At 46.1% G+C, this 143797-nt stretch overlaps 8 protein-coding genes across 11 annotated transcripts; 5 read left to right on the top strand and 3 right to left on the bottom strand.

Annotated features, from left to right (window-relative positions):
• The first annotated feature begins 67489 nt into the window (after positions 1-67489).
• On the top strand, positions 67490-70347 carry LOC121598091 (protein transport protein Sec61 subunit alpha). Its single transcript, XM_041924646.1, has 2 exons — positions 67490-67800; positions 68327-70347. Exons 1-2 carry the CDS (start codon positions 67794-67796, stop codon positions 69748-69750), a joined length of 1431 nt encoding a protein of 476 aa, XP_041780580.1. The 5' UTR covers positions 67490-67793; the 3' UTR covers positions 69751-70347.
• A 3670-nt stretch (positions 70348-74017) lies between these two features.
• Positions 74018-85580, bottom strand: LOC121598090. The gene is made up of 8 exons (XM_041924644.1): positions 85218-85580; positions 79046-79237; positions 78752-78939; positions 78552-78647; positions 76481-76708; positions 76184-76350; positions 75662-76108; positions 74018-75569 (listed from the first exon to the last, which is right to left on the bottom strand). The coding sequence occupies exons 2-8, from the start codon at positions 79218-79220 to the stop codon at positions 75305-75307; spliced, it is 1566 nt and encodes a 521-aa protein (XP_041780578.1). The 5' UTR covers positions 79221-79237; positions 85218-85580; the 3' UTR covers positions 74018-75304.
• A 359-nt stretch (positions 85581-85939) lies between these two features.
• LOC121596671 (mRNA-decapping enzyme 1A) lies at positions 85940-88959 on the top strand. The gene has a single exon (XM_041921806.1). It carries the CDS (start codon positions 86543-86545, stop codon positions 88346-88348), a length of 1806 nt encoding a protein of 601 aa, XP_041777740.1. The 5' UTR covers positions 85940-86542; the 3' UTR covers positions 88349-88959.
• Positions 88960-91313: 2354 nt separating this feature from the next.
• Positions 91314-114904, bottom strand: LOC121595154 (protein son of sevenless). 2 transcript variants are annotated; one of them, XM_041918828.1, is made up of 21 exons: positions 114771-114904; positions 109395-110707; positions 106296-106415; positions 105175-105315; positions 104902-105066; positions 100903-101103; positions 100686-100815; positions 100492-100598; positions 100152-100378; positions 99041-100064; positions 98810-98980; positions 98626-98721; positions 98088-98555; positions 97879-97995; positions 96975-97812; positions 96378-96735; positions 95734-96292; positions 95423-95641; positions 94857-95353; positions 94689-94771; positions 91314-94583 (listed from the first exon to the last, which is right to left on the bottom strand). In XM_041918828.1, exons 2-21 carry the CDS (start codon positions 109503-109505, stop codon positions 94549-94551), a joined length of 5667 nt encoding a protein of 1888 aa, XP_041774762.1. In that variant the 5' UTR covers positions 109506-110707; positions 114771-114904; the 3' UTR covers positions 91314-94548. The 2 variants fall into 2 exon arrangements, with proteins under 2 accessions (XP_041774762.1, XP_041774763.1); XM_041918829.1 differs by having other exon boundaries at positions 100495-100598.
• Positions 114905-116114: 1210 nt separating this feature from the next.
• Positions 116115-117139, top strand: LOC121597376. The gene is made up of 2 exons (XM_041923101.1): positions 116115-116681; positions 116748-117139. The coding sequence occupies exons 1-2, from the start codon at positions 116235-116237 to the stop codon at positions 117087-117089; spliced, it is 789 nt and encodes a 262-aa protein (XP_041779035.1). The 5' UTR covers positions 116115-116234; the 3' UTR covers positions 117090-117139.
• Positions 117140-117217: 78 nt separating this feature from the next.
• On the top strand, positions 117218-119146 carry LOC121597374 (reticulon-4-interacting protein 1 homolog, mitochondrial). Its single transcript, XM_041923098.1, has 4 exons — positions 117218-117784; positions 117857-118071; positions 118163-118497; positions 118571-119146. The coding sequence occupies exons 1-4, from the start codon at positions 117451-117453 to the stop codon at positions 118947-118949; spliced, it is 1263 nt and encodes a 420-aa protein (XP_041779032.1). The 5' UTR covers positions 117218-117450; the 3' UTR covers positions 118950-119146.
• A 75-nt stretch (positions 119147-119221) lies between these two features.
• On the top strand, positions 119222-121232 carry LOC121597375 (2-oxoglutarate and iron-dependent oxygenase domain-containing protein 3-like). Its single transcript, XM_041923099.1, has 2 exons — positions 119222-119481; positions 119601-121232. Exons 1-2 carry the CDS (start codon positions 119399-119401, stop codon positions 120538-120540), a joined length of 1023 nt encoding a protein of 340 aa, XP_041779033.1. The 5' UTR covers positions 119222-119398; the 3' UTR covers positions 120541-121232.
• A 618-nt stretch (positions 121233-121850) lies between these two features.
• LOC121597373 (fatty acid synthase) lies at positions 121851-140596 on the bottom strand. 3 transcript variants are annotated; one of them, XM_041923096.1, is made up of 7 exons: positions 139877-140596; positions 131683-132330; positions 128524-130660; positions 128301-128446; positions 123819-128221; positions 123380-123523; positions 121851-123276 (listed from the first exon to the last, which is right to left on the bottom strand). In XM_041923096.1, exons 2-7 carry the CDS (start codon positions 132101-132103, stop codon positions 123169-123171), a joined length of 7359 nt encoding a protein of 2452 aa, XP_041779030.1. In that variant the 5' UTR covers positions 132104-132330; positions 139877-140596; the 3' UTR covers positions 121851-123168. The 3 variants fall into 3 exon arrangements, with proteins under 3 accessions (XP_041779030.1, XP_041779028.1, XP_041779031.1); XM_041923094.1 differs by lacking the exon at positions 139877-140596 and adding an exon at positions 136674-136934; XM_041923097.1 differs by lacking the exon at positions 139877-140596 and adding an exon at positions 136268-136452.
• Positions 140597-143797: the final 3201 nt, after the last annotated feature.

Here is a 143797-nt window from a genome sequence, read left to right as displayed (position 1 = left end):
GCAAAAGACGGGGCTGTGCCCGAAGCGTACAACAAAGTGGGACAAAACGTCACACTAAACCCAGACAGCGAAAGTGATTCGGGAAAATTTGCTCCACATTTCCGTTTCATCCACTGTGCGCTCCGGAGAAGTAATTTGTTAGCTGGCCGTATTGTGTGGCCCAGCTTTGCTGGCAGCTAAATTATGCTGATTAAAGTATTATCTATTATTAGCTTGGAACGTCTGTCGGTCGGTGATCAGGCGACTGCGTGCTGCTGCTGCTGCTGTGCAAAACAGAACGTACAAGTGAATCTAATGTAATATTTATGATTAAAAGTTAATTTGATCTTTGGCCCATGGCATGCGTAGGAGATGGGCCGGTGATTTAGTTTCCATTTTTACAGAAAATAGGCTTTGTCAGTTGCAGCCGTACGCTTCCCTCGTACCATGCCAGTCACCAGTCACGAACAGTCACAAAGTTCAAGGACGGCATAATATTGTGTCTATTTACATTTTGACGTATATCTATTTTTTACATTTTTTGCGACGCTTAATAAAGCTAGGCGGATGTTTCAGAGAATCATTCAAACTATGGCCGTTGCCGGCATGTATGGTTTGTCATTCATACTTATAGTCCCACATAAATGCAGCCCAACGAGAACTATACATCCATGGATCTAGCGTTGTCATTAGAATAGCAATGATGTACGCAATGCCAGGAAACAGCAAAAAAAATGGAAGGCCATTGATGCTTACAACGCATTTGTATTTACAGTATGTCGACGGTTGTTCAATCAATTGTACAAAGTGCATATTGCAACAATGTTCTCCGTCATTATGTTTCATTTTCTATAGCTGGAAGTGAGTGTTTGTGTATGGAAAGTCGTTTGTTCTACTCACTTCTCATTTTACCGCTCTTTGTTGTCGAACTATTGTGCAATTGCTATCGCATTTCAATCCATCATGCTGATTTACTTTTTAAGATAGTTGTATTTTTTACTTTTATTAAATATTTCTCAAACAGTTGTCAGCAAAACCCACAACGCCTTTGACAAACTTCCGGCTATCATAGTGCTAGAAGTGAACGCTTTTAATTACCCTTTTAAAGCTACATTTCGCAACTATTTATTTAAGTGCTTGAACAACATGCTGCACACATGCTACCAAGTCGCGCGTGTCTGCCATCGTTCTACTTTTCCCTTCCATTACCAAAAATTAATCATGCATCCGTATCTTTGCACTCAAAAGAGCCATCGTCAACAGACTCACTCAACCGGAGCACTCCAAAACCGAAAGCGTTTCACCGATTACTATCGAACGCAAAAGCTTTTCCCCCGCTTCAGGGATGACCCGCCAGACATTCAGTTTTGCGGTCGCTGCACCTACCCATCGGTTGCAGGATTCTGTTCCCAAATACACACACACACCCTTACTATACTTACCATCCCAAAGTGTTCATAAATTATGAACCGAACGTGGAGTGAATTAAAACTTCACGATCACGCCGACGGGGATGCACATCAACGCACCGAGGAAGAAGGGATTGCGGTCGGTTTCATGACCGCGTAAGAGTGGAGCCTGGACCTACACACATGCACACCAGCGCCGGGCAGCTTTCTGCGCACCAAAGCCCGCACTGGCACAGCCCGCTCGTACAGTATTCCGTTACGACAGCTAGTCGCCTGCGTGCAGGATTGCCATGCGCCGGAACGGGCGTACCCGAACTTTTGCCCTGCGGGCGCGCTTGACACTTTACCCACGGTACCCCGACCGCAATATTCAAATGCGGAATACGTACGGTGGACCGTTGCAAAGCTGACAATTGCGAACGTGGCATGCGGGGTAAGATCCCTCGCTCGCACGCTAAAGTTTTCCACCGTACGTGACTTTGTGCGAGTTGCGAACTTTCAACCAACCAGCTTCCCGTACCCACGGTACGGTGCGGGATACTTATCGATGGTAACGCTCATATCAAACCGATACGCTGTACATCCGTCGTGAAAATCGCTCAAAAGTAGGAGCTTCAATCAGGGCGATGACGTTGTAACGAAGTAGAAAAAGGAAGCTTTTGAGTGACTGCTTATGTTGCGGCCATCGTATACGTACCGGCTTGTGGCAATCTTTCTAACCTCGCCTTTGACACCGCAAGCACACACACACACACACCCACACACACACATTTTTCAGCCAAACGATATTAGTCTGAGATTAAAGTTCAACAAAATGTTTGCACACGGCACGGATCATCCTCCGATAGCACGCAATGATCACGAACCTGCCGGGGTAATAAGAGTCGGTATCAAATGTGTTTAAAAGTCACGATTGTGTTCTGTGTTAAGCAGGCTTTAGGTTTGCTTAAGTATGCTTCTTCAACGACTTTTGTTGTTTCGCTACTGGGAGTGCAGTTTTGTGCTTGTGGTGCAAGGTAATCATATGAAATGGCTAAAGTTTGAAGTAGGAGAAAATACCCGTACACGTGTGCCACCATAATTCACATTACTGTATGGTTTCTTTTGTGAGTGCAACATTGCTGTGTTACTTAATCTAGTTTATTTTTGAGCTGGCAGACAATTTCTACATTATTACTTGTTTTAATTTATTTATATTCTAATTAGGTAGGTCAATTTCATGTTTTAGGCTTTTATCATTCAGGGTCAATTTTTATATTACTCATCCTATTTTGTTTTGTTTTTTTTTTTTTTGCTCAAACTACACATCTCATGCCGAAAGCCACTCTCTGGTGTGTTGCTATTAGGCCTATTCTATTATTTTACTCGAGTATTATCGTATTACCTGATTCGAGTAAAGACATTTGGCTTAAAGATAGATAAACAATATTGATTTGATACATAATCAAATCAAATCATTTATGCAAATCTAATGTCGATGAATTAACTGTTGTTTTTAGGTTGTTGCATCAGATGAGGTTTTACTGGTGTTTGAATGATTTTATTTAATTAATTTGAAAAGCATATCAGCACTTCATTGTTTTTAAGATAGTTGAGTTGCAAAGTAGACCTGATTTCAATTCACCGTTGAGACGTCTCGATTCCAAGAATAGAATAAGCCGTTATCAAGGTCTATGTAGGAACGAGTTGACTCGTAATGTAGAACAATTTGACAAGTAGCCAATAGTTCGTTATAGCCAGTTTGACATCTGAAAGACTTTTACGATTCAAGTTTTTAATGCGATTATACTGATTAATCGGTCTGGCCATCGCAAAAAGATTGTTTTTTGGTTCATGAATTTAACAAGAAAGTTGTTTATGTATGTATTTCACAGACCGATTTTGGCTAACATTAGACTTCGTTTCAGCACATACCTTGAGTCTATCTATTTTAGACGCCTGAAGATATGCATCGCATCATTTTACATACATTCAGACACTCGGCAACAAAAAATAGGCTAAGGCTAAGCACGATCCAATTAGCATTTATTAAACCCTTTCGTGCAATATTTTAGACAGATAAAAATCCATCCACACAACAATTAACCAACTGTAAACTTACCATCTTTCACGGCCTCACCCAATCATCTTGAACGATACGCCACGGGCAGTCCGCTATCTAAGCGATGCCATAGACAAGATCGGTACCATCTGCACGCCACCCAATGCGGCGAAACGCGCGATAGGCAACACTGAAATTGTACGCCCATCACACGCGCAAAACACTATTTTACCCGCTCGTCGAATGTGGCCCTGGTAGCGCGCGTATCATAAATCACCTCTAATTAACAGCCGAAACTAATTTCATTCGCAAAACGCGCCCACCGCTCGCCCACCTTTACCCCGGGGGGGGGGGGAACGGCGGAGGTGTTCGGCAGTTTCATAGTTTTGCGTTAATGTTCTAAGAAAAGCCCCCCGGGTGAGTGTGTGTGTGTGTGTGTCTTTGGGCAGAAGTGGCCTTCTATTGGCGGGCAGGGCGAAAGCTAGCGTTAGCGAAACATAAATAATGTCACACTTTATTTTCGCTTGTCAAAAACACTCGCACACTGTCGAGGGGCTTAAAGTGGCCGGAAACGACAAGTGCCCGGGCTTCGGGCGCCGGAACGCGGGACAAAACTTTTCCCATCGTTCACCTCCCCCCCCCCCCCCCTTCCCCCACTTTTTCGCCCAGCTTTCCTGCACAAATGAAGCTCACCACTGCTTGTTAATCCGGTGGCAGAGCGGCGCGAAGCGCTCCCTCAAGTGGGGCTGCCTCAAGAGTAGAAGCGAGAGATAGCGAGAGAAAAATATATTTATAAAGCACCGGCATTTCATCACCTCTTTGAAGGACCATTTTCTCGCTACTCAACCCGTTACCCCGAGATGGATGGTAAAGAGCGAGAGGCGGGGGCGGGGGGAGCGAAATAATTTCCAGAAAGTTTGCTATCGTTTTACGCCGCGCGTTGCTGCAGGCAGCCGGGCTAAAGTTTTTATCGCAACATACCCAACCGAAACACTCCGGACCGGCGGTGCGGTTCTGCACGTGAGCTGCCCGTGCGAGCTGTACGGGTACGAGACACTGCGATGATCTTGATTTTCAGATACATGATGGTATGAGCGCATACATGCCAGCAGATTGCGACTGAGCATTGTAAAATATGATTATGTGGCTGCGGTTTGTGTTTGCGCGCCTCACTGCTCACTATCATGCGGAGGCTTTATATGAGCAACGGGGACGGCGGGAAAAAACACGAAAAGCTACAACAGCATCCCCAGTAGGTCAACCCTTGCGAAGCGTCGACCATCGGGGCTTGGGCAACAGAAAAAAAAACATAGACCAACGCAACAACCTTTCCTCCCGGGTTGGCGCGGTTAATGCCGGTTGCACAGTGTGCTACAGCTGCTTTTTAAAGTAGATAAGAGATGAAAAATACTCGCTCCATAATAATTTATGATGTGATTATGCATTAAGCAGCTCGACCTACCAAAACCCATCGTTGTCGTCGACGAGAATGGACGTGCCAACTACACACGCCGGCAGTAGCAGCAGCAGCAGCAGCACGGGGAACCAAGCGCGCCGTTTTGCGTTGTTGTGGAACGGTTGCTTTCTTGCACAAATGTGCAGCCATCTTGCAGTGCTCGGTTGCTTGGTGTGCTTTGAAACGGGAGATCCTGTGCACGCGCGGGCTCGGCGCGATACGCGATGGATCGGTTTTGCTGGAGCAGCTTCTGCAGCCGGATGTACCGGGTGCACTGTTTCATCCTAAGCTGCCTGTGGCGCCAAAGCGGTGCAGCAAGCGGCAACAACATTCCAAAGAATCTGCCCGAGCGCCGAGATGCAAAGCAGCACTCTACAGGAGTGTATATATCGCACGCCACCCAGGGAAACAAGCAGCAGCATCGAAATCTGACCCGCCGTCGGTTGGAAGAAAAATGCACTGGGCACGAACAGCAGCGCCAGGAACAATCTGCTTTGGCTGCTGCTGCTGCTGTTGCTGCTACGTTTATCCATCCTAACCGTATAAAATGGTATTTATCGCTTTCGAAGCATTGTGCAGAGTTTAATTTTTTTTTGTTCTTTGCGACGGTTTTGTTTGAACGAGAGGCGAAAGGCACAGAGGCGTAAAGGATTTTATGGACCGTATTTTCCGCCGCGCACCGGAACGAAGGGCTCGGCACCGGCACCGTCTGGGAGAGAGAGATAATTATTTCTCAACTGTTTGCATCCTTGAAGGGTGATGGGCAGCTTAATAAATTTGGCCAGCACGGAGAAGGTGAGGGAAAACTTTCCGCCCAGCAGTCAGCTTTGCATCGCTGAAATATGTATCATCGGCTGCGTCATTTATTAAATGTGCGTGCCGTGGACGTTGTGATTAATGATCGAAAATAGTTCTATTTCCATCCTTACTTTAGTATAAATACTTGTACTCTGCTATTATTTTCATTTAATTACGTAACAAATTCAACTAGGTAAAGAAAGCAAAAACATATATCCCACATCGAAACGGAATACAGGGTTTCCTACGATTTATTGGTTGGTTCCCATAATTGTTTGGTTGCTTCTCATATTTGTTTGGTGTGTTCCCACGGTGCATTGATTGATTCCTAGAATTTTTTAGTTCAATTGTATTGATATCTAATCAGACAATACCAATAAATTATGGGAACGAACCTAAAATCTATGGGATACGATGAATAGATCGTGAGACGAGCTAGTGATGGGTAATCCGGAGCGGAGTCATGGATCAACTCCGACTCCGGTGCGCAAAATATGACTCTGACTCCGGATCTCAACCGGATTAAACTCCGGATCAGTCCGGATCAGTCCGGATCACTCCGGATCACTCCGGATCACTCCGGATCACTCCGGATCACTCCGGATCACTCCGGATCACTCCGGATCACTCCGGATCAGTCTGGATCAGTCCGGATCACTCCGGATCAATCTGGATTACTCCGGATCAGTTGAATTGAGTCCGGATCAGTCCGAATGAGTCCGGGTCACTCTGGATCACTTCGGATCAGTCCGGATCAGTCCGAATGAGTCTGAATGTCTGCGAACAGACGGCGTCCACGAGCCTGCCCACGTCCGAATGCACAGCCGAGGGCATACGATTCTATCTTCACCATTAACATGAGAGGGACAGAGCTTATACCCCGAACGTACCCGAAAGGTATGCATGCTTCACTCATCAGGATCTTAAAGCAAGGACAAGGAAAAAGAGACACAGAAAAGTTACACGACTACACATGTCCTCTAGACTGATCTGAAGTGATCCGGAGTGATCCGGAGTAATCCGAAGTGATCCGGAGTGATCCGGAGTAATTCGGAGTGATCCGGAGTAATCCGGAGTAATCCGGAGTGATCCGGAGTGACCTGGACTGACTGATCCGGACTCGGAGTCGATGAGTCCGGAGGTTTACTCGTGCGCACCAAACCCCCCCCCCCCCCCCCCCCCCCCCCCACCCCGGATCGATCCGACTCCGGTAAAAAATCGTATTTACCCATCACTAAGACGACCCCACAAAAATTATGGGAACCAAGAAATAAATCGTGGGAAACCATGTAAGCCCATAGGCGAAGGTAGGTAAAACCTTGGGGAAAATGTTAAAAATCTTGGAATATTTTAATACACTGACCATGAAAATGTGCATAAATTAGCTTTAACTCATTTTTTATCAAAAAATGCGTTGAAACTTTAATGTTTCTATCCCTTTTTATGTTTTTTTTTTTTTTCATGAAATAAAAACATAGTTTTTTTCGTGCAATGTTCGCAGAAAGACAGACACCAGATATGGGAAAGATGGACACCATGAAGGGCAAGATGGACACCTTTATAAAACGTTGAAAATTGAAGAGATTTATGAGATTATGACATATCCCATTGATTTCCACGTCCTGCCCCTTACAGAAACCAATTCTTGGTCAAATGCAACGGTGATTCATTCAGCCGTTCATGTAGGAATTGTAAGCGCCACTTCTAACAACTTGAAGAATGCAGAATCTAAAGCATTATTGAAATATCAGACACTAACAGTTGACGTTGGCACTAGCTTACAGAACAACAGTCTCAAATTTCCCTATAGGAAATTACTCTGCGGGAAGTCCGCGACCACAGCATGATTGAGGGACTTGTTAATATGACATCGACCTCGCCATCGTTTTCCATTGAAGATTGAACTTTTTGATACAAGTAATCCTATAGTATCTCTCATCCTGAACGATTTCATATCAGTGCTTCCCTTTTTTGTTCATTCAAGTTGTCTAAGTCGTGGCAAGATATTTGGTTCCGTGAAGTGCCTCCCCCACATCGAGCGAGTAATAGCATAACGAATGAATGTTATTTTGACCGGTGTTTCATTTCTCGCTTATTTATATACTTTATCTAGTTGCTGGAATGTTCGTATGCTGCGCGGTGCCATCCTCTAGGCCTTTAGTCTCTTTCGGTTAGAAGACGAAATGCACAGTGCTCTTTCATCGCTGGGTTGCTAAATGGCTCTAACGACTCATCGCCTTTGTTGCATCAAGTCGATATCTATGCACCATCCCGAACTCTTAGATCTAGAGAGACTCTACAGCTCGCTCAACCTCGTTCCAACGCTGGACGGTCTGACCCTATGTTCCGCATGTCAGCTGTTTTCAACACTGTTTCGGATTGCTTCGACTTGAACATCTCAACTCAGTGCTTCAATGTACGTATCCGGCTTCTACCATGGTCGCAGTGAATTGCGATACAAACTTTGATTTTGATATGTAATTTTGTTATGTACTGTAATTTGTCAATTAGGCCATACGGCCCGTTGAATATTAAACAATTAATAATAATAATAATAATATCTTAGGAATAACATTATTTCAGGTGTTTGAAGAAATATATTCAACACCAATTGATATGAGATGTAAGATAAATCAACAAATTCGGTGTCGATCTTTCCCTACGACAGAGTGTCCATCTTTCTCGCTTTGGTGTCAGGATACATAAACCACCAAAACATAGGTTTTGTATTACTTTCATTCTCGTTCTTTTGCCAGTAATTCGCTTAATAATCACGACCAATTCTAATAATAATCACGTGTATGTAACCAATTTAGCATATATTATGCCAAACATTTTCTCAAATGTGTTATTTTACTTTCAGTTTGAATGCTGCATTGTTCAATTACTCAAAAATTATCCTTTTACATTTATGAGAAGTGTTCATCTTACCCGCTGTGTCCGTCTTTACCTACCTTCCCCAATGTGAAAAGTCATAGTGTTGTTCACAATATTTCCATGTGCCTTTTTCAACAGAAATCACATCCCATCCTGAAAATCAACCCGAATTTACAAACCCGGTAGCTAGTATTTACCAATTCCTAACTAAAAACTTATCAAAAAAACGCGAAGGCCGAACAAAAACATCCTCAGAATTGTATCAGAATATATAAATATAACAATTGCACCGAAATCGCTCCATAATCGGCCCCATAGAGCTCATACCACTCTCGGAACAAGTCAAAAGCAACGTTACGCACCCCAACAACAACAATGCCTCGAATTATAAGAAGCTACATCTCACGTTCTCGGCACAACACACGGAACCGCACTTAGACGTAGTAAGCTACCGTGGTACTACCGGGAAAACTACATTACTCACTGCAGGCGCTATCAAAAAACGATCCATCCTTTAGCACCGTGTGCCGTAAAATAAAACATACATTCACTGCACCAAAAAAAAAACAAGAAGCAAGTCCACCATACGGTTTCGGGGGAAGTAAATCAAGAGAAATTCAATTCCTTCCCGCACTTCGTTCCCGCACCGTCACATTCTCACCTCCGTTATGGCAGGTAGCAGAGCCGAGCCTGGACGGAGAGCACGCTCCATGGCAGGGTGGCGGCTTCGCTAGAATTGCTTCTACGGAAGTAGCGAAGTTCTTGCCGGAATGTGATCGTCGACTGTCGACTTTCGCTTCCGGGGAAATTGAGAGAACGAACGCAAGGAGAAGCAAGAAAGAAAAACACACACACAGAGCTTCACAAACGAAAGAATGTGTGCAAAAATCACATTTGCTGAAAATTCAACGGTACTCAATTACAGCTACCTGCTGCGTACTGATGTAATCAAAGCGGAGAAGAAGCTTTTCTTGTAACCTTTTCGGTACAGGTGCTGAAGTGAATACATCTTGTAGGAATGTTTTGATTTCGATATGATCAAACGTGTTTTTTTCATGCAGGGTTACAACTTATTAACAATCTTTGAAGATTGAAGTTTCTTCACATTAAACTTAAATTGAGGTTTCTATCGTCCAAAAAATATATTTTATGACATATCGATTGCTATTCCATATACATTTTCGAGTAGAACATATAATTTTCTATCAATTTTTAACATCCATTTGTCCAATCTTTGATCTACCAGTCCGCCATGGAAACAGGCGAAAGAATGAAATTGTTTTCCCAACCACTCCATCCATTCAACCTCAACACGTAACACGCTGTATTGATTCAAGGCCCACTATTAAACATGTTCTCGCAAAAAGAGATAGAGAGCAAAAAAAAGAGCGAGCGACGAACAGGTACACCTTGGCAAACAAACACCGCTCGTACATGACACAGCCAGAGCAAACAGCTTAACGTGCTGGAGAAGAAGGATTAAATCTCCCTTTTCCCGCCCGTGTGCACCACCGACCGCAGCGTTCATCCCGGTGTGTGATATCAGGTGAGGAATATCCTGTCCCGTTCCGACACCGCAAACATTGTTGACAATTTCACCGCAAATCAACGGCGGCGGCTGGCAAACAATCGCAAACAAAACCCCACGAGCACCGCTACGGCGTCGTCGACGAGGACGATTGGCAATAAAATCCCGCAGCATCCCACACTCGATGCGTGAAAATTCACCGGAAACTTACAGCGCCCTGGGAACCATCGGATGGAACCGATGGCCTCATTTTCGCCCGCAGCATCATGCTTACCGTGAACAGGGTGAACCCAGTTGGCCAAGATACGATTACGGTTGAGTGCGCTTTTCCGATTCGGTTGTGCAAAATTAGCAAACAGACCCGGATGAGACGACGGTCTGGTGAATGGTTTACCACATTTCTACACCCCAACCCTGGCTGCAAAACGGTATGGAACGGCCGAACTGGTCAAAAGGAAAAGGAACACCTCTCTCTTCCATGGAATGATCCGATTCGATCAGTGTCGTCATTTATCTTCCCTAGGAGGAGAAGAAGATGGACAGCAAACACCCAACAACAAAAAAAAGATAAAAGCGTCAGGTTCGATGTGTCCCCCTTTCCCCCAATCAGTTGGCATGTAACGGAGAGGAAATATGTAAAGGATATTGATTGCATCCCGATGGTTGTCCCAGGCTTGATTCGTCAGCTCGGCAAACAAACTACAACGAGCATACACAAATACCATATCCCAAATGATTGGGGAAAAAAACCGACTCGATAAGTGAATGATCCATACACCATGCGCCGGAATCGCCACTACGTCAGCGTTTATCCTGATTTTCCCCTTGTGCACAAATAGGCTCAATGTTGAAAGAAAAGCTACCCATTCATCGATCGGATTGGGCCCTTGAATGTTCTTAAATGGGAGGAAAAACGCCCATGAAACTAGAGTGCAAACAAAATCGAATTATCCGATCCGCCAGTCTCATATCCCCCTGATGGTGTTTTTCCAGCTTTTTATCGTACTGACCCCGACCCGACGATATCGACTGTGGGATCAATCAGAGAAACAGAGAGAGAGAGAGAATGAGAGAGAGAAAGAGAGAGAGAGAGAAAGAGGAAGCCTGAGGGTGGCACAGAAATAACCCTTCGGCTTCGATTAAATCCTTTTCCCCGTACGCTTTTCAACTCGCAAACCAATAAAACCGTTTTACAAGGTGTTGAAAAGTGTATGGCCGCGGGGCAAGCCGGAGCTTGGCCTCACACACACACACACACTATCCTCTCCAACTGTGCCTCCCGTCGCTCCACGGTAGCATGCAACTCCACGGTAGGTGGAGAGTATCGCAATAATTTCACCATGATGACAAGTTGGACCCCCGCGCACCCTTTCGCCGCTTTTATTTATTTATTCGCACATTTATTTGTCCTCCTTATGTTCAGTTCGGTTGGCTTTTGAGCTATTTATTTGCTGTCGTGTAGCGATAGCCTGCAAGCCGCCTATCAAGTGCAGGTTGCTTAACGAATTTTTATTTGTTTATCTACTTAGCTGGTGATGTGCTTCACTTTCTCCGCTTTAACGTTTTGACCCACGTTGGCCCATTTTCTACCCCTCTCCCTGTTTGATACTCGAACCTCCGTATCGACCGGGATTTAAATGCTTATTTGAAAATTTAATTTTATGGCTCGTAAAACGCACTAAAAGGACGCACACGGTCCTTGAGCTGCACCACAGCACCGTAAGCCTTCCGCTACCGGTACGGCCGTGGTTTGCATTCCGCCTGCCCACCGTCCCACCACGGGCGGCATTCATCGAACGGACCCAATCGCAGGGATAGAAAAAGGTACTTCAAACGGTATGCAAATAGGGCTTACTTGGAATTCGTAAGCCAGACCGTACCCAACAACACGTACACGGACATGCCGGAGGTCGCCCGGGTATCGCAAGCCGCCAAGACGGCACAGTGTAAAAATGCCACTCGTGAGTGTGTGGTGCCAGTTTCGTCGTATACAACAGGCAATCTCGTTTTTTATTGCAAAGTAAGCGTATAAAATGTTAAAAAATAAGTACATAAAATCAAATACTTTCGTTAAAATATTGTTATATTTTGCATCGGATAAAAGTGTATGCAAGCGATAGAAATAAATAAGTAAAGAGCTTTACAACAACAAAACCATGAAGTTATAAAAACGGTTTGCTTCGAATTACGGACGCTTAAGACATTTGTGGTATGTAATATTTTCTTCCTAATTCAAATTTACACGATCATACTTCTGTATAACTAACTTCGCTGAAGCAAACCTTCTACATTCGAGAAAAAGTAAAGATTACCAATAATTTTACTCGAATTTTATCCGTGTTTACTCAATTTTTTATTCATATTCCCGACAGTTTCGAGCTCATGTTTCAAATAAAGGACGTTTTGTTTCGAATGACAATTTCAAAGCTCCGTCAATAATCTTCAAACTCAAACACACACACATACATACTATACCTTTATAGTTTTTAACTTATTTTAAGGTCCCAAAACTATTTTTTGAGTGTCGGTGTCCTCTTGGACCGATAGTACCACGAACAACCTTGTACGGCCATTAATGCACTCGCAATATCTATCTTCAAATATGGTCATTTTATTATTATGATGAATCATGAATGAATCACAATATTCTCATATGCATTTTTCATTGATTATAGTACATCATGGCGCAATCATGTAAAATAAAAAATGGTATGGCCAGGAACTTAAAATTTAATAAAAACACGATGACTGTCTGTAATTTGTATCATAACGGTAGTCTGAAATAGAAAAATAAAGTTTCATTTGTTTCTTTTTGTGAACCATGTCGTTGAAGAAAATCCACTCGATATAGCAGCTTAGATAATAACTAAATACAGCATCATGACCACCGCTCTCGTCACAGTGCTCAACGTCACCCAGCAGCCCTTTTTTCACTGCAAACGTCTACCCTGACTAGAATATTCTCACGGTCACCAACTCCATCCGCCATCCGGGGAAATCCCAACCACCCAAACGGAAGGAAAGGTTTCCAGGCTCTGGATCATAAAAGGCAACGTTTGCACCGACAGGGAAAAGTGAGCCCACGGGATCCTTTTCTAACCCGCTCCTCCCCCCCACTCTCCACCATACAAAGGGCAAGACGAGTTCGTCGTTTGCGGTCGGCAGCCGTAAGATGTCTTTCTGATTGAATAATGGAAAATTTGTCACCACATGTCCCGGGGACAGCACCATCTTCATCGTCCACCGAGTAGGGGAACGTTGTGGCGTCCCGTTGGTGGCAAATCGAATTTCCTTTGCCGCCCGTTGCCGCCCGACCGCTCGGCCGCTCCGAACAGCCGGGGCAAGGGTCGAAATCCACTCCCGAAATCACATTTCCACGGGAACAACCATTATGTGGTGTCTCTCTTTTACGCCTTCTCTCTCTCTCTCTTTCTATATCTCTCTCTTTATCGCATTCATCCTCCCACTCTCACTCTGCCTTTCGGGTGGGTAAAGATTTTGGTTGAAGTTGATTTATGCGTACCGACGAGTCAGTGACAGTGCACGGGTGCTGGTAGAACCGTGCTGATGTGAAATTCTGTTCCCTTTTTTTGATGGGAGGGAGAGGAGAAGAGAAAAAACTGACGAGACGGAAGCCCGGACGGGAGAAATAAACAGGCCCAGCCCCCCGGTGCCCCTGAGGTTGAATATATAAACCATGTTGATCAGTCAAAACGCCGGAAGCGGTTCCTTTTTTGTCCATCAAATCGAAGAAACCACCGATTGTGTGTGTGTATGTGTTTGGCTTTTTTGTTTGATTGCATACGAATGCTGCACACCACACCAGATTGACAACCCAATTGGGCATTCCCCCCCCCCCCCTGCTCCTCCCGAAAGCTCCCCATTTCCGGTGCCACGCTTTCTTTCGCTTCCGCTTTCACTGCTTTAATGGAGTAGTCAACTAGCTGCCGGCTTCCTCAATGTCCCTAACATGGATTTCTCTGTCTGTGTGTGTGTGTGTTTGATTTTACTACTTACGCAGTCCTCGAAACCGTGCAGCACACGTTCCCCTACATCTCCCATTTCCAATTCCTCCGTAGGTCTTCGGGTGCTTTTGAAAATGATGGACGGGATACTTCGCATTGGTGCGTCAATATGTCTTCGTTACGATTCTCATGCAAATGTTTCGTGACATCCTCTTTTTGTGACGTACCGGGGGGAGGGACCGGCGGAGACCGCTGGCTACATACCGAACCGCCTTCCTAGACGAGCATGGGCTTAATTTAAGCTGACAGCTTATTTATAGCTAAGCAGCTAAGCGTCCGTTTTGCTTGCGGCAACGGCGCTTGTTGCGAAGAAGTTTGCGGATTTGAGCGAAGTGAAGGACGCTTTTAAAAAAGGGGAAATAAACATTCGCGATTTGCATTCTGTGCTGCCGAAGGGGATTATTTAGTGAGGCACCACAAAATAAAGCAACAACATCAAATACTTTAATGCAAAGAAAGTTGCATACTAAGCAAAAAGCTCAATAACTCTATTGTTACAGGCATTACATGTTGCAAAGGTTAGGCTCTATTTTTATTTCCAATTGTGCAGTTATTGCAATAGTTATGAAATACTGGAAAACTATTCAAACGCATTGAAGCAACCACTCACTAACAAATGCCATACAGAGCTATCATTAAATATCTCGTGCCCTCCTTCTTGCAGGATTGTGGAATCGAATTTTCCAACAAGCACCCAGCCAACCAATAGATTATCCCATAAATAGCTGACTATAAATGTATCCCGCTCCCTATCACACGTGCAATAAAACTCAGCTCCTACAACCCCCCCCCCCCCCCCCACACACACACACACGCACACTCGTCGCACTGCGAACGATCGAAGCAGTAAAATGTTGCACTGAAAACATCCCATAAAACTCAGCCTACACACTCAACCCACCTTTGCTTAACGCCCGCACACCCCAAGCAGGAAAGGGAAAAGAAAAACCCACACAAACCCCCGTCTTCCAACGGTCCAACGGCGACAAAACGATAAAAGCCATAACTTCTTCGCAAAACCCCCCGAAACCCAAACATACAACATCACACGGCTAAATGCAAATGAATTTCAGTTGGAAGCTTCCCCTTTCAGCTGCTGCTTCTTCTTATCGCAACCCGATCGGCAAATCAGGCACCGTAACAGGCGGGCGCGCAACACAAAAGCCGATGCCTGCTCCTAATTTATGACCCGAAATTCCCATTTACCGTGTCGCGGTGCCCCGGTTGGGATAGTTTTTGCATCCCGTCTGGTCTGGTGCCGCTGGAAATGCCTCTCCAACCCTCCCCCCTTTTCCTCTCACCGATACAACGAGCGTTAATTTAAATCATCTCAAATGGGAGTTTGCCGTGGTGATGAAAATGGGTTCGGTGTGTGTGTGTGTGTGTGTGTGTGTGTGTGTGTGTCTTGAAGAGCAACGTTGCCTCTGAAGGAAACGGGGGCAGCAATTGCATCAAACTTTGTGATCGTATCCGTGTAGGGATCGGCTCAAGATATGGGTTCTGCTTCAAATAGTGCTTCGATTTAACCTACCAACCCGACCGGAACCGTGTTAAACCGTATCGTGTTGCAAATGCCGGTTCAGGTCTCCTGTCAGGCTTGCCTAACATTTAAGTAATTAAATCTTTTCCTCCATCCCAAGCGAGTTGAAACAAAAAAAACATACGAATTGAATGTCGTCCAACTGTCGACCATGTCGAAGGCTTACCCTCGCACTATACAATAACCATACGGAACACACACACTCACCGGTGCACACCAAAGCCGGCACAAATTTGTACCTTCATCAAATCCAAATCCCGAATCTCTCCAACGTTGCCTGCTTCAAGCCCTTTTCGGCACAGCGAGCTCGTTGTTCAAACTTTAAGACATTCCAGTAATTGATGTCGAACTCGTGTCCGGTTTCTTTCCTGACACCCAGTCCCTAGCTCACCGCTTCTCTCCCTCCCTCTCTCTCTCTCTTTTCGTACGTAAAAACGACATCATGGTTTAAAATGATTTAATTAAATTTCAAGAGCCACTTCTCCTCTCCAAACGGCTACCACTACAACTACATCCTTACAGTGTGAACCGGCCGAGCCCGAGTTCCGGGATTTTGATGGGCTGCCAAAACCTCTTGGGTCCTGATAAAATAAAACGCTTCAACAGCTCAAAACTAAAGCCTTATCCTTTCCGCCTGCCCGATGACAACACACTCTTCCCTTCCCAAAAGCACCGAAGCACTGCTTCCGGTTACACCCCGATTGCTGGTGTGCGTGAATGTGTGTGTGTGTGTGTGTGTGTGTGTTTGTGTGTGTGTGTGTGTGTGTGTGTGTGTGTGTGTGTGCGTCGCAAAATTTAACACTTCGGGAAGCATTGCCCTTTTCATCTCCCGGATAAGTTCTTGAAACAAAACAAAAAAAGAAGCACCCTCGTCAAACCGGTCCACCGCCGGCATGACACGTTGAAATGCTGAAATAAATTGAACGAAGCAAATGAATAATAATTTCTTATCGGCGATCGTTTCCACCGAGCGAGCTGTAACTGCCGCATATTTGTCGAGGAATGTACCCCACGACGCCATTAAACTGTTCCTCTGAACTCAAGGTACTGGTCATCAGGCTGCTTTAAAGCTACTCGTTTCCCATAATTCTAAACACTCCATTCACCTGCGAACCTGCTGTTTCTAACTGACCAGAAACATTTCTGTAATTAACTGTCTTCCTGTGATTCCTTCCCGGGAGCATCCGGTCCCGGTAGGGCGGTAAAATGCATTCCAACCATTTGGAATTCTACACCCCCCGGCCTCCGGGGCAAACTTATACACCAGATGAGCTTCAGCAGCTCCCTTCACTCATCGCTGCTCACTTTTGCCTTATTCCCGTTCAAGCATTCATTTCGACGAAAGAATTCACCTCCACCACAAGGCTCAACATTCCCTGGGTGCTCCATCAAGAGGTTAACCAGTATCAGATTCAGCAATGCGAAGCAAAGCGACGCGAAATCATGAAAGCGCACCGTTTGCCGGAAATCGTTCACTTTTACGAGCGTGATTAGATTTTCCACTGTAGATACAGACAGTAAATCGTTTTGCTACGGAAAATGAGTTCCGTACACGCGACCTGCGGGGCTCTGAAAAACCTGCCCCTGACACGACACGACGACGCGGCACACGTTGTTCAGCGCTGTGAAAACATTTATCCCTGCGGACCGCGACTGTGAAACCGCGGAATGAAATTAATTTAATTACCTTTCGCCATGAATTCAACAATGTCCGTCGGCGGCGAGCCTGGTTTCTTTTAATGCAGCCGCCGTAGCTTTTTAACGCAAGATGTGGTCGGGGACGGCGTGGGGGCGTTAATCGGTTCAGCACGCAGCGAAGGATAAAATGTGCTGCATCAGGTTGAACCGGCAGTCGCGAGTGCGTCCATGACGATCGGCCCATGTCGGTGTATCGGTGGCGGTGTAGGCCACGCACCAGCTTCGTAACCCACAACCAATGAATCAATAGCGTTAATGAAGGACATAAATTGTGGGCGAGACGGAAAGCGCCAAGAGTTCATCAGCAAACCTCAAAGAATCGGTCCCTCCTTCCCTTTCTCTCCTGATTCGCCTTTGATCTCTCTCTCGCTCTATTTATCTCTCTCTCTTTTTTTTTTCTCTCTCTCTCTCTCTATCACGCTCACTATCTATCTTCCGGCCAGACAGCAAAATGTTGCAATTAGTCCGTACCGGCACAGTTATTTGCTTCACGCGCGCCTTTGCTCGAGTCCAATTTGCTTCAAACGCTCCTCCTCCCTCCTCCCTGCGGCTTTGGTTTGACCTGTATGTGTGTGTGTGTGTGTGTGAGAGAGAGGTATAGCTGGAAGTACCGGCCTGAGTGCTTCGGGGATGATTTTTATTGAGCAATAAAAACCTTCCCACTAAATCGATCCGGGGCAGCGGTACACCCTGGCCAGGCCCGGTCAGATTGTTTCGCACAAACCGATCGCAACGCGCAACAGATCGGAAAAATGCTTTAATGTGGTGGAAAACAGCAGTACGGGGTTTGTTTTTGCAACATAACACAACAACCAACCCTCGCCGTCGGTGTGGAAGCTGACGAAATGGGAAACATTCAGAACAGCAGTAACACGCGCGTATTGTGTATCACTCGAGTGAAAGTTGAAGCACGCATTACACACATTACACGGCTTCAATGGAGGGTGGCTTTTTTGTAATGTTGTTGAGAAACAACAAAAACTGGTAAAACGATTTTGGTATTAAATGACGAGAGGAGAGAAACAACAGAAAAACAACAGTTTACTAAATAAAACAGGTTTAATTACTGTTTTTCTCTTTTGTATCGATTCAAGCACTGTGTAGGCAGGATTTAAATATGCCCTGTTAACCAAACACAGCGGCGAACCGTGAAGCGTGGTTTAAAATACATTAAATTCAATGTTTACTTTTGGCGGAGCGGAATAATCTGCACTTGTCAAGCTGCGTTGTGTTACACAACAGGCAAAAACAGTAATTGCACTGACCATTGCAAATAGGTACCGGATGATTAAAAAAGGACTCCTAGTTCACACGATGCACATCTTTTTTTCACAAACTACCAGGCGTCTCCATCGCTCTACGCCACACGATAGCAACCCATGATAGAATTCAATACCGCTTGAATCTTGGTATGATAAAACCACTCTCCTATGACGGGGTTTCTCACTATTCAACTGAGAATAGAAAGCGAAAAATATATATGTATATCTACATACCACCCCATCTAAACAATGGCACAACGAGCAACGAGTGCAAATTTATGAATTGTCAGCAGCATTCCTGCAAACGGGGAAGCTTTTACCGTTTGTACCACCCTCGGGAAATGTCCCTACCGACCTGCTGCTGCTGCGGTTGTGATAGTGTTTGAGCCACCGTGGGAGCTAATAAAATTTTTGCACTAAAGCGAACCGTACAATGTACTTCATTAGACGCCCCCTGAGTCGAGAAGGGAAAACGGCTTACCGCAAGGCCTTACGCCCAGGGGTGGGGGCGGTATTTTAGAAAATGCATCGACAATACTTCTTGGCATGAATTCACTACATTCTTTATCGACAGGGGCCAACTGGCCGCTTGCACAAACAATAGGCTCTAATGCAAAGAACGGGAAGCACGGGGTAGAAGATAAGAAGAGAAAATATTTATGTTCTCCATAGACTATAATAAACAGACCGTTCTGTTCGGGCCAGCCAAGCCCGGACAGGCTTTGGAGGGAGAAAAGGAGGCAGTATGAAGAGGCTGATTGTTCATGAGTTTTTATTTCTGTTGGAGTTTGGACCAAAAGGCTCGTTCGTTGCATAGTTCCAATGCAAAAATGTTCGAGCAAACGCAACAGGTGTAGTGGCGAGATATTTGATCTGTGTCTAAATTCTAACGTCAAATGTTTCCTGAGCAAAAATTGCTTTGAAAAATAGTTGAACTGCTTTTTAAGCATTCTGATAGGACAGGATACTCATCAAATACATCCATCCAGTACAATGATTGTATTGTGAGAACGCAACCATTTTGCATACCTGTCTACTCCTAACAAAGCCTAGCGTTTTCACTCGCCTGCAAGCTATCGGACAACTCAATGAAAGCAACAAGAAAAAAAAACATGTAAATGATCCGTTCGATAGAATTCAATCCCCAATGCTCAACTGCTTGTACTGCTTGTGTTTTCAAATTCCATCAATGTTAAGCAGACATGTCTTCCGCCCGAGTCGATTCTAGCGAATCGCTCATTAAGGATTAATACACTTTCACACAGCTGCGTGCGATTCACTGAAAAATGGTAAAGAAGCACAAAAGCAAGCAAACAAGACTGCGCGTTTCCTTCCAATGCCGTATGTTTTAATTAAATATTTACGAGCCAACAGTTACACCCTCCCTCCGCATGCTAAGCAAACTGGTACAACCGAGAACGCATGTTCCAGGAAGGCCGGAAAGTGGTGCCTGATTTTTGGAGCGTGATGAAGGACGCATGAGAAAATGCGCGCCGAACGCGCCTGAAATCAACCGCAGGAGTAGACAGGATTTGTTGAATAATGAATAATAATGTAACGAACAAGCCAGGTGGCGGAGTTTTGATTGTTACGCACTGTTACCAGTCAATGGTTTGACATTACCGAAAAGAGGGATAGGAAAATATAGACAGAAAGTTGAAAGTATATCTTTTTTATCAGCTGATATTCGCCAGCTAATATTCGCGCGTATATCTGGTTGTGCATGATATTCGCCCAAAGGTATGCAATGTACAATGCGACACTGTCTCCCTTCGTGCACATATTTTTTTTTTCACATGACGCCATTCAAAAGCACGTTAAATGGAACATCACATCGCTCTTCCCCCAAAAGTACAACAAATCCTCTTCATTAAGCATCTTAAACTCTTCTTCAAATAAGTTAAGCCGTTCTGGTAATGAAAACTACCCATCACGCTAAACCCAAACTGTCAAAGCATGCCAGAGGAAATGCTATTAAACTCATCCTGGCGATTCAGGCAGCCCGGTTGCAACGTGCACGTTTCAACCAATTCTTCGCATTGCTCGGTACGGTATGCTTCCCCCCAAAAGCGCTTCCAGGGATGCTAGTTTGATTAGACCGATGTTACCGTGCAGCCAATTTCGTGTCCTAATTCATCCGGTTAAATCCATACTAGATTGGGAAAAAGGGACATCGACGTAAAAAAAGGCAACCGACAATGAGCAAAGGCACTGCCTCCTTCGTTCGTTTTTTGTACCCTACAACTCGTGAGTGAAAATGGACACTTTTGGCAATCGAATCGACAGCAATTTTCCAATCCTTCCCAGTTTAAACGCACCAAAAAGGGGTGCATCGAAAAGTGAAGCGTGTGTGGTAAAGTTCCTGTACACTATTTCTTCACAAATTTAATTATTTTGTTTTTTAAATCTTCTTTCACAAGTCCTAGTATGATGGCTCAACTTTGAAATAATATTTTTGTATAAATTCAAAACTTATCCAACAGTTAACCTATAGTTTATATTTATTATCTTTTCCCAAATAAAATTGCCCATATAATTGCGGCGTACCATATCACATTTAGTTAATCTTACTAAACAACCTCCTAGAACTGCTGCAGCCAAACATCTTTAAACACTTCATTCCGCCCGCACAGTATCGAATCAATTATGGATAGACATGAGGAAAGTGCTCTCTTTTGCGCTTGCACAGACCAAATGAAGAAAGAAAAAAACGAACCCCACCCGATGGCCACCAATGGCATCCGGAATCTTCACCGTATCCGCGGCAGTCCACCAAATCTCTACCCTCCTCTGTCCGTGCAACACCCCTCCCCAGTGCAAAGGCTAAAGAAATCCAATTTTACGCTCCCTCCCCATCTATTTGTCAGTTTCTGCTGATATTCAGCAGTCGAAAGGCGTATCCTTACTCCCGGGAAGCCCAGGTTTGATTTTCCTGTTTTTTGCTTCTCAACATACCATCAACCCGGGCTCGAAGTTCCTTTCTCGTTCTTGAAGGCATGTGTGTGTATGTGTTATCTCTCTAGAGTACTTGGTGGCAATAGGGGTTGGGGAGGGGGGAGAGTTGAGAAGGGCAAGTGATGTGCCCGATTCCTTCATGAGCCCAAATTCATGAGGTGTGCCGGGCAAACTGTACGGCTCCTTTTATCGATGAACCTCGTCCAACGAACGAGCAGGCTAGTAGGCTAGAGCTCATTACGTTTCGTTACGTTTGGGAATGCTTCGATTGGATTGGAAACTCCTGCCCGTGGCTGAAAGCTCCTCCCCCTTCCCTCAGCCGCTCCCGCTGCGAACACGCTCGAGTCGTGTGGAATGGCTAACGACGCTGGAAATCGTGATGATGATAAGATAATAGAATTAAACTCCAGATAGTCTAGGCTTCAGGATTTTGCAGGTGTCCAGAAATCGGGCATTGCCCGGTCGTTTCGAGCGTTTGCGAAAAGAGGAGTGGATATTGTTTGTCAGGTCGTTACAAAGAGCAGTGATGGTACGCTTGAAGCAGTTTCTGTGCCAACCCACTCTACTAGCAGGCTAACAACTGGATTGTTTACTTGATAAAGTAATTATGTTCATCAAATGCTTACTACATTTAGCACAGTGTGATTTTAAGCAATAAGGTAACCATTGGTTGGTACTTTTTTATTGAATTTATAACGTTTAGATTATGTATTGATTGTATGTAAGTATGTTTAAGAGATTTAAAAAATACTCGTCTGGTATTATTGTATCATTCCTTTCTAGTAATCCTGATTCTTTGCAATCTATTCATCTCTATAGTCATGATACATGATCATCAATATTCATTCATCCCAGGACAGCCCACTGAACAGTAGGCTTACAATTGTAATTAAATAAATTACAGTTTTCTGCAGAACTTGCTCAAATAATTAACAGTTCCCATTACCCACAGAAGTCCACAGAAATCGGTGCATACTCATTTCGTAAGTTTAAATAAGCTATCCTGCTTTCATGGCATGATTTGATTGTAAAAATGAGAAATTTAGCTTTTAGTAAAAATGAGAAATTAAGCTTTTAGTAGTCTCTGCGTATCGAGTGTGCATTTGGAATCCAATAGGAATTTCCAATGTGCAAAAAGGATGCCATGCAAAAACAGAATTGCCGTCACTGACTCTCGTTTACGGTAAAAAAGATTCAAGAACGTGTCCCAAAATTATTGGAATCCCCGAAAACCTCTGAAGTTGCAGAACAGCAATTTTATACATTATAAAGAGTCAACAGTATTAAGGGAACTATTCCCGCTACAGCGGATGGTGTAGCATGTCTGCTATACAAAATCATATAATCACATAACCATCTGGAAACTATCAAATTTCACAGATCAAATAGTTACATCTTTGACAAATCCGGTTAGAATAGCATAGTAATAAAACCGATTTGAAACATAACTGATAAATGCAGCAATTGCAAAGATAGAACCAAACTGTAACTTATCGTATGGAATGATTATCGTTGTCCTTAATAAACAAGCATTTGGGAACGGCCCGGTACATGACTTCATCAGTAAACATAGGGCAATAAAATGTCTCAGCGTCCGTACAGCGTGACAAGAAAATAGGAAACAGACTGCATGATGCAACATGCAAATGCGTAACAATAATTGAATCCTGTAGGATAACAACGTAAGACGCATAGGTCATAAAATCTCAAGTGTCCTTAGGAACGTTCTAGAAACGCGAAGGATTTGAAGACAAACATAATAATAAGAAACACAAGGATACATAGAGAACCATAAAATCCGAAAACAGCCCAATGGAAAGAAATACCAAATAGGCATAGCATAATCATATACACCTTCCAATGGCGGATCTAACGGTAGGCGGACTAGGCGGTCGCCTGAGGCCCCGCCGATTTAGGGGCTCCGTAGATCGCTAGTGTATAGTATGCCGTATGGACAGAGTTCTAGCGACAAGGGCCCCCGGAAGGATGCACGTTGAAGTCCCGAGGCTGGCGAATCATTTGCCCCCCCCCCCCCCTACACCAACAAAAATTTTAGAGCCTGTGACTGATTATCGTAGGGGCCCCGACGGCATTTCAAGTTTACTGTTCAATCTCCCTACAGCAAGTTCAGTGTCAGTACCCCCTCCCCTCCCTAAAACGCTATTTACTATTTATAGGGGGCCTCAACATGTCTTGAGGCCCCCGATACCCATTATCCGCCACTGACACCTACACATCCTACACATACACAACCAACACACACAAAAAATCCAAAATATAAACTAGAGTTTTCGTGAAATAAAGACAGAATGAATTAGACAGTACATGAGACTACACGTCCTTATTCATGAGCTGGGAGTGCGCCCCTTCCCAAGGTAAGGCCTTTTAGCTCGAACGATTCCAGTAAGCGAAATTTCTTACAAATTTCCAAGATCGCCTGGACGATCTCAAGTCTTAAGTGAGAAGACAACGATAAATATGTTTCATATTACAATGGAATTATTCTTGAAATATGGCAAGCCCTTAACATAGGTTGCAGAATCTGCTTCGAACAGTTGGTAGGATACGAGTTTTAAGTTAAATGTATCATACTGTTTTTAAATTCTAAATTACTTCTCATTAAAATATAAAAACATTAACAACATTGTAGATCCCCAAGTGTTTCCGCACAAACAAAAAAAGGCAATGCATCTATGTCAAACCTTATTGCACAAATTTTTACTTCCCATCCCTTTTCACAGTGCCACCACCAGTACCGCAGTAGCTTTCCTAGTACAAGTGATGGGGTTTCTGCTTCCCTCCTCTATCACGAATGCCGTAAAAGATTTATTCACCAAATCACCAAAGGGGATCACGCCGGAAGGGGTTAGGCAAGCACATTTTTCATAAACTTACTCCAAGCGCGCCTTCCAAGAAAATGGCTCATCAAAATGCCACGAGTCGTCTAGCTTGAGTGCTTTTTACGAAAGCGAACGCGCGTTGAGATGGGGCAGGGGGGACAGTTCACCCGAAGAATTTGCTTAGTGGCTAAGCTCGATCCGTCGGGTTGGACAGTCGAACGGGCACGGAATTTCTATATTACTTTTCCTCGCTGTCCAAACATATGTGCGCTGTCGTAACGCTTGACACCCATCCGTTATGCGTCCTTGTCCGCTAAGAACCAGCAGCCGCCGCCCCCTATACACCAGGCAAACAATTACACTGAAATGAACTGGGAAGAAAAATAATGCTTGACGACAAGCCTGTCCGCGCAAAAGATGGAGAGTGTTAATAATCACATAGATGCAGCCCACTAAATAAATAAATAAATAAAGCCCACTTGTACACGGTGAAACGTGGCCCGCGCTAGCTATCGAGCAGCGTGGGAGCATGACAACTTTTGTGTGTATATGTTATTCTTGGTACGCATATTACTCTTCATTTTCACGCTTTACCAGCGCTGCGGGAAAAAAAACACAGTGACAAACCAATAGCACCAATGCTCATATGAAGCCACCGGCTTCTAGAAACACACATCATACTTTTCCCGGTAATCATACACTCTAGCAATATCTTCACTTCTAGCAACTCCAACCATGAAAATGAAATGGAACTTACTGCAATGGAAATCCCACGAATGAGGCCGCTATTTGCGGAAAAGGAAGTGGGAAAGCAAAACTAACCCCAAACAGTATAAATTGTTACGCTCTGTGTGTCGTGAGCATCGGGTTTTCATCTAAAAGCAGAAGTTATCCTGCCAACAAAATAAAACACACGCAAGCATAGCAAAATAATAGTAAAAAAGCCGCCTCTCTTCTGCACTTTCTGGCACCCGCACCAAAGGCAGTGGACAAGTGGGTGGGTTGAGATTTTCATTGTGCCACCGTCGTATAGAAGGGACAAGATTGGGTTTCAGTTTTGTGATACATGGTTTTCACTCAACTCGACTCGATGGAGCAGCGAAGCAAACCATCGTCAAGCAGGTCGAGTTGTTTTGCCGATACAAGGAAATAAAACCCGATCTTCGTCATCGGTACTCTCTCGTCCAGTTTTGTGTTGTTTTTTTTTCGATTCTTTTCCATTCTCTAAGCGAGTGAGCAAAAAGCAACGCAACATAATCAAACGTTGCAAAGGCTTTTGAAGTGAATTTTATTTTTCTCTTGCTACCGCCGCACACCGTGCTTAGAGCTCCTGTGTAATGTCCCCGGCTCTATTGCAAACACAGAAGCGTAGGAAACTGGTTGCATTTTCACCGCACAAACCGAACTGAGAAGAAACCGTCCACCGAACACACAAAGATTGGACCTTTTATATATTCTTTTTTTCCATTTTGCTTGGCAGTTTTTCCCCCCATTTCATTCGCCTTTCAAACCACAAAAACGCATCCCTGTTAACGTGGTGCATTTTGCAGTGGCAGTAGAAGCACTATATGGCTTTCAAGGAAATACACCCTTCCTTCCCGCAATCGCACAATCGCACAAGCAAAGTGCACAAAAACGGGTCGGACCGGTGAAAGGAAATTGTGCGTTTCGGTTTCATTTTCGGAAACCACTTTTATTATGTTTGCTTTTGGCTGCCCCTTCACTATATTACTTCCCAGACTGTTTTCGCTACCAACGTTGGAGAGTTTGCTTAGCTCTTTGTGGCCCAATCGCCTGAAGCGCCTGGGGCACCTTCACCACTCCCTGTGGCGTAGAAATGCGCTTATTTGTTTGGCAAAGAGAGAGAGAGAGAAAAAGATTTAGGACGAAAAAAAACCTTATCCACACACATACACTGGCCAAAATAAACGATACTAAAGGTCCTTTGGTGAAGAAAACCCGAGCATTCTCACCCACACACTACTCGGTGGTGGTTTTCTTTTATTGTTCTTGCTCTTTGAATGGTTTTACTTTCTGGCCTGTGAGCAATGAGCAAAATGAGATAAAAGAATAAGCAGGCAAGCATAGTCGATTGACCATGTTTGCTATTTTCTCGACTATACTCCAAGCGGAAAGGATATTTGCAAATCAAGAAGCAACATTTCTCCGTTTCAGTGCACAATGTTGCAAATAAATGGTTATGCAATACACCCACACACAACTGTGCGCTGTATTGACACGGATGCCAAAGCTGGTAGCTAATAAAATCGAAAGAAATGGCCGTTTAATCAGCCATGTGACAATTTAACCTTAGATTGCTGCATATCTCCTGCTTTCAATTTCGATTTTCAATACGAACGAATGATAGAATGTTTCTTTGACTTTCCTGGAAATGCTTGCGTATGTCTTTCACAGACGGCTATTACGTGGTATGGAGTTCACATCGATGTTGCGCTTTGTGATGGGAGTGTACGAATAAACCCTGTACACAAGTTAAAGCAATTTATCTTTCAGGAAATTATATGCATTATGCATCAGGCAAATTGCAAACAAATTGAATTGATTCCTATTCAAATTTTATAAATTAATTTTAAATTAATAGTTTAGCTGAAAAGCCGCTGTTTAAATATACGTTTCGTAGCTCCAATTTTAAGATTGAGTTTGTGTTGAAATATCTAAAAATTCTAAAATCTGCCATGATTTTCTTTAATGCAGTTGTTTTTCCATAGAAGTTATAAGTTATAAGAAACACAAAGCATCTCATATTTTATTAACAGCACTAGCCACTCGAAGCTGGCAAAACTTTAAAAGAGCACAATAATGAAAGACCTCTGTCATTAGGCACAAATCCCTTGGAATCTTCATCGTTCACTGTCCCAATGTCCCCTGATCCCACAAATGAACAATGATTAGGAGTGACTCTAACAAAGCATCCCTTCGAAAACTTCCAACGGACCGGTGCAGCGACGTGCCTTGGCATGATTTGCAATCAACAATCAGGCCACGCATGAGCCCGCATATGCGACGAGCAGCTAAAAAACATTCCCATTTTTATTTCGTGATTTTTGTTCTATCATTTCAACTTCACCCCTTCGTTCCATCAGTTTTGCACCCTTGATTCCATTAGCTTGCGAACAAAAACCGTTGCTAGAATTGCAATCACCAAACCCAACCCTCCCCCTCCCACTCAGTGTCGCATTTCGTTCTAAGCACGTCACACACTCCTGCGTGTGCTCCACTGTCAGTGCGAACTGCCATTCCCACGTTCCGCAAGTGTCGTCTGCCTTGCTGCGAAACACGTACTGACAGCAAAACAACATCCAGCGACAATGGCACAGGGCGTGAACGGTAGCAGTGCGATGAGTAAGAGAAGGTGGTGCTGGCAACAGAAAAGAGAAAAAAAAACCCACAAGCACACAAAAGCATGCAAAACATTTCCGCCTAATTCGCTCGCTTTGAGGTCAGTTGCGTGCGTTTGTGTCAATTTCACCTGGGACGCACAGGAACGGGTACTGATCATCGGCCCGTGAGCCTTCCTGCGTGCCAGCCAATCCCATCAGGTCCGGGCTTTCCGGCCTTGGAATGGCCAGCGGGCCGGCCCGACAGATTGGCAAGGGTCACAAAACTAATCTAAACTTCAGCGAAAATTTATTGGCAGCTTAACGTGCTACGTGCTTCATCATTGCGTCACGTGTGTATGCTTGAGCAGTGAGTAAACACTGTAGCTGTATTGCAGTCAAGCCGTGCAAGGGTAGTAAATCATTAGGCGAAAATTTCTAAGAAGTAAAATGTATCAATTCATAGCATAAGGTATTTGTCATTCATTTGCATCAATAAGTTTTGTATCCATTCAGTTAGCTACTGTTCATTTTCAACCAACTTATTTGCAACTCATCATCTACATTTTCTATACCTCTTTTTTGCTGTATGATATGATTTCTAGAATATTGTACCGTATCGATTTGCTATGTATAATGCAGTGAAACTACCTACACACTATTCCTGCCACCGGTATCAGCAATATTTATCAATAATGGTGCTCGCCACCGTGCACCGTGCTGTTCCACCACCCGAAACCATAATACTCCGAAACTAAAGAGCCTACAAATGTCAATCCCTATGAAATATATGCAAATTCATGCGGTTCTGTATAATACATTTATTGTGCGAGACTACACAACCTGCAAACACACACACACACACACACACACACACACACACGAACAAACGATTCTAATTTCGTTCGTGTTTTCGTACTTTTCTTCTTCCTACCTGCCATATGTATCTTGCCTAGCCATGTGCGAAGCGAGCGCACTACCAGTTCGGTTTAAATATTAAACGATACGCATGAAAGCGAATGCATCGATGGGATGCAAAGGCAGTACAGGAAAGCTATTGCATTGTATATGGCTGACTGAGGGTTTTTAATATAACTAATAAACATCGTTATAAGCAGCCACTTGGTGCTCGATGGGAGGGTTTGTTGTTTTAAGCGCAAAAACAAGCTCAACATCAAAATTAACTAAAACTAACTTAAAATCCACCTCATCTCGATGAACTATACAGCTGAAAGAGACCAAAGAGCTCTAAAATCACAAAAACCCAACAACAATATATCGATGAATCTCGTGCGCACACTCAGATTGACAGTTGTAAAACAAATCTGTAGGCAAACAGTTAACAGTCAAACCAACCAGCATGAAGTGGAAGCTATATCGCATCCAAAAACACATCGAGGGGATGATTGCAAGTCAGCAAACTTTCGCTTCCTACTCCGAGCAACGTACACCTGCGTCCTGAGCACATGTGAGCTGCATCGACGATAACCAACTCTCAATAAGGCTCTGTATATGATGATTTTGCGAAAAAATAAAATCGCTTTCCACGCCTATTGCCTGCCAATTGAAGCCGGGTTAGCTGTTGCTGCTACTCCAGCAAACCAAGGCAGAAGAAGCTTACCCAGCCCGAATTGTATCGACTCGACCGGTCCAGCATGCGTCCAAATGGAATGAACGTGATGAAGGGAATTTAGCACTGCCGGTAAAAAAAAAAACAAACGGCCAAACTTACCTATCTTAACGTTCCATCCGCAGTTGGCTTTGCTTGCCACCAGCACGATAAGGATTAATCTTCCTTTACCCGGAGCCATTTCGAATGTATTGAGTGCGCTTCCGCTCGCTTTCTGTACGCCAGTGCCCAGGGGATGAGCTTCTTGACTGAAATGTCGAAATGGCCATTTCCTGCCACGGTATTTGTACGAGCAGGATTTACCTGCACTAGAGTATTGATGTCTTGCCATGATGGTTCTTGCCGGATGGTCATAATCTGAAAATGGAATCATGTGCTGGTGCACTGTGCAGTGTGTGCTTAGCAAGGATTTCTTATACATTATTAGTCTCTGATACAAGTACTTTGGAGGCAAATCTTTACCAATCCTGCAAGCATTCAATCCATCAAAAAACGACACAAGCTTGATAAAATCCTATATACTTGCTTCCAAAAGCAGTGTATTATTTTGTCCAAAACCACTAACTCTAACTACGCACTGTGATGGTCTATGCCTTCTCTTCGCCTAAAATCAGCTAAAAGTTAAGCAATCTCACTGCTGCAGGGTAGAAAACTTTCCTAAATTTTGAAATACACAGCACCGTACAAAGAGAGAACATAGCTACCAACGAAACCCTCGGACGGCGTCTGGATTAGGCAGATTATTTACAGCACTTAAGCAGGATTTTCCATTTATGATTTACCGCCGCGTGCTGTTCCCGGCCTGCCCAAGAATGGGTACTTCTCCACGTATCTCACTCTTTCTCACGCTCTGCCGGCGCTGCCCCGGCGTCGTGCAAAATCCACCGTCCAGGCCGTGCGCCGTACCAAACCTCCATTAACTCCTTTCGCAGGGATTAGAGCACAGCAGTTTGTTTCATGCTTCCGGCTGTCCGGTCTGTCTGGGGTAAGGGTACCCGGCACGCCAACGCCAACATATCTCCGGTGCGCGCGTGTATCCGAATGCACACAACACACGACGGAACCCGGAATCCTTCGGACTGTCGGCAAGATCCTTATCTGAGGCTGACCCTTTTTTGCCCGAATGGTAACCTGCATGGACGCGCACACATAAGCACACAAGCACACACTGCAGGAGTGCGGGAACTGCGTAATAAAGCAGTCCAGGTTATGATGATCCCGAAATAAACTACTTAACTCCAGCAGACTTTGCAGACAAAACGAAGCGCACACACGATGCGAGAGAACACCCATCCTTACCCAGGGTTGAAGTTGAATCGATTATCGTAAATGAAATGGATGCTGGTATTTTAATGAGTTCGCTAAAGCAGACTCTGCTCTGCCGGATCAACAAAGGCTGCATTCGATTGATAGGAATCGTCGCTAAAACGGCTTATAGCATTGCTGCGATGAGATGACATCTTAATGTTTGAATAAAAAAAAAACTTTTACAATATTACCCATATTGTTTGCTTACAGGTAGGCAACTATGGATGAGATTAGCTAACAAAATGTCCTCTACCAACAACTAACAAAGACGGCTAACTAACATTAGCTAACAAATAAATATGTATAAATCAGATAACTTATAAATATGTTGTGCAAGTATTTCCGCCATGTTTGCATAAAAACCGGTAGAAAAAGTACTTAAACTTGAGACCCGGCACGACCATTCCCTCGAGGACAAGAAAAAGCTTCCACCAGCCGCCGTCAGATGCGCTAGTGAAAATCGAAATTACACTAACGAGTACGGACAATGTACCTCGGCATTTACTTTTTTTTGCTGTGCTTTTTTTATTTTCTTTTAGCAGCATTGACATAGATTATTAAATGTTACTTAAACCATCGTCTTCTTCTATTTGGCGTAACGTTGTACACGAACATGCCGGCCTGTACAGGCGTTAATTCAATACCACGCAGCCGGATAGTAAATCCTTGTTATTGATTTGAACCTTGTTATTATTCCATTTGATGTTATTGAGTCGTTTAAGTTAGCGACTGTGAGTAGGGACCGCCATCCTTAAACCATCGTACACCAATCAAATGCTGTGAAAACTACGTGGAATAAGTAAAACAAGCTTCCAAAAAAAGCTAAGCAAGCTTACGAGCGAACGCGAAAAAGATGATTGCGCATATGTTGGCACGATATCACCACCCTCGGACAGATTGCTACTGCACCAATAATTACCCAAAAAAATGAGCTGTCAAGGAATGCTCGAATAGATACAGCAGATAATTCCAGATGGCGCTAGGAAAGGAGAAAAGGAGGAAACGATATCGCCTGATGTGAGACAACTAGCTGATCCAAAAATAGGGCCAATTAGAAACAAGTTCGGCAGCGGTCACAAAACAAGCGGGTGAAGTGGGGTCAAGATTGTTCAGCTGACGAAGAAGGCGCCATCGAGAAAGTCAGACCAATGTTTGAACTGTGCGGTGAAAACTTATAATATGCGAGCGTCAATTCTAAAGGCCGGAGGACACTGTCCGTACTCGCTAGTGTAATTTCGATTTTCACTAGCGCATCTGGTGGCGGCTGGTGGAAGCTTTTTTTGGTCCTCGAGGAAATGGTCATGCCGAATCTTAAAATTTAGTAGTTTTTCCATCGTTTTTTGTCATGAAAATGGATGAAATGCGTACGGGACATGTGCATCTAGCTTTTGCAAATCTTTTATCCTCCAATTTAAGTAAAAAAACATGCAAAAATAACGTATTTTCTGGAGGAGCTCCAAATTGTTTGACAAATGCTTCGGTCAGCCGCCGCCAGATGCGCTAGTGAAAATCCAAATTACACTAGCGAGTACGGACAGTGTCCCCCGACCTTAAGATGCTCCAAAACGCAACTAGGCATAATAATCTAGGCATAACAACACCATACTTTCAGGCGCTCAACATGCTACGCTTCGCACAATTTTGCCTAGAGCCGATACATATGATTAATGTCAACCAGCATTGCGTACATTGCGCGCGATGTGGTACTGTTTTTAATTATGTTGCCGATTCTCTATCTCTCTCCTTTAAATCTCATAGAGCCATGGAGCACTACCAGCCAATCAGTCAGCTGCAGCGCACATTCCATGAAATTTGCCCTCAACACCATTATGAAACTTTTTCAACCTGCCTCTTGAAACTGTCGCTCCAGCCCCATTCCGCGTGGCTTGTGATCCGAACACCATTCTCTGCAGCACTTGTCAATTATGCAGACAGGAAAGCGAAGCGAAATGTAAAACGAGAGTACAAAACAAGCACAGCATGTACACCGACAAACAGCGTTCGCGAACACACACAAGACACACTTATCCTTCTCCCCCCCCCCCCCCCTCCCTTTGCAATGACAGGTTGTGATCGTTCGCGCCAACCGCTGATCCTATTATCTCGAAACCTCAGCTCGTTACACCCACGGTAACACCACGGTACAACCCTCGCATTTGCTTCTGCTTCCTTCTTCGCTGCAGACTCACGTCTATTAACACACAGGAAACACCACTTCAGCGACAGACACTTGGGTGAAGAACATGTGAACAATGAAGATGAGACGAGAGAGAGAAAAAACGCACAAGCATAAGAAGGGGCACATCACACAAAAAAGCGTTAAGAATTTTTGATAACGAACAGCCACACAAAAGATCCCTACGCCCGTTTGCCTTCCGGGCAGCCCCGAACATTGCACACACACACACACAGACATCGCGATAAAAGTATCGCAAAGAAATGAAATTAAAATGACAAAGAAAACCCGGGGAAAGTTATTGCATGGGAAAGGGGAATGCCGTGGGATCGTTCCATCTCGTGCACACACACACACATACATCGATTACTTCGCATCTGGATTTAATTGGAAAATGTTGATGCTTTTGGTGGCATGGGAAGTAACTCCCCACAGCAAGATGGAGGTGAGAAAGAGAACTGGGCTGAGCTTTAATGCTTCAACTGCCTCTTCCAGCCTGCCTCTGCCGGGAGAAAAATAACAGCATCAAAAGCGTCTTCTCTCTTTCTACCTTCTTACTGGGAATGTGTTTGTTTTCAACTCTTTTCATTGCTTCTTTCAGCGCGTTATGTTTTGCGTGCTCCTTGCTTCTCCGCTGGCAGCCGTCTGCTCATTCTCGTTCTCGTTTCAGCTCAGCACAGCCCCCGCTGTCAGCCGCTTATTACTTTCCACCGATCGGTGGCCCAACTTTGACAGTTGTTCCATTTATCCTTACGCCTGCCGCCGTGCTGTCGACACGCGTTCGCCACTTTTGCCAATATTAACCGGCGCGGCGAGACAAGAGTCAAAAAGCCACTCGAAGTTGGCCGACACCTTCCAGCCCGCCCTTCCTTGTTACCCCCCACAACACCATGCGATGTATGACAAATTGAGAACATGCTCGGGGAAAACTAACCGATTAACCGGCTTCACCGTCACATAAATGTCTTCGCAGTGGCGTAGGGCCCGACGCTCGTGGCCGCACAGCTGTCACAGCTCGAAAGTACCGGAGAACACCCGAAGACAAGTAAACGAATGCGAAAATGAAATAACCTTACACCCTTTAGCTTTGCCGGCGTGTGACGGGCCATCCGGGGCCGCTCGATTTCCTTTCCAACCCGTGTGCCGCCGATAAGGTTAGGTTGAGGTTTGTACGCAAGCAGTGCCTCCCACACCCCTTTTTGGCCGGATGATCTTTGGTTTTAACCTCTAAGATGACATTCCACCGCGCTGTGTGCGCCCGTCTAGAAGGTGGAAAAGATGAGTCTGCCCGTTTTCGAGTCCGTTCCAATGTTTGGGGGAAAGTTTTTTTCCCCCAGCAACAGCTCTCACCGTATGTTGCTTAGCTCCGCCTCAGTTATGTTATGCCTTTCTTTTTACTGAACTGTAACTGAACTCTACTAATCACTAATAAAGGATTGTTAAAGGGTTCCCATAATTTTGAGACACTTTTGCAGTTCTTTTTCAGGGGGGAATGAACTTTATGTATGTGTTATGTAATGGCAACTGGACTCTACAGCACCCTTTTCGGACAGTCACATTCTAAATTCCTATTGGATTTGTTCAAAAAGAGCTACTAGAATCCAATTTCCATCCCATAAGGCGAAAGGCCAAGAGAGTGACAAAATGCTGACAATTTTTTCAAAGCGTGAGCTTTTGTCACTTTTTTTAGCTTTTGTCAAAATGTTGTAACCTGGAGCAGCCAGGAAAAAAAGTTGACAAAAGTTGACAAAAAGTGACAAAATTTGACGTTCGCAAAAAAGTGTAAACAAACAACTATTTGGCGCAGTTGTGACCCATTGCTATGATAATAATGTTAAAATGGATGTTTCTAATTGATGTATATACCTATTTAGTACTTCTTAAACAAAATATCGATGATATTCAGATGTTGGAACTTTTTGTCGTTCTTGTGTATATTTATGGTGCGGCCACGAGAAAAACTCTTTTTTGCAGTTGACAAGCAATTTTGACAAAGTTGAAATTTTTTTCAACATTTTGTTACCTCCGTGGCCACACACTAATACAGTTCATTGCACGTAAGAAAGAGTAAAAAAGCGACCCAAAGTTATGAGAAATCCTGCAATACCCTGTAACTGTTGTAAATCATAGGAACCTCGCTAGTTTGAATCTGTTTGAATGGTCGTGCCGGGTCTCAAATTTAAGTAGTTTCTTTGCCGTTTTTTATGCTAAAATGGCTGAAATACTTGTACAATATATTTATCTATCAATTACAAAGCTTTTTCAGTCCTTTTTAAGTATAAAATGTGGAAAAATAACATATTTTCTGAAGCGGCTTAAATTTTTATTGGCAAAATGCTTCTGTCAGCCGCCGCCAGATGCACCAATGAAAGCCGAAATTACACTAGCGAGTACGGATAATGTACCCCGGCCTAAAGAACAAGAAGCTTCCAACAGTAACTACTGTACGCCAAATTTTAACTGCACAGTTCAATCCACAACGACTCGGAACAAAAACGGCACCGATTGATCCTGCAAAAACATATTTGCAAGCAAACCAAAATGTAACGCCTATGACCTTCTCCAAGTCCTTCTCATTTTGATACTGCTTATATTTCTTTTACGTTCCATATTTCAAAGTCCATTTCGCGTCACAACCACTCCGCGTCGGCTCCGTTCCCAAACATTGAGCACCTTTATCAAAAGGGATCAAAGAGGAAAACCGTAAGAACCGTAGGAAAGGTTTATTTTTTTGTTTCTTTTCATGCACATTAAAACAGCAACGAAGTCCCTTCTTTTTCGGTAACAATACGCTTCACACAAAAGCACAAAAGATTGATCAACAATCAAGGGCTGGCCGGTGTAATTGTCGTGCTCCAAGCTCGCTGATGCGTTGCGGCATAACAGCTAATCAACCGGTTCCGCGGGATCCGGGGAACTGTCGATGCAGAGCACGTGGATGAATGAATTTTATTTCTGCACCAATTTCGTAGCGGCGAAAAATAAAACACTCTTCGTGCAGTTGAAACGTTTCGGAGATGGAGGAGAAATAATCCACCAAAAACCTCAACCAATAATAGGTTCCATCCAGCACCCCGCAGCAGCCACGTCGCAGCAAGAACAGCGCTCTTTTTCATGACAGTAACACGTCACGACGGAGCGAAGGGTTTTGGTGAAAGTTTTCTGCCAGCCACCAGCCCAGAACGCTTCACAAATGACGGTTAATTAATTTTCAACCAACGTGCTCGGTGATGGACCCGTGGCCGTCCTTTTCATCGGTCAATCTCCGGGCACGCAGCAGTGGGAAAAGTTCTTTTCATATCTTTGCGGGTTCGTTTGCAGCTCCTTTTACAGGGCTGAATGTGTTCAGAGTTTCAACACATCCTTTCTACTGTGCGCTTGAAGATAAAAAACGGTGCAGTAAACTAGAGTAAAAATACTTTCGCTTTATGCAGTTCAGAGCACACTCAGTATGTAATATGGTATTTTACACAGCAACAGATTTTAGTTTTAATGATTGACCTTCTGCATATTCCATCGATTACATTCCGCTATTCATTTTCTATTTAACTTCGTAAGTGCTCGGTACGAATGTGACGAACATCTTTCTCGCTTCGAAGTAAACAACGTTAAGAAGCGTTTGAGCATTGTTCAACTGTAAATAAAAATTTGACGTTCAACTGAAACGCTGATAATTATCTGAACATTTTTTGAATCGTGATTAAACATCTGCTTCCTCTGTATTACCTGGATTCGTCGCTTTGATTCTGATTTCATTCTAATTAAGTTATTTTAACTTGAATTGAATTAAGTTCGTACTCATTTAATTATTTTAATTAATCAATTATAAATTTATAAAAAACAAAACGATAAACTCTAATGTTCAGAAAGGCATCAGCATTTCAGTTGAACGTCAAATGTTTACTTACAGTAGAATGATATTTAAAATCGCCTTAACACCTGTTTACCTGAGTTCTAGGGCGGTGTAGTTTATAAAAGCTTTGGTTTCAAGCTGAGACAGGTATTTTGTCATCCAACTTATGCAATCTTCTTCCGAAATAGTGAGAAACTAATCGAAATCAAAAGTTTTTAAGACAGCTCAAATACTCTCTACATCTGTCTGTATTACATTCGGTACTCTCTTTTATCCATTAAAAGTTAAATCAAATTGTAGAACATTTCATAAACTACCGCTCTTCATCACCAACTTTATGACACGAATGTTTCAGTTGTCCCTATCCTAGCAAATGTGTGCAGAGTTCTAAATCTGAAAATCTAAATTTCTAAAGCTTCATTTCGACACGTTATTAACACAATTAACGTCATGTTACAACAAGCATTTGTACATTCTTTTTCCATCACACTTGCCTTTACAAGTTGTGTTTTGAAGGTAGCATTATCGCTGAAAAAGTGAAACCAAATACCATTATTCCCTCCACGGACAAAGCGAGCAAAAGCTTTCCAATCTCACACCCACTCCCAACTGGCTAGGGCACTAACCAAAGCCACAGCCACGCCACCCTCTCGCCTACTCTCTCCTGTTGGTCGTCGCCCCCCCCCCCCCCTCATTCGCCCGACAAAAACCCGTGATAAACATCCCTAATCAACTAATAACGACATCACCGCCCAAACGATGAGTGCGTGCTGGAGGAGCACCCGAAATCACCATTTTACCCAAAAAATTACATCCCATCCAGGGACCGACCGGAACGAAAGATGCAAACTCACAAAGGAAAGCGCGAGAGGAAAATTTATAACACTCTAATTAACCAAAAACTGGAAACATTCTTTACCCCCCCCCCCTCCCCTCTCAACCGTGGCCCCTCCATGCGGAACATTCTTTTTTATTCTATGTAGCGTGAGCGGGAAGAAAAGGAAGCATACCCACCGAATCATGACAAGCTCAGGAGTTTGTGTTTTTTTATTCTTCTCCCTATCCGCCCTTACTTTCGGTGAGGTTTCTCCCTAGCTCTTATCTGCGCCGCCGAGTGATTCTGTATTTATGTGCTGCGCGCTTGCTGGTGTGCTGTGTGGTTGCGCGTTTTCTCTTGCAGCAAGCATACTCATGACGGCCGCTTTGACTTGCCGTACTGCCACTGGAATGCTGGCCTGATTTTTGGCCTGTTCCACTTAGGTGCTAAATTATATTTTCCCACAACCATGCCCACTAGCGGCAGCAGCAGCACACACAAAAAATGTAAAGGAATCTTAATCGAAATAAGCTCCCAAGGAAGTGGAGACAGCGGAAAAGAAAACAAACCCTCTGAACAAGATCCGCGGAACGCCTTTGCTTTGTCATTTTAATTTGTGCAATTTTGGGACCGCTTTCGCCGCATCAACACAGAAAACAACTCGATAGTTAATTACGCGCTAGTATGTTCCGCGTACCGGTCCTGGACGAAGTGGTTCGTTCCCCCTGCGTCAACCCTCCACTGTGCCCGTTCTATGTGGTTACACGGAACCAACGCCAGCCTCTCCGGCAATCCCCGAATGCGACGCACACATTTTGCGGCGCGATCGTTTTGACAAATTAGCATCATAATGTTTTTGCTGTTCGTGGAATCAAATTAAGACACCGATTTTGTCACTTTTTCTGTCAGCCCAAGCCCAAACAACGCTACGTAGTTGCCAGTAACGCGAGCAAAAAATGTAAAAACAATATTCGCGATAGAATATGCTACCACCCAACGCAATTGGCTTTGTGGGAATATGTGTGTGTGTGGTGTGGGAGGGATGGATGTGAAAAAAGGCGCGATCTCTATCGCCCTTTATCCGCTGGAAACCTGAAGCCGGACGAAGAAACCTTCCCCCGCCGTAAAATGGAACCCGAAGAGCTAGACGAACGAAACGTCATCAAGAAGCAACAAGAAAAACCGTACGCAATTTGTCAAAGCGCCAGAATAAATCACTCGGTTGTAAGCGAGAGTTTGTTTCGTCCCTTTCCAACGCCTTCTGCTAGTGCACGGTTTTTGTTCGAGTGAATGGTGCGTGTGTTTTTTTTTTTTTTCGTTGACACACTCCTCTTCTATGCTAATGCTGTGACAATATGGATTTGGTACAATTTTTCCGAACTCTTAATTTGTTTTGTCCGATGTTTTGTTGGAGCATAATTTTTTTCTCCCCTACCGTCCCACGGCCACACGCGGTAACGGGATGGGTGGTGGTGGATCATCACCATGAGAAGCTGTGTCTAATAACCAGTCTTTGGTTTGGGAGGAGTAAGAAAGGTGACGTTAAAAAATGACGATTTACTTGCCTGACTAGGCACGTAAATGAGCTGTTACTGGTTTTTTTGCCAAGCTAATTTGTTTGAAAGCTGGCAAGTTTTTGAAATTCACATACACACACACACACACACATGCACACACACAACTATACCTGCCAAAATTAGTTTTTGGTTAAAATGTTTTGACTTGAAATATTGAATATAAATATTTTAACCACAGTTTTCTGATGATTTTTTTGATGAAAAACATATTTTGTGATGATTATTCACCGCATCCAAGATGTTTTTCAACAGCTGTCAAATGGTTTATTTACTTCAAAATGAAATTTCAGTTTTAGCACATGATTTTCAACACATAACAAAGAACTGTCAAACTCAATCCAGCTTGTGTGATGTCGAAAATCATGGTGAAGAAATTACAAATTCTTATGATGGTAATGAACTATCAGATTGAAACCCTGTAATCATTTTGTGGTATTCCTGTGAAGCAACGCATAAGCATCACACATACAATTCTACTCGTGTTTAAAATGCAACTGGTATTTGAAAACGTATAAGAATGTCCTCAGAAAACTATCTCAAAGGGTTGCTCCCAAGTCCAACTCAACACAGAGCTGCCAGAATTTAAGTACCTTCAGTTAGCATATGTTATGCGATTGTATTCTTCGAGCAAAGAAAATCTCACCTCATAAAATACACAATCACCAAACAAATAAATATAAATTTATACCTACTGTACCACATAAAATTCAAATTGTAACCAAAAATAAATCACCCTTTCCACATACCACCTTTGCCGTTTTTATTAAACAACCATCATAGGCACATGCCAGCATCACAGTAACTACCAGAGGTTGCAGGATTTTATGTAAACTTGCAAAGAAATCAAGCCCACCGAAGCGCTTCACCGTTTACGGGTAGTTGTACATTGAAAAAAAAAGTCCCCACTTACGGGCGTAAGCGCTATCTTGACGCACACACTTCCGAGCAGGAAATTTGATAAACGTTCGACAGCTCCTATTTTCAAACGATATGCCGTACCTGAACATACAGCACCGGCAGCAGTCGGTCCAGAAAAACACGTTTTTGAAAGCACCATCGGGGTAACTTGTAAGTGGTTTAATTTTGAGGTTTTTTTTCAAATTGAGCATACAATAGCGAAGAGTAGGGATCTTTGTTGTTGTTTCTACACCTATTAAAAAACATTACCACAAAGGGTTAAACGCTTACATGAACGAAACAGTCGAACATCAGAGACGAACGACCACGCACCAGGCTAATAAACTTGTCAATCTGGGCTCGTGATCGTATCATAATTCAATCAACTCGAGTTCTCCCTCTGCCTCTTAACAGCAAATGGCACTCATTACGCTGCCAGGACGTTTGTCTCCTTATCGGGTAAATGAGATCGTGTTGTGGTTACGACGCAACGCGATAAACAAGGTACAGCAAGGTACGGCACCACTTCCTTCCTTTGTAACGCAAACCACAAAGCTGCCACCACACCGTTCGAACACGAAAACAGGAGCGGAAAAGTAGAACGGAAGTGTTTGTGAATTTCCCCGCTTCTTACAGTACCGGACCTGCCCGAGAAGGGCAGGTCATTAGCACGTCTGTTATCGTTTGTCTCAATCAAGCCGTGTACCTTTTCCGTGAGGACAAAATTGCCTGTAAAGCACCAACAATTAGACGCACGTGGCAGGGCCACGGTGGAGCACCATAATTATTGCACGCGTTCGTTCTAAACACACCTTTTGTCGATGTAAGTGTAAGGGTCAACAACAGTGGACGACGGCCGTCTTATCAGATCCGGACCGTTTGCCGAGCCGTTGAGCATATTGTGCGTGCGATGCGCGCGGGGTCGAAATACCCATAAATTGTTTCACTCATAAATTTGCTCCCTTCTTGTGTGTGTGTGTGTGTGTGTGTGTGTGTGTGTGTGTGTGTGTGTGTGTGTGTGTGTGTGTGTGTGTGTGTGTGTGTGTGTGTGTGTGTGTGTGTGTGTGTGTGTGTGTGTGTGTGTGTGTGTGCTGCTTGTGGCCATTGTGAACAGGCAAAGGAAGAAAGGCGGCATTTTCCTTGCCTTTCTTGGGAACGTCGCCAAAAGAAGTCCAACCATCGTCCAGGCAGGAACTGTAGTTGGGAAGAGAGAGAGAAAAAAAAAGTAGTAAAAACTAGCTGATAAGACCCGAGAGCATCTTGATGTATGAATGGGACAACTTCAAAAGCGCCACCCAACGGAAAGGCAAGTAGAATCGAGACAGCTCGATCCCATAAGTGCGCCCAGCAGGGTGCGGTTGCTTCCCGCCGGCTGACAGCTGGAATGCCCGTGCCGTCCGAGAATCCGAGGTATCCGAGCGTGAAAGCAACACCCAGCAGAGACACTGTAGCAGATCTTTATCATAATTAGCGAAATATATCAGCGGCTTAAGTGGGGATTTTGCGTGGAAATTGTCACAATCACTACAGCGGGCGCCTACCGCCATCGCCACACGGGACGCGCCGGAAGGAAGAAGACAATCGTATCGGACCTCCTCGTCGTCGGTGACCTTACATTGTTGAGCCATTTGGTTTTTCGCCAACAAAGCTCCATTCTCAACGAACGAACGTACACTACTATACCTTCGCTAAGCTGTCGGCGTTTGTTTGTGTGTTCGTGCTAGTGTGAAGCATAATCCTCTCTAAATGATGGTTATAAATTATTTAACAATTGTCTCGCACCGACTCGCGTAATCCTTACAAATCGTGCCGCTCACCGGGAGGGATCACGAAGAAAATGCGATCGGAGTTTGGTAAATTGTGTGTAGTAAAGCACCCTTTCAGCACCTTTGATAGCCGCCGCCATTAAAGTCGTAATCATGTCTGGCGTGCAAAGGGCTAAGCTGAAAAATAGAGCAGCTGAGCCGATAAAAGTCTTTGAAACTAATTCTTCTCATGGTGAAGCAGGTTAATCAATGTAAAATTAAATTCCAAAACCTTTGGTATCCCAGAAAGAGAACTCAAACGAACTGAAAAGCGTGCAGAAACAAATGACTGTCTATATAATTTCGGTTAAACGGCTCGATTTATGCAATGCACAGTACAAAACCATCCTAATGGGGACATCGTGTTGTGTTTTTAATCACAAATTATCAAGAAGCAGTTTTTTACCTTTATTTATCATTTCTTAAAGCACTCGATAGGCTCACAAAAATACGGCTACACCTTCAAGCGATGCCTTCCACTTTAAAAGCCTTAAAACACACTTCGACGAGCGCTGTCGTTTACGGTCCACTTGAAAGCAACAATCCCGCCGGCAGACAGACATGATCGTAAAAGGGGAAACAATCGACTGACCATCGCCGACGGGTTTGGCCCGTATACCGTAGGCTTAAGACTCTAACGTCAAGAGGCTTACACGCTAAGGCTCGCTTTCTTTTGTTTCCGCCTGTTCGCAGCCCACTCCACTCACGGCAAACCCGGTAAAGTCTGTTTTGAGTACCTCTCAACGGCATAGATGGAACCGATTCATACCATTAGAAATGCTATCGGATTGGTTGTTGTGGAACAAATCATAAGCGACATTTTTGAACGGTTCAATACAACATTGTCTCCAGAGATATACTTTCTATAACGAAAGCAGACTTCCCAAACCGGAAACATTTATGAAATTTGATAATATCAATATAAATAGCTTATAAATGAGGCAGTTTTCCGGCTCGCTCTCGTTTGGGCTCTTTCTATTTTTAAACAATCCATTACCGAGAACAAAAGACAAAGTTGGCAGCGGAATTAACGCGTTCGGTTAACTAGCAAATTCCAGGACATCAGGCGCAGGCCAAATTATTGCGCCGTATCCACCAACAACACGCCGCTACACCGCATTATGGTTGAACGATCCATCAAAATCAAGCTTCTGACAGCATCCTTTCTACCAAGGAGCACCCGCCTGCGAAGATAATGATACTCGTATCTCGAACCTGTGTTCAGATTTATGAGCCTGAAGTACGTTCCGTTCGCGGAACGCAGCGTGCCATGGCTCATTGTAAGTGTGCTTGTCAAAGGAGTCGTTTTCGTGCGAAAAGCCAATGCAGCTTTTCCACGGTCGCATTTTTAAACCTGCCCACCCAATGACGAGCGTCTATTTATACGATCCAATACGGTGCTGCTTACAGACTGTATGACGTACGACTGTCACCATGCATCGGGGGAGGCAACGTTTTGTAATGGCGCTTTATTGTCCGCACGACAAAGTACTGACGAGGAATGGCTTCTTTGCTGGAATGTATAGTGCAAGTGCAATGACAGTCCGGATATTCGATAGACGCTCCTAGACAAGGCCGGGCACGAGTTTTGAGTGCTGAACATTCAAAAACATATTCAATATAATTCTATACCGATCCATTGGACACGACTGTTTACACGAAGCACCAAAACCCTAACATGATGGCAATTTATTGAAAAATACAATGAAAACTAGAAATTTAATTTTACTTTTCGGTTAAACTTCTCGAGGTTGCTGCCCTTTTTAATCTCGAGCTCGTGATCGCTCAATGTCTCCATTCGTCGCTCCTTAGCAGCAACCTTGAAGCAGTGTGTGTGTGTGTGTGTGCGCGCAACCGCTTCACATCAAATTGAAAATCAATTTTAACTAAATTCTATATTTTGCAATCTACTCACGCCACATGCTTTGCCGCTGCTACCAGGAACTCCATTCTTATCCCATTTGTTCGTTCCGATCCTATAACCACCGCTTAAGCCACCGATGGACGTGCTATATAAATCCGGCATAAAAACATACACACACACACATACACACACACGTGTGCTTGTGCACAACAACACCAATACCGCATGGTAGAATAAATAAATAAACTTTAAGCGGGTCGGCCACCAACACCGGGTGAACGCAAGCCAAAGCGGACTCGGAACATAATATCGTGCGATCGAAAATCGAGCCCTTGCTGCCGGAAGGAGTAACTAACGGTGAAAGAAAACGCCGGAATACTTATACAAGCTCGTCCTTTCCTTTCTTATTTTCTTTTCCTTTTTTTTGTTATTCTATTCCTCTTCCACTTCCACCCGAACGTCCCGGGGCCACCAATTCGGACGTCAGAACCCTCCACCGGAGGAAGTATAATATCGAACCTTATTTATTTTATTGTCCCGTTCTGCCCGACCAGATGCAACGGAATTGCGGTACGTTTCCTCAGGCCCGTGTGTGTGTTTGTGTGTGTGTGTTGTGGACAAATGTTGAGACACCAGGTTTTCGCTTCTTCGTTGGCAAAACGGACCAAATATTCGAAACCCTCCGCAACAGCAACGGCAGGAACGAAACGAAACGAATGTTGTTGGGCGAATACGGCCACCCGGTTGTACGGTGAGCCAACCCATGAGAGAGCTCAACTTCATTAGATTCGGGTTGTCACCGGATCGACTATCGGATATGTTGTGTGTGGCTTGACGGTGATTGTGCCGAATTGTGGCAAATAATTCGTACCGCCCATCCCAGGACCACTGCGCACCGTGCTATCGACCTACACCGGGCGGTGCTTGATTTCGGACGCAGACCGCGTTCGTTGCACCGCGCAACCCCAAAATGGGTCGATTGCATTCCTTTTGGGTACGGGTTTTTCACCGGGGATGCCCGGGAATAGGGAAGACTCCATGGGTAAGCGGTGAAACCATTTTCAAACATGCAACATAAAGTGACTGACGTACGACCGGCTGTTTCGCAACTTCGTCCAGCTTTAAAGCATGGCAGGCGAGTCAAATAAAGAAGTATTGTTGACTCGTTTAAACGTTAGCGGTTCGATCCTCACTCAAAAGCTGTATAGTCGATACAAGGAGAAGTTACAAATTCATTGTTGATAAAAGAGTATAAAATAATTACTTCCATTTTTTATTATATTTTAAACAAACTTGGCGAAAATTGCTTAATTTTGTTGTTTTCTGTACAACTCATTTGGCTGTATTAAATCAGGGATGGATATCCAACACTCAGATTTATGCAAAATATTGTTTCATTTGCATTTTGTCATTGCCTTTTAAAAAGCATAGAAATATATGTCATCCTTGCACCTGTACGGCAAACATTCAACATGTAGCTCATTTCAAATGATTATTAATGTCTCTAGAAACATTGATAATCATAAAATTAATAACAAATCGTTCGCAGTGCATCGTAAATGTAATCCTTTCCTTAAACACACGCACACAACTGATGAACAACATGTGCATTTTACGGTTGAAATGCACGTGGCGGTTAGGAAAACTTTCCGCTTCCATTCTCAATCAACTAATTAAATCGCACGGAAAAGCGGCTGCTGCGTCTAAGGACGGTACGCACTTACGCTGTACCCTGTTTTAGTAGGGGGAGGGCATTGAATCGTCCATTTTACGACCATCCCAGGCTACAGAAAGTGCAAACCATACCGTGCCGAAACGGCAAACCCATAATTAAACCGAATGAACTGCGCGTTAACCGAACCGCAATCGATCGGTTGATTAGGACAGCGCTGCGTTGCAATGCAGGATCGTAGGATCGGACGGCCCAATCCGTTCCTCATTTACCTAACCAAACGCCAAAACACAACACACTCGCACATGCACATCCAATCCCCAGCACACACTCCCTACACGGCTTAGCAAACCATCGCTGCAAAGCGTGCGTGAAAAGTTGTACCATCCCGTACGCGAATGCTTTGTATCCCCTCCCTCCCTTTCCCCCTCTACATATACAACCCTCAAAGCCTTTGCTTCCAAAAACCCCAATCGGTTTTGGTATTTTCTAATTAACTTCAAAGTCAATTTATAGCCACCGACACCGTCACTTTAACCAGCTTCGACAGCTCTCATTTAAACTCGCACCGGGTCTGGTTCCCAACCCAACGGCCAGCATTCCCCTCCCCCGTGAGCCTCCGGGCAAATTCAAGTCAATCGAAACCCTTGAATGCGAGGTAATCGTTTCGTGTACGTGTGTGTGTGTGTGTGTGTGTATGTAGCACTGTATCGCACTGGACTACACTAATAGGGCATAATGGGTAAGTCTCGCGCCAAAGCTAATGAATGGCAGCCGCCGATTGTAATGCGATATCCCGTCGGGTGGGGTAATGGGTGGCCCTCCCAAGCCCCCGTCCCGAAAACCGGCTGGAGGAAATGTATTTTCTGACGACCAATCGTTTTGGTTTAGTTTACCAGTGTGTTTCAGGCTGTGTTTAAAGTGAGCGGGCAAATGTAAAGCAGCGGGCGATAACATCTGTTCCTGTCCGATCAATTGCATAATGGTTTTGGGCGATTGGAGCGGACCATCATTATGAGCTTTTATTGATTTGCTTTATTAGCTATAGTGAAATTAAAAGGTTGTTCATACGTTTTGGTTTTTTTAAGTTATCAATCTCATACTGGGCGTCGTGTCAAGACAAAAATGCTTTGACATTTTAATTTTAAACAATAAATTGTAGGTATAAACTTCAAAACAGCACAAATGTAAAGTATCCAAATTTAATCATTGAGCTTGAAATTTGAAGTAGAAATCGTTAGAACAAACTTTGAAAAACATGTTTTATATATGTCTCTTCAAGATTAATTATTTCTTCCTGCTGGGACATGTGTACGGTTCCGTCGTATTCCATACATTTTATGCCGCTACTAGATTAATATCTCCCTAAGGCGAATACAGTCTAAACTCAATGATTGAACCGATTGAACTATACCTTTTGCTAACTACTGAATATGCGCTTTTTAGTTGGTGTTTTCCGTACAAAAAACTGAAATTGTTCTCATCAAAAAAAAGCGATCACTCTACTGACGAGATTTTTGTGAATTTTTCAAAAACCTGGCATTTCCATACAAACGCAAGATTTTAAATTGAACTATCAGCTTACTATTGAGCGTTCAGCTAAAAAAACATGCCAACTAAAAAGCGCTCAACTGTTGAATTCTGACTGTATTTTCTAAGCTGCATATGCGATCTAACAGCCTAAATTCTTTACCAAGGTCCAGGAAAGAAAACAACTCGATGCGTTTAGAGCAAATTAACAAAATGCCATAAGAAAATTTCGACAATCAAATTAAACATTGTTTGTGTTTAACCATGGGCGTTGCTATGAAGCGAATGAGATTTTTACTATTTGGACTAATTTATTGCTCCGAATTGCAGAAATTCCAAGTTCTATGGCTGATTCAATTCAAGGATCTCATTTCTCATTCGTCACCGGATCTTAAGTACAAAACGGTATGCATATTATGCTTGTGTGAGCCGGATGGATATTTCATTTTGCTCTCAGTGTTCAATTGAAAGTTAATAGGACTCTTTTTGTCCAGTCACATATACTGTGCTAGGACTTTTAAATGTATATACTAGGACCGTTGGCATACTACATTCAAAATTGATTAAATTCACAATAAAAAAAAAATTTCAATTGTGCGTTCCCTTGTGGATCTTATTTAACTGCTGCGGATCTTAAGCTCTATAACATGCATTGATTATATTTTCGGAAGTTTTGTTACATGAATGCGTTGTCGTGCTTATTAAGCATGAGGTATGCACATTTTCATTTGTTGCTGTATCCCTAGATTTTTAACATTTACCTTAATGTCTCCGTCTTTACCTACCTTTCTCTTTATACGACTTTTTATGACTTTCATGAAGCTTTTGATTGAAGAAAGCTATGTTTCTATAAGCAAATATATCAAAACATTAAAAACGCATAGAATAAATAGAGCATTTGTTTGAGCTTCACTTTCTAGACACACAAATCAGCAGCGAAATCGAAATAGTGCCTGGTATCTACTATCATCATCATTTAAAAACAAGTCTTCAGCACACATACTTGAAAAAAATACCTAACAACATCATTCAACATACACCCTTGCGTCTTATCATACACTCGCGGCACATTATTAACGACCCTTCCCGGCTATGGAAACAACGACATTAAACACACGCCCACCGTGTGTCACACCGCAATCAAGCTGCCAACGCGAGCGCACCCACGGTAACATGCTCATCACCTGTTCGGAAAGGGGGAGTGGGCTGGGGGAGGCAGTGCGAGTTGTTGGTTTCGGTGGTCATCAATTGTAATTCACGTTAACACTCGGGAAATTAACCATTAAACAGAAGCACCGCTCGCTTCGGGACGGGCGCGAAATGGGTAAGGTGAGCCATGCGGGGCGGGTAAACATAATTTCCGCCCGACGTGACCAATGATTAGCCGCCGAAAGGCGTACCATGCATAACTCATGCCACAGTTGGCCGTACGAGCGACGAACAGTGTGTGTGTGTGTGTGAACGGAGGATGGAAAGGCAAAAAGGGGGCCCAGTAGGTTCGCCGGGCAACAGCCGGAAAGGCAACGGCAACAATCACATGGCGTAAGCCCGGAAGTGCTTTCATCAAGATCCTTGTGTACTTGTGATACGATTGGGTTGGGAAATTTTAAAGATGAACTCACATACACGAGAGAACGTTCCACAACGAGCAGTGACCAATTAAAGCAAAACGTGTGTTTGAGACAATTGCAGCGTGTTATTATTTAATAATTCCATATTTCCATTTTCATGCAAAAGTCAGCAGGGAATAGCAGGGAAACTGTACACATAACTGCTTTTTCATCTCCTTTTTTTTTGTTCAACCTGGTACGGTTTTCCTGGTGAGTCAACGTTAATTAAATTAACTCACCCACATTTTTTTTAACTCAAACACTCCGCAAAAAACAACCAAATAATGAAACGAAAACAAACTCCAGTGGGTATGCAGCAGTATGCAAGCATTTAAACACAACTTTCATATTCAACGACGCAACAAACAAACGTGCTGCTGTAACGTGCTGATACAGCACACATCATCATCACACAGCATAATACGCGTACACACACACCGCGTGGTGCTTGCTCAGGATGGCTCCTTCAAACACAATAAACATCACACAATGCGAAATCCGTTCGTACCTAAATATTCGTACCCCCAAAAACACGCACAGTCAGCATTTCCGGAATTGCTAACACGCTGCTTCTCTGCAATCGCTTGGCCATCTCTCCAGGTGTGTGTGTGTGTGTGTGTAGGGGAGGTGAAAAAGGCACACACACACACTTTCACAAACATAACCGTTATGTTCTGTGTTCCATCTAAATTGGCTTACCACATCCTCACACACACGTTGAGTGTCACATGTGCACCCGACATGGGCGAGGGTGTGGATTGCGGAATAGCGGAAACAAACAACACAAACACATTAATGGTGCCTACTCTCTAAAAATTTGTCTTTCAACCTGAGCATGCTACAAAAAACAATGAACAACAAAACAAACGAGGTCAAGTGTTCACATTCGATGTGTACCCCGTCAACCGTACATCCACTTTCAAATCGTGTAACCTTTATTGCACGCAAGCGAGCGGGGGGATGGAAAAGACTACTCAAATAAAACAAAACTCGTGCTACTAATACCAATATCTGGCATGTGCGTGTGCACAGTGACCCTCCCAACACTGGAGTATGGGAAAGTGTGCGGCAACATTTCCGGTTGTGTTCTGCTGTCGCAGGGAAAGTCGCAAATTGTTGTTCGCCATCGACCGCGTGCGCACGTGTCGCTAATGGTGGAACGATGTCGCCAGGCCACCCCGGTACACTTGTCAGCGGCCGTCACCTGGTCGCCTAGGATACACAGGCGGTGAAAGAGGGGAAAGGAAACCAAAACCTAACATCTCGCTATCGATCAGACATCCCTCAGCCCGGGGGGGAGGCCCAAAGTATGATGACGCTTAGCCGGATTGTGCTGTGCCACATGCTGGTGGGGCCGTTTGATCGAAAGCAATAATTGGTAGCTCGGTGCATATAAGACTGGAACTAAAGTTCGATTTTTGTTTGCCCCTACTAGTGGTGGGCGTTTCGCAGCGCACCAACGGTTCCGGTGCCGGCTTCGGACTAACGGCTCCGGACTAATGGTTCTATTGAGACGGCATTGTATGATAGCGTCAAAAAAACGAATCTATCTTCTCGTTTTGTTTCGTCACAGCAATGGAAGTGTGGAAGCTAACACCCAATGTTATTGGAGTATTGATTTGTCGATCCCGTCTTATTTATAAAATTTCGCTCCGGTGAGATCATCACGTTCGCAAGATATTCAACTTTATAGTTTGTCAACAATGTTTATCTCTTATCGATTTTGTTGAGAACGCGACAATTTAAATTTAATCAATCATTTTTAACGAACATTTAAAAAAATCTTTAACCTCCAACGGCGATATTTAAATTCAAATTTTAATTACTTTCTTTAACGAGCATTTCTCGATGACATTTTCTACTTATCTTTTACTTTAACGACACCCTTAATTTTATAAATTTCATTTAAATCAATTTCTCTTTAAGAGCGAACGCCATGACGATCACATTTTCAAACTTAACGGTCATTTACCAATGTAAGCTAGAAAGAAATGTTAAGAAAGATAAGACTAGATTTTCGTATAAATCAACATACTTTGCAAGTCATCTTTTTTGAATTTACTCAAAACGATAAAACATAGACAGGAAACGCTGTACGAAAAAGCGTATCGTATAAGAGAGCACAGAACAATCAACAGTTCAGATTAGCAAAACATCATTCTTAGGGTTCATGATCGCTATCCTAAATAAACAAAATCCTTTTCGAGGATACGAAATAAGCATAACACGATCTACATACACACAACTCGGTGCAATAAAACAAAAGGCTAGATACGAGAGCGATCCATGCATCCATTCACGGCGAATAACATAAACTATAATAACATAAACCCACGCCCGCACACGGCGAACATTAGATAGCGTAAAGCAATAAAACAGGCCAAGCGAGCCAAAATGGGATCGCGGTAAAAAAAACTCCATGCGAAACGAAGGATAAGGCGGGCAGACATTCACGTCCTCGGTCCTCGGCGGAAAAAGAACGTGACAAGCGATCTAGGCAAAGGATAAGAGTAAAGCGTACCCCGGAAAATCGGGTTAACCGAGAATGTAAAATAGATTATAAGGATTTTCGAATTGTTAATAAACACTTGCTATTTAGATCTCACTTTATGAAAAGATCGGTGTGTCAGTGTCGTAAGTTAAAAGGTGGTTTTCCTCGTCTTTAAAGGGTGGTACTGCCAGCGCGTTGGCAACGGACTCGATCAATAGTCTGATCGAGCCAAAAAAGATTTGGTAAACGCCTCGAAGTTTTACCGATTTGATTTTCATAAATTCCATTACAGGGGTTTTCAATAGAGTTGATGCTAGCAGCATATTTTTTTACATTATCGCAACAGATTCTTGACTAGCATCCTATATGTTAGACTGTGAGCATTGTACTTTTGACGAGAAGCAATTGATTTCATCAGGCCAGTTGCTGGCGCGGAGTGACCAGATTGTTTTTACGGTTATCGGTAGGAAATGTAACAAAAAATTGGTAATTTTCGGTGAAAACAGCCTTTTGTTTACTCACAAAATTCATTAAAGTGCAAATTTATAGTTTCATAGGTTACATACATAAAACATCTTAGATTTTTGGTTAGATAAAAGTAGTTTAAGTGTGCTCAATGCTGAACCGGCATTCGATCGAAAATTGATAGAACTATGGTCACTCTGAACAACATGCTCAATCCAACTTATGGTTAGGTTATGCCTATGGGTCCCCTACTACATATTTCAATTTAACCGCTAAGTGCTTTTGATTTGGAATGTGCATTCATAACAGCAAAACTATAGCACCGAAAATATATTAAATAAATTATCTCTTATTTTGTGGTTCATACATAGCAGTAAAACAAATTCTTCAAACTAATGGGCGGATGAAGTTAAATATTATCAACAGATTATTATTCAAGTTGATCTGTCACACCGCGTGTTATAAATGCAACGCTCTTAGGCTGTCTGGCAGAGGCATGCGGAAATCAATTACTCCTAGTCAACAATCCATTCTTCGTAATCAAAAGTACAGAATGCTAGTCAAGAAGCTACTGCGATGATTAAAAAAAGAAGTATGCCGCTAGTCTAAACTCAATTGAAAAACCCTGTAATCTTGATTTACGCGGCTATTTACCGGTCTATTTGGACTCCTCAAATGAAAAGTCTTGAGGCTGCTGACATTACATTTCAATGTGCGTACGGTTCCGGGCACTACAGGTTGAGCTATTAATTCCAGCTGGCAGTACTGCTAGTATTTTACTCAAACGTAAGTCTTCTTCTTATTCTTATTGTTATATTTGGCATAAATGCCCTGCGCGGACATGCCGGCCTATGGAAGCTTTCGAGACTTTATTCCTTGCTACGGGGAGGACGGTCCATTCTAGGCTGGAACCCACAACGGCCATGTTGTTAAGTCGAGTCAGACGACTGTACCACTGGGCTGCCTTTAAGCACATTCAGCATTTTCAAACAGGAATTTCCAAAAGGAATTGTATTGGTGCACTATATTAAAACCGGCTCCGAAGCCGGTTTTCCCATCACTAGCCTCTACATAATGCCGTGATCCAACCCGCCGCACGAGGAGTATAAAAACTAGACTAAGGGTTGAGCCCGTACAGTGGAGTTTAGTCAGCAGCACGTACCTAACCCCCCGAACAAATGTCCTTTCACATGGAGATTCATCGTTGGATATTTTCTTAACAGTGTCCGCGGGCTACTCGTTTGCCGCTGCTCCCACACTACCGGTTTGCCATGATGATGATGATGATGATCACTCATAACAGGCACTGCTGCTGCCACGCAGGGAGCGTTCTTTTTTCCCACATTGCCGCGGATTCAATTCCTATGCATATCACTACCATTCACATTCAACCATCGCAACTCGCGCACTACCCGCAGGCAATGTACACACGGCTGTAGTGATTGCGGACTGGTTGCTCCAACAGCAACAGCAACAAAAATCGCGAGGAGAGGTGACTCAAACCCCCCTCCTGAAAGCGTGTAAGATGTGTGGCTGCTGCTGCTGCTGCTGCTCGTGTGGTTCATAAAACATGCTTCACAACAATACCGAAAGCAATAAAGATAAGAGCGAAACAGGATGAAAATGCAATAAATAACTTTAAAAGCCACGGCGGCCACGGCGGAAATTTCGACACGGCCGTGTGTGTGATTGTGTGTGTTTGTACGGTGCTGTGGACCGATGCCCTCCCCCCCCCCCCCCTTTTTTTTGCTGTTGGCTTCATTTTGGCTCGGCAACACCCCTCCTCCCATTATCATTAGTGTTATTATTGGCCACGATCGTTACGTATCGCTGTGGGGTGCCGCTTCCTCCGGCGCGCAGGTTGGGAGAAAATCCCGAACCACTGTAAGCCACTGCTGCCACGGCTATTGTTGATGCGCTGCGTCGTAGATCGCTTTATATGTACATATATTTTATTTGTGCTTTCCGCTGTCCCCTGCCCCTTCGCCCCATCGCGGCATTGGTGTTGCCGGTGGAAATCGGGTAAAAACGATTCCAGTTTCCTTTCCCGATGCCGAATTTCCGGCCACCGGTTCCATGCTCCACCGTTCAATGGGTACCACAACCTCCTCCTCCTCGTCCGCCACGTGTCAGACGTGCCCGTTCCATTACACCGAATATTTTGCACCCACACCACCTGGGAACCACCGGGAGCTGGGCGGAACATTTCAACACTAACCCGGCATTTTCCGGTTTACAGTTTTTGCACATTAAGCTGTCAACCGTTGTCGCTGTACGGTTGAGCCGGTACAACCTAAAGGAAAAAAACAAACGCTCCCGCTTGGATAGAGATAAAAAGAAGCTGAGCCCAAAACGAGCGACAAGAACAAACGCAACAAAAAACACACGAACCACACAGCGCACTAAAAGGATCCGCGCACATCGTGCCAGGCATAGTTTGCGTTTAACTGATTTCTCCGACTCGGAATTTTCCTTTACGGGTTGTGTTTCTTTTTTTTTGTTGGTGTTGCGCTTAACTTCCACGAAAATGTTTCACCACCACACACACACATACACACTCCACTTTCTTGCCTGTCATGCTGTCGGTGGAAAGATGGGCGAAGAGTGCGAACGAGCGCACAGGCTGTCATTCCACACAGATAGCGCACACCGAGCCGACGACAGCGGCGAGGCGTTTGTCAGCGTAAATCTGATTGAATTAAATCCCATAAATTTTCCGTTCAATTTCAGTCACCGACTGACTAAATCGGATTGATATATGCGTGCGCGTGCAGCGCGTTTTATTTACCCAACTCAAGAAGGACCGAGTGGAGGAGAGTGAGAGAGAGTGGTAGGAGGCGGGTTTTCGGAATTACGAGAAAACAAAACGCTCGGCTATCGGTGTTTTCGGGGTGAGAAGCTGTACGATGATCAATTCCATTATCACAATACCAAATCGATCGATGTGGCGATGTAAAGGGACAGATGTCACATAAAGGCAATCGCTTGCTGATGAACTACTAGGCGTCTCCTTTTCGTAAGATGTTTTAGGAATTGAGCTAGAAAGGATGCAACAAAGTGCAGATAAGATAAAAGGGATGAATTTTTGTACGGCTGTATATAACGAGTTGTAGGAACTCGTTTCGACTCCTACTACCATCTTAATTCCATTTAAATGGTGGGCTACCGGGCGTCTCCATAATGTACTGGCAGCATGTGTTGGTAAGAAGGCTTTGTTTAATAACCAAAGCACCTCAACTCTGCTACCAGAGGCAAGAATGCAGAATGATGCAAACAAACCATCCAAAAGAGCCCTGGAATATGGATTGCATTAAGACCCCTGCAATGCCCACGGACAAGAGCGGACTACTTAAACGGACACGTACGAAGTAAGCCTTGTAAAATTTCGTTTTTACAGGATAATGACGAAGCATATGATCTCGACCTCTGCCACCCCCTATTGGACCAATCGACAAGGACAAGGATCGCATTTCGACAGCAACGTCCAAGCATACCCGGGATATGGTGCCCTCCTAAAGCTGCGAGAAGGAAATGTCTCGCGACAGTCGTGGATTAAAGCGCTACATGCGCCGAATTTATATTTACTCTAATTTTAAGCAATACGGCAAAGCCGTCCCTTCTGAGTAAAACAAGGCTTTTTTTAACACATTAAAAAACTACTCTTCTATTCTAAACCAGTCTGTTCGTCTGACGTGTGTTTCTTTTGCTGATTCTTGTCACAATTTGTCATGGAGTGATCTGTCATGAAGTACCGGGCGCCTCCATTAAGTATAAATTGATGTAAAAGGCGATTTTTGCAATAGGTTCAAGTTATTTATCCGCTTTCTTAACGCGTTTGTTCTATATATATATATATATATATATATATATATATATATATATATATATATATATATATATATATATATATATATATATATATATATACATTCAGAGAGCAACATTTAAATCAATATGTAGTGGTAAAAATAATCTCAAAACTGATTTTCAAAAATGATTGTTACATTTTTGCACTGAAAAGATTTTGTTGAAAAACATTCCATTTGATCTATTAACCAACAGCAAACTATTCCCAAAACACTAGCCCTGAACAATTCTATACTTACTGCCGAGAAAACACGCAAACACATCAAACGGCGGCACAAAGGCACCGTAGCATCCGTCCTTGCTGAAATTAATTTAAACAAATACAACCACTTGAGCGCAGCACCACTCTCTTGCCATCCCCTTGCCGACAAAGCCATTGCTGTTGGAAAAGCTGCGGAAGCAACGTTTTCTTTTGCTACGCAATGGCATTCACTGGTATGCGACGGGCGGTGATCCACCGGAACCACCGGCACCGGAGTAGAGTGGCAGTAATGATCGGATTTAGCTACGCTTTTGCTTACCGTGCGAGATTAAATAGCACAAACCACCAAACACAGCAGGCAAGCCTTCCTCCCACCACACCGAGTCGCATCCCATCACTAATGCAGCCCTTTGTTTGGGCTGCAGATGTAGAACAGGCGTCCCGGCTGACATCAGACCATTGCTTACTCGCCTTAAGTGCGATCGCCTTTTGTCCGGTCACTGTTGGACACCCACAGTGAACAGGTGGATCGCATCTGCACGTGCAGCAATCGGCAAGGAAACGTTGCTCTGCGCTCTGCCATCGTTCAATTATTTCACCATTTTGGCCGTAAAGTGTACGGAGCTAATTTAATTTATTTATAGACAGAACACGCCTCACTTGTGGGAGTACGCTGCTGTTTCCTTCCCAATAGCCTGTTGCAATTGAACTATTTGATCCAAGAAATACAGAGCAAGTGAAAAGAAAAGCACATATCGAAACAAGGAAATTGTTTCGCCAGCACGTCTAAAACAAGGTTGGAATGTATTATCCTGCACCGAACGGTACGGTTCCAGCAGAACATTGAATAAACACTCAACCACTACCGATGGCATGACGAAAGCGAAGAACAATTTAGCTCTGAACAGAACACTCACACACACACACACACACACACACACACACACACACACACACACACACATAAAGTACATCTCGAAAAGCTTCCGATACGTACTTGCAAAACATGGCCAAAAATAGAGATAAGAGCAGAACGGAAGGTAACGAACATCTTCCCGGGCACCAGAAAAGACGATTCGATGCAAATTCGATGGCTCGCGCGAACGCTGAAGAGCGACAAGATAACGGGGCCGAGAGCAATCGAGAGACTGATTTCCCAACGGAGCATCCGGCCGCTGCCCTCTGCTCAGTTTCCCTCTTGTGATGAACAAGAAGATAAGATCTCGACCACGAAAAGCACACCCAGCCTGCATCTTCCTAGCCTCTTTCTGCCTTGCGATGGGTGAGAAATCATCCTTCCACAGCTTGCGCGGCAGTAACGAGAGCAAACTGAGCAAAGGGAAAACGCAAGGGTCGATCCGGGTCGATCCGTTTGGGTTCTGCTAAGTACTGCACTCGTAATACCTTTCGCGAGGAAATAATTCGCTTCGCGAGCAGATTCCCTTCAAGGGCATTGGCTTCTTTTTTTAGCTTTATGCTATTGTGGAGCAAGTATTTGAAACCCCACCCAGAGCCAAATGAAACATTACGCAATAGAATGTGAACCCATGTAGAATGTGAACCCATGTTTTGTTGTAATGAATCGCACATAAAACCTAACAGATGGCTAATCAAATCACTAGGTGAAGCGAAGGTTTGTAAAAGAGCTAACATTTTCTTAGTCTAAAGTGCAGTAGGCTATGTATGGTTAGTTTTGGTACAGAGTTGCTGATCCAAGAGGTATTATTCTACCCTATCTCTACCTCACACATTAATTTGATAATTTGATTTTCAGTGTTCGAAACTACAATATATTACTACAATCAATTTTGAAGTTTGTTTGTATTTTACAGTAACACAAATAAATAATGTAAAATCATTTCCCACTATTACATTCCCCAAAAAGATCTTTGTTTTTTGGTAACAGTAAGGAAATTTTAATTAATACTTATACATCGAAAGATAATTAACCCAGCATGTTGCTGTGTTACTCGAACATCATTCCAACCGTTGATTACTCAACTCAGTACGAAAAGCCTTTTTTGACGTGCACCATAATGTGCTTATCTTTCGCTCGCCACATATCGCGCCCCGCAAGCAATTAATGTTCCATCTGCGGGCCCGCTTGCTTGCGGTGTATTAAAATGACATTCAATTGTAAGTGAAATTAAAATTAAATTAATTGTCTCACACAGCTAATCACGCTGCGAGCGGTAGAAAGTAATGTAATTATTGTGTGCTTTTTGTCTGTTTGAACCAATGCAATGGATTTTTGAGCTCACTTGAAAACAAATTAAAAACCCTATCGTGTTCGCACAAACAGCACCGATTCCATACAACTGTGTAAGGGTTAAATAAAATGTGGATATGCTGTTGGGACATTATTTTCTTTAACTTTTTTCAGAATTTTGAATTGATAACAAAATGATTAAATTTAAGAATCTGTCAAAAAACACACCGATAAGGTAGTAGAGCCTAACATATAATCCACAGTGAGCACTTTCATTTTCTCATCGTAGCATGTAGGCATAAAGCGGTTGGTAAATGTAAATGAAAAGAAAACTGTTCACGTTATCACACTCTCCCGCCGGCTGATCATGTGACACGTATAATTAAAATCGTAATTAAATCATTCCATCAACTCCAACCAGTCAACCAGCTGTGCGCTGTCAACTGACCCTATTTGCTGTTACGTGTTCAGGGTTTTCGAATTTCTTTCGAACGCAACTAAGTGGTATTCCGCCATGAACTCAAACAAACCATAAACCATTGGGGAAGGCAAACGGTATGAAATGAGGTGCAAAAGAAATACTACAGTGCAGGTAGCTTTTGCTAATCCACTCACTAGCAAATCACTGATGAAACGACCATCTAAAGGCCGGGCTACATTGATCGTACTCCGTAGTATAATTTCGATTTTCACTAGCGCATCTGGTGGCGGCTATCCGAAGCATTTTGCCAAACAATTTCGAGCCGCTCCAGAAAATACGTTATTTTTCCATGTTTTTTACTGTACCTGGACTGGAAAAGCTTTGTAATTGATAGATAAATATGTTGTGCAAGTATTTCAGTCATTTTCGCATCAAAAAACAGTGAAAAAACAACTTTAATTTGAGATCCGGCACGACCATTCCCTCGACGACCAAAAAAAGCTTTCTCTAGCCGCCGCCAGATGCGCTAGTGAAAATCGAAATTACACATGCGAGTACGATCAATGTAGCCCGGCCTTAATGGGGATAACTGCTACCTGTTGGAATGCATACAGGGCACGCAAACAAAAAGAAGAGAGCATGAAAATCGGGTATAAAGGCCAGGGAACATTAAGGCCGGGCTACATTGATTGTACTCGCTAGTGTAATTTCGATTTTCACTAGCGCATCTGGCGGCGGCTGACCGAAGCATTTTGCCAAACAATTTGGAGCCGCTGCAGAAAATACGTTATTTTTCCAAGTTTTTTACTTAAATCGGAGGAGAAAAGTTTTGTAAAACGTAGATACACATGTTTTGCACGCATTGCATCCATTTTTGCAATGGAAAACGATGGAAAAACTAATTAATTTTGAGATCCGGCATGACCATTCCCTCGATGATCAAAAAAAGCTTCCACCAGCCGCCGCCAGATGCGCTAGTGAAAATAAAAATTAAGCTTGCGAGTACGATCAATGTAGCCCGGCCTTTAAGGCCGGGCTACATTGATCGTACTCGCAAGTGTAATTTTTATATTCACTAGCGCATCTGGCGGCGGCTGGTGGAAGCTGATTTTGGTCATCAAGGGAACGGTCGCACCGGATCTCAAAATTAAGTAGTTTTTTCATCGTTTTTTTATGCGAAAATGGCTGAAATACTTGCACAACATATTTATCTATCAATTGCATAGCTTTTCCAGACCAGTTCAAGTAAAAAACATGGAAAAATAAAATATTTTCTGAAGCGGCTACAAATTGTTTGGCAAAATGCTTCGGTCAGCCGCCGCCAGATGCGCTAGTGAAAATCGAAATTACACCAGAGAGTACGATCAATGTAGCCCGGCCTTTATACCGTACTCGTGAGTGTAATTTTTATTTTCACAAGCGCATCTGGCGGCGGCTGGTGGAAGCTTTATTTGGTCATCGAGGGATTTGGTCGTGCCTGGATCTCAAATTTAAGTAGTTTTTTCTCCGGTTTTTGATGCAAAAATGGCTGAAATACGTGCACAACATATTTATCTTTCAGTTACAAAGCTTTTTTAGTCCAGTTTAAGTAAAAAACATGGAAAAATAACACATTTTCTGAAGCGGCAACAAAATGTTTGGCAAATTGCTTCGGTTGGCCGCCGCCAGATGCGCTAGTGAAAATCGAAATTACACTAGCGAGTACGGACAATGCCCCCCGGCCTTAAAGTGAATTAATCAAATCAAGTGACCATTAATTACGTATGCACCGCGAAACCACCGAAACCAACGCGGCTACAGTATCCTGATAGCCGTTGAGGTAGAATTTATATTATCTGAGCAGGGGTAACATGGTTGGTAATTATATTAATTAACACCATCCAAGCTCTTTAAAAAAAAGACGTAGAAAATGTGAATGAATAGTTTCACACAAAAAAAACACATTTGAGTAACTAGTGCACTAATGGGTGATCAGCGTGTGTTTAATTTAATTTTAAATATTAGTTTATCACAACTGTGCAGGTTGAAATGAGTAGTATGTATCGTTGGCTTGCTAATTATGCTGACATAACATCGTGGTACAAATACACTATCACTAATAATTTAATAGACTCAATGCTTTTTCAACACCATGCAATAAAAATGCATCTGTTAGTTATAATATCCGACTTTGCTTTGCATTCATGCCTAGAAATTCGCAAACTATTTCCAGCTATTGTACCCGTAACAAAACCACACGGCATGTGAACAAAAGTTTTACAGCAGATACTATATCTCCTAATGTCATAACAGCCATCGCCAAAGACCATAAACTCAGTTTCAGTTCCACGAACAAGAATTGAAAACAATCTAAACACAGCTTTCAGCGAAACCTGCCATTTTGTTCATTACATTTTCTGTTGTTTTATTTCTCCACTGACACTTTCCACCGCTCCACTCGCTTGCACGCCGTTGTGCGAGTGCGGTAAAAACGCAAACTTACCTTCCCTCCGCGGTGTGTTGTGTAAATTCTGTTATAAACATGAAATGTATCTCTCCTGCTATTTTTTTGCTTTTTTTGCAAGCGTTTCTTCTCATTCCGTGTAGTTTTCGCATTGCCTGAATGTGCATCAGTACTGCTGGCACGGCATGGATGCTATTATATCCGCTTTGCCCCTGGTACCCGGCTAAACATCGGCGCTGTAATCGCGCTTGTGTTGCTGATGTTGTTTCTTAGCAAAGGAACCCGGGTAAATAATACACCAAACAAACGGTTTACGGATTTTTGCACCACTTCTCTAAAGCTTATGGGAGGAAGCCGTCCATGTCTCTTTTTTTTCATCGAGCTAGATAACCCAGCGAGTAACATCATCCACATTCCACAAGCTAAAGGCGCACGAGAACAGACAAAAGCTGTGTAGCTTTTCGCCCGTATCCGTACCCCCACCACACGGCCTGTTGGTCATTCGTGGGCTCATTCGTGGTGAATGTACGCCTCGACTCCCAGGCAACAGCTTTACAGCGAAAGTTTCAAAAACACGCCACCACACATGGCCACCAAAAACTAGCAAAGCGAAGCTATAGTTTCCCTAGCTTTACAACGCCTGTTGCTATGGCCACCTGTTAGTAAAAACGATTTTTTTTTTAAATTCACTGTTACTGATACATTTAAATGGCGTTGGTTAATGGCAGCGTTGCTCCTTCACTTTGTAATGATTTCAGCCACTATTTACATGTTGTACATCAGCATTATTCAAAGTCAACTACAGCTTTATCCCCCAACGCGCACCGCCACAAATAGCAGTCGAAAAATCTGCCCAAATCTCGCCTAAAAAGGGTTAAACACTCTCACGCATAAACTTTTGCCCCGTAGCGTTTATCAACTGCCAACCTCACCACCCATCCATCATTCAAACATGTTTCGCTAGCAGAGCAAGCGCTCGGCGTGATTTTTCCCCTAGCGGCTGCTCACTCGTTTGCACTTTTCTCCTGGCCTAGTCATTCACACTACTGCTCCAGCCTGAACACGCGTTGTACAAAAACCTGCGGGCGAATGTTACGCAAACAAGCCCGTTTTTAGGCCCCGTGCAAGCAATGTGCCCCACATGACGGTAAAGGGTATTGAAAAACTAGTCCCGATTTTTGCCGCATCAAGTGAGCGCGCCGAGTGCATCAACCCGTTGCGTTTTTAATTTTTTTTTTCAAGTGTTCAGCTGCCACCATCGGCTGTGCATCCTTTGCATGTGCATGTTTGTGCATGGGTTTGTGCACTACGCCGCCGTGGCACGTGTTTGCCCTCTCCCCAGGAAGGCTCTTTAAAAACAATTGCACACGCGTTGTACTACTTCCCGCGTTTTTTTTTACTTTTATACTCAATTTGTTTCGATTTTGTAATGCATTTTTTCTTTTGTTTCGTTTTTTTACTTCATTTTTACCAATTATATAGTGTTACAGTTCCAGACCAACCTTTTTTTTGCCATTTAAAAAACGCCTAACACTGAAAAAAACCAATACATCCAAATGTAAAATAAATACGTCAAAGTAAAAGCAAAACGGAAAGGCGCAACACAAATTGCCAAATGGTTACCATATTAATCAAATTGCTGTCCACTAAAAGCTGCCACACGGACCTGGTACGAATAGTACAATTGGAACTAGCAAAAAAAACCCCCCAAATTCCCCAACCATCCGTGGTGAAAAAGCATTTCAATTTGAAATGCAACAAATGTAGATTATATTTAAAAAAAAAAGAACAACAATGTGCCCACCTTGTCCCGGTGATCGGGTGTGTTTTTATTTCTGCCTTGGCGTTTGTGCAGCAATTTTGTTTCGTTCCTCCGCCGAGTGGGCCGAGAACCGAGCATGCAAACACACGCGACCGCCCCAGGGTACCATCGATTAAACCGGAGAGATTTGATTAATATAAATGGCTTTTGCCGGAGATTGATTGTACCCGCGTTGGTGCGGCTCGCTGCCCGGGGAAGCTTTGTCGGCAGTTCATCAATTTAATGCATTTTGCAGCGGCACTTGTGCAAATAGCACACATGGAGAAAGGGGGTTTTTTCCCTCCTCCCCCTGGTTTGGATGCGAAAATTGAGTCAACGTTTGTACCATTTTAATTGTCTTAATTGTCAAACAAAACAATGCACACAAAAACAAAAAAAAACTAAAATCACTAAACACAAAGACTATTATTGCAAACCAAAACACTCTCAATACGAACGAAACAAGCTTAGCATGTGGTCGCATCACGCATACACGCGGCGATAAAATCTCCAAAATCCCATTTTTGCGTCCCCGCAACATCTCACAGTTTGTGGATTACTTTAAAACCGACTGCGTACAGTTTGCCGACTGCGTTGTGGAAGGGGAGGGGGGACCGCATCAAACGTAAGGCTTTCTACATGAAAAATGATAATTTAAACCCCGGTTCGCTTTGATGATTAATGATAATATGCTCTGCATTGTGCCTGATGCTCTTGCCAACAAAATAAAAAAGGCCAACAAAGCCGGGACCAAGATAGAGAGAATAGAAACACAATGTATTAAAATTAGCTTGTTCGTGGTGGAAGAAAAGCAACCGTTCTTGTGGTTTTAGCAAACTGTCGAACGGTTGTTTTTTTTTTTGTGTTGGAGATTGGAGAAAATCATCCCCCGCAGGCATCGCTCTTTCATCGCATGCCGAAGCAAGAAAGCAAGCAGGCCGGCAACAAACAAAAACCACTCGATTTCTTCTGCTTTCTTGCAGGTACTGTGTTTAAGATGGATCGAAAAACCGTTTCCTCTTTTTTTTGAGTTCGTCGCATGGACACCTCCCGCTCGACCACACGCGCCCAGTCAGATACCATCGCTAACCACTCCAAAGGACGACGACGCCCCAAGGAGGAGAGAAAAAAAACGACACCCATAAACGGATAAACGGTCACTCAGCGATGCCTCCTCCAGCGGCCACCCGCGCCCTCACAAGGTCGTCAGAGTTTGTGCATGAAATTATCATATCGTTAGCGAAACCGACCGCAATTGTCCTGCGGTCAGTTCACCGTCGAGTTCGGTTGAAGCAGCGCCATCGGTCGCCATAGCACGGGTGGACATCCCCGTGTTCCACTAATGTGTTCATGTTTATATGATGATGTTCCCGCAGTGTCGTCCGGCTACGGACAATGGTGGTGTACACGTGTACGCTTTGTCCGAACCTTCCTCCGAACTACACACACATACATACACACACACACACCTAGCTGGCAGTCGATAAATAGCAGAGAAAACAGTCAAACAACCAACGGTCAGCAGAGATGGAAGAAGAAAAACGCCTCACGGTACACAAGCGCCTCACCTCAAATGGAAGTGGCAAAAGGTAAAAGGACACCAAGAATAATGAACCTGATGGTAGCGTCACGTGCGTACTTAACACACACAATAACACACACATACAAGTACGAAATGCTTGACCGGGATGGTGGGTATTCTTCCGCATGGTTTGTATTATGCGCTCACTTACCGGCACGACCTATCTCTCAAATTGATCTCATGATGATCCATTTCAACGTGCATTTGACAAGCTCAAAGATGCTGGCAGCGTCCGGAGGGACACGTTTGCAAATGAGCTGTCTTCGTGCAATCTTCTGAATATACGCAGAGAGTTAATACAATTTTCTTTTAGCCAAACGTGGGCATAGTGTCGCCAAATGAAAGTATGAAATTTGTAGAGCAAAGCTAGTCTTTGTTAGAATTTAGCCGCGCTTACTTTGGTAATGTTCTTCTCCTAGCTCCTAATGAGAAAATGTTGCATTTTTAATTCACTTTAAACTGGCACGTTTAAAAGACGATAAAACCGTTGGGTGAAAGTTGATTGCTTTTACCTAACATCTTTTTCCTGCTTTTTAGCTCATTAATGATCAACTCTGGTCAAACGACACTGGTTGCTCAGGATCTATGGCGGCAGCCGGCACATCACTCTGACTATATCCATCTACCCTAGCACCAGCTGATCTATCGCGCAAGCATCCTTCTAGGAAGCATGACTGCTCAGCACGTGTATCAGCACCCGTTTGAACCCTTGCTACCAAAGTCGCCGATAAAAGCGTTGAAGCTTTGCTCAATCTGCGTAGCACTCACTACCACCAAATATAATGCACATTGTTGGCTGCCCAATGGTAGGCAAGGCATTTTCGGCGAATTTCGGCAAGAAGAATAAGTTGAAACTCTCTTAGCCTTTCGAAGTTGTCCGGATGTATCAATGCTCGAAGTATGGTCATAAGAGTGTGAGGTAAGCACATTAGAACGATGGGCATTCCATGTTTACGTGACTGCAAGGTGTCAACTGAACTACTCTATTGATGGAACGGCAGTATCATCGGAGAGGTTGGCTTCAAGCCGAGTTAGAGGCTTTCCAACAGTAAAGCCTCGACTTGACGCGCGATTATCAATAAATTGTTCGTAAATTCAATTGCTCAATTCTCGGAATTTTGGGCGTCTTCTGTTCGAACGTAAGATGACGTCAATGTTAACGTCCAATACGCTCAATTCAAGAAATTTTATAGATGGAATATGTGAGTGTGTTTAGTCACAGATTTGTATGATCCCGCTGCTTGGAACACGTTCCAGGTACTTCCAGATGATGAACTAAAAAATGAAAAGCTCTCACAAAGATACAATTTAAGTTCCGCCGATGATGACTTCACATGTAGCAATGCTCTTTTTACACAGGAAATCATCACTATGTCTCACTATTAGTAACCTCGTAGAATAGATATCATTCCACATGTTCTGCTGACGATTTGCACAATTATGTTCTACCGTTTCCCTAACAATGTGTTCCAAAAACAAAACAAACTATTTATTCACACATCCAATACGACGGCCCAGATACGTACATTAACCTTACTCCAATCTCCATCTCCAATTTTCCCGCTCTTTTTCTGTAGTCCACTCCATTCCACTTATTCTGATGATTTACGGTGTACGGATATTTAATCTAGGTTATTCTTCACATACTACACATACCCACTCATACCGCTCTCCCCAATATGTGTGCTCCACCAGCTCGATGCTTATGCGTGAGTGTACCCACCACTCTCGGTCGGTACGGCTCATTTCTACACCGTGATGATTTAATTTCATGATAATTTTATGATAATGATAACAGAAAAAATGGTTGTACCTTTCACCTCCAAACGTCCCGACTCGGAATGTTGTGCCTAAGTACACACGCAAACACATCCACAGACACATCCAAAAAAAGATAATGGCATTGACCCACAGCACAGTGAACGGGGCCATTCCGGGTCGACAGTACAGCATCAGCTTCTAGCACCCTTACCTTAGGAGTGATAAAAGAATTGGTAAAGAGAATTACGACCATTGGACGGTGCCTTCGGTACATTGGCGGTACATAGAGCTATTCTGAATATCCATATCTCAGCGAGGGCTCTATCCTCGCAGTTGCATCGTAAAGCGTTGCAAACGGTGAATAAGCACGAAAGGTAGAAGAAAAGAGTAAGTGAAAGAGGGCTAAAAATGCACAATCACTTCAAGTGGCCACAATGAGATGCGCACCCGGCGCAAAACCTATACCCAGAGGCGTCCTTGCGAATGATGTGCTTGCGGTGGTGGAACGCTCAACTCACGGCAAATTGTTGGTTGATTATGTTTGCCGTTTCCTGCCACCACCACCACCACTGCCACCCAACCGGACCAATCTCCATTCTGTGTGCAGCGGGCGTTCATTTCAAGGTACACCTTTTTGCGAGTAGCTGAGGAGATTGAGGTTAGTGTTTTTGCTTCAAAGTGCAGCCACTCTCTTTGGTTGGCTCGCAGGTTGAAAACGAGTTGTTGCTGACGGGGACGGCAGTAGTAATGCGCTCGCGCTTTTAAGTGAGCCAACAGCATGCAACAACAGGGAAAAAACAACAAGCCAAACAACTCGCGAGTTGAGTACAATGCTGCCGGTGGTGGTCAGCTCGTGAGGTAGTTTGGATGAAGTTAGCAAGCATAATGATTATGCTAATCAACAGGCACCGGAGGACGCGGTAGGGGGGAGCCATTATCGTACGTTCCGTTTTGTTCATTGTTTTCCTGCGGAACACTGTGGGCGCGCGTGTGTGTGTGTGTGTGTAGTGCAATGATACAGAGTGGTTCTCAGTGGGAAGTTTTTTTTGTTAGTGAACATGTGTGATTAGTTTGACTAAAAACATGGAGCAGCATGGTGTGTCACTTCTAAAGTAAAGCTGGTAGGTCCTCTCAGCATTTTTAGATGTCGTTCGGAATCTTCCGGAGTCGTCCGGAGTCGTGCGGAATCGTGCGGAATCGTGCGGAGTCGTCCGGAGTCGTGCGGAATCGTCTGGAGTCGTTCGGAGTCGTCGGTGCCGTCGGAGTCAGCCGGAGTCGACCTTCGACACAAAGGCCTGTATACGAAGTGCACGCGCAAAGTGAAAGAATCAAACACAACGAAATGAAATCGCTGATCACAAGCACATTGCATCTGACTGATTGCACTGACTGTTGACTTCGACCAACTTCGATTCCGGTTGACTCCAATCCACTCTAGACGTCTCCGAATGACTCTGATTACGGTCGACTCCGGTCGACTCCGACTCCGCGCGGAGCTAGCGGTTCGGCTTTTTTTAATTTCTCTTTAGATTTAAAATTCGACACACAGATGGCGCACGCCCACTGATGTACAGATGCCGCTCTCTCCTTGGCGCCTGCTGCTATGCAAGCCGCAGCACACCATACCACATCATTGTATGCGATACGCGCTCCGACAAGCACCGCACAAGGTACGTACAGCAAGCAGTCAGCCACCAGCTGTCAAACCACCTGTAAGTACCTTGGCCGGCCCGCGCCAGTGACAGCTCACTGACAGATCTACGCTTCGTGGCTGCCAACAAATCAACGAACGGGAAGGGACGGTTTCGGGTGCGTTTGGCTCGTTGGATATTTTACTTGCCGACCGAGAGACCAACGCAGCGAATGTGTTGTTTGTCCAGCTAGCCTAGCTCGGCAACACACGGCACGAAAACGGTTTATTTATCGCTGGAAACCAGAACGAAACGCAACCGCAGCCAGGGAGGAACAGTTGCAGCTTACCGAACGACCGTGCGTGCGCGAGTTTTTTTTGCATTGAGTGTGTGTGAAAAAGAAAAACCCACCAATTCCCAGCGACCTGCACCGCCATGGGAAGTAAGTATCGGCCCGCTGGCTCGTGTATTTTTGTGTGTAAAGTAATGGAAAACGGCGCAGAAAAACATTGGCAATCTTCCCAAGTGTCGAAAAACTGCATCATCCCGTGGGGTTAAACCGTGGCTGTGGCAATTTTTCTTCGCTTTTCCCGGGTGTGCGTGTGCTTGTGTGTGTGTGTGTGCCCTCTGTTACTATCCCCGGCATGGATTCCCGTTTTTGCTCGCCCGCCTTCATCATCTCCTTCCAACGCGTTATACACGTATCGTGCCGTCTCTTTCCCCCCGATTGACAACGTGCATGGTGTGTACACGTAGACAAGGCAAAAGCTCCAGGTTGGAACTTTCGCCTCCAACGAAACACCACCACCACCACCACCCCGAGAGAATGCGTTCCCATTAATGTTGAACTCAATTTCCTTCTCCTTATTTTGGCTGCCCTTTTTCGAATATTATTACCAACCAGGATTTAATATCGTGGATTTTCGCTCATTTTTTCCACCCACTTTTTCCCGCATTTTTCGTTGCAGTAAAATTCCTGGAAATTATTAAACCGTTCTGCGGCATACTGCCGGAGATCGCGAAACCGGAGCGCAAGATCCAGTTCCGCGAGAAGGTACTATGGACCGCGATCACGCTGTTCATCTTCCTCGTCTGCTGCCAGATCCCGCTGTTCGGCATCATGAGCTCGGACTCGGCCGATCCGTTCTACTGGATCCGCGTCATCCTGGCCTCGAACCGCGGCACGCTGATGGAGCTCGGCATCTCGCCCATCGTCACGTCCGGCCTGATCATGCAGCTGCTGGCCGGCGCTAAGATTATCGAGGTCGGCGATACGCCCAAGGACCGAGCGCTGTTCAACGGGGCGCAGAAGCTGTTCGGCATGGTCATCACCATCGGGCAGGCGATCGTGTACGTCATGACCGGCATGTACGGCGATCCGGCCGAGATCGGTGCGGGCGTCTGTCTGCTCATCATCATCCAGCTGTTCGTGGCCGGCCTGATCGTGCTGCTGCTCGACGAGCTGCTCCAGAAGGGCTACGGGCTGGGCAGCGGTATCTCGCTCTTCATTGCGACCAACATTTGCGAAACGATCGTGTGGAAGGCGTTCTCGCCCGCCACCGTCAATACGGGCCGCGGTACCGAGTTCGAGGGCGCCGTCATTGCGCTGTTCCACCTGCTCGCCACCCGCCAGGACAAGGTGCGGGCACTGCGAGAAGCCTTCTACCGCCAGAACCTGCCCAACCTGATGAACCTGCTCGCGACCGTGCTGGTGTTTGCGGTGGTCATATACTTCCAGGGCTTCCGGGTCGACCTACCGATCAAGTCGGCACGCTACCGCGGCCAGTACAGCAGCTACCCGATCAAGCTGTTCTACACGTCCAACATTCCGATCATCCTGCAGTCGGCGCTCGTCTCCAACCTGTACGTGATCTCGCAGATGCTGGCAGTTAAGTTCCACGGTAACTTCCTGATCAATCTGCTCGGCGTGTGGGCCGACGTGGGCGGCGGCGGCCCGGCCCGCTCGTACCCGATCGGTGGCCTCTGCTACTACCTGTCGCCGCCCGAGTCGCTCGGCCACATCGTGGCGGACCCGATCCACGCCGTGCTGTACATCGTGTTCATGCTCGGCTCGTGCGCCTTCTTCTCCAAGACGTGGATCGACGTGTCCGGCAGCTCGGCCAAGGACGTGGCGAAGCAGCTGAAGGAGCAGCAGATGGTGATGCGCGGCCACCGCGAGAACTCGATGATCCACGAGCTAAACCGCTACATCCCGACCGCGGCCGCATTCGGTGGCCTCTGCATCGGGGCGCTCTCCGTGCTGGCCGACTTCATGGGTGCGATCGGCTCCGGCACTGGTATCCTGCTGGCCGTCACCATCATCTACCAGTACTTCGAGATCTTCGTCAAGGAGCAGTCCGAAATGGGCGGCATGGGCACGTTACTGTTTTAAGGTGGTGCTTCAATCCCTCCCCTCCCACCCTTTCCCTCATCACATCCATCCTTCTCCCTTTCTCCTTTCCTTATCTTTCGTCATCGTTCCAGTTCCTTCCACACTCGATTCTTCTGTTGCAAAACATGAGTTTTTGTTTAGTTTGTTTCCGTTTTACTTGTCCCATCTTCCTATCATCCCCTTCCATCCACCCACGCATTTTCCTTGATTTCCCCTTCTTCCCCCCACTTTGTTTTCGCGGGACAAAAAAGAAAATTTAATTTAAGCTCATAATTCTCCTTTAGCGTTTTAGCGTTTAAGAGAGGCGTTTAACACTATTACTACTCTACATTCGAAGGGATAGTAAGCAGAGAGCAGCGACTGAGAGGTGTAATAATTGATAAATGAGATAATAAGAACAGAGACACGTTGTGTTGTGTGTGCGTGAGTGTGTGTGTGTGTGTGAATAGTAAAGAATTGTTTTGTTACTTTGTTTTTTCACTACACTTCCTCGACACTTTCCGGTAGTGATGAGAAAATGAAAATGGAAAGGCAGAGATCAGCGCAAATCGACATACCTGAAGAAGTAAATAAAACCATCAATTCACACAATAATAATACTCACGGTTATTGCAGTAGATAAAATTATAGAAAAGGCGCGCGCAGCTAGCAAACCGGAAGACGAAACCCGCTTTCGAATGCATTTTCATTAAACGGCTCCATCACATCACAGTACACACAGCTTTCTTAGGGCTTCGTATTCATCGTTCTGTTCTCTTTTCCATTTTGGATTTTTTTCTTCTTTATTTTCTTCTCTATTATCGAACTAGCTCGATGTTTTCCACCTTCAACACACACACACACATACGCGTCCGCTTGGGCCAGTTTCCTCCACCTACGTACCCCTTGATCCACACATACATACACACAGGGAGACACACGCGACAAAAATAGACAATTATTACTCAGACACACTATGCGCACGGTTTGTAGCGCAAAAGAGAGAGAGACGAGAGAAAAAAACGTTAGAAATGAGGATTAGAAGAAATAGTTGGCTTTTTTTCGTTTTCGTTCACGTTACACAAGTGGAACGAAAATAGAGGAACACTAGTAGGATAGAGATATAGGGGCGGGGGGGGGGTGTAAGAGATTAGCAGCCGGTGACGGAGACAACAGCAAACGAAAAGGTCACAACCTGGACGGCTAGTACACGTGGGGAGGAGAAGCGGGAAGAGCCGTTGTTGTGTGATTCCAATTTGAAACATCGAGTTTTTTGCGTCATTTAGAAAGAAAGGCAAGAAAATTATCATAAAACATTTGTCACTCTCACCTCACCACACACACACACACACATAAACTCTGTGGACTTGATGTAAGGAAGTCGCTCTACATAAATTTCCAAAACAGAATAAAATTGAGACAAAAAAAACTGAAATCCTATTTCAATACTTACTTTTTTCCATTGCCGTTATCCTTTCACTTAAAAGCATTTTTGGAAAGAAACAATATGGAAGCTGCTGGAACGAATACGGAAATTCAGCGATGATGGTGATGCTCCTGCTGCTGCTACTACTAAACGCCTTGAATTATGTTTTGAGAATGACACAGTCTCTCGAAGGCTGAGCCATACTCAACGGCAGGCTACTGTGATTTTCAAAACAAAAAAAACACACGTGTGCTTTTCTCCAGAGGAGTTCGTTCGGTGTCAAATTCAAACAGTCAGTTATAGAAACATCCCTTTGCACTGTTGTGTTTTCATTGAATCATTTCATTTATATTATATTTTCACTCTGTTTTCTTGCTTGCATCGATTATAATTACAGTTTCTCTTCCAATTAAGATTAATGCGATCTCGACAGTACAAGAGTTTTTAGCTGTTGCTTTTGTTTTGCCACTATTTTTGCCACTAAAATTACTACTGCAAAAAGTACACATGTTCTTGGGTCTCTGTGTGTGTGTGTGTGCTTGTTTCTGGATGATCGATTTGTTTCAATGGTCAAATTCAAGAGCGAATTATTTCGAGCCATCATAAAGAGCTCTACGAAAGCGTACAAGGGCCGGTAGAGCTTTGCTTGTATTACTTCCACCTTTTATAGGGTGGTCTCTCAGTAACTGCTAATTTTGTTTACTACTGTCGCATCCACATGTTGTTTTTTAATGTCCGTGCTTCACACTTCGCCTTGGAGGCTGTTGGTTTTGTTTTTTTTTTCTTCTGTGTTTTGTTTAAATCTTCATAATGCACACATTTTTTTTTACATTTGCTTCCTATTAGCCAATTGGTTTTCATCAATTTCGTATTGCTTCACTTCTTCTTAAGCTAGCGTTTCGTGTTTTGGGGAAGTGTTTGTGTGTTTTGTTTTTTTTTTGTTTCTCCCTTTCTCTTTTTCGGTGATTTTGTGTTTGCTTTTGTTTGCCAAGAAAATACATATGTTTTAGCATCTTTGATTCATAAATTCTTTCAGTGCTTTCGTTTAGGGGTTTAGAGTTTTTTCTTCCTCTTTTGTTTTTTGGTTTATATCTTATACTTCCTTTTCTTATACTTCTTTTTTGTGTATCAACTAATTTTGTTCACTTTGTTTGTTTTTGCATGAATTTGTTTCGTGTTTTTTTTTTCTTCTTTTTTAATACGTGTTTAACAAAAGGTGTTTGTTGTTTTCTTTCATACACTTTGATGACTAAATGGGACGCAACGCTGACCTGCCATACTCTGCTTCATTTGAGTGCGGGTTTTTTTTAGAAAAATGAAACACTCCGCAATTGACGCTTTTTAGCAGGTATATCGATTACAGGGGGATCATACACGACAAAACATTTGTTTAAAAATTTACAGTATACAGCCAGAGAAGTGAAAAAACAAACAAAACAACCGGGAAAAATAACACAATAATCGAAAAAAAATCGTGAAAAAAACATCACATGTATAGGAGAGGGGCAGCAATAGAGGGATAGAGTAGATGAATGTCTCTTCATTGACATAGCGCGTAGGAGAACCGAGTCATTGTGCCATCCAGTGGTACGTTCTCCAAAAGTACGCCCGCCGGCATCCACTCGCCGGAAGTTTAATTACTTAATGTTTTTGAATTTGCTGTAAACTAAATACTCTCTCTCTCTCTCTTTTTTTCGCATTTGTGCTAATCAGTTCAGCTCTAGCGGCTATACACGACACGTTCGCTGTTTCACTGTCTCACTTTCTTTTTTTTTCTAAGTGTAGTAGTAGTTTGGATCATTTTCGTGCGCACAACCTTATACATTTGTTGTCTGTGTGTGTGTATATGTGTGTGTGTGTCGTTCACCACTTGATATTTCCGCCCCGTACTTTACTTAAGATCGTGTCTAAAATGGGGAGGACTGCCGAAGATGGTGAAATTGTTTGAGATCTCAAGTACCTTCTGCTTCTCTTCTGCATCGACATCGACGACATCCTTTTTTTTGTTCGTTTGTTCAGTACCGAAATTGATCTACTTACAACTTAGCGAGATGATGGCGTGACTTTTCTTTTGAAATAACCTCTTGCGCGTATTAACTACATCCTTTCAACAAGTTTAGCTCTTCACGTTGTAGACGTTAATTTATCGACATTAATCAGTAGAATGGAGCAGGTTTTGTTTTCTCCTGTCGTTCCATCACACGCACCACCCCCTTCACCCTTTCGCTCATGTGTACAATAACTGTTGACCGTTTATGGTATCTTACGTTAATTATGAGTGTTGTAGGTAAATGAATATCCTGTTATTAAAGGAAACTATAAAGCCGTTAAACCCATAAAAGGTAGAAGAAGGGAGGGATGGGAGAGGTTGGTAAATATGAAATGCTTAACGTCTAAATCATATATCACTAGTGCTAATGTTCGGTAATGCGCCCTTGGTAGTCATTCTAACGAAAGACACAGACACGAACACGCAAACAATCTTTCAATCCTGCTTTCACGGCGGCGTGAGATATCAACAATAGAAGCACTCGCACTTGCAATAAATAAAATGAGGCCGGGTTAATCGGTCGGTTGGGGTGATCTTCTTCCCAAACCGGGTTGATTACAACACCTTCATCATTGATTTTATGTGACAAAACCATTATTTTTTGGCGACGCTTCTCCGCAAAATCGTGTTTCCCAATATAGCAAACATATTACCCTTTACGCACGTGCCTCTTTCTAAGTATCTTTTGTATCATCCTTCTACGCCATCTCTCTCTCACCCTTTCCCATTTTTTCTACACTTTTTCCCTCATACTTTGTCCAGTAGTACATTTGTTTCTTTTGCTACACATGCTCCAACCTAATACTTCTATATATGCTTACAATTATAATGTTTTTTTTTGTATTTCTCGTTTTTTGTTTGTTTAAAAATACGCTCACGCATTAACTCAATATCACTTGCATGGATATATGTATGTAAATTAAAAAAAAAGTCACACACACACACACACGGTCACTCTTACTATAACGAAGGGGAAAACAGGGGATGACGGGGAGAGTAAGAAGCGGGAAGTGGTGGTGGGAAATTGTTTGGTAAATTATTGATCTTCCAAATGTGGAGCTCAAACATGGGGTTGCTTGTTTTACGTTTTTTTGTGTTTTTTTATAGGAAAGACTAGGTACGTGTTGTGTGCCACCCCTGTACGTCTCCTACACCCGGTGTGGCGGTCTGCTGGACTTTTCTCTCCTTCCCTCCTGCCACAATTGATTCGTTTAACAGTTTTTATTTTAGATTTGAAACTTATTTGATTCGATCGTTCCATGGTTGTTGTTTTTTTGCATGTGTGTTTTGTTGCTGTTAAAACATTAAAGCCAATACCAAAACACAATGTTAATCGAAATCGAATCTGGCAAAGGGCAAAAGGAACCGGTCCGAAATCGACTGCCGCCGCCGGGTGGTGACGACGACAAAGATGACCACAAAACACGTGGAGTATATCAGCAGTATCCGGCCTACGGCGGCATGTGTGGCTGTCGGTGCTGTGCTGTTGTACCTTATTCCTGCTTACATACTTGTATGTAAATAGCATAAGCATACAGCATTAAAAAAAACATAACCGCCATGCCATGTACACCAACAGTGAAGAAGGTTCGCTGTTGCTGTACGGTTAAATATATGGGTGTGGATGTAAATATATGTGTATGTATTGTAGGTTTGCTCGGTCGAGCCCGAGCATGCAGAGTAAATAACGTTCCTCGTTGCAACTTGCAACCAAAAGCCACAAGCGCGCGCAAAGGTATAAAGCAGGTGTGGGATTTAAACAATCTCTTGTCTGTTTCTTGTCAACACGTGCGGCGGTCTGCAGCTGTTTTGTTGTTGTCTAGAAAGCCGGCAAGCGCTGTACCCGCTTGCTTCGATTTCGATTTTGGCATCCAACAAACTGAAAGATCATTTCTCCTTCTCTCTCTCTCTCTCTCTCTATTGCTCACACAAACGTAATGTAAATAGCGCATAAGTGCGCAGCGTCTCGCGGGCACACTCACTCACTTACTTTTGCGCACGCACGCACGCAATTCCACAATCACAATCCATGTGTGTTACACACTTTCATTCAGAGTCTTTCGGCGAATCAAAAAAAAAAAACATCACCACTCCTGCACCTAAGTTTGCAAATCATTCACCGAGGTGACGATGTAGATCGAGCTCACCTTCGCCCGCTGGATCGCGGTGACCGTGTTTTCGCCGAGCATTTTGAACAGTATGTAGCCGATGATGATCGCGAACCCGGCGACGAGGACGCGCACGAACGAGTCCTCGTTCAGCTGGATGATGACCCAGGCGCCTGCACCCGTGATGCACATCAGCGTCACGATGATGATCGTTTTGGCCCAGTGCTGGATCGTGAAACCCTTCTCCCAATCGAGCCTGCGAGCAAAACCGAGAAAACCGAGGGGATTGTATTAATAAGACGCAAACACACACACGCCAGCATCATTGTGCAAACAACAGAGGTGTACCTGTTAGAGCGCTCGATCTCGTACGGCGAGTCGCACACTTTGCACTTCAGCACCGCATCACTGTTGGCACAGCTGTCCACCAGCCAGCGGCGCAAACACTCGTGGTGCACCGAGCTGACGTCACCGATGCACTTGCACGGCTGTATCAGCGGTTCCGGCTTGTCCGTGTCGTAGCAGATCCAGCAATCTTTCTTCGCCAAAAACGACTGGCCCTCCTCCGCGTTGGCCGAGGTGGACGGGTCGGCCGGTGCTTCGGCGGTGCCGGCCCCGCACCCGCTGCCACCGGCGACCGGGTCGATCTGGCGCGTCAGCAGCTTGCGCGGGTTCAGTATCCACAGCTGCTCCGGTGCCATCGAGTTCCACAGGCAGCACGGGAACCACAGGGCAACGCCGACCTCCGCCAGCCGGAACACGATGTCGTGCCAGTTGCGCGAGTATACCGGTACTCTGGGGAGGAGGAAGAAGGGAGCACCGGTTAGCATCTTCGTTCGTTCCTGTATGCACCGGCAAAGAAAAGCTTACTTCTTTTTCCAGAAATCGCCCAATGTTTCAGAGGTGAGAAACCCGACGATCACTATCATCATGATCGCCTGGCTCAGCAAACCGAAGCGCGACTGGTGCAGCTGGGAAGCGTTCACATTTTCGCTGTTTGGCACCACGCCAAAGTCATACACGAAGCCGCCACGAACCTAAGGAAGGACGAAAAATAGGATTAAATGTTTGAAAGAACACTCCATTACTTGAACCTTTAGCCGAATGTGAAGCAAAAAGATCATTAATTTCGCTCACAATTTGGCACAATTTCCTTTCTACCCCTACCTTGAAGAACACCTCGACACCGTAGATGAGGAAAAAGATGACCACGATCAGTAGCAGCACCGCGTAGCATCCGTTAAAGAACGATGTGCTGCGGCCGGTGAACAGGTGCGAGTACGCAATCTCCGCCAGAAACAGGCTGTACGGGAGCAGATTGAAGGCCAGAAAGCCGAGAAAGCTTTTCGATAGAAATTGGGACCGTTCCCAGCGGATGCCTTGCAGGTGGAAGATCTGGAACGAATGCGAGACAGAGCAGCGGATGAGGACTCGATCACAACGAAGCGCTGAAGCGTCCACCACTTAAAACACACCACATTAGAATGTGTCTCTAGTGTCACCCCGCTAGCAGGGGTGGGATATATGCCGATCAAAAACTACTACAAACTTAGCACAACACGTATTTAATATTGCATTTTCAATTAGCACCTCCAGCGTTGTGTCTTCCTCTGCTTTACCGTACCCCATTCATCCATTACCGGATATGTATCGGATGCGAAATCTTAGACACAGTAACGTCAAGGACAAGCCTGGCGCAAAAAAAGAAAGCATTATTACCTGAGCGCCACAAATGGTTAACCGATTCCCTCCGACTGTTTAATGATGCGAACATATATATGCACACAGACCCCTCGACTCACTCACTGTGAGCAGGTAGTTGGGAAGAATAATGGGCCCGCCAACCTATATCCGGAGCGGAACTCCCATTGGCGGCAGAACTAAACCACAACGCAATCGCGGCACGTATTACCTACCCTTTCCTTGCAGCACAAATGGCGCGGACTAGAGCACGGACAAGACTCCGTTCCGCGGAGAGACACGGGCTAAAAAAGGGAAGCTAAGCACAGGGTGACGGTTGGACAAATAATGCGCGCAGCAGTAAAGCCACGTTGGCCTGTTGCACTTTAAAGGCGTATTTGCTGGCTATCAGCATCATCGTCATTAATGTGGTTCGCGTGAGGAAACGGGGCAGCAATACTTGAAAGTGCCGGCGGACCATACAGTTTAAAGCTTGACCCCCCCCCCCCCCTTTACAGATAGTATGCGCCCCTTCAAGTGGACACTGTTGACACTGTTTCCCGCACAAGATTAAAGTGCCTTCTTTCGCTGCTACGGGATGTTCGTAACGCCACTCCAATAATGCATTCACGGGGCAAATGAAACCAAACCAAACACGCGAGTTGTCATTCGAAGCTCGTGATTTACGATCCTATTCGGGAAGGGATGAGACATCTTTTATTTTACGGGTCCCGGATCACCATTGACAGCTGATAATGGCGGAAAGGTACGCATCAAAGTGCTCACAAAACTGTACAGACGTGTAATGAGACGTGCTCTGCCTGTCTGTCTATGAAGGTTTTGTCCTAGGTCTGTGCGAATATTCTTCTTCTTCTTCTTCTTCTTGGGATAACTTCCTACGATGACATGCCGGGTCTATGGTCTGGTCTATGTCTATACATGCTTTCGAAACTTAATTATTCATTACCACGCAGCCGGGTAGGTAAAAAGTCAATCTTTGCTACGGAAGGGCGCGGTCCATTCTAGGCTTGAGCCCATGAACCCATGACGGACATGTTATTGAGTCGTTCGAGTTAACGAATGTACCACGGGACCACCCCTAGATCGGTGTGTGTATGACAGTTAAAACTAGGTGACCTAATTACAGCTCCGCCATATCAATAAGAAGCTTAGCAGCTTCCTATCGTGTATCATTATCAGTGTCTCGAGTTCATTATAAGACGCGTCAGAGATAAAACGCTCTAAGGGAAGGTACTACTAACAGAAATGAAATGTGTTCTTGTGCGCAATAAACCTGTAATGGCACCTAAGTGAGGAAATTATTTGAAAAATTCAGAAAACACTATGAAAATTAAGTAATTTTGAATACTTGTTTGGTACCATTCACGATTGACTTTCTCCCAAATAGCATTATGTTCGATATTGACGCCAGCATTGACGTCATGGAACGTGCGAGATAAAACGCATTTCTTTGTTTTCCCCTCAATAAATCATCCCACAACAGTACATGCAAGGAGGCGAGAGCATAAAATAGAACCGTTCACGCCTCTACACTTACCTCTGCCCACAGGCAAACCACGAGCGAGGCGCAGGTCATGACGAGAGGATAGTACAGCGACATCAGATACGACACCCATGCCGGTTGTAGCGTTTCCTGTGTGTGTGTGGTGAAAAGGTTAAGGGGGGGGGATAAAAGTTAGCATAAAATAAAGACTACTATTACATCGACGACCCCAAAATAAGGTACTGTCCCCTTACCGGAGTAGTAAAGTAAGCGCCGCGCAGAACCGCCGCAATAAAGACGAAAAAGTACAGCAGCTTCTGGGTGGTCAGCCGGCAGGCGGCCAGAAAGCTGGGCTGCTTCAGCCGCTGGTACTCGGCGATGATGCAGATCATCAGCTGCACCAGCGACACAAAGCCCACGAAGTAGAAGACGGCCGAAATGCCTGCAGGATGGGAGGGGGGGAGGAAAGCGGAGGAGAGAGTTAATGAATATAGTTGAAGCAAAACAATAAAACCGATCAATTCTTCGGGACGGGAGCAACCACTTACCAGCATGGTAGGGTAGATTAAAGCCGGAACATTCTTCGCCACTGTAGCGAATCTCGCACAGGCACGTACCATTCAGACAGTCGCCCCGGCCTGAGCATTGTGCCACCGTCTCAGGCGAGGTCTCTCCTATCGGGATAGAGGAGCACCCCATTAGGCGTTCAAACCGTGATACCATACTATTACATTAGAGACCTGGGAAATGGAATAAAAACGTACAAAAATAAATGGATTAGTGATTGAGCACCCTAGTGATCAATTAAAGCAACCGGGAATGTAATAGTAGTAAATAGCGACCTATACGCGCTTCAATTGCCCAAACCAACACTCAACCGAGCTGAGTGGATTTTTTGTTTATTTTGTACGCGTTTGCGTTTGTGTTTCGCGGGCCGTTAGCCGCTAGCGGGGACATTAATTTCCATTCTAATTCCTAACGCGCCCGTCCACCGTCCCGACCATTCCCGAGATGTGTGTTATTTTGGTTGTGTACCGACCGGCCAAGGTCGAACTAGTTTATCGCACAAATGGTAGCGGTCTGCCCCTGCTTTTTTGATACTATTTAGCGGTTTGGACGATTCAACAACAGTGGAGAGTGTTGACAGCGCCAAGAGTATCTCAAATGGACCAGGAAAATAGTCCAAACAAAACAACGCAAAACAACGTTCAATAAATATTTAATTCGACAACTTACACCGAGACCGATTAACCCATCACAAGAGTCATAAGGAAATTAGACGCTTCCAGAGCACAGCCAGCTATATAATTTTGGTAAAGGGACAAACTTGTTACCCACTGGCGTCAGTAACTCGTCGTCGTTGCTATACGCCTCAAAGGTACATAATTGTTCTAGAAAATTAATAATAAATGAACCTTTTCGTTAAGTACTTTCCCGTTCCGTAATGAGGCGAAAATGAGGACAGGCGCACATCAATGCTCCTGGCAAAAAGGCAAGGTCGTAACGCAAACGTTTGGTTGGGCGTATGAAGCGCCGGAAGCCACAAGAACAACCACTATCGATGATGCACGTGGGCGGAATCGATCCAACGCATAACTACGCCACGTGCCGGGACCGTGAATAGACTACGGTAAATGAATGTAACAGCATATAGCGACGGTACTCAGTTCATCGCCCGAGAACTGACCTGTACTCGCGTACTTTAAAACAAAAGCTTTTGCCAACATTTTACTTAATTATGGTCATCACTTCATTGAATTGATTTTATCTCCTGAGTGCACGGCATGACCACCTACCAACCCGTGTATCGAGTTGTGTCAGGGGGGGGGGGTTAATTGAAAGTGGTTCTTCTTTGCGCGCGGTGGCCACACAATTTGCAACGTACACCCGTGCATGGGCCACCCGCAATTTACACCATTCCCTACCACAATCGAAAAGTGTGCGGGCTTGGTGAGATGGTGGCGCATTGCATGTCGCGTGTTGAGTTGCATTCCCCATACTGCACCGTAGGTAGTGAAAGGAATGGTGGCGAACCTATTGACAACAAAAGTACACCCCCTGCCCCACTGCTGTGGTACTACTTCCTGCTTCAAGCGAGAGACGAGAGAAAAGCAACACCACCCGCCAGCAGCATGGAACTAAAGCCCCCCAACACTCAGGCGCCTCGGTACAATTGCACTCGGCTTTCGCGCGGGTGCTACCACTTAACGATCCTAATACAATGTGTGTGTGTTGTGTATTTGCTTTATTTTTTATTTTTTGCTGTTTCCTTTCAGCGAGAGAAGCCGAATGTGAGTACGCGTGTACCCGATTTCTCGAGAGCACAGTAGTGCACACCGATCAATAGCATCGCAACAGTGATGTCAAACACGCACGGAATTGGAGGTTTCTTTTGAGAAAAAATGGCCGTTACCTAATTATAATCTATTTCAAACGTTTTTAAATTGTTAATATTTTAGTTCACTTTTACTTATGTTTGTTTACGTCCATTTATAAATATTATGCAATTTTTTTTGGGTCAGTCAAATTTCGCACCTAAATAGGTTTTTTACCGATTATGAACCCGACATGGATTATGAACTACAAGGTGTGCCAAAAAGAACCAGACCTGTACGGTACATTCAAATCACGTTAAAAAAAATATTGAACCAGTTCACAAGAATAGAACACTATGGTTGTTTTGATACATCGAAATAATATAAAATCCAACAAAATGAGTACATGCATTCATGCTCATTTTGAAAAAAAAACTACACAAATAATAATGTGTATTCAAAACAAGAAACGGTCGATATTAAACTGCGCAATGCGTTCTAGCGTCAAATGAGTGATTGCCAATATTGGCTTGCTGTTCAGGCTAACCGTGCAACCAGACAGCCCGCCAAATAGTGTCGCGCCGTGAAGCGTGAAGCTAAATTCGATGACATTCGATGATATTCGATGACAAGTCCTTACATAACCAATCTGTTTCACGACAAATATTTTCACGCCATGTGTGGGAGCGTGACAATTTTGGCATTTCATCGAATGTCATCGCACCATACAGGATGACAGCGGGGTACATACATTTATCCGTGAAATGTTTCAGCCATGTTGATTTTGGCTATTTTTCACGGCTTCACGGCGTGAAATAGTCTCTACAGGTAGTCCCCGAGATACACGGTACCTTTTATACGTGGATTCGGAGATACATGGTTTTCTAAATTTGATAGTTCTTGTAGCAAATTGTACTAATTTGACACATCAATTGTCAAATGCCAAATAATTTACCTTTTGATTGAATGTTAAAAACCATTTTTAAAGGTTCAAATCTGTTATATTCAGTCAGAATCATATCTAATAATTAATTAAGTGGCCAAAACCACCCACTACTTTCGAAATTACACGAAAATTAGTGATATTTTTGGTTGAAAATTACGAGATATTTTGCAGCCGTTTTCGGTCCCACTTAACCGTGTATCTCGGGGTCCGCCTGTATATATCTGATTGCACGATAACAGGCCACCCGATCTGTAGTTAAACCGATGTTCGCATAGTGTACCGATTCATAGACTCTAACAGGTACTATTTGTGAAAGAAAGAACATAACCGAAATCACGTTCATTAGGATGAGGGACTCGGTTCATTCGCGTTCACGTAAAACAACCGATTCAATCTCTATGAAAGATGCACGTTACTGGGGTTTTCAGAGATTCTCATAGTTGTGGGGACACTTCATCGATTCTTTCTTCCGGGAAATGAACTTCATATAATGGGAAATAGACTCTATCGCATTTGTGTCGGACAAATCTAATAGATTTTTTCAAATAGGCCAAAAAGGATGCCATAGAGTCCAATTCCCATCATATAACGTTTACTTTCCATAAGAAAACCAAGGAAGTATCCCACAACTATGATAAGTACAATGCTGTATAAAACGATTGCATATATGCTATTACAACAACAGAAAACAATAACACATAATTATGGGCATAATTTTGGTGTGCATTGGTAAAATCCTGATTAAAATCCTGTGGTATAAATATCCGGTACCAGAATGTGACAATTTAAAGTTTTTTTTTTAGTTTTGAGTACCATAAGCTTTGTCCATTCAACATCTCCGCTAAAGTCGATGAAAATGTCACATTTGCTGACAAATGTTATAAACGAAACATATATTTGTATTTCGTCCAATGTTTCATATGAATTTGTTCCAGGAACATGTTCCCCACTCCCTTAATTTCTAATATTGGTGCAAAAATTACCTCAATGTAATTTTAACTCATAGACAATCACAAAAAAGTAATGTTTTTCAAATAAAAGACTTTAAAATAATAAACAATAATAACCCAAGAATCACGATCATGCTACGAACAGCGACGATCATGTGTTTGACACTCCTGGCGTGTCTGCAATTTTGCACATTGTACACGGCTGGTAAGGTGTCAACTTCCTCGAAGGTAATGCCACTGTTATTAAACGGTTAATAGCCAACAGCAAACAAAAAGAGGGTGCCATACTTCCACACTCTCTGGGACAATGGGAAGGGGTTGTGCAGGCAATTATTTCACCCCGGATCGTTACAGGAGACAGCTGAAAACAAAAACGGTTCTGTTCCGCTGCCCGTTGGTGGTTAAAGGCTTGTTATGCGCTTCGATTTGAGAAAAGGTTAAATATTTAAGAATTACATATTATTCCATTCCGGAGTGCATGCTTGCGGGGTCATTTCGCATATACCACCCCCCCCCCCCCCGGGTCCCCAAAAAGTCATTTATTTCAACCCAAACAATCATCACCTCATAATCCACTCCCCGTATCAACGCGGCGTAGGCGCGCGATAAGCTCAGATAAACATGCGCTTTCGCGCGATATCAGTCCCATATTTACCGCGCCAAAGGGGCTCACGAGCTGCGTGTTCATATTGGCGCTCGCGTGTTTGCCTGTGTTTGGACCGTTGTACCGTTTTGATCATTGGCCTCTGGAATGTTCGTCATAAAGACACGATAAAAATAAAACTTTCGTTCGCCGCGGCTTCCCGACAGCGCGCTCTCTCGCTCACAGCCCCCCAATGGGGATGAAGTGACCTAAACACATTCTCGGATGGCGAAATTGACCCAATCTCCGGGAATGATCATTTGCATTTGAATCTTGATCGTCGTTTCTGCCCTAACCCTCGTTGCCTAGGGGATGACTATTGACTGTAGGAGATGATACATAGAGCATGATGAAACAACTCACACACACACACACATTAGGCTTTGGGTGTCCCTTTACTCGTTGGTGTAAAATTAAAAAAATAAGTGGCTGTCAAAGTGACGGCACATTAAAAATGCGATCGCGATGCAATTGCGCATCGCGTACTGCGCGCGGAGCGGAGAGCGGTAGTATTAGCGATGCGGTTGTTATAGCAATTGCACCTAAACCGATGATCGTTCGCCGCGTGAAGGTGGCACAGGAGCCCTCTGGCGAGGGTGTAAATGGGGTGGTGGTAATAAACAATAAAGCATATTACTCTATACCGCTCGTTCGTCCTCCCATTCCTCCCTGTTTTTGTTTGCCAACCCGGTTTCGCACACACACACATAGCCTCCTATGAGGAAAAATGGCGAGACAAGGTGTGCTTCTCGACAGTGCAGCGGGGGGTGAGAGAGCTTCAAGTAGAACCACCCCTAAATGCCGTCCGGACACCTTCACCTTCACCGGACGGCCTGTTGTCTGTGTTTGGTGTTGGCCCAACCAACGGCCCACCTCAGCCCACCGTCCTCTTGCCCCAATCCGCACGCCGCAATCGTTTGACAGCGTGACGACGGTCTAATCGGGTTTTTTGGTCTCCAACACGGACGTACACACACGCACACACCGTCCATCAGTCAGTGCGTACGTGGATGGCATGGTAAATCGACAAGTTTACATCGAATTTGAAGTCCAGCAGCAATTGTGTGTGTGGTTTAGGGGTTTGCTTTTCGGGGGAGACTTTGAGTAGAAGTCGCTCACCCTCTCCGGAAGTGGAATTTTCACGTTCGTTTCCGTATTTTTCTCCGCATACTCAAATCAGTTTCAATGCTTGGTATACCTAAATATGATTAAAAGAGTTACATTATTAATTATTAATCTGATACACACGCAGCCAGTGACCACCGCGAAAGGCCCTCTTCCTCGACGCAAAGGGTAATAATAGATATTTTAACCTTTCAGCTCGCACATTTGCAAAAAAAAAGAAAGAAAAACAAAAGATCGAAAATCGCATAATCACTGTTCGAGCTACGGCCAGAGGGAAAAGCAAATCGGAAAGCAAACGAGGCTATCTCATCGTATCGACCTCCGCGATTGACCCCAAACATTTCCCCCGCCTTCCTCCCTTCCTCCGTCCGACCCCTTTGCTGACAACCCCTGCCTGCTCCATACGCACGTCCATTTAGCAGCGAAGCAGTTCTTTTTTTTTCATCGATAATCAACACACCACCGAAGAACAACCACCCGACGGCTGGGGGATGGGAGGCTTCTTTTCTCGCCCCAAACACTTTCCACCGATTTTCCTTGCAAGATGTGTGTGATTTTACATCTGACTGGCTGCAAGATGCACCTTTTCACATCCGTTTCACCCCCTCCGTGGGGGTGGGGGGGGAGGTACACTTTGTGCAACAACTTCCACCCAGCAACACTACTACCACCCTTCGAGCGACCGAGAAAACTCGCAACACACACACACACACACACAAACAAACGAAAAAAAATACACACCGAGCGATGGACAAACTTCGTCGCACCGAATTTTCACTGCTGCATGCTCTTTTTGCTAAAAGGGTTTCTTCACGCTACACGATGATGATGATTCACGGGCACGGTTTTTCACACACTCGAATTTGCACGGAAAGGTGTACAACAACAACAACGACGACGAAATTCGCTCCACAGTCCTCCGTGTGTCCGCCTACAGCAGCAGGATCGAGTCACTTTCGTCAGCAGCAGCAGCCCTTCGTTTTTGCTTTGTGCTGTTCCCCTTTGTGTGCGCAGATTACGCATACGAGTGCACACACACAGCAACCGAGCGACGGTTTCGTTCGGGATGTCTTTGCTGTGAGCACGGCAACGGAAGCTTTTGCACGGTTGTTCCCCGTTCAGGTATGGTTTGACTCTGAACGGACATTCGTTCGCTGCGGCGCTAGAACTCAACCAGGAGAAGTATCTTTGTGCGGTGACAGCTGACGGGTGGAAACCGGGTTGCCAGTTTTGCTACCCATTTTTGAATGCATTTTTCGACAGTTTCTGCCATGATTTTTCAAACGATAAAGTATTTCCGTTTTATTCGCAAAATTATTTGAACTATTCCACTCATCAAATGTAATTTCTTCAGTTAAAATTGCGATTGCAAACGCGTTTGTCTTTATTTATATCAAATTTGCCACCTAGGTCCACCCATCGCTCGGTCGCGGCAGCTGTCAAACGCGTACCAGCCTCCCCCCATCTCGCTCACTCTACCATTGACGTTGACAATGGACGCACTCCGTACGAGCGGGTGAGCGAAATAGGGAAGCGCCAGCTTGAATTTGTGAGGAAAATCAAACGAACCAAGAGAACACGATCTGAAGCTGACAATACCCCCAGCTACCTTTCGGTGCGCAAAGAACGCAGTGGCAGGAGCGAAAAAGAAAAGTCACCAAACGCGGAAAAAAGGTGCAGTGCAGTTGCAGTTTTGCTGCACGTCCCCCGTCAACCCGCACGCTTGCGTCCTCCCGTCCCGGGGGGAAAAAGGGCCGTGGGAACACGAAAATCTTCCGTCCAGTCGACACGGGAGCCACAGCAGCAGCAGCAGCAGCGGAACAAGTGTCCCTTCACAAACACACACGCACACAAGCGCGCGGACGAGCGAGCGCACACAATCTGTCTCACACACACACATAGAGCCCTCTTGGTGTCACCGTCGTCTGCTCGTGTGACACGCGTTTGTTTGCTTTTGTTTGTGGCCGTGGCCGTGCGAAGGATTTTGGCGACACAAATCTTAACCTGCTCAACCCCCCCCCCAGCACACACAAACACACAGCCAGCCACACACCAAGCGTTCCGGGATGGCCGATCAGACGGAGCTGCGGATGAATCTGGTGGCGATCAAGCGAGTCGACCCGTACGCAAAGGACATTGTCAACTCGTCCGCACACGTCGCCCTGTACGTGTTCAACAATGCGGAGAACGAGTGGGAAAAGACGGACATCGAGGGGGCGCTGTTCATCTACAGCCGCTTCGCCGAACCGTACCACAGCATCTTCATCAACAATCGGCTGAACACGAACTCGCTAGTCGAGCCGATCCGCGGCCAGATCGAGCTGCAGTCGAAACCACCGTTTCTGCTGTACCGGAACGAGCGGTCCCGCATACGAGGCTTCTGGTTTTACAACAACACGGAGTGCGATCGCATCGGCGAGGTCATCCAGAAGCTGGTGACGGATTGTGGCGATGGTGATGGTGGCGGTGGTGGTGGTGAATCCAGGCCACCGATGAATGGAGCAGACACGTCGGTGCCAGCTGGGATCTATCCTGGTGGTGGTGGTGGTGGTGGCGTAACGAACGGCAGCGGCGGTGAAGGCGAAAGCACCAATGTGGACATATTCACGATGCTCACGAAAGCGCAGGAAGATTTCCAGAACAATGCAACCGTACCGCCGAACGGTGGGGCGGTGCTGAACCATCACGCAGGGGTCATGATGGGCGCCCATCCTGGTCAGGGCGTTGCAATTCCCCAGCAGCAGCAGCAGCAACAACAACATCCCCAACAGCAGCAGCAGCAGCCAATCACGAACCAGAACGCGCCGCGCAGTGTGGTGAACTTTTTCGCCGCAGCGAAACAGCCGGCCGCCTCGGAGGTGCCACTGTTCAAGACGCTCGCCCCGGTCCATACGCTCGAGCAGATCGAGAAGCAGCACCGGGCCACCACACCGCAGAAAGAGACAACGACGGCGTCGGCGTCGGTTACGGCTACCGGCAAGGTAACGCCGGACGTGAGCGAGCTCGAGAGCAGCTTTAAGCGGATGGGCATTCCAATCGTCGGCGGTGGAAGTAACAACAACGGACCGCAGACACCGTCGGGCGGCATGCCGGAACTCGGCACCTCGCCGCTGGCGACGTTCATCAATGCGGCCAACCTGTCCGCAGCGATGCGTGGCTCCAACCACCATCATCAGCCAGTCGTACCGAAGACGAAGCTGATCGAAATCAGTGAGCTGGAATCGCGTCAAAATGCGCAACAGCAGCAGCAGCCCCAGCAGACGCCACTCCACGAGCTGCTGAAGAAGTCGGACCCGATCGGGGGGACGGGGGGCAACGGGGCCACGGTCGTAAAACCGGCCCTGATGCCACCGACCATGTTTAAGCCGACCGCGACGGCAGCCACGCCAGCGACGGAAGCGTTGAGCAGTCTGTTGCTCGGCCCACCGGGCACACCGAGCAGTACGAACTCTCCGGCCGGTGCCGGCAAGCAGCAGCAGCAGCAGGGCAACGGTACACCGGGCGGTCAGACGAAAGCAGCGGCGGGCAGTACTCCGCTGTCGTCCACCGGTAAGCAGCACCGGTCGTCAGCGGGCGGTAAGCAGCAGGCTAGTGGAACCACTCCACCGAAGGGTGCATTCACGACGGTCACATCGAACAGCAAGGCGTTGCTCGACTTCATGTCCGAAGCGAACAGCAACCTGAAGAACAACAACAACAGCAGCGGCGGCGGCGGCAATGCTGCAACGGTCACGGCGGCGGGCGGTGTGGAACCGCTCACCCAGAACCAGCTCATCCAGGCGGTCTCCTACCTGATCAAGCACGATCCGGACTTTGTGCGAAAGCTGCACGAAGCGTACGTGAAATCGTTCACCGAAATGATATCCAACTAGAAGAAAAACCCTCGCGGCCAGCGTGAATGATGATGATGGGTGCGTGTGGGAAAAAGCTTTCGAGATTCAACCTGACAACCCCTGTTTGCCTCCTCCGCTCTCCCGCGTACTGCGTGTGTGTGTCTTTCCGCTGCTTATAGGCTCGCGTGTGTGTGTGCACGGGAGGAAGAAGAATGCTGTTAATATTATCTGATTCGTTCCAGCACGACGAAATCGGGTGTGTACGAATATAGGCTCGAACTCCTGCATTGCCCTTTGGGAGACTGCTATATAGTTATTACATTGTTAAGGGTCCCCCACAAAACCAAGCAAAAACGGATTACAACAAAAAAGAGAAAGGGAAAAAAGCGAGGACAAAGAACAGAAGGATACAGAAGCAAGAAAGAAACGTAGCCAGAGAAATAGAGAGAGAGAGAGAGAGAGAGAGAGAGAGAGAGAGAGATAGTGTGATAGAGACGAAATAAGTTAAAATTACATTACATTATCAACTATCTCCTGTCACAGCCCCCGGATACTCTTCCCCTGTACTAATAATCGTAAGCGCATTTTTTTAAAATTATAACGCCTTCTTTTCTCTTGTTTTCCTCTCATTAAAGGGAAAGCGTTCCAAAGTGCGTGTTTTAGATGTGTATAAGGTTGTGTTTTGCTGTTGTGAGGGAAATGCGCGAAAAGCTTGCACAGTGCGCCGTGTCGCGTCTTCGGGCGTTTTATCTAATCTATAGCCTGTTTCGCACTATGTATCACACTGTACAGCTAATGTTTTTGCTATCATTTTAGTCCGTCGATTGTGTTTTATGTTAGTAATAGAGAGAGAGAGAGAGAGAGAGAGAGAGAGAGAGAGAGAGAGAGAGAGAGAGAGCCGACGAATGTAGAGGCAGGCCTGGATTGGAAAATTGAATGAAGTTGGAAAGAAATGGCTATTACGAGATTACTGTACGTCTATAGGAGTCTATAGTAAGCAAATTAGTGGTTAAAGTAGTTTAAATTAGTGTTCGTTTTTTTTCTTCTTTTTGTTTTAGTTCAGTCGATTTTTGAAGGTTTCGTTTTAGGAGCGAACTGACACACCCAGTATGATTTGCTTTACCGATTCGGGGTTTCTTGACACACTTGTCTCTCTTACGCTCTCTGTTTCTCTGGCACAATCTGATCACGCTGTCTGTATCCATTTTCTCTGGCAGTGCATAGAGGTCGCATAAGCATAAGAGCAGCATGCAAAATCATCGTCATAATTGAAAGACATAGGCCAAGAAGCATTATGTTAAAACAACACGCGCGCCACGTTCGCGTTAGAAAGTTGGGAAATACACGTGGGTGCATGTAAAGAATTTCGATTTGAACGTGTTTTACATTCGCGCTACAAATGTCTCGCTTGCGCAAGTCGTTAAAAATCCCCTGTATACCAGAATAGAGAGACATGCAACAATTCTTGTCCCTACATCACCCCTACCCCCCCCCCCCCGTCGTTTTGAGGTTTAGCATATGTACGGTAGACAAAAGAAGAGGATATGAGGATCTCCCCCCCCCCCCCCCATTATAACGCGTTATACGTTAAACCCACAGACCCCCTCACTCACACAGTGTTGATGAACCAGTAGATAATGCTGTACTTTTCGATGTGTAATAGTAATAATAATAACATGTAATACAGGGTTTCCCACGATTTATTGGTCGGTTCCCATCAATTTTTGGTGGGTTCCCATATTTTGTTGATGCGTTCCCACGATTTTTTGGTCGTTTCCCAGAATTTTTGGTCCAATTGTATTGATATCCAATCGGAAAATACCAATAAATTATGGGAACGAACCAAAAATCTATGGGATACGACCAAAAAATCGTGGGAACGCACCAAAAAATCATGGGAACTGACCAATAAATCGTGGGAAACCCTGTAAGGCTTTGAAAATCACAAGAACGACCCAAAATTAATCTTTACAAAGCAGAACAAATATAGCAGACCCCGTAATTAGCGGAGCAGCCCCCACATGTCGTCAGTGTGCAAATGTTAAATTTGAATTTCCCCTTAGAAGAAAAAAAGGCTCAGCGCGAAAGAGAACACAAAAACACACATACAAAAAGGATAATGTGACCAGGATACGCTAAAAAGGACACACACACTTCATGGATAACAAAAAAAAACAAACAAACACACAAATAAAGAAGAAACAACGCATTGCCAGCCAGACACCAGAAAACCGCAACATAACACAAACAACAGTGCACCTACCTCTTACCTTATTTGCATTGTCGCAGAGCCTACTTTCTTTCCGAAATGAAGCTCTCTTCTCTCGGGGACGAAGTTTTGTTTTTGGGTTTTCAGTTTTGTTCTGTTGTGTATGTGTGTGTGTGTTTTTTTATACATTATTTCAAACATTTAGGTTCCACTTTCTTTCTTTCATTCACAGCTTGTTGTTTTCGTACTTCGTTCCGTTTTCGTACACCTTCTTTTCATCTTCCTTTCTCTACCGTTCAACCATTATTATGTATAAACTTTTCTTAGCAAATCCACTTTTCTCATTTTCTGGTTGTTTCTTTTTGTTGTTGTTGTTGTTGTTGCACTCTTTTCACTTAATCTCAACGAATTTCATTCTTTTCTCTTCTCCGTTGGTACTACATACATAATATGTTTGTTCACTTCACTTTCCCCCCTCTCTCTTCCTCTCTATATATATCTATATATAACTCTATCTCTTTTGTTCACGCGCTTCCCTCTATCTCTTTTGTTCACGCGCTTCCCTCTATCTCTGGCCTCTCTCTGTTTTACACAGTTGTTACACACAGTTCTTACAACTGCTTGGTTGGTTTTGTTTTACATAAAATCTTGTATATAGTACAACATGTTTGCGATAGGATTAGCGCTCATACGTATCGCACAACTACTACTTGCTAGCAGCCCCCATTACACTACATACGTTCCTTCTTGTTTACTTTCTTTTTCTTCCTCCCTCCCATCGTTCAGGTTTTGTCCCAGTACTTCTGCTACTTCTGCTACTACTACTACTACTACTACTACTACTACTACTACTACTACTGCTACTTTCTCTTTACACTAGATAAATCATTACTAATCATCCCCCTTAACACACTCGGCTTGCACACGGCTCCTCTTCCACTCTCCTCCTTTCTACACACTCTTATATCTCGTTTTGCATTATTAACCTGTGATATCCTGCTGCTGCTACTCCTGCAACATCTTCCCTCCTTCCGCCAATATATTTAACATACATCCCGCTTTACTTTCATTTTCATCCCAAACCGTGTGGTGTGTGTAGCATTGTCTGTGTTGTACACTAACGCTTAAACAACTGCCAACTCGCACCTCTACATACCCCTACACGCGCACAGAGAGGCTTATTTCGGGTGCAAACTTTCTCACACGTGGGGCCAAACGTTTAATTATTGTTTGTTTTACCTTCCGTTTCTGTTCTAATCCTGTGCCCAACCCAACCCAACAACACCTGCCAACCAACAAAAAAACAGACCAAAGCACGGTTGTGTCTGCACTTGCATGTTTCAATTAAGGGATATGATCATCCACTAACAACGGTGAACAGCGATGCGGTCCGATCAAGGTCCACTTTAGCTTTGCGGTCAATGCTCCACTCCCCCATTCGACAACAACACTTGACAACATCGACCACTAACCACGGCTAAGACATGTTTCTGTTCATCATCTACTGGGTTTTGGTTTTGGTTCCATTTCCAGTGTGGAAATGGTATCCTTCGTGTACGTGTTTTGTGTGTGTAAGTGAGTGTTTCTGTATAATTATGCCAACATCGAAGGTTCTACAGCTTTCACAAAAAATGCGCCACAGAGTTTGGTTTCTTTTTTTACCTTCTACCACACTTTCCTCTGTGTTTTCTGTTTTGTATAGGTTGGTTATTATGCGTTTACTTGTTTGCCTTGTATAACATGCATACTCTTATGTACATAACACATTGATTTGTTACACAATATCTCCTGTTTGTTTAGGTGTTAGTAGGTGTGGGTGTGGGTGTCTTGCTCTTGCCCACTCATCATATCAGAGGCCGTTATCATCTCGCGTATGCTCCAGTCTACATTTTTATAGTATTTTTTGCTTGTTTGCATTTAGTCTGCTCGCACGCTTGTTGTGCATGCAACCAAACCACCATGTGTTCCTCTCGACTTTTAATACTTGTTTCGTAGGATCAATAGTTACGAGCTCTTTTTTTTTTTAAAGAAAAAAAACAGGATATTATGTGCATCCTTTATTTGTTAACAACAGAAAATGAATTGTGCATTCCATCCTTTTGCACACCAAAAACACACACACATCAAACAAACGATTTCGGTCTTTTACATTGCTCTCTCCCTTTTTCTATTGTTGTTTAAAGTCAACTATCCGCCTATTTCAGTCGTCTGGTAGCGCACTAACAGAGAGACAGTTCAACCACCATCAATCTCGATGAGACCGTGAATACAACAGGGAAGAATTAGCATTATCCGGCCGACTATTACAAAAAGGAGATATTTCCCTATACAGTAATACCAGTTCCGACCAGTTCCACTTACCAAGCGGAAACCAAGCGATAGTTTAGGAGCAAATGTCCTGTGTGCTTCTGTTCTTGCCACCACGCGGAGAAGATGCACGTGGATGATGTTTGTGTATGTGTGATTGAGTGAGTGTTGTGATGTTTTGTTTCGTTTCGACACATTTAGGTATTTGGGGTTTGTTTGTTCTTCTTCGTCTACTGCTTCTTATATTCATTTGGTTCGCTTGCGGTGTATTACTTACTTAACGTAGTAACATTTATTGTTTTTTTTATGAGTGTTTGTTCTCTCTCACACACTCTAATAGCTCGGTGAATGGTTCGATCCGTTCCAGTCGCACAAAAAGCATATTTACACACCACACAACCACTTGTGTTACACTACTCCGTACTCCTGCTTCTAGTTACCCCTCTGTCTTTCTCTCTCTTTTTATATATGCCGCTAGAATAGTGTGTTTGTTTGTTTTCTTCTTTTAATCATCCATATAAAACATCTACATTACACAACAATCAAATTATCTGCTCTATATGTTCCAAAATGTGTTTATGTAGCTGTGTGTGTGTTTTCTTTGTTGTTGTTTTTTTCTTCAAATGGTTCTTTTTCCCTTTGTGCTTATATAATGCATATCATCTTCATCTTATACGATTACACTACAGCAACATTACACTGCTGCACGAGCGAGCTCAAAACGTGCGCACGAACGAACTAATGATTAGCTGCACGCAGCACAGTTGAATGTAATGTTTTGTTTTGTTTTGTTTTTTTTTTTTTGCTGCATTCCAGCTATACAGTGCGTCTTCGATTTACAATAAAAAATGCCTACTATGTGATCCTCATCGAACAGACAGAGAGGTAACACGCCAAATGCGACAGCGCAATTTTGCTTCAATCCAAATCATTCCATGCTGCTTCCTCTCGTCGTGGCACTTGAAATTGGAACTGAAAAATTATAAACCAACCATGTGCAAGTACTACCAACATGCATGTGATAGTAAGGTGTAATAAGTTCAAATCCCTATCAACCCACTAAACAACGCCTCCAATACCTGTAGCGATCATGTGTTATTTTGTTGTGCTCTCATACGGCACATTTTTTTGTGGCGTGCCAATTTCAAACGAATTAATACTTTTTTCCCACCATTGCACACATCGTCGGCGCAAAGTGTTGTCACAGATTAAAACCCTTCCTTTTTCTTAAGACAACATCAAACTAAAAGCTGCAGGAAGGGGACTCTTGACCGGGCAACAGCAACAGCTGGAAGATTAAAAGGTCAAATTGAAACAAAAACGGAAACTTCTGGGGCGTAAGAATTCCGCTCTATGGCACACACATTCGTAAAATGCGAATCATTATGCATGTTCGTACGGATTGAGATGTTTTTGGCATCAACAAATAATACCAGTCCCACAACACCACCACCACCACCACCACCACCACCACCACCACCACCACCACCACCACCACCACCACCACCACTGGCCCGTCCCTTGTGTAAACCAAAGCGGGCAGAAGGCGCCCCGAGATGATCCCCTTTTTGTCAGCATTCCTCAGCAACACTTTGTGTAAGCGTTATTCCTTCTCAATTCAATTGAAACAGCACAACAACCCAAGTTGTTTGGGGTCCATTTGTACCGGTGCTGTAGCGGGCTAGCGTATGAAGTAGCGTCCACCGCCGGGACTACCGTTGGGTCAGTTCGTGCTGGGATAGGGAAACATTGTACGATCTAAAACAAAATGATGGACCAAATTCAACCGTTAATTTGAATTGTAGAGGAACAATATAAGCATACTTTCTACTCGAAAGCCGTCGAACACCGTGCAACACATACCTGAACTTATACTGTTCTGTTTCGGTTTGGGGGGTAATTTTGGTGTCGTTTCTCCGGGTGAAAAGCGGGGCGAAATGTTTGTACTGAAAATGTAAAAATGCAAATATTTCATTAAACCGACCGAAAATCCATCCATCGGCAAATCCGCGACATCGACCCGTGACTTACCTGGCCCTTCGGCAAAGTACATTCGGCTGCTGCGCCTGCCCCGAGATGGGTGAGTTCTGCACCGACTTGTTCTTCACTGCCGACGGGCTACTGCCGACGGACGCACCGCTGCTGCCGAGCGAACCGGAAACGCTGGGACCGCCGCTAGAGTTCATTGTCGATCCACTGCCACCGACCCCAACGCCCACGTTCGATGGGATCGCTCCACCGACACCGCCACCGCCAGCGCTGCCGCCAGCGATCGTCGACAGCCCGGACAGCGAGCTCGAGGTGGCAATGTTGGGAATGTTTTCCTTCGCCGCCCGATCCATCGCCGAGTTGCGCCGCATCATGATCGTGCTGGTATGGGGCAGCATTAGCAGCCGCTGCTCCATGCTGCTGCTGTTCTGGCTGCTGCTGCTTGCCGTCGTGCCGCCGACACTGTGCTGATTGTGCTGGTTCAAATTGTCCCGCGTTAGCGTCGACGAGGACGAGGACGAAGACGTCGATTCATCCTTCTGTTGCAGTGCGGAGTAGTCGGATATTAGTATAAATGTACGCAATCAAGCATTCACTCAAGCACTTACCGCATGGAATGAGGAATGGTTCCAGTTGGAGCTGTCCATTGGAAAGCTGCTGCTGCCGCCGGTACCGGCGACACCACCACCGCCGCACACGCCCGGACTTTGCGTGTAGTTAAGTAGCAGCGTCGTGCCGGTCTGGCTGGCCACTCCGAACTGGTAGTGTGACGACTGTGTGTAAATCCTAGGCGGTAGTGGCGGCGGACTAACGTCTCTCGGTGGTAGCTACGGAAACGAAAAACAAACAAATAAACAAACAAATAATTCCTCGCGTCCATTACTTGCACCATGCTGCGGAGGTTTGCGCGGTCCCTTACCGTCGGTGCGTCCGGCGCCTGCCGCATCTGCGACGACTGGGTAGAATCCATGGAAGATTCTTTTCGCTTAGCCCTAGGAGGTAGTGGAGGCGCCGGGGGTGGTAGCACATTGTGCGTATTTGGTACGTTGACGTGCGGTGAGATCGGTGTCGGACCAATGTCGGCATTGTTCGACAAGCTGCCGCCTGCGTCCACACCGCCCGCACACAGGTGACACGGATGGTGGCTGCTGGCGGAAGGTGACACGCTGCTGCTGCTGTTGTACTGGATCGAATTGGCCGCCGGCCCACCACCATCGGCCGCAGCCGCCGCATCGGTGTGATGATGATGGGCGGCATGGTGATGGTGGTGCGGGCAGACAGGTGGCAGAGCCGCTCCCGCGGTGGGATGATTATGCTGGAGCTGGATTTTCGGGCTGGAAGGATAGACGGGCGAATGCTCACAGGACGACGGTCGTCCGCTGGAATTGGTCGGCGGTGGCGGGGCGCCGCTCGCACTGGTGCCCGTGGGACCACCACCACCGCCCGGGATGGTGTAAGTAAAATCACAGTTTTGATTTCTGCAAAACAACAACCGAAAGTAGAATTTAGGAATGAACCCATGGACTATAGCCGTCAGGCCTGTAGGTGGTGCTAGGAACTTACTTGATAGAATTGGATGCACTATGTCTAAAGTTACTGCTAGTACTGTTGGCGATGGATGTTCCTACCGCTGCCATGTTGGCCAGTATGGAGGAGCCGGCGATGCTGCTGCCGCTGCCCGCGGTAGCTCCCGGACTTGCACTAGCTGCATGCTGCAGGGACGGTGGAGGTGGTGGTGGTGGATGCAATGGTTGTGGTTTGTCAGTGCGTGGACTGATTGCCGGTGGAATGTCGGGATGAGGGATCACCACCGCCGACCCTTGCTGCTGCTGCTGCGGCACCGTAGCATCGTTGTGCGACATTGAAACAATACTGGCCGCCGACGATGACGTCACTGAGCTGGCAGTACCGTAGCCGGATGCTGCAAACACGCGAAACAAAACCAATTTTAAAAATGGTACCCAATGCCGCGAGCATGTGTGTGTGTGTATGTGTATGTGTATGTGTATGTGTATGTGTATGTGTATGTGTATGTGTATGTGTATGTGTATGTGTATGTGTATGTGTATGTGTATGTGTATGTGTATGTGTATGTGTATGTGTATGTGTATCTGTATGTGTGTATGTGTATTTGTGTGTATGTGTGTGTGTGCGCCCTACCTTCGCTACTGGAACCACTGTACAGGCTGCCCCCGATCGAGTAGCTGGAGGCGCCGACGGCCATCCCACCTGCACCGCCACCAGAAGTACCCGCCGCCGAGCAGGACGACGAGGACGGTAGGGTCGTCATCGACGCGGACGGGTAGCGGGGGCTGGGCAGCAGCTTGCCGCCGTTGTAGCTGCCACCACTGCTCTCCGACAGGCAGCCGCTGCCGGCCAGCAGCTGGTTCGTGTTGGTCAGTATAATACTGTCCGAGCGGCGCGGTATCTCCGGCGCCATCTGGCTGTCCCCGCCGGCCGTCGTCAGGTTCGCGATCGACTGCGAGAAGCTCGGATGGTAGTGATGCGGATGATGGTGGTGGTGGTGATGGTGATGCGGATGGTGATGCGGCAGGTACTGCTGCTGGTGTGGATGGTGGTGCGCACTGCCGTGATGTGAGTACTGTGACGAGCCGCTGCTACTGCCGGCGACAACCCCGCCACCTTGCTGCTGCTGCTGCTGGCCGTGGTAGAAACCAGAGTGATGCTGCTGCTGCTGCTGCTGAAGCTGTTGCTGTAGGTGTTGCTGCTGCTGCTGATAGTAGAGCGACGAGAGCGAGGACGTCCCGGACGAGGAGGAGTGAATGTTGACTGATGCGAAGATGGAGTAGTCGTGCACGGACGAGGAGGAGGAAGCCGGCGGCGACTGTTCGCCCGTGTCACTGTTCGCAAGCAGGGACGTCTTGCTGTACGGCAGCGTGCCCGGAAGCGTCATCGACGAGTTGGCGGAGCTGTTGTTGCGCCTCGACGACGGCTTAATGCCGGGCGACTTCAACGAAATGTCCGGCCATTTTTTGGGCTGCGGTTGAACATATGATTAGTGGGTGGCTCGGTTTGCTTGTACTAGCGGCACCAATATACTTACGAATTTCAACGGCTGGCGACAGTTTTTCGGCTCTATCCGTTTGCTCTCCTCGTACAGATAGTTCTGAATTTCCGTGATGCTCATTCCTTTAAAAGGGTCTAAATTCTCTAGAAAATTCTGCAGCACGCACGGGACGAAAACAAAGCGAGTTAAAACATCAAATCATCAGGCCTACGAGGGAGACATCGCCACCGCGCGCTCACGCTTACCCTTATACTAGGATCGACTTTTAAGCAGTACGGCTGATTCTGATATTGCTGTATTTCGCCCGTAATTTCGGCCACCCGCCTCCGCTTGGAGAAGTTGATCAGCTCCGTGTTGGGCAGAAAGTCCGGATTGCCCTCCTCGATGTGCAGTATGTTGGTGAGGTACATGCCGAAGAACGGCACGCACGGCGGATTGATCGAGCGCAGCTTCTCCTGGTACTTCTTGAAGTGCGAATTGTTCAGCTCGCGGCACTCGGCCAGCACCTGCTGGTGGCGCTTCGGGATGTCCTCCAGCGTCAGCTTGAGCCGATGGACGGCCGCCCCCTGGAAGGCGGACACGATCGACAGCACGCCGTTGAAGTTGTTCAAATCCTGCAGCACCATCATCACCTCGATCGCGCGGCTCGCCATCGCGACACGCTCCTCGAAGTTTTCCGCCTCAATGATCGATTTCTCGATCCAGCGTGTAAACTGTGGAGGGGATGGATCAGACAATTAATCACAAATGCTCCACTCATACAAACCACCGTAGCACACTTACATTAGTGGTGTGATGCATTATTTTCAATAAATTAGGACTAGTCGTTTCTTTATCCTTCCCCGTCCACACCGACCCAACCAGTTCGGAGGGTTTGACCTGCAAAAGGGAAATGACCAAGGTACGGCAGATTTAATAAAACACATTGTCCGCTAGAACAGGCTGTACGACTTCCTTTCTCACTCACATTCTTGTACATTTCAAACTCCAGCAGAGTCAACTGTCGCGCCAGCTCGAGTGGATGCAGCATTAGCAAGTTGAACTCGTTCTCGCCGTTCAGCGGCAGATGGTGCTCAATCGCCGGCGGACTGTGCCCGAACGCGAACGTTATTTGCCGGTGATTGTCTTCACTTTCGTTCTGCAAAAGAAAAAAAAATCAATAAGAAACTCTCATAAACACCAGAAGCTCACTGCTTACCTTCCGCTGAACGATCTTCATCACCGAATCAACCCACTTGCGCATCGATTTGCCGCGCACCGTCTCCAGAAACCGTTCGAGCGACTCGAGCAGCTCGCCGTCCCGCTCAAAGTCGTAGAAATGATGATCGACCCAGTGCCGGAGCACATTCAGCACGCGGAACTGTACCGGCTGCACGTACTCCTTCTTGTACCGCTTCCAGTCCTCCCGCTGCGAATTCTTGTGGAACTTGTCCGTGTCGCCCGCCAGCTCCTTTTCCGCCGCCGGATCGTACACGACGGCCGGATCCGGTATGTCGAACCGCTCGACCAGCAGCTGGAGCAGCTCCTTCGGCGAGCAGAACGACCGGTACGTGGTCAGAAACGTGCGCACAAACATCGGATCGGCGTAGATGTGGTAGGTCAGCCGCTCGATCAGCTTGCACAGTGTCGCACCCTTGATCAGCGGCACACCCGTGCCCTCGCGCTCCTCCAGCACGATGTTCGACGGCCCGTCCGGCACGGCAAACTTGTACATGTCCGGGCTCGGCAGCCGGAGCGGGTGCTTCTTCTCGATGTCGAGCAGGATGCTGTCCAGTATGCGCTCCAGCATCGATTTCGTGTTCAGCATGATCAGGTCCGCCATCCAGTCGTTCTTGTGCTGGGCGTTCTTGGTGATAAGTACAACGCTCTGCTGCTCGCGGGGCGAAATCTCGAACGCGTGCTTCAGCTCGTCCGTGTCGGGCCGGTCGATGATCTCGACCTTGCGCATGAAGAACCGCTCCTTCTGCCGGTAGTCGTAGTTGTTACCCGGCACTATCTGGCGCCGCGCCTTGCACAGCACCAGCAGCCCGTCGAACAGGAACACCTTCCGCTCGGTCTGCCGCTTGCCCGAGCTCAGCTTCGCGAGCGTATCCTCCCGGATGAACTCGTTGCAGCACTGGCCCACGTCCTTGTCCCAGTGCTCGACCGTGTTTTGCAGGTCGCGCGTTTTCTCGATCGCCGACTGCCGCCGGGCACGGCTGTTCACGCGCGTAAAGTATTCTCTGCCGGGGTGGGGGATGGAAAGAGCAGTTGCAACATTAATAAGCAATTCAATTTAATGCAAAAAGAAGCGTGAAGAGATCACTCACTTCGGCAGGAGTGATGAAATGCTCTGCAGCTCGCACTGCAGCGGTTTCAGCAACCCTTGCACCTGCTCAAAGCTCTCTTTATCCTCCTGCGAGGGACTAAGCTGTAGTAAAACCTTAATGTAATCCAAATATAACTGCGCATGCCCGATGGGCCCTAATAGTAGTTTTGGTAGGTAAAATTTGACCGCCTCCTTGAAACCATGCCCGGCTGACATCAGTGAACTGGCCTGTGGTAGGCAAAGAGAAGATAAAACAGAGGATTAGCGAAATGTTCCAACCGATCGAAAGTCTTCCGTAAGCGATCGAGAGAGAGTGAGAGAAAGCTCGGATCGATAACTACTACCTCCGGTCGGGCTAACAAATTGGCTAGCGCTTCCTTCGCCGTCACCGATGTAATATCCTTTGCATACTTTGCATACACGTCGAATTCAGCCGCTTCTGCCAGTTCTACAAAGGATAAGAAACACACACACATACAATCATTATTTTCAGTCAAAACGAAGCATCATTGAGGCTAGCATCCGACTAGCTTACCTTCAAAACAGCTACCAATACACGGTGGCGTTTGCTCCTGGGACATTTCTATCACATCTTCGAGCGATCCCAGCAACGTCACCGACACTTCGTAAATGTCTATTATGTTGGAAAATATTAAATCCAGCTCCTGTGAAATGTACAACAACAGAGTTTACCAAATGCTCTTGCTGGGGGCCCACCGCGGTGGGAGAAAAAAAACCGACTATCCACTTACTTTTGGATCCTTAACTATCTTAACTAACTCCTCCCGGAATACTCGGATGATCATGTGCAGATCCCGTTGATACTGTTTCTCATCGTGGATCAGTTCCTTTACGACCTCCTCGTAGCTGAGGCTGGCGCGGGGCGTCGGTGGAAGCGGACTCGGAGCCATGGAGTTGGAACTTTCGCCCTGATAGAACATGTCCATCAGTACCTGGTGCGATCGATCGAGGGAGGAAAGAAGCAGAACGGACAAACGGTCAATAAAACGGCCACGAACGCAATGCACCGACAACAAAACGTCCATCGCAATGGAAGCAAGCATACGGTGGGTGGTGTATGGTATGATCGGAGTGGAAGGATGGGTGGGCTTTTTTTAAATACACTATCACAGACTAATTATACACGATTGCAACAAAACGATCATTTGCACAATTGATGACTTTTTTTGAGGGGGCAAGGATGTACAAATCAATTTAAGGTAATGAATTTAGAATTTAAAACCAATTTCAAGCAAGCACGACCAATCTAATCTACCATAGCGAATGTCTTTTTTTTCCTTTCTTGCAGATGATCATGATCGTCAAAATGATGTACACTGTGGGAAAAGACACACAAATGTAAAGGTATAAAAATCCAAAATAAGAGAAACAAAACACACACTTGTTAAAAAGTAAATCAATTTCAGAACGTAAAGCATGCATTTACATTTAACACAAGCAGCGTATCTAAATGTGATTCGTGGCACAATAAAGTAGAAATGAAATATTCTGGCTGTTTTTAAAGCAGAATAATGCACTAGCATTTAATAAATCAAACCAAACTAACGTAAAGTGAACAAACAAGAACAAAACTAAAACGCATAGCCAGTCCCAACGTAGTGGTGTGAAAACATGATTATGTAGCATGTTTAACATAGCGCCATATCTGCGTAGTGTAGAGGGATTTAACTGACTGTTTTTTTTTTCAACTCCCTGCTGAATTGGTTGGTACATAGATGGACTAACATTAAAACCAAAGATGGAAAAGGATACACACAAGGGTCTGCTGCTGTTACGAACACATTCGATAGAAGAAATGTATGTAAATTGCAAAGAACTTAACAAGAATTTGAAAATAGCTACTTACACTAGGTACACTAAAAAAAAGGTATACACTACGTACAAACAAATGTTTTCAAGTTTGAAATAAATGGGAACTTTTCAACGCAGCATATTATTAGCAATTCAAAAGTTAGCAATCTAACTGTTGCATTAGTACAAGATAATTGAAAATGCATTTTGATTTAATATCTATCATAACGATTAGAATAATCTCACTACTATTGATCATTTCCATTCAGATTCTTAAAAGATAAGCTAAAATGCTAATTTAAATAAAGTATCAACTCAGCGGGATCGAATTGATTTCAACCATATTAAATAGGTTATGTTGCCCACGCATTCATCTGGCAGAAAGAAGTGGAGAATAATAATCTTTTCATTAGCTACTTCCGCATCGACACTACTATTACTACTAATACTACTACTTCTACTGTAAAAGATACGCAAACACATGGAAGAAATAGAAAGGCTTCAACGGTAACAAAAAGGGATCAAATAAAATCGTGATGCATGACGACTCATTACTTTGAACGAACTCACAAATATGAGAGGTTAAAAAACAGTTTAGAAGATCCCGGTCAGATCTCTGAATTGGCTAATTTATTAATACCTATGTACAACACAAACAAAAACAAATGCAATAAAAACACTCTAGCCCTTCTGAGAACAGTTTGAAAGGAAGGAATGGAAGGATGAGATTACATCGTAACACTGTTTAAATAGTCGAATTAGATTCAACTAAACGAGCCAGAGAGAGAAAGAGAGAGAGAGAGAGAGCAGTATATATGTAACAATATACTTGTTTATAATAACGTGACATGGGATGGTTGGGAAGTGGGTCGTAAAATAATGTAAATACTTAATTATGAATTGGACAATCTACGTACCACCTTTTTGTTTTGGAATGTTTTGATTGGATTTTTGATTGATTTTTGAATTGTGAACGGAACGCCGAACCGATTCAAGCCGGTTCCGGAAGAATTATTTTAGCGCGTTTTTTTTTTGTAATCAGTTATTGTTGTGTAGTTTTTTTTTTTGTTTTTGTTTTTTCAATATTGCAGATTTGTTTAGCAAAGATTTGAATGCATATTTAGTTTAGTTTTTTGTTTGTTTGTTGGGACAGCATGAAAAAAAAGTAAAATAACATTGTTTCACATATAGTAAACTTAGAACAGACAGTTTGAGAGGTGTAAGGAGTAATACGAATTTAGCTTGAAAAGTGGAATAAACGAAAAATGTTTTTATAAATAGGAGGAATTTCTACATCAACTAAATAAACCAATATGGACCAACTGGAAAAAAAATAAACCAACTGGAACGGAAACTAATATCCAGCCACATTTTACAGAATCTTCATAAGACAAACTTAACTAATTGTTTTTAACAAATTAAAGCCAAAGAATCAACAAGAAATTAACTGTAGAGAATTGGAAACAAATCGGTTTGATAAGCCCAAAAGTTGCATGGAATCAAAAAGCAAACCAATACATTAAAAAAAGTGTTTGGTGTTGTGTTTAAACACAAAATAGAAATAAAAAAAACTTTCATTATTGCACACAAAACCGAAGGAGAATATATACCGCAACACTAAACAAAAAACAACATCTGTTTTCCAATTGTTTGTCTTTTCGAGAAATCTTCTGACGATCATCCGCTAGTCTATAATTAAGTTAATCGCGAAAAAAAAATCTCTATCGTTGTAATATAACGCCGCATGAGTTTACAATTGATGATGGCAGTTAAAAATAAACAAAAGGTACAATAATCACTCCGCTGTTAGCTGAACCTCTACTATTTGTCATTCAAGCAACGTGCAGTTGTAACTCGAGCTACTCTATAGTTTGCTAAACGACAATACCAACAGACAAGTGTTTGCACGCCACCATCGCAAGCTTTGTAAGAAAACACATTGTTTACCATAAACCGTGTGGTACGATGAAAGCATTTACTAATTATTTTTCATCCTCCCGCTAAAGTTAAAACAAAGCTCAAAGAACAGAGAATAACAATGGTTCAATCAGTTACAAGTAGACGTGATCTGTTCGATTATTCTATGCAGCAGCAAACTTTACAAAGTGAGGATCCAAAAAAAAGTACACCACATCCTTTCCTCATCCCGTCTTGCAACGGGCTTTATGTACATATGTAAAGCAAAGCCAATCAATAAATAAACAAACACAACAGACTAGTTGAATGACAAGAAATGTATGCATAAGAGAGCTTGGATGGTGTTTTGGGGGTTAGATAGCTTTTTTCTGCAATTACACTCATACGGTATCGTTATGTGTGTACGTATGTGTGTGTGTGTGTGTTAGTGTTTAAAAAATCGCCAAAACAACAAAAAAAAATATGCCAGCAAAATATAGAAAAAACAGAAAAACTATTCAACAGAAACTTCAAACTTTACAAGAATTGATATTTTAAAAAGAAAATAGAATTTCATATTTATAGCTAACTTTGTAAGTTTGTAAAGCTTGTTTTAAAAATGTATTTAAAAAAACAAAAGAGATAATGTTAATAAGAAAAGAAGGAAACACGCCAGCAAGATAAAGTAAAAGTAAATAAATGCAGGCAAATATACAACAAAACAAAAAAAAAACAAATAACATTTGATAAAGAATAACTTGAAAGCAGAAATAAAAAACAATTGTTAAAAATATGAAAGAAACAAATGAAAAAGCAAACAACACTAAGCACACCATAGAAAACTAAAAGTGATAGAAAGAGAGAGATTATCTCGTTTTAGAAGTAGTAGATAGATCGATAGTAGAAGTAGACGTAGGAAGATAGATAGAGATATCGATAGAGTTCGAAAGAAAAAAAACAGACAGGAGAGACAGAGAGATAGAGAAAGGCATGATAGCAAAAGTGGAAGAGATAGGGGACGACAAAGAAGCATTCGGCCCAACCTTGTCAGCGCACATGGCGACCTCGATGTCCTCGCGGGTAATTTCGATGTGGCGTATGTTCTTCACATAGTACCCGGCCAGCTTCAGGATGTCGGCGGATATGTACTCGAGCACGGCCACCAGAAACAGCGATACGGAACTGTCGATTTTGTACTGCAGCACCTCCTGAACCAACGGGGGCAAAGCGAGAAAAAGAAGAAGAAGCAAAAGTTTAGAGCCCAACATATTGCTGCATCCCTTTACCCCCCTCCCCCTGAACCCGCTTTTACAAACCTTCTGCAGTAGCGTATGCACACGATCAACTGGTAGCACCGGTTTCTTCTTTTTCGACTTGTCTATCGTTTCGCGTGCCTCCCCCAGTGCCCACCTATCGATCGGGGTCGGAAAGGTACGGATGATACGATCCTCCACGTCCTGGAAACGGTGGAATGGAATGGGGATGAGAAAAAAAATCAATAAAACACAAGGAAGAACAACTATTGCACACCGCAGGCTCCCCATTTCCACTGATGACCACACGCCGGGTTACAGGTGGTCGGTTCGAGCGCTTCCGTTCCCCAACCGTGTGTCGTTACAAACGCATAGGACATATATGTGAGAAAGGGGTTTGAGACTCCCCTTAAGCGCAGCAAACTGAGGCATTGAACACAAAAGCAACTAAAAGCGAGCCTCCCGGAGGATGGAAGGATATGTGTGTTTCGCCATTCTTGCCGGTGTGCAAACCCGGTAAAACACAGTTCTGCTGTCGTGTTGTCGTTATCCCTTTAAATCGGACCCATTAGATGTTAGGGGAATGTAGGTGTATGTACGATGCTCATTCTTCCATATCCCGGCGAAGCTTTCCGGGAAGGAAACCATCCCTCCCCGCCAAGAGGCGTTGAAGTTTTGTCTCTTTCACAGCCACATAATGTAGCAGCAGCGATAGGAAATGTCAATTAGGACACAAATCTAGAAGCAACCGAGATGATGACAGTGTGCCTCCTGTCCTCCCTTTTTCCTGCTGCCGGCTGCTGGCAAAACACAAAGCGACACCTTGCAAACAATTCCTCTTTAAATGTCAATTTTACTGTTGCACAATGCACTGCACACCACTAAGATGGAAGTTTGCTGCCTCCAACCGAGGCACAATACACACACACACACACAAGGGAAGGAACCGGAGGTCATCAAACGCAACACCCTGTTGCATCATATGCAAAGCAAAAAGAAAAGAGAAAAAAACATCAACCGCTACTGGCGGATCCCGCGGCGCCGGATTCCCATCTCACATGATGCGCGTAACAAAACAATCACACCAGCTGGAAAACGGAAGCTGCCACTGCTGCTGATGCCCGGTGGAAAAGCTCGCTCGCACGCTCGCTCTCTGGCGGTCGGTCGGCGGTACTCGTACTTACCATTACCGTGTGCGGCGGTGGCTTCGCACACAGTGTCGCTAACAATCGCAGGCACAGGCTCTCGACGTACAGCAACGCATCCTCCCGGGCCTGCAGCGAAGGATGCACCTGCTCGAGCACCTACGTAAAGAAAAATGGGTGGACAATTAGCAAATACGAAACGAATTAGAAGAGATGCAAGGGAAAAGTAGAAACGCAAGAAGGAAGGATAAATGTTGTTTTTATGTAACGTGTGTTTTGTACACTTGGTTCAATTGTTTTGTTCAATTGAACGTAGATTGAAGTCTGTCTGTCTGACCAACAGCACTCATTTCAAAAGAGTTTAAAGTTGCGTCTAATTTGGTGTGTTTTTTAGCTTATTTTTTTCTTTTTGGAATTTTTTCTTTTATTGATCACAAACTTATAAAAAATCCGATTTTTAACATTAAATTTAATTGGAAAAATGTGATCAAAATAATGCTGACAGGATTACTAACGCTAGAAAACTTCCTCTGTATTTTCCATTTCTTTCCCAGACAGTCGTTACCGCTAAATGTCTGCCTCCCCTTTTATGACAGTGTTCAACAATATTTGCCTTTAAAAAATAAATATTATTGTCTATAAGTCACCAATTGTTGACTGTAGAAGATGTAAAACCACTATTGTGCTACATTAAAATGGTACCAAAATCTGTAACTTCATTATATTTTGTAAAATGTCAATTAGAGGTTCATTGAGGGTCATTTTTTATGCCAGAACCTGTATTGATTTTTTACTGTAACCTGTATTTTTCCACAGCATATTTAAACGTTCCAATTTGGCATAGCATCGAAATGCAGATATTGCTCAATATAATTCTTCTACTTTGGCGCAATGTCCTTTGCGGACATGCCGGCTTATTTGGGCGTTCGAGACTTAATTCATTACCACGTAGCTGGAAAGTCAATCTTTGCAAAGGAAGGATTGGTCCACTCTAGGCTTGAACCCATGACGGGCATGTTATTAAGTCGTTCGAGTTGACGGCTGTGTACCCCACGGGATCGGCCCAATATACGCTATACGCTATACGTTTTAAAAAGAAAAAAAATGTAATATTCAGTTGAAATCAATCAATTAACTAATTTAGTAGTAAAACCTACCTCAACAACAAGCAAAAATAAACGAAAATTAGCTATAATTTGACTGAAAGCCTCGAAATTCGACATACGCTAATATTCGAGATACGCTACTATTTGCGGTTAGGGGCGGTCCCGTGGCACAGTCGTCAACTCGAACGACTCAATAACATACCCGTCATGGGTTCAAGCCCAGAATGGACCGTCCCCCCGTAGCAAGGATTGACTATCCGGCTACATGGTAATGAATAATTAAGTCTCGAAAGCCTGTATAGGCCGGCATGTCCGCGTAGGACGTTACGCCAAATAGAAGTAGAAGTACTACTTCCGGTCTGTCCCATGAATAGAGCGTATATCGGGGAATGCCTGTGTTTCCAAATTTTATCATCTAAATAATTAGTTATGTGGACTAAATTGACTAAAATTTGGAACACACAATTTCAGAAATAAGGGCTAAACTTGGTCAAGAAAGCGATTACAATCCAAAATTGATGCTTTAGAGTCAAACATTGATCCACGGGGACCACGAGGCAAAAAATGAAGAATTATTTTAAACATAAAATATTTATCAAAATATAGCTTTTCCACACCAAAAGAAAGATTATTCAATTCTATTCCAACTATTTAAATGGTAAAACATGTTGAAAAAATGGATTAAATCCATTCCCTTGTGATTCCCTTGTGAAATGCATTTAATTTCTTATTTTAGTATGTGTTTCACAGTCTAAAAAGATGAGGAATTGAATTTCCTTACTTTTGGAGTACGATAAATCATATTATGATTAATATTGAATAAAATATATCAGAAAACATTAACATTTAACATACAATTTCACTGGAGCTGTAACGCGTCAAGCACTGTATTTACCGTCAAGCCCTGTAAATGTCCACCTCCCTTCCCCTTTTTGAGCAAATCAGATTCTGCAACTGTCTTCCATTGGGTACCGTTTTTTGTCTTGTTATCATTTCGAGCTCGATATCGATTGCAAATTAACGTGCCAATTCCTTGCATCTAACAAAAGTGACAACAACAAAAATACTCTGCACCAATCCCACAATCGGTATCGATCGGTATCCGAGACGACTGACTATCAGCAGTGCCAGCAGGTTCGTGTGTCTCATACATCACAATATCACCCCCTTTCCCCTTTCACAATACAAAAAACACATATCGGGTGGGAAACGCGGGAAACAATAAAAAACCCTTTTCGTCACACACTGCTTGATAAGCCACACTGCTTAACGCGCCCGCTCACACAGCACCTTCATCCATTTTGCTACCCACTTCGTAACACCGCCTAGAACCATGTGGAGATAGACACAAAATATTGCCTCAGTTTCACACAGAGATATGTGTTTTGCAATCCCGCCGCCGGTGCACCGCGTTTGTGACGAATAGCGAACGAAACACACACACACACACAACGGACGCAAAAAACAAACACAACCTGCACGAAGAGCACTGACTCAACACAACAATCGTATGTTGTCAGAATCGTCCATGAGTCACAGGAGCGAGATGTGTTTGTTTAAAAACCAATTGATTGGTGTACGGGCGACGGTGGGTCATAAGGCGTCTCCATCGAGTCGCAGAGCGAGACAGAAAGATCGAGTCAGTTTAGTAGCTCTTGGAATAATAATGATTCATTTTTTAGCTTGCATCACTACCAAAGCCAAAGCAAAAGCTGATGCTAATGAGTCAATCAGAAAACATTGTTTAATTTTTTTATTTAATTTCGCAAATTAGTAGTAATACCAGAGCATCCAAACAAATCAGTCCAAATCAGAAAAAAACGAAAACAAAAACCTAATTATTGGAAAGATACAAAATAAACAAGCTACACTAATCGAGGCGCAAAAATGGGCAAAAATAAATCTTAGTAGGCGACGAACGTACATAGCGCTTTGTCGCTAATTGTTTCAATGTTTTTTTTTCTCTTCACTTCCCAGTAATTTGTGACATCTTACCAACGATTAGTACAGATCCATAAATTTGCAAACTTACCTTCCGCAACGATGAGATGAACAAGCCCCTCCATTTGGCCGCATTTTCCGCATTCTCGAAATCGTAATCAGCCGCATCCGTGATCGATACATGCGAACTGCCAGAGAACATGCTTTAGCCTTCGGCACCGGAACAGTGCGTACACCCGGGCAGACGACACATACACACACACACACACGCACACGTTGCTCGTACTTTATGCTTTACAGGATATGCTGTGGCTGGGTTTTTTTTCCTTTCTGCCAGCCAAGACGTGTACCGCACCGGACCGCTTTTTTGTTTTGGCGAGTGCAACAAAGTGGTGGCACCAGTACACACTCTAGAGTAGGCTATTGGGCCGCGGTTGCTAAGCGCCACTGTCTTTCTCTGCGCCAGTCGCCGCACTTGGTGCAGGACGAGCCACCACCTTCCCGCTGGTACTGTTTTACTTTTCTAGTTAAATTTCACTTTCAAATCACCTTAATTTGCTTCGTTTTCGCCGATATCTTTCAGATCAGAATGTGCCACAACACAAACACGCACGCACGATTGCCAGCTTTTGTCGACTTCCTTTCTATTAGGAACAACGGCGATCACAAATCACTAATCGCTAATTGCGGCGCACACTGCCGGGACTGCCGGAATGTTGGACCACTGTCCCACACACACACACACACACACACACACACACACAAACACACACGCGTGCACAAACACTTGTCGGCGTTTCGTCAGTACGCTCACACAACACTCCCAAGTGGGTGAAGTTTTCCAAACTATAATCCGGTGCAGTATGAAGTGGGAACACAGATGTATAGCGAGAGACAGAGAGACAGAGAGACAGACAGAGAGAGAGAGATAGATCGATAGACGGAGAGTGTTGTGAGTATGTGCAATTCTCGGCAGGTTTTTTTTACGCGCAAGAAGAAAGTGGCCCCAACCGGCACTGCTGTAACATGATCACCAACAGCAAGGACAACACAACAACAACGGCATATGCAAAACACTGCAAAGCACCAGCATCCTCGTCATCGTCCGTTTCGGGCGGGCCTCATCCGTCGTCGTCGTCGTCGTCCGTCCGTCCGTCCGTCCGTCCGGGCTGTATCATCCGTGAAGGGTGGAGTCGGCGGCGGCAGCGGCGGCATCGGCAGTGGCGACTACTACCCGTTGCACCATGGTCGCCGGCAGCTGCAGTGACGACGTCGACGATGGCAACACTGACAACACCTTTACTGATACTGCTGCTGCTGCTGAGGCGGCTGGTGTAAGCGCCATCAAAGCCTGAACAGCTTGCTGTTATTGATTGTTGCGGCGATAAACATTTTCACTCCGTGCTGGGGTTATTGATGTTCGGCGCCGAGAATAGAAAATGGAAAGAAAAGGATGATTAACTACGACTTTTCAGAATTTATAGAAGGGGGTTTAATGTAATTTCACTTTGAAATAAAGCCTTAAGGAGAATTTTTCGATAACCACGTCCTTCCATAAGCAAATAGTCTTCGAATCCTAATCCTCAAGCTATTAAACTAGCCGATAAAGTTGCCAACCACTGAATAAATAGCTGCACAACAGACACAGCCTACTATTGGCAACTGTTCCAGGGACTGAAAAATATTCAACTTTGATTTTCTATTACCACACGACTTTCTCTACACGAACGCTTTTAATGTGTAATCATAGCACAATGCACCTCGCACACACACGCACACATACATGGCATTTATTTAGGCATTTTGGCATTGCCTCCGAGGGAGGGGAAAACGATGCGTCCAGACAAAAACAATAACAGGAAACGAAACATCAGCCAAACAACATGTGCTGCACACTTCTGTGGAGGAACACACCATTCACACGTAGTACACGTCTCCGGGCTGGGTGTGTCTTTACCGGCTTTTGGCTTAGCCTTTTCTTTTTCTTTGCAGGACCCCAGTGAGACGAAGAATGAGACTTACGCAAAGAAGAAGAAAAGAAAGAAAAACACGATGTGCAAAAACCACATTTGCACATGTGTGGTTTGCTGCGGAGTCTGCCGTGTTTCTAACACACTACGCCGAACGGAACACGCAAGAATCACAAAAGAACACGTCACACCGCACAGCAGAGCCGCTTTTCATGTTGCTTCAGCTTCAGTTTTGCGCTTTTCCCCCTATTGTTTGCGCAATAGTTGCGGCAATTTTTTTCTGCCGTACGCGCAATAACAACGGCCACCACAGAGCGCATTTCACACCGATACGCATCACTTTTAAATGGATGCCCTTATCACGGTCAAGGGGCCCAACACAACAAACAACAATAACAACACATCGATACACACACACACAGAGCAAAAGCGAACCATTTTTGCTCTTAGCACATGCTCACGCACACACACACGCAAACATAGGCGCGCGTTCCATTTTGTGTGCGTGCGCTCGCTGCCAGCAGACGGAAGATGACGGTTTTGATTGTACTTGCATAATGGGAGCGAGGAAGGAAGGGAGGTAGAGGGGGTGGTTAGAGGTTGGCAACGCAAATTCCATCATATGACGGAGCATACGGGTCTTCTTCACATTGATGCGATATGCGCAATAAGAGATGAATAGACACACACGCACACAGAGGCCTTCTCCCAGACGAAGAATAAGAAGAAGAAACAACAAAAAACAATACACACACACACATTTCCCAAGCTTCCAAATTGTGCTATTTCTCACCACCTCGCATTCCCGTACTGGCGAACCAACACAGCAGACACACACTCAACACACTCAAACATACACACACACATACAATTAATGTTCGCTTCTCACACACATCCGCAGGCACACAGATGCGCACGGCAGAACGGCGCACACCCACACGCACACCGGGGGAACCGATCGTTCGCTCCCTCTTCTTTCTTCTCTGTTTCACTCCCTCTCTCTCTCTAATAAAACTTCTAATTCCCTTATGCTACATCGCAAACGCACATACACACACATACCGATACGCATCCCATGTTTCGAGCAAGCTTCTTGTAAGTTCACATTGTTCACACAGGCACACAAAACAGCGCACGTTCCCACACTGTTTGCTTCGATTATTTCGCGTTCGTCTGTCGCCTCGGGTTTTCCACAAAACAAACAAAAAAAACTCTCACTCACTCCAATTACACATCAAGCACACAGTCGCAGAAACCCGCAGCAAACCTGTCGCACTCACACACACGCACACCAACAGAGCGAATGGACAACGTTTAGCAGCAGCTGCTGCACCAAAGAAACAAACCTCAGACACGGCACGGTGTGTAAGTAGGCGCACGCACGCACGCACACGCCAGACAGATATTTTCTTCCTTCATATATCTCAAATTGATCACTCACCACCACCGCCCCATCGTCATTATCCCGCCCCACTCCCCCCCCCCCTTTACAACAAACGTTTTTCTTCCCACAGCTCTCCCCCACCCTCCAAAATTCAGTACAAAACGCGACGCAAGAAATCACACACACACACACACCAAACCGATTAAACGCGTGAAAACTCTTTTCCATTTCCTCACCCTCTCGTCGTCGCACGTATGTTTTCCTCTCAATACCCCTTTTCGTACTGTTAGTGTATATTATTCTTTTTGTTTGCTCTTTCCTGGCCCACCCCCTACCCCATATCTAAATTTGATTCTTTTTTCCCGCACACGAACCACACGAAACGATTATTATTATCTACACACAACACATTTCAACTACAACGCCCCCCCCCCCCCCCCCCCCTTCCAAACCTTTTCTTGCTCTGGTCTGTCATCTTCACGCCCGCGACCAATAAAGGTTGAATTCGATTCTTTGCAACGCACACACGCGCACGCACGCACGCACAGCTTCGAGTGGATGTCGCTCCCTCTCTTTCTCTATTTCTCTCTTTCACTCTCCGTGTTCTTTTTTGTGTTGCTCGCGCATTCCTTCACACACAGGCGCACTTGTTTTTTTTTTTTTTGTTAAGGGATTGCTTTTCGCTCTTTCTCTTCCATCTTTTGTGCACTTTGCTTTCTAACGCAAGAAGCAGACACAGTTTCGCTACTCGGTCGAGATATCCTTTCCTTTTTTTAGGGCCATTTGAACTGCGTGTGTGTGTGTGTGTGTGTACATCTATGTGTATATGTTCTCGTGAGAAAACAGAAACAACAGGAACAGGAATTTTCCCGTTTTGCCCGGTTTGCTGTGGTGTTGAAGCGAGCAAAACAACTCAATTCAACTGTGTACCGCCTTCCGTATGCTTCCATCCAGACAGACATGAAAACAACAAAAAACAGCTTTGTTCCATTTTTCCTTTTGTTTTTTACTGCCTTTTCCCGTGTTTTGCGACGACACACCGCCATTACTACAATGATTTGCGTTCTATAGCAATCTTCTACTTGGGTGGTGGTTTGTTCGGCAATGGGGGGGGGGGGTAATGAAACATTCGAAGAAAAATCCCCTGCACTTCGGGGGAGAGGAAGAGAGTGTGTAAAATAGCAAATAAAAGAAATAAAGCACACACCGACGCATTCACAATTGCCTCGATAAATAAATCCACACTCACACACGCGCGTGCTCTCTCACTCACACGCACGCACATGCACACACACCCTCACACACACACACACACACACACACACACACACACACACACACACACACACACACACACACACACACACACACACAGTTTCGGTATGGGGTAATCGATCAACACAGCACAGCAACCAACAACACGCAAGGGCACGGTCAATGATAGATTTTCTTTCGCCCTTCTGATGCTGATCCATGAGACCGAGCGTTTCTTCTAATTTCTCTTCTTTTTCGATCGTTGTGCGTTCTGTGTTTTTTCCAACATTATTTCTTTGTTTCTTTTCCAAAGCAAATGGCAAAATTATTCCCACACACACACACACGCGCGCGGATGGTTGTCTCTTCCACGGCACCACCCACCACTACACCACAATCGATCACGGGGCGAATCGCAAACTTCTGGCAATTCTCGGGGACAATTCGCACAACCTTTACCGGAGAGGGAAGGGCGAGGCAGCAATGTTAAGGGAAGTTGTTGCTTGCCTTTGGACAGTGCTGACAGTAATTAACGAATTTTCGCAACCCTTTCACGGAATAAAAAAAAACAGACAACGGACCTTTTTTTTGAGTAGCTCTTTTGTTGCCTTGCGTACCCGCACACACAACACACACACATACACATTCACATACGGCACACACAGGAAAATCCCGTACGCTATATGGGCCGCGCCTGTGAGCTGCTGCTCTTATTGTTGTTGTTGCTGTTGTATTCTGCCTGCTGCAAAATGCCGTCGCAAAGCAGCCCCCCGACTTGTGCTTAATCCAAAAGCTACACAATCGCAATCACACCCCCACACTGCAAAAACGCACTACTGCACGCACTGGTGCTACCTACATTGGCCGTTTTGTGTTGCGATTCGGTCTGCAGTTTCACCTTTTTTCGTGTGTAAATTTTCGCGTGATTTTCGTTCGTGTGCAGTGACCACCTCCACCGTTCGGACTTCACTCACTCGATATATGTTGAGAGGGGGTACATCAAAACAAAGTGAGCGTACAGCGCCAGGTTGGTACTCAGATTGTGCGCACATCGACCGCTGCCAAGGTAACTAGAGAAGGTGGCTCTCGCCAGCGTGTGGATGGGTATTTCTGTGCTGTTTTGCGTTCATGTTGGGTGAAAGTGTTTAGAATAATGTGTAACACAAGCATCTTTATCCTGTGAAAACACACTTTCGGGCATATTTCGCTTAAAAGTAAGGCTGAAAAAGTTATAACGAGTATGCTGCTTGCATCACTTGCTAATTCAACATGGCGTTGAACAAACATCAGTGAACGTAGCAGGCGTATGCGGGTCTGACAATTGTGTCAAACTTGAAAAATGATGACAAAATTCCGTTACAATAAAAAAGCAGCATTGATCTAATCGGGACACTCCCTTGCAATTGATATTACTTATTTGCAAACATAACTTAAATTTTTTAAGCAATCAAGCTTTCTTACTGCAACTTCAAAAGAATCTACTTTTGTTTACGTTGATATGATTTTGCATGTCTGATTTAAATAAAGTCAACTCTTTCTCTTATTTGAGAGGCGATGGGACAGTCAAAGAGGGGGTTTCAAATTACAGTGGTTGAAAGGGAATGAAAAGTTCATACAAACTAGAAGGAGAGAGAACATTTAGTACGCCGAAAATGAACAAATAAGAGAGGGTTTTAAAATTAAAGAGGTCTCAAATACAGGGTTTTCCAGGAGTTATCATAGCCGTGGTACACTTTACTGACTCCTTCTTACGTGAAATGAACTTAATGTAATGGAAATTGGACTGAATATCACCCTTGTTGGCCAAATACAATAGGAATTTCCAACAAGCCTGTCCGTAAAGGGTACCATAGAGTTCAATTTCCAACGGGTGATGTTCACTTCCAATAGGAAAGAGTCTAGGAAGTGTTCCACAACTACGAGAACCCCTTGAAAACCCTGTAAGAGAGAGTTCACTGTCATTAATTTCAACGACTACTGCCCTGTTCAGTGTATTATCCCACTTATCAGCCAACAGAATGGCTGTTGAAAGGAAACCGGTTTATGAAATTTAAATCCAGAAAACCTAAAAATTCCCGTAGAATTTTAAATTCGGCTAACTTGATCTTTCTTCACCGCGTGCCGTGGTGAACTTCCAAAATGCTGTCACTTGACACACCTGCTCCTATATCAATCTTCCGCAGTGGTGAAAACAGGCGAATGTTTTGGAATTTGCAGCAAACGTCAACGACAGCGACAACAATACCGCTATTCCCAACAAAAACACGTGCGGAATCTACCGCATCGTTTTCACCCTGAAACAGTCCACCAAATTTCGACCGAAATGGGAAAACGTAAATCACAAACACCCGCTCCGCCCGCGTACGGGAACGATTCCGACGGTTCCGACTACGAGGTGGAATGGCAGGTGAAACCGACCCCGCCAAAGGTCACCAAAGCAGAACAGTTCCCTCTGCCGGCACAGGTCGCCAAGAAGCTGGAAAAGTCGGGCCGCCGTGGCCGGAAAGACTCTTCCTCGGACGACGAAAGCCTGCCGGAGACGGGCGAAGGGCTGCCGACACTGACCACTGCCCAGATCGATGCCATCCTGCAGACGATCAAGAACAACAAGCGCCTGGTGCTGTTGGTGAAGAACGTCAACTTTTCCACCGCCAAGGAAGAGATCGCGGAACACTTTGACCAGGCCGGCCGGGTGAAGGGTGTGCGGATACCAAAGCACCGTTCGTCCGGGTTCGCCTTTGTGGAGATGCAAAATGCCGATGGCTTTCAGGTGCGTGTGTGTTTGTGTCATTGTTTTAAGTGTACTCCTTATTCAATTACCCCTTCACCTCAACAGAAAGCGTTCCTGCTCGATGGGTCGTACCTGGATGGAAGAAAAATCAGCGTCAATCTGTCGGAAAGCGGCAACAAAAAGTCCGCCACCCGCATCCAGCTGCTCGAGAAGAAGAATGCCGAAATTCTGAAGCTGCGCAAGAACAACCGAAAAAGCGTAAAAGCGGCCGAAATATCGCTCGTGCCCGATCCGGCCAAGCTGCAGAAAAAGGTACCGCCACCGGACCGGTACCTCGACAAGCCGAAGCCAAAAAAGCTGACGAAAAAGGAAGTGAAATTCGTGAAGAAACAAAAATCGCTGCGGGCCAAGTTTCAGAATTTAGAAAAGAAGGGAATCAAGGCGTAAGGGCGTGTGGGTTGGGTAACAAATAAACATTCGCGATTTTCATACTGTAAGGAAGATCTTTGTGCTTTTAAAGATTTTAAGAGATCTTTGATTTCTTAAAATTTTCGTTTTAAATATTTTGAAATTCGATCGCCGCAAATCGTTGACACCTGCCAGAACAGCAAAATAGTGTAACCACGGGCTAATCGCATCGCCATATTGTGAAATCTGTCAAACAGCACACACAGCCACACACTTTATTATTGTTTACAAAGGCTACCTCCCGAGCGCATTGGGCTGTGTGTGGTGCAGTGCGTGTTTCTGGTTGCAATTCTTCGTCCCGTCTCGTTGCACATTCCACCTCATCAACTCGCAGAGGAAAATGGTACTTACAAACTGCATCCGCTTCACGGCCAAGGCAGCGGGCAAGTTCGGCCAGCGGGAGCTACTGTGCAACATCCGCAGCCTAGCAACCGGCACCGTCGTATCAACACCGAGCACCAACAGCACCTCCTCACCGTCCGGCTGGGAGCAGCAACGGCGCCAGCATGCTTCGTACGGCAAAATGTCCGGCTGGCAGATACACGCGTACGGGGTGCCGCAGGAAGAGATACAGTTCAGCGACGGGATAAAGATGCCGATCCTAAAGTCACCCACCCAGCTGCTGGTGCGGGTGAAAGCGGCCTCGGTCAACCCGATCGATGTGGCCATGATCAGTAAGTAGCGATCGATGCTTTGCTCCGGCCTTGCCTTTTACAGTCATCGTTTTCCTTTTTTTCTTTCGTCAGACGGATACGGTGCATCGGTGCTGAATGCGATGCGCTGCAAGGATGGCGGCATCGAGTTTCCGCTCGTGCTCGGGCGCGACTTTTGCGGCGAGATCGTCCAGAAGGGGCTGGGCATTTCGAGCCGCGAGCTCGAGGTAGGCGACGAGGTGTGGGGCGTTGTGCCGGTGCACTTGCAAGGTTGCCATGCCGATTACGTCGTGGTGGAGAAGTACTGTGTACGTGTGTGTGTGTGAGATAGAGAGCAAGAGTTCTACTGTGTGAATCGCATGTGCTTACATCTTTGCCCCCTTTTTCCGCTTTCCGCAGCTGTTCAAGAAACCTTCCAACCTGAGCAAAATAGACGCGAGCGCCATCCTGTACGCTGGTCTGACGGCCTGGTCGGGGCTATACATTACCGGCCATCTGGGGGATTTGCTCGGTGCCATCTCGCCGGTCGGCGGTGGCGCAGGGAAGAAGGTGCTTGTGCTCGGCGCGGCCGGCGGCGTCGGTACGCTCGCCGTCCAGATGCTGCTGGCCGAGGGGGTGGAAGTGTTCGCTACCTGCTCCCCGGACGCGATGCAGATGGTCAACAATCTCGGCGTAAAGTACGTGCTGGACTACACGGATCCGGCGCACGTGCAAAACGTGGCCAGCGTTGGAAGGTAAGACGGGCACGTGGAGCGTACTACTTAGCGTGTTTACGCGACATGTAAAAAACAATCACTTAAATCGCAGGTTCGACATCGTGCTGGATTGTGCGGGGAAGGGCACGGAATACGCCAACGAGGTACCGTGGCTGTACGATCAGTACATTACGTTCAACTCGCCCGTACTTAAAAACATTGACGCCGATGGCTTCGCGGCCGGGATGTACCAAAATGCGCTCAATCTGGTGCGCAACAATGCGGCCGCCCTCAGCACCCGGCAGGGACTGGTGAAGTGGGGCTACTTTGTGCCGGCACCGCAAGGTATCGCCTACCTGCAGCGCCTGGCCGAGAAGGGCAAGCTGCTGCCGGTGGTGGAGAAAGTGTTCCCGTACGGCAGTACGCCCGAGGCGTACGAGCGCGTCGCGCAGAAGCATTTACGCGGGAAGGTTGTGATCGATTTCGAATAAGGCGTACAAGGAGCAGGACTCGAAATGAAGGTGGATTTAGGTAAGATAGTGAAATGGTTAAAAGAGACGAGAGAAACAAACTAGCCAGAACAGGACACATAGATAACGAATTATGTATTGTAGCGAATCGGACACATCACGTGCTGCTGCTACATGTGATTATATGGTAGAAATTAAAGTGAGCACTCATTCATCTTTCCTCGAACGTTTTCCTCTGCTTTCCAAGCTGATACCGGTCGTTTTGAAACCTTTCCTGTCAGACGTTTGACAGCCGTGTCGGACAGTATGAAAGAAAGAGAGAAAAAAGGTAAACAAAACAAAGGTTGCCGTTGCCCGTAGCGAGCAGGGACGGTTCGTGTTATCGATTTTTGGTTTCCATATCTCTGGTGCGAGTTTGTACAAGGGAGGAGAGAAAAAAGCCCTTCCCGTTTCTTGGTGAAAACGTGGCCATGAGTGACGGAAGCGGTGGTGGCAGTGTGCGACAGCGCAAGAAAAGCTCCGGCGATGGGACCGGCAGCAGAGCACGCAAATCGTAAGCCAAAACCACAGAGCAAAGCGCGAATCAGCAAGCTTCTAATCCTTATTTCCTAATGCATACTCTTGTGTGAATGTGTATGTGTGTGTGTGTGTATTTGATTTCATTACCTGCAGAAAAGCAACGGGCAGCACCGCCTCCGGCAGCTCGCCGAGTGCCGCCCAGCAGCACCAGATGTGGGCCCGGATCGTACTGATGGTGGGCATCGCGGCCATCGTGTACTTTACCACGTTCCGCACGCGGGAGAAAAAGTTTGCCACCCAGCGGGAGGTACTCGAGCTGCGCACCCAGCCGCTCGACTGTTCCCGCCCCTATCTGGAGGAAATATCCAAGTTTGCCGGCTGCATCCCGAACCGGTGCGGTCGGTTCGTGAGCGATAAGATCGTTTCGCCGGCCGAGGCCGGCATACTGCTCGATCTCGCCCGGGCCGGCTTCGCGCTCGGCCAGTCGGCGGGCGGCGCCTCCATACTGGACCTGCACTCGGGCGCCCTCTCCAAGGGGACGCAGTTCGTGAACGTGTACCGGTTGCCGGAAGCGAAGCAGCTCTTCACCAGCCAACATATCAACGTGTACCGGCACGTCAAGGCGAAGGTGCAGCAGGCGGTGGCGGAAAACTTCCGCCTGAGCGCGGACGCACTGCACCTGACCCATCCGACATTCTTCTCCCGGCTGACGAACGCGACCGCCAAAACGATCCACGACGAGTACTGGCACGAGCACGTGGACAAGGAAACGTACAACTCGTTCCACTACACCACGCTGCTGTACCTGACGGACTATGGGAAGGATTTTACCGGCGGTCGGTTCGTGTTTATCGACAACGAGGGTAAGCACAACCGGACGCACGTGTACATCGAGCCGAAGCGGGCCCGGGTCAGTGGGTTCACGTCCGGCGCCGAGAATATGCACCACGTGGAGCAGGTTACGGGTGGGGTGCGGTACGCGATCACCATTTCGTTCACGTGCGACCGGGAGTACGCAATGGCCGATCCGAAGTTTGCGCTGGACGACGATGAGGACGATCAGAACGCGGAGGAGAGACCGGCCGAACCGTGAGATAGGGCGGACACGGTGCTAGTGATCCGGACGCTGGAGGAGTTTAGTGCGTAGACGACTGCTTACATTCCATGTTCCGTTCCAGTGTTCCTTATGTTCCTTGCTACGTTACAAAGAGACGCCGGTTTGTTTTTTTTTAGTTTTAACCAAAATGGAAGCTGTATTATAGTATTGCTATGATTTAAAGTATTGAAAAAAACAGTATTGGGATGTTGCCTAACATTTCACCGCTTTAATTTGTAATCGCATAATCCTCCAAGCCATCAGCCACTGCACTGTTGTAGCCACACACCGTAGATTCGCCCTTCTCCGCGCAAAAGCAAGCAGCAATACGAACAAAGGTAATTTTAACTTCAACATCTACTACCACCGTCTAGTAGCACGTGGCATTGCCATAGCAACCAAATGAAAAGGGAAGCGAGCGATCAAAGCCCTACTCGATAGGCGTAAGCTTAAATGTGCATTTTTGAAAATGGCACAAAAGTAGCCGCGAGCCACGTGGGTGTGTAAAATAAACAGTACATTTAGCGTGTGAGTTATGCTTCCGGTGAGTTCAAATGTAGAGTGTGCTTTTCATCAATTCACAATGCCGAAAGAGAATTATTTTAAACGATTTTAAAATTAAAAAAAAAATGTTCTCAACGTTGTAGTAAAAAGTATTTAAATTAAACGACTTAAACCACACCACTATATACCTGCTTTTGTTTGCCATTTTATTCCATCCATATATATACGTACAAAACGTTCAGCTTTCTCGATCTCAACCTCTCACTCTCTTTGCCCACCTCGGTCACATAAGCCACGGGATGGTTCCATGCATTTTCGATTGGCGCGTGCCAAAATCTCTTCATTTGTTGCTGAATCTACTCCGTTTTCCCCCTTTTCGCGGCGCAACAATATTATTCCATTCCATTGTGTTACAGGTTTGTTTGCTTCTTGGCAAAAGTTTGCTCACTAAAGTGCGCGGTAAAAACTGTGCAAAAGAGGAAGGAGAAGAAGAAGAATCCATCCAGCCTAATAAGACGGCATGGTGCGCAAGTGGGGGGGGGGGGGGGGGTGGGTGTAAGTGCAATTTTGTGCAGACTATCGGTTTATGTTTTGTTTTACCATTTGTATAAAGTTATATAGGTATAATTGTATCGTATCGTTGGTATATCACACCAATATTGTGTCAGTTTGTGTGAGTCAATTTCATGGGGTTTTTCACAATTTCTAATAAACAGTGCTACTTTAATATGATGTTACATCCGTTCTGCAGCTCTCCCTGCTCTCCCTTTTCTAATAGTAGATAGGATTTGGTTTTGTGTAGGTATGTGTTTATGTTATTTTACTTTATTTATTTGCACCTTAATAGCTAAAACCTGGATGTCCTTTTTTGTATTTGTTCTCTATAGCTTTCTCAATCCTGCCAACGCTCTCTGGCGCATCCCCTTCCTGCCTTCTTATCGCCACTGGCTCTCTACCCTTTCATGCCATTTTTTTTGTTTTATTTGCCAACCTTTTTGCATCGATCCATTTCCCTCCACATTTCGCTCCTTCAGACAGGGAGAGTAACTTTTCATAAAAGCGTACCCCACCCCCCCCCCCCCCCCCCCGTTCATCCATCGATCGACATATAGTAGAGAACAAAGTCAAACCTGCGCTTGGCAGGGTGAACAGTTAATTAAATTTCACAGTTTTAAAACTGCACTTCTTACATTTAAAAACGAAAGCATACCCATTTCCCTCCAATGTTTCCCTTTCCTCCCCTTTTGTCATCCGTATCAGCTCAACAATTGTGAGAAAGATAAATGGCGAAAAGGGATCGACAGAACAAGAGGATCGAATTAATTTAAATTGTGATGTTTTCTGTTAACTGGTTTTGTTTTTATCGACAAAGTGTGTTGTTAAAAACTAAAAACATTCATGCTAACATAAGCAGCAAGCATTTTTCAAATTTACTCCTGCTAAAGCTTAATCTATTCTACAAAACATTCAGCAGTGATTGCATTTTTTAAATGCAAAACGATCCGCTCCCCAAATGTTCCCTCCTTACACATCTATGTCACATGTCGCACGTGTGCTGTTTTTGTTGTCCCCTTCATCCCGGAGCCGACTGCTTACTGCTACGGGATGCTACGGAAGCCACTGCTTCCAGTGGCCGCGGCAGTAGTAGTAGTAGTAGTAGTAGTAGCAGCCAGTTGTTGTTGCTCTAAAACAAAAGCCAACAGTTCTCCCCGTTTTTTTGAGTTTATGTACAACAGTAAAGGCCTTATGTTTGCATTGGTTTTCTCTCGAAATGTGGGTTAAAGTGCACAATTGAAGTGATGATAATGGTTTGAGCGCAACAAGTACTACTACTACCACTACTACAACTATTATTACTAAAAGGCTAAGATTCTGTTGGAATGTTGGTTGTTTAAAACAGGCGATCAAATGAAATCACTGGGACCATCTATCTCTACGCAAGCTCTATCTCTCTCTCTCTCTCTCTCTTTGCACGCTAAGAACGCGTATAGAACCGGAAATGTTTCATAAATTACAGCACTCGCGCTCGCGCAGCAGAGGGTCTCCTCTTTCTCTACGCAGCAGGAGCTCTTAAGAGAGTTGAAGTAGTCGTCGAGTTGGGTATTGCATCGCACCACCTGTTTAGAGCAGCTTCTGCAACACGTCCGAGATTTTCTTCATCGAATCGCCCAGCAGCATTGATCGATGGTCGCCCTCAACCGTGAAGAGTTCAACCTTTTGCTGGCAGAGCTGTAGGTGTGGGGTGGAAGAAGACACAATTTCCAATTAGCACATGATTTCCGCCACACCGCACACAAAACGGTCACCCAAACGAACCGTTCCAAATACTTACGTCCGATAGGCCATAGTCGCCCTGCAGTTTGGCGTAATTTTCCGTCGGCTTCACGAGCTTCACCGTGGCCTTGATCTTGGACGCCGGTTTGTACATGTGGCTGGCGACGATTTTGCCCACGAACGACTTGGCGGTGGTGGCGAGCTGAAGGAATGGAACAAAATAGGAGACGGAAAAGGTTAAATTTCTACCTACAAACGATACAGAGTTTTCCAGGAGTATTCATAGCTGTGGTACACTTTATCGACTCCTTCTTACGTGAAATGAACTTAATGTAATGAATTTCCAATGAGCCTGTCCAAAAAGGGTACCATAGCGTCCAATTTCCACCCTAAGTTCACTTCCCGTAAGAAAGAGTCAAGCAAGTGTCCCACAACTATGAGAAACCCCTGGAAAACCCTGTAACAAAGCAAAGCAACAGGCAGCGTAGCCCACTTACCAGCTTGAGCGAGTACTGCGGTGCCTTCGCGTGCACCATCTCCGCACACTTGGCCACCCGTTCCTCCCACGACTTCGCCTCGACCAGCTCCTTCGCGGTGCGGCCGTAGTCGAGCGAACCGCACACCATCGCAAAGTAGGCCAGCGCGTACGCTTCGTCCTCCGCCTGCACGACCTCGCCGTTCGCGTTGCGCTGCTTCTGCGCCTCGGTGTACCAGCTCACGTACCGGGGCGAACCGTCCACCAGCAGCAGCTGGCAGGTGTCGCCCGCCTTCTCCAGCTGGGCGACCATTTCGTACGCGATCGACGCACCGAACGAGTAGCCCACGATCGTGTACGGACCGCGCGGCTGCACTGTGCGTATCTGCTTGATGTAGTAGCCCGCCAGCAGCACGAGCGATTCGAGCGGGGCTGCCTCGTCGCACTGCAAACCGTACACCGGCACCGGCAGCGTTTGGGCCAGCGGGATCAGCGCCGTAATGACGCCCTCGATGGCGTGCACCGCAAACACGGGCCGCGCCTTGCTGCCGGCCGGTGCCGCCGACTCCATCCGCACCAGACACTCCTTCGGCATCAGCTCCGCACTGAACTTCACCTGTGTACCGTCGCCGATCGCGTTTTCGCTCGCAGCCGCAGCCGCGGGCGAACCGCCCGCCGCCGCACCGACATCACCGGCCGCCGCCGCTCCACCCTTCTCGAAGGAGCGCAGTTTGCCGAAGGTAAGCAGCCGGATTTCGGCCGCACTCAGCACCAAATCGAAGCTGCGCTCGAGCGTTTGCTTGATTTCCGCCCCCATCAGCGAGTCCATGCCCAGGTCGGCCAGCGTCGCACCGTCCGACACGTTCTTGGTGTCTTTCAGGCCGAGAATGTTCGCAATGCAGCCCACCAGGCTGACACCGCCCGTGTCCGTTTTGCGCTTTTCGGCGATCACCATCGAGGCAAGCACCGGGCAGGGCTGCTGCATGAACAGGTCCATCGTCTGCAGACAGGACGGCATGCGCTGGGGCAGCGTACCGCCCACCACCGTGTCGTTGTCGCCCAGATTCTCGAGCACCAGCCCCGTATCGCCGATCGCGCCCCACTGGATGGCGGTCGCCGGCAGGCCGACCGCGTGGCGCGCCTCGCAGATGCGCTCCATCGCCGAGTTGGCCAGCCCGTAGTTCACCTGGCCCTGGTTACCGCGCCCACAGGACACGCTCGAGAAGCAGATGAAGTAGTCCAGCTCGGGGCACAGTTCGCGCGTCGCCACGTCCAGATTCTTCGTGCCGTCCACCTTCGGCACGCACACCGCCCGGAAGTCGGCTTCGGTCGCGTTCTCCAGCAGGCCGTCGCGCAGCACCGCAGCCAAATTAAACACACCGCCGACCGGGCCGTGCCGGGCCGCGTCCGTCAGCAGCTTCTGGGCGCCCTTCAGCGTCGTCACGTCGTTCGTGTCGATCACCACCTTCACGCCCCGCTCCGTCCAGCGCCGGATCATGAGCGACTGATAGCCCGTGCGCACGCCGCTGCGCGACGTCAGCACGATGATCTTAGCGCCGCGCGAAACCAGCCAGTTGGACAGCTCCAGCCCGAACCCGCCGAGCCCCCCGATCAGGATGTACACCTTCTCGGCGTGCATGTAGGTGCGCGGGATCGCGCTGATCAGCTTCGGCGCCGGCTGCACAATTTTCGCCTTTTCTTCCTCGCGCACGCGCACCACCACCTTGCCGATGTGCTTGCCCGACGCCATGAAGCGGAACGCCTGCTCGACCTGCTGCTCGGTGAACACGCTCGTCGGCAGGGGCCGCACCGCACCGCTCTTGATACCGTCCGCCACCAGCTTCACCACCTCGGCGATCGTCTCATCGTCACCTTCCATAACGCTATCCAGCAGGATACCGTGGAAGGACGTGTTCTTCAGGAACACCGACATGCCGAGCGGGCTGTTGTTGTTCAGATCGAACTTTCCAATCTCCAGGAAGCGTCCATTCAGCCCCAAACAACGGATCGACGCCTGCAGCTTCTCCTCGGCGAGTGAGTTCAGCACGAGATCAACACCGCGGCCCTGCGTTTCGCGCATCACCAGCTGCTCGAACGAGCAGTCGCGCGAGTTGCCAATGTTCCGGTCGGTCAGCTGCGGGAAGGTGCGCTTCAGGAACTCGCGCTTCTCCTTCGAACCGACCGTGGTGTACACGGTCACGCCCGCCGCCAGTGCCACCGAAATGGCCGCCTGGCCAACGCCGCCCGACCCGGCATGGATCAGGATCGACTCGCCGCGCTTCATGCGTCCGCGCATGACCAGCGCGTAGTACACGGTCGAGTACACGCACGGCACCGTCGACGCCTGCTCCATCGTCCAGCCGTCCGGAATCTCCCAGATCATGTTGCGCTGCGCCACACAAGTGGTCGCGAGCGATTTGGCCTGCACCATCGCCATGATGCGCCGTCCGTTCGAGTCACGGCCCGCAAACTCCAGCCCCAGGATGCAGTCCTGCGTGGCCAGATCGCCGGGCAGAGCGTCCGCCCCCAGCTTGCCCGAGCTCAGCATCACGTCGCGGAAGTTGATCGGCGCGTAGTACACCGTGCACAGCTCGGTGCGTGCGTCGCGCGCGCTCGGATCGGGCCGCTCGCGCGACAGCGAACTCTCGATCCACTTCAGGCTCGCCAGATCGCCCTTCGTGAGCGCGTTTATGTACGCGTGCTCCACCGGCAGCGACGGTGCGTTTGATTGACTGTCCAGCCGGAGATGGCGGAAGGTGCCCCAGGCCGGGGCCGGCGTTCCATTGGCCGGACGCAGCACGTTGCAGATCAAATCCTTCGCCAGTTGCTCCTTGTACATGGCGCCAGTCAGCGAAAACTTGTCCGCCTTGCGATCCTGGATGAAGTACAGCCGGGCGAACTTGCCACCCACCTCGTTCTTCACGCAGTTCATCAAACCCTGTGCACCGCACAGCTCCTCGCCCTGGCACACGATGTACACGTACGTGCCGGTCGTTTCCGCCTTCGCCAGCGCTGCCTTCAGCTCCTCCACCCAGCCGAACGAGCGCTCCGTCAGCGCGATCACGACGCTCTTGCGCTGCGCCAGCTCGGCAATGGTCGGCCGCACCAGCACAAACACCTTCTTCTCGCACACCTGCGTGCTGACGAGCGTAAATCCAGCCTTCACGAGCGCGGCCCGGCAGCGCGCATCGAACGTGCTGCGCGACTCCTCCAGCAGCACGAACCCGTCCGCCTTAATTGAATCGCGCAGATTGCGCAGGATCGTGTCCGGATCGGCCCGCCCGAACGTGTCGTACCCGATCGCGAGGTGGCAGTTCTGCTCGATCGCACCCGCCGCCACGTCCTTGCTAAGGACGCGCACACCCGACTCGCCGTAGTGCTGCACCAGACTGTCCGGCTGGTGCGTTGTCGCCACGGCCACATCGCTCGCGAGCGTCGGCTCGCCCTCGATGATGGCCTGCACCGTGCCGGCCATCGTGTTTTCGGGCGACCGCTCGAAGCTTGCCTCTGCCACCTTGATCTTGAGCGCACCGGCACTGTTCTCGATCACCAGATGGACGGCGGCCGTGATCGCACGCAGCCGCGCCTTCTCGCTGTTGCCCTCCGCCAGCTCCTTCTCGTTGGCGTTCGGCACAAACACGTACTTCTCCAGCGTGGGCGGCGCCTGCGTGCCCTGGCGGCGCGGCGCAAGCGTTGCGCGCAGTCCGCGCATCTCCACCCCGCCCGACTTGATGACGTTAATCTCCCGGTACATGTACACCGGCAGCGTGCGATCGTCGCCCGCCTGCGTCAGGTTGGCCACCATCTCGAGGTGGCGGGCCGGGTTGATGACAATCTTCTCAATGCGCGTCGGTAGATACAGCTCGCGCAAATCCTTCCCCAGGATGCTGAACTGCAGCATCGTGTCCATGAAGCTGACCCAGTTGTCGCGCCACTGCAGCTCGCCAGTGATGGCACGCCCGTCGCTGCGCGTCACGCCGCGGAACATGTCGGCGTAGTCGTAGCCGCGCAGCCGCAGCTCCTTGTACACGTCGCTCATGTTCAGTGGCAGGCCGGACTTGTCCGCCTCCAGCCTGTTCAGCGGCAGCTCCTCCTGCTCGATCTTCTCCGGGATGGTCAGTTTGCCCGAGACGGCCAGCGTGCCGCCCTCGCAGATCTCGAACGCACCGGTACCGTCGAAGAAGTTGATGCCGAACTTGACCGAACCGTCCTTCGGCAGGATGGTAGCCCGGTGGAACACCGCGTTCTCGATCACGACCGGCGTCTTCTCGATGTCGGCGCCCTGCATTTTGGCGTACGTGCGCCAGGCCAGCGTCAGATAGCCGGTGGCCGGGAACAGCACGCGCCCGTCGATCGTGTGACCCGCCAGGTAGGCGTCCTCATCCTTGCCCAGGTTAACATCGATGATCGTTTCACCCGATTTGTCTGTTTTGAAGCAAGAAAGGAAAATGGTTCATATCGGCGGGAGGGAAAAATCCGATTCCAAGCAGCGAAGCAAACTCACTTTCAACACCAATTTTGGCGAGGAACCAATTGATGGAATGATCCCACTTGACCAGCGAGTTCAGCATGGGAGTTCCCCGACCCACCGGGTACGTAATCGGGCGGTACAGCTTCTGCACCTGTGGTTGAGCCCCGGAAGCGTACAGTCTACAGGGAAAATGAAAGAAGTGTGTTAGAAAAATGCTCCAAATTTCTGAAACACCTCTACCCCATCCTTTACTTACTTTCCCAGGTTGCTCAGCAGGAAGATCATGTTGTTGGCATGGTCACGCTTCATCAAGCTCAAGTTGGTCGCATCCTTTCCCAGAGCTCGCTTCAAAATCGCCTGCAGCAGCCCGTGCGGTGCAATCTCGATGCAGATCGCATTGGCCGGCACGTGCTTCAGCCCTTCCGCGAACAGGACCGGAGAGAGCAGATTGTTCACGTGGTACGCCGACGAGGACTGTTGGGCCAGTGCCGTCGGCCACGATTCCTCCGGTATGCTCGTGCTGATCCAGCGCGGCGTACGGTTCTTCGGATTGGGGATGATGCGGTCCAGCGATTTGCGCAACTTCGGTGCCGCATCCGCAATGTAGCGACTGTGGAACGCGATGCCGGATGATTTCACGCCCTTTGCAAAGATGCCCTGTGCGTTCAGGTCCGCAATCACCTTGCTGACCGAGCTGACCGGGCCGGAAATCGTTACACTGTCCGCACTGTTGTGGCACGCCGGGATCACGTCCTTCGGCAGCTTCTGTTTGCACTCCTCCCATGAAAGGCCAACGGCCGCCATCTGGCCCGCGATCAGGTCCGTGTCGAGGATGCTGCGACCACGCCAGTACGCGGCCAGCACGGTCTGCTCGGGCGTGAAGCACCCGTCGGCGTACGCACACCCCAGCTCGCCGACCGAGTGGCCAACCATACCGTCGGGCGTGATGCCCACGTGCGTCAGCACATCGGTCAGCGCCACCTGCACCGCCGCGATCGAGATGAACGAGTTCAGGATGTTGTCGAACTTGGTCTCGTCGCTCTTCGTCAGCACGTCGATCAGATCGACACCCTCCGGGCGGAGCGCCTCCGCACACCGGTAGATGCTGCTGTGGAACACCTCCAGCTGCATCAGATCCTTCGCCATGCTGGCCCACTGCGAGCCCATGCCGGAGTAGATGAACCACACCGGGCGCTTCTCATCCGCATTCACCTCCAGCACCTCGCGCACGGTCTGCGACTGTCCATCGCCGGCCACCACCGTGTACCCGCGGTGATTATGCAGCGGAATGTTGCGGCTGTGAATCTCATTCACCAGCCCCACAAACTCCTCGTCGTCCTTGCTCTTGGCCGCCTGGTCCAGGAACGCTTCCACCGCTTCCGTCGTGCGGCCGGACGCCACCATCAGCTTCGGGAAGCCACCATCCTTCGGGCTGATCGGTTTCGGCTTCGGGTTTGATTTCAGGATGACGTGCGCATTCGCACCACCAAAGCCGAACGAGTTCAGCCCAATAATGCCACCGTTCCAGGGCAGATTGCGATCGACCACCTTCAGCCGGCCATCCATCAGCCCGTACAGGTCCTTGTTCGGGCTGTTGTAGTGCAGGTTGCCCGGGATGACGCCCTCCTCCATCGCGATCAGGATCTTCGCGATCGAGCACACGCCGGACGCCGGTTCCGAGTGGCCCATATTCGACTTTACCGACCCGATCAGCAGTGGCGCCTTCCGGTCCTTGCAGAAAAAGTCCGTAATTGCGTTCACCTCCTGCGGGTCGCCCACCTTCGTGCCGGTACCGTGCGCCTCCACGTACGTGACGTCGGCTGGGCTCAGCCCAATCTCCTCGTACGTTTCGCGAATCAGGCGCTTCTGCATCTCGCCGATCGGGTACGTGATGCCCTGGTCCTTGTACCCGTCCGTGTTGGTGCGCACGTTCAGCACGCTCGCGTAGATGCGGCGCGAGTTGGCGGCCCGCTGCAGGAACGTCACGACGCAGCCGTCCGACCGCACGTACCCGTTGCCCGACTCGTCGAACGCTTTGCACATGCCGTCCTTGCTCAGCATGTTCAGCCGCTTGAACTGCAGCGACATGGTGGGCTTCAGGATGAGGCCACAGCCGGCCACGATCGCTGCATCGCAGTGGCCCGCCCGCATGTCGGCGAACGCTTGCGACAGCGCGAACAGCGAGCTCGAGCAGGCGGTGTCGACTGCATAGCTCGGGCCTTTGAAGTCGAACGTGAACGAGATGCGGTTGGCAAACATGGCACGGGCGCAGCCGGTCAGACCGTACCCGTTCACCAGGTCCGGATCGGCACACCAGTGCTGCTCGGTTTCCGAGTTCGAGCAGCCGATGTACACGCCGGTGCGGCTGCCGCGGATTTCTTGTGGGTTGATGCCTGGCAAATTGTGTTGAAAAACATGCGAAACGTTAATTAAAGAACTCAAATACTTGAAAAAATTGAAATACAGTAGAAAAAACCACTCCTACAGCTACATCCAAGCTAACACAGAAAAGAGCTTAACAATTCACAATATTTTAACTACGCAAATCTTCACAAAAGTTGTCGTTTAACCTTGTGACGCAATTGTCCGGCACATAATACTTGCCGCCTCTCCTCTTGCCTTCCATCAATTCAATTTCAAACGCACTTTTTTGCTCGTGTCCGTGCCGTCGTCATTCGCAACACTAAAATTCGACGTAAATGAGCTATTATTTGTTATGAGCAATTGGCTGGAAATGCTTCGCAAATGGTGCTGTGTGGGCACAGGGAAGTTAAAAGAGGAGCGTAACGAAACGGATACTTGTTCTTTAACGCTCGCAGCACCTAGCACCAAAGTTTAGCATACAGAAAAAAGTGCCATTTTACTGCAACTGATACAAAAAAAGCGGAAAAATTGCTTCCCCTCTTCGCCGCTCCTCAAACAACGCTGCACGAAACGTTCAATTGTGTACAAAAATCCCGGCTTCCGCCAAAGTCAAGAAGCATCAGACGATCGTACGGGCGGTGAGGCAAAATCAAATAATCGTTCGCGCAATGGGGGGAAGAGATGTGTGACTCTTTTCCGCGTGCGTGCGTCATTTGCGGTCGGCGGAAAGAAACCCGTGCGCACAAGTACACCTGAGCGGGGTGGTTTTTTTTTTTTTCTTATCAAACAGAATACCTATATTGGCAGCGATCGTACGATCGGCCGGGCTCGAGAACGTTTGCGCCAATCATTAAATGGAACATAGGCAAAAAATAACGGACAAGCAAGCCAGTGTGACGTTTCTGAGCGCAAACTCTTGACGAAACAGGTTTTTCTAAGCGTCCTGTAGGGTTTTTTGTTTTGTTTTTGTTTTGGGCATTTGACCGCTTGCGCGCAATGCACTACACACACCCCAATTGCCCATCATCCGCAAACAATGGGGTATACGTACCAGCATCAATGATCGCCTCGTGCGTACACTCCAGCAGCATGCGCAGCTGCGGATCCATACACTCTGCCTGCTTTTGGTGAATTTTGAAAAACTCCGCATCGAGCTTCATCAGATCCTCGTCCTTGATCTTGCCGATGCGCGTCGGCAGATCGTACAGGCCGCGGGGCCAGCGCCGATCGTCGTCGTTCACCATGTCCACGCCCTCCAGCAGGTTGCGCTTGAACTCCTCAATATTGGAGCTTTCGGGCAGCCGGCCCGAGAAGCCTGTGATGCAGATGTCGTCCGGTATGGCGGGCCGGGGGTGGCCTCCATGGCCACCCACCCCCACCCCACCGCCGACATCGTAGTGTCCCCCGGCGAGATCGATGGGGACACCGCGGCGGGTGTCAGCAGCGGTCACCTCCTCGAAGCGGGCCGGCATGGTCGAGCTGCTTTGATTGCGTCGTTGTTTGCGTCTGTTCGAACGTTTGCCTCGCGAAGGAATGGCGGCGCTTGTACGCGATATACCACGGGGGGGAGGACGGTACGCCTGAAGAAGCCTGTTAACGCTGACGTTTGCTCCTGATGATACCCTGCGATTGTTGCAGAGTCCCGGGGGTTGTTACCACGCGTTTGTTAGAAGGATAACCAGCAGCGCCTAATTGGTGGCTAGAGAAAATGGGAAAAGAGAGAAAAGGGTGCAAACAAATATAAAGTCAGTCAGTATTTTCATTGGTTTCTCTTGATGTCTGTTGGGGTAAGATTGAAGTAAAAGTAAATTAATTAAATCGAAGACCAGATGAGAATCCTTACAAAAGCCTGCAACAATAATAAGCGAAATGTCCTACAGTGTGTGTTACAATCAACAGGGAATCTCTTTTTCTGTTATCTACTGTATCGTACAAGCTAGTCGTGATCATCCATCTCTCCTGCCAACTCCCTTAGCTGATGGAGTTTGTGGAAACGTTTAAGAGTTTCATTGCCACCGCACGCCATACCAGTTGAAATTTAATTCGATTAAACCAATCTGCCCAGTCAGACGGTGCCAAGTGCATACATAAAGCGATGGAACTGATTTTTGGCACGCGCTGCATGCCTCATCCATGTACGAAGGGGATACCAACGAGCTAAACCAAGATAAGATATCACAAAAACGTGTCGGAAATGGACGTCATACAAAGATTATATGCGATATCGTATACGATAGACAAAAGATAAAGAATGCAAATGGGCAAATGCGACCACAATCACTATCTGCGTTATTTGAACTAATAAGGATTTCGATAGACTGATATAAGGCTCCACATGCGATTCCGTCAACGAATCCAATAATAGCAACAGTGATAGGGAAGAAATGCATCCTTACCCCCCTTCGAGATAAGCAATTAACCGATTGGCTGTACGCCGAGTTGAGGCAATCTTATCAGTAAATGTCGATTGGAATAACTGTCATGGCAACAGCGGTCAAAGCGAACGATGGACAAGCCCCTCAAAACTCAACAAACCAGTCTCGCTGTATCTCTTGCTGTATCTGTATCCATCGAACAAAAAAAATGTGGGAAATACATGAGGAGTTTGTGACGAATGATCAAGCACTCCTCAAATACCGATTACCATACACATGACGATCGTTTTTGGAGGCATTGACGTAAGACGCGAAGCAGCATCGAATTTCACGCCGAGGACGTAGATCAAGAGAAGAGGCCAGGTAGCACATCATTTTCGCTGAGAAAGACTGGAAGTTTGAAAGATCCTTACGATTCTTTATCAGTGTTGTTGCTAATCCCGTCAGTATCAAAATTGCAACGTTTATTAACCTCTGATATCCCTCTGTCGTTAAGCGATCCGGTCTGAAGTGGACCTGGTTTATGTTGGTGGAATTTTTACTGAAAGTTCAACCACACAAGAGGCAATACTCCTCTCTTTGTGGGGGACGAAAACAATACTTGGGTGATGTTGTTTTGCGCAAATAAAAAACAAAACAATTTCAACAGCCACCACCCCGCCACCAACACTACACACGTAACGACAGATGGTGGTTCAACAAGGGAAGCATGTTTTAGCACGCTGATAGGTAATTCCACGTGTGTGTGTGCGGCCTTTTTGGCTTTCGCAACGCAACGAAAAAGCAAAGTAATAGGCACCAGCGGATCTCCAACGAACCGCAGAAAGCATCCTACCGCTCCAACGTTGAAGAAAGTGGAGAAAGATTGGGGGAAATCTTTGGTGTACACAATAATAATAACAATAAAACCCTCCTCGCGCCCATTCGCTCTGCTTTCGTGGAATTCGGAATTCGTTGGCCAAAAATTTCGCCCCTAAAATCGTACGAGCTTGACGAATGCGAGGGGGAAATGCGCACACAGCATTGCGAGCAGCAGCCTTTCGCCAAGCGAAAACATCGCGCCACAACTCAACTCTCGGCGACCTAAATGAAGAGCATCGCATTAAAAATTGCCAAACTCCCTTCCCCTTTGGCGCACATTAGCTGCGGGTTTTTTCAGCAACACACAAAACTCTTCTTCGTTCATCGGTTCACCGGCAAGACAGGGGAAGGGGTGATAGGTTGGCAAAATGATCATCACACCATGCACGTAAAAAAAAAGATCACTTGGAAGTGAACAAAACAAAACCACGTCAACCCTTGCGAATGTAAGTTATGAAACAACGGAAAAAAGAGAACACGAAAACACACATCGAATGATCATGACTGGCCAATACCTGTGAATGTACGCCAGCCAGTACAGTAACCGTTGTCTCACCGTGGTGATAAAAAGATGAAATACGGCAAGGGGGCCTCAATGGGGCCTCCCGGAGGCGTAAGTATATACGTGAAGCAGTGGATGCAGCTTCCAAGAAAAAAGGGAAGTGGCATTAGCAACAAAAAAAGCGAAAAAATAAGCAGTTCCTAAGTAAATTCAAACTGCCAACAATGGTCAAGGCCCTCGCAAAAAGACACGCGGGGCTTGATGATGATCGTGCTCTCAACAAGTACAAGCGATGGCAAGCAATTGGCCTTTGTGTGTGCTTCTCCACTGTGTTACACAGCAGAGACGACATCACACAAATCAGTATCATTCGCATCAGGTTCAAGCGGAGTTTCTATTGTACCTTCATTAAAGCGTAATGTCTGCAAATCTACAAGCCAGGTCCCAAAAATGGTTGGCAACATGTCACAAACCATTCCCGGCGTATACAGGGCAACAATATGATGATATTATTAATGCAATTGTGCATTTAAAATAGCCAAAAATTGGTCCACAATCCCTTGTGTCGAGATTTCTTCTTCGAACCTGCTCCGCGTGAGAAGCCTTTTTATCGCCCATTAACGTCTACCGGCGATCACGCCATCCAACGATCTTCCGGTTTTATTTCAACATGCATTCCACACACACACACACAACACACCCATGCATAGATGCGCTGTCACACAAATCATCACGAGGTGTTGATAATTTTTGCAGTTCGATTACTCTAAAAAGAAACAGCAGTAGAGCAGGAAAGGAAAGGCAAAAAAACATAGATTAACCAATCACCAACGGGACAGGCGGCCTATCAAATCAAATGACCCTGACCGCTAGAGGGAGTGTTAGGCTGGTCGGGGCAGGCAGCAACTACTATCCCCTTGGATCTTGGTGCGATCTTGGTGCGGCGGGATCGTTTGTTTAATGTTTTGCCTCGTTCAAGTTCATGTTTACACACTTCCGATGCTCTGAACACGCTACTATAGGTGGCGTGTCGTGGTTCGGTACTGCTGCTGCAACGTGCGATGCAACGTTGATCGGCTGCTTCTTCGGTCTTGCGCACCTAGCCGCGTCACGCTTGTCTAATCGTGCGGGAAACAGATTGTATGTTAACAACGTGTTTCTGTGTGTTTTAAAACAGATAAAAATTATTAGCAGCAGGGTCCTCTCTTCTCCACGACAAGCTCATCTTTTGTAGTCGACAACGAAACGAAAAAGCGACGCTGTTGGAGATATGTACACGCAATTCAAATGCACTCCAGTTCTCCAGGCACTTGGTCTCGCGGATTCTTCCACGTAATCTTCTAGCATTATGCATTTCATTTGATCTGATCGAGCTAAACACGTTATCATCTGTCGAAAGAGACATGTTGACAGCCCCTGCTGTATACTGCTCCAGCTCTTCGTCACTTGGCAACTTCGGACAGGCCAGTCCCGGTATGAGGTGGCAGCCTTGAAATAGAACCGTTGCCTGTAGCTGTTTGTTTATGTACTTTTCCTCTGCGTTCTTTTCCCCCTGTTCCACAATATTTGGGAGATCGATGATCTTGTGCAGATCATTATCAGCTTATTATTTCGAAGTGCTAATGGAGTGGCGAGCCATTGCGCAGCTGGTTAAACTACGCTGCACTGTAAATATTTGTTCAATGTTTGCCAAACTCTTGCACCGAGACAGCTCACACGAACAACCTGTCTGTCCCTTCCCTCTTCCACACAGTACAGTGTAAAGAGTTCTGATAACCACCGTTGGAATGGTACACGTTGTAAGCTTTTTTTTCGTTGGCACTGTGTGTACTACTTCAAACGCACTTCAAATTCCCACTGGACCACTACTATCATCACCCTATAGGGGCTTAACTCACTGCGGGTATCTGGGTCGTACTGGGTTGTCCCGTGCGTCTTACAAAACACGGGATATAACGAATCACACCATATATACTTGCACACGCGTGCACACACAGCTCCCTTCTACTCTGTTCTCCGATCGGTTGCCCAAAAATTCCACGTCCGCTCTCTAGAACCAGACGAAGCCGAATGCCCCAACCTGGGTGTCAGATCAAAACCCAGAGTCGCTTGCAACCGGTGCGCGAATCTCGGGAACAGGAAGGCGCTTTCGCAGTGATGTGCGCATCTTACTCACGTCTCCTCTCTCACACAACGCTTCGCTCACTCCACTCCACGGCGTGGAGCAGCAGCCAAACACGCCACTCTGCAGTGTCCACAGCAACAATACGTTCCCCGCGTATCGCTCTCTTCCTCTCTGCTCACCTCTTTACTACAAAAAGCCGCCGAAACAACGCACACACACGATTGATGTATGCGTTCGCTCGTCAAGAATCGGATGATCTTCTGGACGGAGATGCTGGTGAAGCGTCGCGTGGTCCGAGATCTGCTGATTAGCGCCTACTACCAACGCTGCTTAGGGCGTCGTTTCTTGGGAAAGAACGGGTGAACTGGCGGAACCGGAGGTCAACTCTGGACCGAACGCGCTGAAGCTTCGCTTTCGACTGGCTTCCGCCCTTGGCCGTTGGGTTCTACTTATGCTGGAGAAATGGGGTCCTTCCACCATGCTCCCCCCTCATCATTCTCTTTCTCTCTCCCATGACGTACCATGCGGTTCTGTTGCTGCTGCTGCTATCGCTGTGTTCGTGAGCGCCATGGGCTCGAAGCCCGATTCGTTCGCTCCGTCCTTTCGGGCAAACACACGGACGTGTCCTAAACCCTTATCGCAAATCACGCACACTCCACCTCGCCGAGTGTATGTGTGTGTGTGTCTGGTCGTACCTCGGCCCTGGTCCGTTTGGTGTAATGCCCTTCTTTCTCCTTTGCGGAATGTTTTGGTGCATCATTGCTGCGCCGTGCGTTGTTGTCAGTTGCCGCCGGTGCATATTTGTGGGTGGGCACATGGTGAGTGTATGTGTGTGTGTGCACACGTTTTTGTTTTGTTTGTGTGAGTCGGAAAAGGGCAACGAGATCAAGCATCTGCTACCATGCTGCTCCCGCCGAAAGCATCATACCATATCATGCGCCTCGGATGCGGACGGCTCACAGATCACGCGATCGGTGTCCATTGCAATGAGGGGAGCACATTTGCGCACTTGGTGCAGATGCGCATGGTTAGGCGTGTGGGTCGTATCGTTTCAGATTTTTGCGTCACTTGCGTCAGCATCGTTGTGGTTAAATCCACGAATTATCATGATATCGAGCCACCTCTGTAAGGGACTTTGCCATGCTTTCGCCACTCCTTGAAGTCGCTAGTCGTACGACAGGTGTTTAAATCAGTTGATCGATCTACTAGGTAACACTAGGAGAGAACTACAAATACATTCAATAGCAAGGCAATAACTACTCGATCATTGAGATCATTTATCGACCAAGATTGTAAAATCTTCTACCAATGCTCGCATGACGTTCGCATATAAATGACAGAGAGCACGCTCTAGATGCGCAAGTGATTAGCGACATTGCGCGACATTTGTGGGATAATTTTTCAACCGCCCAGGCTCCACCGTCCAGCCGATTACTGCTCTTACGCAGATCGAGGGAGGTGGAGTGTAAATGTAGGAAATGCGGTAACAAATCCTGTGCAACGATCTAGTTCGACCTTGTGCGTGCGGCGGAATGCGAATAATGATGAAGCTGTCCCATTTAGTGACGTTTCTGTTTCTGCTTTCCCGTCCTTGCGTCCTTTCCTTCCCGGCCGCCACAGGTCCAGGTTGGGACAATCTCCAAGCCTCTCCTGCTACACACACACACACACACGACTCCACAGCGGTCGTACAGCGTGTAATGCGCGTGCTCGAACGGTTCCTCCGTTTCGCTTCACATTGTTGTAACGCGATACACGCGATCGCTTGCTGATTGCTCGGTCAGCCCATCCCTCCGTCAGCTGGAACACATCGGGAAGAACAGCTACCAATCTTTTATTCTCTTTTTCTACCAGAGATGATGCAACACACTCCACGCAACTGCATCCAAGTAGTCATCTTTTTTACAGCAGAGCCTGTGCGTGCTTTTGAGGGCTGATTGTGTGATGCGCCTAATCGGTGTCAAAGCGTTTGCCTATTCCGCTGCATAATTCACTGTTCATTGTCAAAGGCAATTGCCTTCTGTTGGTCGCGTTTGCTGTAAATTGCTTTATCAGTATTTTTTTTTTCTAAACTTTTGCTAAAACTTTTGCTCCCACAGTCGAACTTTCCAGACGTAGCCGTGTGTGGCCGTCCCTCCTACGGCGAAGAAACAAATAAAATTGTGAAAGTGAAAGTTGCCAAATAAAACATCATCCGATCCTATTTTATGTGACACACACACACACACACACATACACACACAATCACAACTGGTATGCCAGGGTGCCAGAGGAGAGTGGAAAGGCGGATGGCTGTGATTTTGCAGATCGGCAATCGCGGTGTGTAGCGGTCGTGAAGGAACGACGAAACTCCAAGAAGAAAGGCAACGGATGGAGGAAAATTAAAATCAATTTCCCAAACCACCAACCAACCAACCGAAATGGAAATGTTGACCAACCTCACCCACTTCCTTCATTCACCCTCCCCACTCAATAGAAGGTTTACAGACACACACATACACCAACAAAAAAAGGTAAATCGATTGAGAAGCACAGAACAGACGAAGGCAACTGTGGTTCGACACTAAACCAAATGGTGTATTTGTGTGCGAGTATGTATGGGTGTTTAACGGTAGGAGGCATGGTGGGGGAAGGAGGGGGCTTGGTTGAACTAATTACGGATTTTGCGAAACGGTTGTGCGGCCTACTTCTCGTCCGTCTTCGTTTTCCCATATTTCCTACCCAGTGCACACGGGAGCAGGGGTGCGGGCATCAAAGAACCAGGCGTTTGCCGGCCTGCTATCTGCACACTTCCTGTCTTCCTCCTTCCTTTTGCTTCCCAGCGACTTCTCCCATTCATTCATATGCGTCGGCTCGAGGGCAACCAAGCAAAGAGAGAGGGGGTTAACACACAAAAACACACCACATTTTGAACCGAACCGAACCTGTGGTGCAGGGGTCAAAGACCTCCAATTTTGAGGATGGAGCATCTTGGAGACGGCTACTCGTCTGGCAGAGGTAAAAGAAGCGGTGAGGCTTTGCGAGCTCCAGCCGTGGAAATGGACTCCCTAACTCGATGTATCGGTGGCACTTTACGGCCACTTTATCACACGCTGAACGATCTCTCCGGGCTCTCCTCCAATGTGCCGTTGTGCCGCTGTCGCGGTGCAATCGATTTTTGCGAACGTTCCAGAGCGGAAGCCCTAGAGGCAAGAGGCCCTTGGGCAGAGAGGAGCCTACATCGCTCTTTTTGTATGCGTTTATAATGATCGATTTCGTTACGAAACACACACCCAACGCCCACGCCAGACGAACACTTGGGGATAGGGAAAATCGATTTCCCACAGAACGCAATTGCAATTCAAGCAGGTTAGGCAGCGAATGTAGCCTTTCGTGCACTTACCACCTTTTCCTTCAACTGGGACGATGAGTTTGTGTGTTGCACAGTGTCAGTCTTTGAATTCTTTTTTTGTAATTCTAACTTATCTAGAAGCCTTTAAAACCTTTCACCTTCTCCAGGGGGTGTTAGATGCACTTTCAGGCACTGGAGAATTGTACTTGCACACTTGCAGTCCTTTTTTTTTTGTTCGCCACAGACAATCAATTTCCGGCAACACTTCCGGTAGAAAGAGACGAAACACACACACACACGCGCACTTAACTTTTTGTGGTTTAACGGAAAGCTGTGTCCCAAAGTAAAAACCAGAACAGGCTACTACGATGCAGAATCTTCACTGCCAACGTTCACTGGGCCTGTCTGTGGGGAGGCCTTACTTCGGTGCTGTACTTTCTCTTACAATACTCTTTTATCATTAATTTGTCACTTTACGTGCAATGCTGCTTCAAACAATTTCAAACTTTTTTTTTTATTTTCACACTTTGTTAGCACGAAAACAATTTGCAATCAAATCTGCTCTCATCTGCGTTTTTTTCCGATTCTTCCTTTGCTGTTTGGGAGAGTTGGCTTTTAAAGATACGGCGTGTGCAGCAGCAGCAGCGCTTCGGGAAAATGCTTCCACCGGCGGTGAATACTTGTGCTGGAGTGCGTTTTCCAGCCCGCTTGCTGGTGTGTGAAATATGCTGAGCTTGCACCAGCAGCAACGGCCAGCGCGGTCATCAGCAAGGCAGACGAAAACCGAAGAAAGGGACGGAATTTTCCCCCAACAATCGCACACCAGAGCGGGAGCAAATGGCAGTGCGAGAAGCCGATTTCTTTCTCCACCTGCACATATCTCATTCGCCCGCTCGCTCTCTCGCTCACTCTCTTCTCCAGGCAACCGTGCGAACGTGCGAACGGGCCCGCCGTATCGAGCAAAGCGAGATGGAGTGCTTTCGAAAATATCGTACGATATGTACCAACACAGAGATAGCGCGTGTTGCCGCGACACAGTTTGCGGAAGCGAGAAGCGTGTGTAGTAGAGGCGCGCGCCAGGGTGTGGTGATGCTAAAATTCTCGCAGCGCTGTTGAAGAATAGAAAGAAAAAAAAATCGGCAAACAACAACAAAGATGCTGAAGGGAAGCGCGCGTGTTGCCGGTTTTTCATGTGTGTGTGTGTGTGTGTGTGTCAAGAATTCAAAGAAAACGCACGATTTGCAATCTCTCCCAAAATTGGATTGTTATTGTACATAAAATGTTGCTTTCTCTCTAAATCACGCACTGCTTCATTTTTGCTAATAACTTTTCAATCAATCAAAAAAATCAACATACTTTTTCCCTTGCGACCACTAAGAACGGTAAAGCGCCTGTGAATCATATGATGCGCAAACCGTCCGCCACATGTCCATCACTTTTCTCAAGGTGAGGAAACACCCAACAAAACGGTACCGCCGCACCATGACAACCCCCTGCGCAGCGAGCAAACTAGTTCAACCGTTGCTTTGATCCCCAAACTGACGCTGCTGCTGTTGTTCCTGATGTAATTCCTGATGCAATTCGATGCTCCACCATGCATGGGACTGCTGCCACACACGCTCGAACAACGTACATATAGCGGTGACATTCTACCGGCGACCCACGGCCGAAAATGACGCTACTAGCTGGGACACTCGGCCATATCAGGAGTTGAAGGGCTTTCGTGTGTCCAATCCCTTTCCGCCAAACCCCGTGTTTTGCAAAACTATCGCCCAAATGCAATTCACCACCACCAGCCATGGTAGGCAATGCGTGAAAGTGCGAAAGAGAGTACGCGATACTGAACCGGTGTTCGTGTGTAAACCAACAGAAACAGTTGCTTGGCAAATGACGTAGTGAAGGCGACTCCTCCACAAACTCCCCTTAGCTTTGGGGACCGAGGCGCACCGGGGATGATTGACGCTTCGTCTCCGGGCGACCAGGTGGAGCAGCACCGTAGCCGGCTGTGTGGCCGGTGGCAAAGGAATGGGGAGGCATGGGAAAGACGCCGCCTGATGTCAGACCACTGCCCGATATCCAATCGGAAGGTCGGTTGGTTTTGTGAATATATGCGCGCGATATTCGCACACTACCACGCATGACTCAACCGAAACCGGGTCTCGAGCGAGAAAGAGAGAGTGAGAGAGATAGAGAGTGAGGACGGTTTGAGAGAGTACGCCGGGGCAGAAAGGTTCGCTCTTTTGTGTCTGGAACTGTGTGCTTCTGGTGGTGCCTGCTTCTTTTCCTCTTGCTGTAGGTTATGTATCGGATGGCTTCCCCTCATGGCGACGGGGCTACAATTGCCCCCGCTCTCTCTCTCTCTCTCTCTCTCTCTCTGTGGCAAAGGAAATCATATGATTTACGCGAAAGAGACGCGAAGATGAAATAGCAACAGGCTTGAAAGGGTGTGTGTGCGCCCTGCGTCCCCCAACGCCTCCCGACCACCTAGGAAAACATTCCCAGCTCCTGGACGAAATCAGGGGTTTTTTGCAGGTTTTTGAATTAACGAATTTTTCATAACTTTAAAATGTTTGTTTTTTTCGAACAAGGAGAAAAAGCTTAGAAAAGTAAGAAAAGCAGCATTATTTGTTACAAACAACGTGATTGTTTCATGGTAGTAGGCCAGGTGTATCTAGCCGGTGCGCAAGTTGGACAGTTGGAGAGTTTAAGTGTAGGAGAGGGAGAGAGAAAGAGCGCAAACAAACGTCTCTGGTTTTGTTGGCCTCCGTGGGAAAAGGGTGCGCAAAGAAAGGGACGGAGAACTTACAGCCACTTTCAAGTTCAATGTCGCGCTTACTGGCGAGTACATGCGGCGGGGTACCGTTGCAGAATTTTCAAGCGTAAACAGTAAGTTAAGGTTTTGCATGCAATTCATTAAATAATAACTTTTATTTGAACTTTCTAGAAGGGTGCTCACACACAGATGGTAAGCAGAATTTTCGTTGAAGTATTACAGAAAGATTGAAGTTGAGGGTTTTTGAATGAAAGCTTGACGGACCTAGAAGAATTCCAGAAAATACAGCTTGTTGTGCCAGCATGGCTAAGATGCTAACTTCTTCTTTTGTGCAACAACCGTTGTCGGTCAAGGCCTACCAGTACCCGATAGTGAAGTGGGCTTGGATTACAGTGACTTCATTGTTACCATAGCAGGATAGTCAATCTCCTGCATGCACCATAGCAGGATGTTACCATAGCAGGATAGTGAATTTCCTGCATGTATGGGAGTATGATCTATTCGGGGTTTGAATCCATGACGGGCATGTTGTTTAGTCGTACGAGTTGACGAATGTACCACCAGACCAGCCTCAAGATGCGAATGTTGATACTGATGTTGAGAAAACAGCATTATCTAAGGTTACAACTCTCTGTGCTTGGTTTCAAACTAACTCCTACAGCACCTGTTTCACCTGATCCTGCTCCCCAAGCTCACAGCGCACCTCTTCACACAGTGCCAAACAGGACAAGCGTCCTACAGACTGAGGTTTGCGTCTGGCATTGAGTCTGAAGCACATACACTGTCACTAGAATTCAATGATTGAAGTAAAAAACCTTCCAACACCGACTCTGGATCTTGCTAGACCTTGTCTGGAAAGTTTCTGGAATTGTAAAATTCAAAAACTCGTTATTCCAACGTCCGTAACAACGCAAAATCAAGAGGATCTCGATTTCCTGATAGGAGGCGTACATCGCTCTGCTAAGAGTTGGTACCTGGACATTACCGGACGTTCTTGAAGGCCTTAAAACTTGTTTGTTTGTAAAAAAAATGGTGCTTTAATTAGGAAACAAGCTCACCATCTTTCATCATCCTGCCAATAATTCAGAAAGCCACGCGAATATCACTCTTGCCCGTGCTTATTCGGAACAGCCGATCATTCGCATGAGCGTGCCCGGTTCGTGTCTTGCTCAATTCAATTCCAAGCCTTATGTAATTGT

Source organism: Anopheles merus, chromosome 3R (assembly GCF_017562075.2).
Source record: "Anopheles merus strain MAF chromosome 3R, AmerM5.1, whole genome shotgun sequence".
In the NCBI taxonomy this organism is placed as follows: Eukaryota; Metazoa; Arthropoda; class Insecta; order Diptera; family Culicidae; genus Anopheles; species Anopheles merus.
The sequence above is the reverse complement of the archived record's forward strand: the minus strand, read 5'-3'. Positions and strand labels throughout refer to the sequence as shown.

What these genes read in the sequence shown, in the direction of transcription:
- LOC121595154 (XM_041918828.1), bottom strand. Translation starts at nt 109,505, where the DNA reads ATGTTCTCTGGCAGTTCGCATGTATCGATCACGGATGCGGCTGATTAC. An exon ending in CAGTGGTTCCAGTAGCGAAG is followed by an intron (nt 96,736 to 96,974) that starts GTAGGGCGCACA and finishes GCGTGTTTGCAG; the next exon opens with CATCCGGCTACGGTACTGCC. An exon ending in AGTGCATCCAATTCTATCAA is followed by an intron (nt 96,293 to 96,377) that starts GTAAGTTCCTAG and finishes GTTGTTTTGCAG; the next exon opens with AAATCAAAACTGTGATTTTA.
- LOC121597375 (XM_041923099.1), top strand. Translation starts at nt 119,399, where the DNA reads ATGAGTGACGGAAGCGGTGGTGGCAGTGTGCGACAGCGCAAGAAAAGC. An exon ending in GGCAGCAGAGCACGCAAATC is followed by an intron (nt 119,482 to 119,600) that starts GTAAGCCAAAAC and finishes CATTACCTGCAG; the next exon opens with AAAAGCAACGGGCAGCACCG.
- LOC121597376 (XM_041923101.1), top strand. Translation starts at nt 116,235, where the DNA reads ATGGGAAAACGTAAATCACAAACACCCGCTCCGCCCGCGTACGGGAAC. An exon ending in AAAATGCCGATGGCTTTCAG is followed by an intron (nt 116,682 to 116,747) that starts GTGCGTGTGTGT and finishes TCACCTCAACAG; the next exon opens with AAAGCGTTCCTGCTCGATGG.
- LOC121597374 (XM_041923098.1), top strand. Translation starts at nt 117,451, where the DNA reads ATGGTACTTACAAACTGCATCCGCTTCACGGCCAAGGCAGCGGGCAAG. An exon ending in GATCGATGTGGCCATGATCA is followed by an intron (nt 117,785 to 117,856) that starts GTAAGTAGCGAT and finishes TTCTTTCGTCAG; the next exon opens with ACGGATACGGTGCATCGGTG. An exon ending in TCGTGGTGGAGAAGTACTGT is followed by an intron (nt 118,072 to 118,162) that starts GTACGTGTGTGT and finishes CGCTTTCCGCAG; the next exon opens with CTGTTCAAGAAACCTTCCAA.
- LOC121597373 (XM_041923096.1), bottom strand. Translation starts at nt 132,103, where the DNA reads ATGCCGGCCCGCTTCGAGGAGGTGACCGCTGCTGACACCCGCCGCGGT. An exon ending in CGCCAAAATTGGTGTTGAAA is followed by an intron (nt 128,222 to 128,300) that starts GTGAGTTTGCTT and finishes GCTTCAAAACAG; the next exon opens with ACAAATCGGGTGAAACGATC. An exon ending in GCGACTATGGCCTATCGGAC is followed by an intron (nt 123,277 to 123,379) that starts GTAAGTATTTGG and finishes CCACACCTACAG; the next exon opens with CTCTGCCAGCAAAAGGTTGA.
- LOC121596671 (XM_041921806.1), top strand. Translation starts at nt 86,543, where the DNA reads ATGGCCGATCAGACGGAGCTGCGGATGAATCTGGTGGCGATCAAGCGA.
- LOC121598090 (XM_041924644.1), bottom strand. Translation starts at nt 79,220, where the DNA reads ATGGTATCACGGTTTGAACGCCTAATGGGGTGCTCCTCTATCCCGATA. An exon ending in TAATCTACCCTACCATGCTG is followed by an intron (nt 78,940 to 79,045) that starts GTAAGTGGTTGC and finishes CCCATCCTGCAG; the next exon opens with GCATTTCGGCCGTCTTCTAC. An exon ending in GAGATCGAGCGCTCTAACAG is followed by an intron (nt 75,570 to 75,661) that starts GTACACCTCTGT and finishes TTTTGCTCGCAG; the next exon opens with GCTCGATTGGGAGAAGGGTT.